The sequence below is a fragment of the Ruditapes philippinarum genome, unplaced genomic scaffold (genome assembly GCF_026571515.1).
Source record: "Ruditapes philippinarum isolate M1 unplaced genomic scaffold, ASM2657151v2 ctg2591_1_1_1_1, whole genome shotgun sequence".
Taxonomy (NCBI): domain Eukaryota; kingdom Metazoa; phylum Mollusca; class Bivalvia; order Venerida; family Veneridae; genus Ruditapes; species Ruditapes philippinarum.
Genome location: NW_026858082.1, coordinates 4,663 through 127,500, shown reverse-complemented (window position 1 = coordinate 127,500; position 122,838 = coordinate 4,663). Strand labels below are relative to the sequence as shown.

General features: G+C 32.5%; 1 protein-coding gene across 27 annotated transcripts; it reads left to right on the top strand.

Annotated features, from left to right (window-relative positions):
* Window positions 1–5,997: 5,997 nt before the first annotated feature.
* LOC132752021 (sorbin and SH3 domain-containing protein 1-like) lies at window positions 5,998–113,038 on the top strand. 27 transcript variants are annotated; one of them, XM_060742248.1, is made up of 37 exons: window positions 5,998–6,021; window positions 14,241–14,392; window positions 15,374–15,453; window positions 24,216–24,401; window positions 29,654–29,764; window positions 30,554–30,685; window positions 33,460–34,839; window positions 41,007–41,066; window positions 41,835–41,894; window positions 46,063–46,259; window positions 46,802–47,150; window positions 47,859–47,930; window positions 56,980–57,036; window positions 58,527–58,726; window positions 59,784–59,859; window positions 60,721–60,732; window positions 62,366–62,431; window positions 64,365–64,814; window positions 68,058–68,108; window positions 69,063–69,156; window positions 71,297–71,317; window positions 73,300–73,350; window positions 75,126–75,240; window positions 79,770–79,865; window positions 83,584–83,633; window positions 84,250–84,395; window positions 93,516–93,830; window positions 95,663–95,689; window positions 99,123–99,226; window positions 99,782–99,867; window positions 100,881–100,904; window positions 104,095–104,223; window positions 104,882–105,107; window positions 106,695–106,863; window positions 107,684–108,146; window positions 108,609–108,798; window positions 112,064–113,038. In XM_060742248.1, the coding sequence occupies exons 1-36, from the start codon at window positions 6,013–6,015 to the stop codon at window positions 108,778–108,780; spliced, it is 5,988 nt and encodes a 1,995-aa protein (XP_060598231.1). In that variant the 5' UTR covers window positions 5,998–6,012; the 3' UTR covers window positions 108,781–108,798; window positions 112,064–113,038. The 27 variants fall into 27 exon arrangements, with proteins under 27 accessions (XP_060598231.1, XP_060598247.1, XP_060598246.1 ...); XM_060742264.1 differs by lacking the exon at window positions 33,460–34,839 and adding an exon at window positions 31,675–32,853; XM_060742258.1 differs by lacking the exon at window positions 5,998–6,021 and adding an exon at window positions 12,478–12,782.
* Window positions 113,039–122,838: the final 9,800 nt, after the last annotated feature.

Here is a 122,838-nt window from a genome sequence, read left to right as displayed (position 1 = left end):
CTCTGTTTTGTATCAAACATCGAGTCTCAGGTAGTCACAGCATGTATCGTAGCTGATAGCTAAGTGAACACACAACACCTTATTATCTATTTTATATGATATACTTTGTGTATACTCTACAGTTTTATTATCCTTGATAATGATCTGAATCAGAGATTTCCTCAAATTTTGCCTATCAGTAATTATGGTGGCTCAGTAATACAATGTGTCAGGATGCAAAATACTGTAAGAAATTATCATGAAATCTGGCAGGTAGACATTTTGTGATCATTGCAGCCGGAATTACCAGAAAAGATTTATGATCTTTGATTTTATTATTGACATTTTATGGTTTATTATGAAGCATGGTAAACTTAGTTTAACCACAAGATCATGTAACTATATTGAAACTCTAAATGAATATATTTTAAAATGTAAATTTATAGAGCAATACAAGATGGGTTTGTAAATATCTTGTAAACTGCAGTTGGGTTTGATTTATAGCAGTTATTATCTCATGTGTAGATTGATCTTTAATGATGAATTATCTCAGCATGGGTTTTTGGGAGCCAAAGGGATCTAGGTCAAAGCACTTCACCTGTATTATTGTGTTGAGGAGATCTTATGATTAAACATGTATGTAAACATATGATTTTCCAAGTTAGGTTTGTTTTACAGCACACCGACACAGTTCAGATGACATATGGCACCAGAACAGGAAAGATGATTTTGGCTAACATTGGATGTTACAAACTTTAAGAACTTTAAGCAACACCAGTGGTCAAAACCACCTCACCTGCTGGAGCTAGACTCCAATAATTCGGACCCATTTAGTGGTCTTTTACGATCACACAAGGATAAATGGTTGCAATTCTGATGCATCAACTCGTATAGGCATTACCCCGGTGCCACAAGGGAATGATTTTCCAAGTAAAGCTTAAGTCATCTCAAATTGTCTTGACAGTTTGTGCTGTTCAAGACTGTGATACAGATACATGTATAATTATAACATTATATTTAAATTCAAAACATAAAATTTCCATTTGTTTTCCATCCAATACAGATTGACGATAATGTCAATGGCATAATGTATTTTAAGTGAGTAAAGCTTTCCAATTGGCCTAATTTTCAAGTTTTTCAAAAGTTTTAAACTATTTCAGTGAATGAAAAGAACAACAACTAATTAACCAGTAGGCACAGCATCCAGACTTTTAATATTCATTAGTAAACCTTTTGACGGTTTTTGAAAGTGCGGCTGTGATGTAATTGTAAATCAACCAAAATTTGGAAAAAAAAAATTAATGATGTTTAAATCGGTAACAAACGATGTAAATTTCAATTGTTTTTTCCTGAATTATTTATTACGATTATTTATTACGAGACTTAAGAGATACACAGATAAGAGTTTATTGAGAAATTGTTTAAGCTGTGCTATATTAGATAGGGTAATATGATTGTAAGCACGCCCGCATATTTTACGATATTTGAAATCGGGTGGTTTATGGCAAGTCACTTGTGCCATGATTTAAACAAACACACAATATTCACTTGAAATGATTAAATATTCAACATTTTATTGTAAGAAATTGGTCAGTTATGTAGGAAATTAATGTTTGTTTATCAACTAAGGATGCTTTTAATAGTTGAATGGTTTCTATAATGAATAATGTCAATAATACACATGTAATAATAAGGTTATATAAATTATATATTATGCCATGAAAGTAAAATAACTCGAGGATTTAGAAACATGATAGAATCTGTACTGTACTATATTTAGGTTTGAAACAGTTGCAAAAATAATTGAGCCATGTCATGACAAAACCAACATAATGGGTTGGCGACCAGCATGGATCCAGACCAGCCTGCGCATCCGCGAAGTCTGATCAGGATCCATGCTGTTCGCTATTAGTTTCTCTACTTGTTATATGGTCTGTAAGTGAACAGCATGGATCCTGATCAGACTGCGCGGAAGCGCAGGCTGGTCTGGATCCATGCTGGTCGCAAACCAATTATGTTGGTTTTGTCGTGACACGGCTCAATTTATGTATTATTAATTGTCATTAATAATTGTCATTTATTGACATTCTATATCCAAAAACATAGGACATTTGTAACTAAATTGTTATTTTAAGGTTACTGAAAAGTGACTTATGACTATATAACAAAGTCAGTGTGACTTTAATGATGAAAAAATGTTACAAAACAAAAAGAATAAATAAAAACTTATTATCATTATAAAGCATAAGCATAAGAAGTAGTATGTTGAATTATGTCACAAAAAATAAATATAACCAAACAAAATTTAATAGAAATTGTTCAGCTAGAATGTTTGACTTTTGAATAGGAGAATGAAATAAAAATGATTTGCTACGTATGCAAATAAATTTTAATATGGTTTACAAAACACCTATAATAGCTGTAATTTAATATTGTTAAAACTTCATAAATTTGAAAGATAATAACATTAAAAAGAAAGAAAAAAGACTGACCCAAGGGAGGTAACTTATTGTATATTGTGTTTTGACACAGGGAGAGTTGTCTTTCTTACCTTAGCACGATATCAACTTATTTTATTTTCGCTCAAATTTAATAAAATTTGAAGATTTAAATCATTCTTAAACATTCCATTTATACATTCAGTACATTATGTCCCCTTAGTGCAGAAATGGGTTAAGTTCTTTTAAATTTAATAGGAGTTAACCAGTTATTGCACTAAGGTGACAATTAATTTATTTGCTTTTTCTATAAATAGAAAGGCATTCCTGATGACTGCAATTATTATTGCATAATAAGCAGTATAATTAAAATAGTAAGCCTAAATCTTGTTTTCTAATAACTCAAATATATAAAGACTTGAAATTCTAAAGGGATTAGCAAAAACTTATATATTTATGTTATTATCTAAATTATAAGTGGAAACAAATTGTAAGTCAATTCACATACTGGGAGTTCTCAGTGATTATATAACATAATAAATGATAGAGTAGCAATAACATAAAATTCTCTTTAATGTATAGAAAGAAGAGCAAAAATTTATATGATTGAAGAAAATTATAATATTGAGGGTACAATTAAACATTAAAGAAAAGCTCTCAAGTCTTGTATAACTGATTTGTTGGATGACAATGTATCTATTGCCTGGTGTACCAGTCTTTGATCTTTACTAATGTTGCATAAATGATTCATGAGGAGAAGTTGTCAACAACAGAAAAAAACAGGTTAAAATAGGACACACAATCATGTATCTGCATAATTTATGTATAAATTTAATTTATGTATAAATTTCTTCTATTAAACATTGTGTGTAATTAATTTAAGCTAAAGAAAAAAATATACAGAAAAGTTGAGAAATTTACAGAAAACAGATAATTAGAATGTGTTACAATCAAAGGCCCTCAATATACCACTAGTAATTAACTAAGCACTGTCAACCATTGTGCTTATAACCTCATTAAAACAACAGAGACAGTTAATACAATTATGTTAATTTTTTTTTGAAAGAAAGAAACAAAGAAAATTTTTTGGAGAGAAGAGAGAAATGATTGGATTGCATAACTGTTACCTTTGTTCATGATCTTATACAAAATGTGCTGTCGGTTTAGTGTTGTTATCATTAGGGTGTAATTTATTCCTTCAAGATAGGCAAATAATTGTTTATATTATAATGTATGTTTTGTAACAAGAGCAGTGAAATATAGATACTTTTTTTGTGGGGTGGTAAAATTGTTTCTTTTAGATAATCAGCAGTGATGTATGTTTCTTTTCCTATAGACACATTTCTTATACTTTAAAAACTACCTGTGCTCCTTATGCCAAATATATTTTCTAAACTTTGTTACTATGGCAATGATTTGTTTTTATTTCACAGAGGTTTTGTATAGAGTAATAGACAGATAAAAAAAAATGAGAATAAATTTTAACTGAAATTCTATTAGGTTTCTAAGATTATCTAATGCATGCCAATCAAAATTCTTAACTTTATAACTCATATTGGCGGATTTTCACTTGTTTTAATTATAATTTGTAAAGAATTGGAAATAAATTTTCTAGAGAGGAAATTAAATTAATAAAGGATTGCTTTAATAGCTTATTATAAATCTGCATCTTGATTTGAATGCTTAAAATTGAAGCAGCAATTATCATTATGCCACCTGGTTATATGTCACACAAATTTAAAACTGATCACTTTAAGTTGCTTTTAAAGCAGCGAAAGTTTGCATGTTTTTAAAGTGTCCCAGTCTGTAGAGCTGCAGTCAATTATGCATGTATGGTATTCTAATGGCAACCTACCTCCCAGGTTCAGCTTTTGTGAAATCCCATTTACACAGTGCATTTTGTCCACTCTGTGACCATTTCAGCCACTTAAACTAGTCTGTCTACATAAGATTAGTGCATTTTAAAAAGCACCATGCAGGCTCTACACTGTTGGCCATTTGTAGAATTATTTTGATATTGAAATCCATCCAACTAACCTTACTGAACAGGTATAAATTTAAATTAATCACAGCTAAAGATATCAAGTGTCTGAGTGAGACAGTCATCATACAGCAAGCTACATGGACTTGATATTGAGAACTGATAAGCGTCCTAAAATTGATGTTTAAATTGATCCCTGAAATGGCACACATATGCATTTTCTCTGAAGATCTTGTTGTAGACAGATAACGTCACACAATATCTTCCAAAATCAGTTTTCTTAACACTTTGATGACTACAAGAAGCATTGTATCAATAACGAAAGTTGATAAGTCCATTCAAGGAAATGTCTTATGGAAGTTAGATTTAAAGTTCCCATACCTATAGACTATAGCATTACACATACCGTATTTGACAAAAGACTTCAAGTAAGAACACTAAGGCAAATAAATAATTAACAAAAATGTATTAAATAGGTAAAAATCTTAATTCTGAAAGCAATATTAGTAATTTAAGTAATGTGTTTATTTTGCCACCTCGAGATCAAGTAATCTGAAAGATTTGGAAAAACTAACCATGGTTCCTCATAATATTATAAATTTTTATTGTCAAAAATTAGTAAACTTGTATGCAAAAAATTATATTACAATTAATGAAGCTAAATACATTTTGTAAATAAATATCCTAAACTAAATAAGTAGTCTGTGCTGAAGTAACTTTGAAACTTCAAAATTTATAGTTTATTAAACTGTGCACAGCCAAATTCTCCTCAACTGCATAAGTGAATTTAGCTTCTGACAGTAAGGAATTTATTTCAAAGATTTTATTTTTTCTTTTGCTGAAAAAAACCCAGGGATTGTCAGGTCTCAGGTTTTTTTTTGATGGTTAAACATAAAAAACATCAAAGTCTGGCAGTATAGCTGTAATTGAGCATGTAAAGTCCTTGCTCGGAAATGTTTTTTGATCCCTCCTGTGATTTGATTGGTGAGGATATCTGGCTAGAGATATAGATATCAACTACTTCAAAATGTAATAAACTTGGAGATATTTATGCTAGATTTAGACTAGTTTTAGTGGTATTGTATGTTTTATAGTTAAATAGTACAGGTGGGAGGGACTTGTGTTTCGATCCATCGTGGCTTAAGGTTGTTTTGTCAGGATTTACTTGATTATACTGACACTGGCAAGGGTCAGCTATAAATATCTCTTCATTTGTTTAAAAAGAATTTTATTTTAAACTGAAAGTGAGTAAGATATTGGAAAGCAGACTGATCGTCTTTTTAACGTTTTTTTAACGGATGTTTCTATTATATCACAGATGGTGGAATACTGGATGCTTTGAGCAATTTTGTTTCAAAAGTAAATTTACTGCTGTGAATTCTTGTGAAATATGGTGAAATTAAATTGGTAAAATAGACTTATATTGAAATTCTGTTTGGTCGGAAATATTCTGTTTTGCACACTATTTCTGTTCTTTAGTGTATGCTTTTGATGTCTGCTTTTTTCATAACATCATTTGCTTGGTGTTTGCCGTTCATTTATGACATCTGCTGAAAGACTTTGCTCTCTGATTTTCTACTAAAAGACTTTTACTTTGTGACACCTGCTTTAAAAATGGTTAAGGTGAGTGAAAAGAAACTGTTTAGTTGCTTTGCTTCATTGATCTTGTTTGTTTCTTTTGTAGTCATAAAGTTGGTATGATAAAATATTTAAAACTGTATTAACTTTGAGAAGAAACTATGTCATCCTTAATTGGTGTATATTTTATGTAAGTTTTAGCTGTTCAAATGTGCAGATAATTTTCTTCAGTCCGCACAGAAGCAATGTCAGGTATTGCTTAGATATTGCATATTTGTTAAGAGTTATGGCTCTTTTAAGGCCAGTATAAGCCATATTAAATTGGAGTTATTGCCCATTATCATGCTCAGACTTTTTTCTCAAATCTTAGTAACAAATCACATGCATGTTATATTAAGTAGAAAACATTTTTATTTATGTCAGTATATATATTAACCAAGAGCTTCAGACAAGATAGACATGTATGACTCAGGATTATCATTCGAGATAATATTCTTGAGTTATTGCCCTTCATCAACTTGAAAATTTGCTGACATGCGTTGATGAAACTTGGTGCTTCTGTTAAACATTCATACAGTTATACATCTGAGTTTTTATTTACCCCCAGATATTATGCATTTAAAATCAGGATTGCAGTTATTTTAAATGGCTTAGATTATTAAATTGAAAAATGTATGTTTTTGTCAGTTGTCACAGATTTATCATGTATTGACTTGATATATATATTTGTTTGTATTTAGAATGTTATTTAAGCTTAAAAGTTTTATGGCTTAATGTACTGTCAATATTAAAATTAGGATGCAGATAGTTTAATATTATGTTTTTATTTGCTTATCAAGTTTAGGTTGTTGATAAAATATATTAAAACCCCTTAAAATAACAATGCGCTGGTCCAAATTCAAAGCAGGGCAAGTCCATTTAAAAAAATTCAGTGGTGTATAATAGGACCAATATTCAACATTTCCTATGTGATTCTTAGCAATTTTACCTGTAAAACAAAGAAATCATTTTTCAGCCAAATTATCAGAAACCTCAAGCACAATTATGGCATAATGGCTTCCAGTGCTTGTTTTATTCATAATATTATAAGAATGACTGTGAAACATTATTTATAGACGAGAAATGTGATCTATAATCAGGATGTAAGAAACTGATAACCTTATCACTGCTTCAGCTGCCTGGGCTGATAACTAGCTGATTACCAAGCTGATTACCGAGTTAGATATATAGATTTAATAGAGATAATAAAATAAAATTTGAGAGGCTTAGATCACCTTAGCTGACCCACAGTAGGTTAGCATGCTTACAGCTCTCTGTACGTTTTTATAGCTTCTCCTTCCAGTAATGAAGATTTATTTTCAAAATCCAATGATTTAATTGAAACAGTCTGATGTTATATCATTTGATGATATAAGATTGGAATTTTGGGATGGGAAGTGTTTAACTTACCTGAGATAAACATCTGCTCTTGGACTATAAAATTTAGCAAGAAGGTATAAATTATAATACATGTACAGTAGAAGTTATTTTTGGGAATATCTGTACATGTTTATGATCGTAAAATCTTATATCCCTGTGCAGCAATCTTAATGTTTATTAGAATGAGTTCCCTGGCTTATTTTTTAGATAAATGCCTTGTTAATGCAGATGTTTTTTCTTCTTGATGAATCACCATTCAAACCCAAGTTTTCAAGGGAGACAATTATTTTAATTTATGGTGTAGTAGAAAGAAATCTTAAAATTCTTAATATGCAATTGTATTAATATTGCTACAGTAATTAGTAGTACATGTATGTACAGCAAATAGAGGCAGAGCCTTGTCTGTAAGTTTATAGTATTGTTCATAGTAAGCCAATAGGTCAGCTTGGGACATGGTATGAATCTGTAAAATCAGAAAGAAAAAATACACCAACATTTTTTGAATACCGGTAATATAATAATTATTTACCTACAATGCAATCAAATCTGATTCTTTTTTATCGAGTATGACTATGTCCCTTGAAAACACATCATTTTTGGCTTCTTATGGGTTTTTGGTCAAATCAAATCTAGGTCATCATCACCTTGAATTCAAAAAAAAAATTCCACCTGTATAATTACTCCCCTATTGTTTTTCATGGTTAAAAGTTAAAGGTCATGGTCATGCTCAGAAAAGCACAATACTTTGTTTCAGTCAATCTAATTAAATGACATAGTTATTAATGAATAATGATAACCTCATTGTCATCATTTAATCCTTCACATTTTTGTAATTCTTAAAAAAGAATACCTGTTGAGTACTTAATTATGTTTACCTTTACATAAGATTGGAAAGTAATGGTTGACATATACCTTTTCACAACATCATAATTTTTTAGACAATTTTCAGCAGGTAGATGACATAAAAATGGAAGATGGAGCAAATTCTGTTGTACTTAGTTTTTTGTATGTGGGTGATTATCCCCTGGCAGGTCTGCCTAATCATGCTACCTGTTTCAGATGAAATTCTGGCAGGCTATCAAATGATGTATGTACTCAACATTTAGCTGGACAGTTTATAACTGTTGGCTGGCACATCAATGGGAAATTGTTGTGTTTCAGTACATGGGCTCCTGTTGTTCTCATCTTCATGAGTTTTTATTCTGAAGTATACTAATGTTTATCTGTCTGAACATTCTAAACTCAGGGCAATTGTGGTGTAGGACAAAGTGGACAATTATTGATGAGACAAAATAACAAGGAGTCTGACATTAAGAAGCAATGAATTCATGAGTCAGGACCAGACTCTTGTTCCAGTGGAGTATAATATTTGCTGAAGTTTTGTCCTTCCATCTGTACCTTTTCTCTCAGCATCTTCTGTTACCTTTAATAGACCTTTAAACCTGCTGATTGGAATCCAGGATGCTCATGTCAACAGGTCATGTGGCAAACATTGAATAAAGATTCAAAAATTTTTTCCCAACCGTCTTGATTTTCTTAGCATTGCTAATGAGTTTTTTTTTACCTCTTTCAAGTGGTATCTTAGGGGCAGCACTGATATATGATCATCATTGTACCAGTCTGTGATTCTCTTGTATTTGCTTAATTAAGTATAATATGATTTTCAAACAATAATATGATATATTTTCATGATTATTTCTGTGTAGTTAAGGATGTTCACCTTTAGATGATTAGCAGAATGGGTTTGTAATGAAGTATTAAGTGTTGAACTTGGAATGACTGTATAGTGTAAGTATGTAGGTACAGTCATGTAAGTATATAAGCTTGTTAGAAATTTAGGCATCAGATCACTAGCTTAGAACTGAATCAGGAAGTGATAATTGTTTTCAGATCTGAAAATGTCTGGAAAATGTTGGCAGCACATTGGAAGATTACATACCTGTGACCATTCCTTCACCACTGTGGGAACTTTACTTGACCAGAAAATAACACATATAAATCATGGCTTTAATTAATTTGTTAATTGGTGAACATCATTTCTCAATAAAATATATTATTAAAGTATTGTAAGTTGTTGTAAGCTGGTCAAGGTGATCATGTGTTCAGCAGATGTCAAGTATGGGTTTTGTTGTTTTTGACTTTCTTTGATGAACAAATAGGATCAGGCTGTACAAACAATTCATTGTGTTTCCTACAGTGCTTTTTGTACATTTTTTATACCCTTTAACCCCTGTTATTATAAAATATCTTAACCCATTACTTCATACACACGCTGTTTCAAGCCATATATAGACTTGTCCGTCTTTCAATTTGGACCATTCATCTTTTTAGGGAATTTTAGTTTCAAAATATGGTTTGACCGAATAGCAATCAGTGCAGACTTAGAATGATCAAATGGCACAGATGATGTGCTAGCCAGGGCTCACGCTGTCGGTCGCCATAGTCGCCATTTGCGATTATTTTATAAGATTGGCGATTATTTTTGCATTTTGGCTACAAAATCTGGCGATTATTTTTTACTTCCAACAGTGTTTATATAAGGTGTAAAAATCGATAAAGAATGCAGTAGACCTAATTAACACCAGCGGGGTGCATTTAGTTGAGTGTCAACTTTTTACCGGTCACGCGCTGCTTACTATATTGCCCGAGGTGATAAAATACATGCGTGATGTACAATTGTATAAGAACTTTAAAGATATTGTCCAGCATTTATAATAGCCATCAAATATCCGTCAATTAGCCACAAAAATCGTTTTAAAATTGATAAACTGGATATTGACTTACCCAAAATTTACCGTGAATTGCAGTAATTGCAAATTTTGATTTTTTTTGTTTGAAGCTACTTGACTAAATCGCCAGTGGAAAACAATGGTAAAATATTTAAAAAGTATTAACTCCCAAACAACTATTTGCACAACAACCAAAATTGTGAATATTTCTTCAGAAAACAGGAAAAATCCGATTGTCATATATTTTCGCGACACCGATAATTTTGATATTTATTTAAAGGTGAAATAAGCTATGTTCTGTTTAAAAATCTTTACTACTATGGCAGAAAATTTGTTTTACATTGGTGATGATAACATTTTTCAGTAAATTATTCAGAAAAAAGGCTGCATTCTGTGAATGAGTTTGCAAGTGTTATTTCTATAGTGGTTATAGCTGACAAAATTTGATTAGAACAAACAAAAGAAGTTGTCTGATAACAGCATTTTGTCAAGTTATAATGAATCTTTGATATTATTGTTATACAGTTATTAAACTAATTATAACGTATTTATTCTGTTCTATAATAAAAAATAAAGTTGTGGTTCTATTTCAAAAAAGGTAGTTATCAATATACACAAATGTATCAGTTTATTTGAGAATCCTTATAAAACTGAAAAAGTGTCATATCGCTAATTCGTGAATATTCCGCTGAACTTTTGGCTATTATTTTTTTAAGTTGAAAATATTGGCTATTATTTTATTTGAGCCAGTGTGAGCCCTGGCTAGCTGATGTTGGTCTGCACTGGTGTCGTGAGATGATTGGTTAAGGGTCAAGTGCTAAATTTGAAATGTCTATTTATAGCAAACATACTTTTCTTTCCTCTCTGAACTGTCCTTTGTTCTTTGACAGTAAATTTCAGTGTTGTCAGAGCAACCAACAGTATTCTATTACTAGAGACTTTAGCATTATAATCTGTCAATCTGACAATAACACAATTTACTACTTTTGAACTATCCATTATAACTTTAAATAGGGATTTTTTAGGGTTATTTGACATATTAACATTTCTTTTAATGTATAAAACAATGTATTGTCAGACTGCATGTAAGTACACCGGCTGGTATGCATAGCACTGTAGTTTAGGATGTACCGGTATCTCTTGTTTAAGTATGTGCTGAAAAGGTTATTTATGATTACACTTGTTGACGTTATGTTGATGTTAATTAGACTAATTAATTTAAGTCAATCAGTCAGAGATACAGGCTAATGAACTGTTGACAAATCAAATTTTATGAGGTATGGAGTGCATAATTAAAATTCATATGAACTTAAAATCTTTAAATGAAAACATGGTATGTTACATTCTGTATCAGATTGATATGATATGACAAAAACAAATTGTGTTTTATCTTATGTTTAAAAACAGAATAGCAGATGTGCTTAACAATAGGTATTGTACCATTGAACTGAAAGTTTTTATGTTTTGCATTTCTATGGTGATACCTTTGAAGGTTTTTCTTGTTGTAACTTTGAACTTGTTGCTGTCTCAATTTTATTGCCCCTAAAAAGTTATTTTTGTCCATTAAGTCATTCAAATTACTTGCAGAAATGGATGAAAAGTATTTAGTTTAAAATGAATAAAAATTTACCCTTTTATCATATGCCTTCAATGTTGGTGAGAATGAAATTAAGCCCTTATCTTGGAAAGGATTTTCATGTCCGATAGCAGTCTTATTATACATGTAATTAATATAATATCATTATATTTCTGTTTTAAAATACCAAAATTAAACCGCCAACTCAGACTGTATAACTTGATCTATACTAGAATCTTGTAAGACTGGCCTGTGACTGAGGTGAAAGACAATCATCACTGCTTGCACTTAAAGAGTAAAGGTTTGCTTTGAGAACAATAATTCCCTGCCCCTTGTGAATTAGAGGGGTTGCCTTAATACAGGTGAGGCATCAGAATTGCAGCCATCATTTAACCCTGTGTAATAGTAAGAGGCGATTTACTGGGTTTGAATTACTTGAGTCTGTACAACTCTTAGGTCCAGCAGGTGAGGTGGTTTTGACCTCTAGTGTTGCTTTAAGCCGAGGTTAGTTCCTGTTTTGGCGCCATGTGTTGGTGTGCCGTAAAACCAAAGAAAACAATCAAACAATAATTCTGTGAGGAAAATGACTGAAATTGATTAAAATTAATTAATGTTCATAGTTGAACATCATCTTACAGTAAAATATACAGCAGTAGAAGAATCTTGATTTCAGATCTGCGTTGTTATTGTCTGAAAATACTGTAGCACAAACAATTGATGTTTTACATCAATTTTCTCAAGGTATATGGTTGGATGACTGTTGTAAACCAGCTGTACGTACTTTACTATCAAGAGGTGCACATGGTTTTTGAGATTTTTTCGTTTACCTGCTCAAAAATACTAATATGATATACACATGTGCCATCTTGAATTTTTTTTCGAAAATATTACTGGAAAATTAGTGTTTTTAGAATTTTAATGAAGCCTTTTTTATCTGGAATTATATAATTTTCTAGTGCTGTGTGCTAAAGTTGTTTGGAATTGTTGAAGATTCTTTAATGTACACTGTTAATTTTATTAAATTGAGGATAATTAACAGTTAAAAATTGTGTTTAAAGGATTATACTTTATAGAAGACACAGGTTAGACATATTACACATGTATTTTGACTTTTTCATATGTAACATACTATAAATTTGTGAAACTTCTTGTTAACTTTATTTAATTTTAAAATGTTTAAAGGAATTTCAGTAATTTGAAATTCTTGAATCAAGTGCTCAGTTGGTAGTAAAAAATTATATACATTCTGTGGGCAGAGGCTGCATGGTTATGTAGGCTTGCCTGGTATTTTTTCTGGGTGGTTGCAATTTTAAGGAAAGTTAAACAATGAGCTGCGTCACGACAAAACCACATAATGTGTTTTGCGACCAGCGATGAATCCAGACCAAGCCTGCGCATCCGCCAAGTCTGATCAGGATCCAAATGCTGTTCGCATACAAAACCCTTAAAACAAGTAGAGAAACTGACAGCAATACAGCATTGATCCTAATTTAAAACTTTTGCGGCGAATGCGCAGGCTGGTCTGGATCCATGCTGGTTGCAAACCCATTATTTTGGTTTTGTCATGATGACTGGCTTCAAATGAAGTTTGTTATGAATTAAAGGAGTTCCACCTAGTCTCTATTTGGTCTGCAAGACAGACCGCGATTTTTTATAATCTGATATTTCATAGAATGACTGTCTTTACGAAGTGCGACCATCACGTCCATATAATAAAAAAGCCCTAAAAGCGCAAAATTTGTGGGCTAAGTTTCCACCAAGCCCCAAAAAAAAGTTTGAAAATTTGGTGCAGTATTAATTGAAATAGATGAAAAATAATGATTTTTAGTGTGATTCTTAAAACCTAAGCTGGATTTGGATTTCAATAGTGTTGAAATGATTTCATTTTTAGGTCATTTTCTACAATAAAAATGAATATTATGATAAAAAAGATTGAGCTTAACTTTTATCAAATGGTATCAAAATCTTGAGGAAAAAAATTCCAATCCCGTCATGTCAAAAAATGTCAGTGGAGTACCTTTAAAGTGCAAGGGTGATGTGTTGTATAATAAGCAGCTTGTTCTTGTACTAAGCATAAACAAGAAAGAGATCAAGTTTTGCTTTGCCTTAAATATATCACACATTTTACTGTCTTTGTTAATTAATACACATAATTACCTGATAAAAGATGTATAAGAATAGTTACATAATGTTGTTGTTCATGTTAGTACAAATAGTTTTGATTTTTCTCCCAAAAAAAAAATGACTTGATTACTGACGGTTGCGTCCAGGGTTTCCTATTGTCTTCTTAAAGTTCTGAAAATATAGAATTTATTTGAGTGTAATTAAATAAATCAAGTAAAATAAACTGTTCCAGATAGTTATTTTAGGATTTATTAAATTATTTATCAGATTATATGTTGCTTTGTAACTGATAAAATGTTGTTTTATTGTCCATACACACCCATGATTATCTTTCATCAATTAAAAACCTAAGGAGATATAAGATAACAGTAAATCTATATAAATTATTTCTGTATTTTATAAATCTTATATTTCAGATAAATCCAAACAGTAAGGCTTATAATGAAGGTATTAAAGTGGGAGATTATGTTGAGAGTATAAATGGCCAAAACACAAAAGGGATCGAACATCAGAGTGCCCAGCAAATGATAAAGAATGCAACAGATCAGCTGATGCTAGAACTTACAAGGTGGGTGAAATGAAAATAAAAAATTGTTCCCAGTTCATAACTTTATGGGTTGAAATAACTATGGTAATTGAACAGTCGGTCTGATTGTCAACTTGCAAGAATTTTAAAATTTTTGAAAAAAAAAAACAAAACCCCCAAAAACTTTCTCTATGTAGCACCCCTTTAAAATGGCCCAAACGCAAGGGGGGAAAAAAGCTTGGGCTTTTTGGGGAATTTTAAAAAGGGGATTTGGGGAAAATAATTAAAAATTTAGTTTTACATTTTTAGAAAAATAAAAAGGTTAGTCCCTAAAATTAAAAATTTTTTTATTACTGGGGGAGCCATGGGGGCATCCCGTGGGGAAAAGGGTTAAAAGGGCATTTCTTCAAACACTTGCCCCTCACCCCCTGTGGGTTTTGAATCCCTACAGGGGCTTTGGGTTCTTTCCAAATTTAGGAACTATTTAGCTAGCTTACGGAACGCCCGGGGGTTTACTCAGGGGGCCCCTTCGTACCTAAAAAACAAAAGAAGGGGACCTTTAGGTCTTCCTCCACCAGTAAAGCTGGAATGTCGCAATATGACCTATACTGTAGATGTGACGTAAAACCCAATCAAAACAAACAAAAACTGTAGAACATTGTTATAAGGTTGTTATGTCTGGATTAGTAGCAATTAATTCATTCCAAGTTCTACAGATATTTTTTCCAAGCGAATGTAAGATTGATGGTTCTACTCAGGTGTCATAGGCTCATGCCAGTGGTTATGCTCAAAGGCGCATGCCTAGGGTCCTGCACAACCAAATTTTTACAGAGTTTATGTGATTTTAAGACTGGAACCAAAAGATGAAAATTTCCTCTTCAGATTTCAAAATGATTTAGAAGAACTTTCATATGATGTGTCATTTGATATAACTTCAATGATCTCAGATTTATATGAAAGATAAATGTTTACATTAAGATGGGTTAAAGTTTGTTATATTATGATTGTTACATCATGTTACAGAGAAAGTTCCAAAACAAATGGTACAGTGAATGGTGAGGTACACAATCACATAGACAGCCAGCTGGACTACCTTAACTCAGGTAAATTTATCTCACCTTAACTCAGGTAAATTTATCTCACATAATATACAGCTGACCTTAACTTAGGCAAATTTGGGCAAATTTATCTCATCTTAACTCAGGTAAATTTACAACTTACTTTAACTCAGATAATTTATCTCACATGGTATACATTTTATCTTAACTCCGGTAAGTTTATTCAGATAAACTTACACATGATGTACAGCATAGCTTAATTCGGGTACATTTACAACTTACCTTTACTTGGGCAGATTAATCTCACATAACAACTGACATTTTCTCAGGTCAACTTATGTCACCTGAAATACAACTTGTCTTTACTAGAACAAACATCTCTCACATGTAATACAGCTTACCTTAACTAAAGTAAACTTTATTGAACATTACTTAACTCAAATTGTATCAGCTTATATCACCTGTGAACACCTAAACTATTAAAAGTAAATGTATCTAAAATAAAACTAAATTTACCAATAATCCAGTTGACACTTTCAGTTTGAATCTAATTTACCTCAACTCAAGAACACTTTAATTCAAGTGAAACAGAACTTCATCTTCTTTACTCTAGGAAACTTACCTAACTTACTAACATGAAATATACCCAACCTTAGCTCAAGTAACTTACTTAGAATAAATTTATGGCATTTTAACCAAGATAAACTTAACTCAAATGAAAAATAATTCACCTTAAATAAATTTGTAGACACTTAAATAAAACACAACTTTTCATCAGTTATAGTTCATCTAAGGATGAAGTGTTCATGGTGAGCTTATGCAATTTGTCACCTTAGTTAGTAACTGGTTAACTCATTATATCATTTCATAGGAGTTAACCTGTTTTCTGCACTTAGGTGACACATTGTAAATTAATTTTCTTTACATGATAGCTATAAGAAATGATAACTTTTGAAACCATGAGTCATGGTTACGACCAAACTTTCTCCTGGGTATTACTTGGGTGGTCCTCTTCAGATTCCATAAAATTGAACATCATAAGGTAAAAGATTCCAATACATGGAAACCAGAATTTTTGTTACATAATCTTTAAATTGGCAAGATATTTGTTTAAACTATTTTACAGAATAGTTTTATTGATGACCCTTTTCCGCATTTTCTTCTGATTAATTTATTTTCTGGATCAGACATGCCATCATGTGCTGTAGCAGCCAAAGTTGATCATATTTTAAGAAAATTGCTGCCAAGATTTTTATTGTATTAACGCAATAAATCAGGAGAAGAACCCCTTATCAAATTCCTTATAAATAATGACATAGGACACACTCTATTAAATGTTATTTAGAATATTGTGATAAAAGTAATCAAAAAGTGATTGAGATGTTATTTAACCTTTAACATGCTAAACATCCTAACTAGATTTTTCCAGCTCCCATTTTCCAAACTATCTATTTATCAATTTTCCTAAATGTCCATTTATCAATTTGAGGATTTCAGACTGAAAATTTTATGTTTGTAAGCCACCAGTATAGAGCCTGATCAGACTGTGTGGAAGTGAAGGCTGACATGGATCTATACTTATGGAAAAGGCATATCACTGTTGATTTAACTAAAAAGGAGATATATGGGTGATAATTATAGTCTCCATAGCATAGTGTATGTGGAGTTATAATTACTACTCTGGTTACGATAAATAATATTTAAACGGAATTAAACATTAACTCTGAGGTCACAATCATTCAGATCAGATAAATTTCGCCATACTTTATGAATCATTTCTAATGAAATACATGTATAAAGAGATACAAGCTTGAACCAATTCTTGAATGGTACAATTTCTTCACATACGATAGTTGCAGTGAAAAAAAATGATTTCAAAACATAAGAGAACAAAAAAGATGGTCCTCTAATATGTTTTGTCACTAAACTAATACTGCACTTGCTTTTTAGTTCCCATAATGAATTAAGTGCCAACTATTTGTCTAACAGACTTTTTGCCTTAGTTTCATTTATACAACAGGTATTCTAACAGATTTGAAAAAGCCAGGCGTCAGTCGGAAGTTAAATATAGACATAAAATCGTTTTTACTCTAGATGATTTAATTTCAAGCATTTATCTGGAAGTCATGAAAGAAAATGTAGGTTACATTCTTTAGTTTCTCAAAATGTTTTGTTGGGATTTTTTTTTCATTTTCAGTTTTGAAATAGATTTTTTGGCTCTTGGCTCAGTTTTTTGGCTCTTGGCTCAGTTTTTTTGGCTCTGGGCTCAGGTTTTGCCAGCATTTTTGTTTTAAAATTTTTGAAGTATTAAGTGATTCATGCTGACATTTATTTATATCCTTTCTTCTGTGTATAAATCAAACTAATCTGATTTGATTTTTGAAGGCTGATTTTTGTTTAAATTGGTTGTCTTCTGTGTTCTAAATGATTGAAGGATGTGAAAATAATGGCCTTTATTCACGAGGAAAGTTAAGTCACCATTTTAGTTTCACTGTGATGATTTGATAACCAGCACTTACAATTGTTATAGACTGTTATAGACAAAATTGTCATACATATTGTATGACTCTAGTTGTATTTCAAGGTCACAGTTGATGTATTTTAAGGTCACAGTTGATGTATTTCAAGGTCACAATTGTTGTATTTCAAGGTCACAGTTGTTTTATTTCAAGGTCACAATTGAGATGCAAATGTCATATATATCTTGACTAAAAAAAGAAAAATCAATTTGTCAGCATATATATGACATATGATATCATTATGAATGTAGAACATATTTCATTAAACAAGAAGTATGTGTTTTATTACCTGAAATTGCAAAGCGAAATCAATGTTTCTTTTCCTTCTTGTGTGTGAAAATGTAAGATTTGCATCTAGAAGGTGCTGACAGGAATTGTGGCAGGTTTCAGGTTTGCAGAGAGCGAGATGTGCTTGTTGTTTAAGATCTGAGTTTTGTTTGATGTTTGTTGTCTCATCCAATCTTTAAGGATTATGTGTCTTAATGTAGGAAACTCATTTCTTTATATCTTGATTCTAAACAAATATTGCACTACGCAAAACAAAAATCAAAATACTGAGAGCAAAATGGTTGCCATGCAAATTGACTTGAAATTTATCTCTATGTATTTTACATTAGAAAAACTTGCAAAGTCAGATAGCTACTGTAGATTTAGAAATAACTTCATTGATAATTTTCATTGACAACACTGTTTGTTTTAGAGCAAAGAAGTAAGAAAATGGCTGCATCTTTAAGACATTAGTTGTTTTGATCTTCACATCATGGCTGTCTCATCAGAGTTTAAACTGTTTGGTCCTTGATGTTTTAGTATTTGTATAATATTATAAACTTCCCTGAGTTTTTAGCTCGACTTTTCTATGAAAAGGGGAGCTATCCTACTCGCCCCGGCGTCGGCGTCGGCGTTAGCGTTAGCGTTGGCGTCACACCTTGGTTAAGTTTTTCGTACCACCCCACTTTATTTCAGAAGTATTACAAGTATGGCTTTGAAACTTACCATACTTGTTCACCATCATAACCTCCATCTACAGACAAGAGTACATAACTCTGTCAAGGTTTTTGACAGAATTATGGCCCTTTTTTGACTTAGAAAGTGTATTGAGCTTGGTTAAGTTTTTGTACCACCTCACTTTATTTCAAAACCATTGGAGGTATTGCTTTGAAACTGACCATACTTGTTTACCATCACGACCTTCATCAACAGACAAGAGGACATAACTCTGTCAAGGTTTTTGACAGAATTATGCCCCTTTTTGACTTAGAAAATACATTGAATATGGGTAAAATCCACTTATTGCCTTAACCCTTTGAGATATTGCTTTGAAACTTTTAATGCTATTTCACATCATTACCCCCATCTGTACGCAAGAGAAGGTAACTCTGTCAAGGATTTGTTTTAAAAATTAAGGCCTTTTATCGACTTAGAATCTTGGTTAAGTTTTTTGTACCACCTCACTTTATTTCAAAACCATTGGAGGTATTGCTTTGAAACTGACCATACTTGTTTACCATCACGACCTTCATCAACAGACAAGAGGACATAACTCTGTCAAGGTTTTTGACAGAATTATGCCCCTTTTTGACTTAGAAAATACATTGAATATGGGTAAAATCCACTTATTGCCTTAACCCTTTGAGATATTGCTTTGAAACTTTTAATGCTATTTCACATCATTACCCCCATCTGTACGCAAGAGAAGGTAACTCTGTCAAGGATTTGTTTTAAAAATTAAGGCCTTTTATCGACTTAGAATCTTGGTTAAGTTTTTAGTACCAGTCCACTTTTTGACTGAACTGTTTGAGATATTAATTTGAAAGTTGGAATACTTGTTTACAATCATGATTCCCAAACATGTCCAGGAGAAGGTAATTCTGTCAAAGATTTTATTTGAATTATGGCCCTTAACTGTCAATGTTTTGTATTATAGGCAAGCACTAAAAAAGTCGAGCGCGCTGTCTTACGGACAGCTCTTGTTTAATAAACTACTCCAAATATAAAGGGAGGCTAGTCCATATATTAACCCATTACTTCATATACACGCCTTTTAACGCCTTTTTCACCCCCCCCCCCCTTTTTGTTGTCTCAAATGATAAAAAAAATGCCCTTTTTAGGCCCCAAACACTTGTTTTTGTTTGAGAAATGTTGTTAAAAAAAGGACCTCTTTTTCGGCGCGGCCCCCCAACCAAAAGATACATCAGGGGGTTGCCAGAAGGGGGATGTGCCCCCTTCTGTTTGGGGGGGGGTTGAAGGGGGGCGGAGTCCCCCTCATCGCCAAGAAAATTTTGGACTTGTGAGAGGCTGTAAATGACCCCAGATTGATAATAAGGTAACGTGTAACCAACGCTGAAAAGCATTTGACTCTATCTCAATCCATTGAGAAGTTGCAGCACTTTGAAATCAATTTTGATGGAAAAAATCAACGCAAAATAGTGATTTTTGGCAATTTTGAGATGTCCCCTCGTTGCCATGATAACAGAAAATTTAAGCCTGAGCATGTTGTTGCAAGGGCAATGGTCCAGTCATCATTTGTGCCAAGTTTGATTAGTGTTGAAGCAGTTTTTATAGTATTATAGCAATTTGAACTTGTAACGGGAGACTTTTCAATGAAAACAGCCATTTTTCACAAAATGCTCATGAAGTAATGGGTTAAAGTGGGTGACCAGACATGCTATTAAAGCAAAAAAAACCTAATTTATTAAGATTTTTATGCAAAATGAATGTCCAAAATATTAAAACGTGTTTAAAATAGAAAATCTAAAAAGTGTTCAAAATAATAAAACTGTTTTGTCAATTATATAGTGAACAGAGAAAATTAAATTTGAAGTATTTAGACTGGTGAGAGTCTACTGCACATACTACATATTCTTTGTTAAAATATGTAAAAATAGGGCTAATATGGTAATAAAACTTGTACATGTTGTTAAATTACATATGAAACATGTAAAATATCATATACATATTTTAAACTTGATACATTTTTATAAAAGATTGACTTTATGAAAATTTGTTTACCTACTGGAGTTGTTTAGCTTTAAGGTGATAATAAGTTATACAACTCGTTTTAACAAATATTGCAGTTTTTCATTTGAACTTGAAATTAGCAAAGACCATAGAAAAAGTTAACTTATTAAATAAGAAAGAAAGAAAATGAATACAATTGTATTGAAGGAAAACTATTTAAGATCCTTGGATAAACAAACATAAATGACATAGCAAATTACAATTTTCAAAAGGCTTGTTCAGATATGACACCTGTTGTAAAATAGACAAAATTGTTACTCATTATAGAGCCAATTTACACACAAGTTAAAATTCAAAATTGTACATAAAGCTCACAATAAGAGTTATTCTTGTTTAATTTGAGTTTTTTTTTTCTTTTTGAATAACTGAAGTATAAAGGTAAAGTTATCCAATAGTGACAAATTTTGATAATGATTTTTATTACACAAAAAACCTGAGGGCACTGTAGTTGTGTGCGTGATGTTTTATCTGTACCCTGGTTATATCGGTCCCCAAACATTGACACATCTTCAACCCCTAGGGGCATGTAGACACTAATATTATGAAAATGATTAGGACTGTCGAATAAGAGGAGAGCGACAGGACCTGAATTACTGCGATACTGAGATTAATTACGTAGATAATTAGTGAGGACAGGTGGATCTTTACCTTGAACACTACAGTTTGTAGCTATATGGATGTTTGGTTATAATAAGCAACAAAATATTAGCCTCTGAGATACATAGAGACATATTATCTTGTGTTTAAATATTGAATTTGAGAGCTCCTTACATTGAATGTGTACTTATATATTAACTATATTGAAAGTGGAATAATTGAAGGGATTATAGGACTTTGAATACCTCAGGTGCTACTAGATACCTAAAACCTTTGGTCGTGATAATTTATAAGGCTTTCTTTGAGGCAGGTATTTATGTTTACTCTAATTTTTGTGAGCAAAATTGGTTAAATTACTGAGAGGGGTAATTTGGTGGAAATTGAATTAAGAATTTGTATCAAAATTGCTCAAAGGTTATATGCATTGAGGGATATTTGTAAAGGCTAATTTGCTGTGCTGAATTAGGGAAAGAAATTTGTTTTGTGACAATTATTACGATCTTTTTTTTCTCAACGGTATGAATACTATAGGCGTATGAATAAAGTTGTATGCCACCAGTATAGAGCCAGGCCAAATGGTGTACCCTTGTGCATTGCTAACCTAACCAGACTCTGTTTAAATGGCAGCATCTATAATATCAATCTCCCTCACTTATACCAAGTGAATTGTTTGGTTTTACAATAATTAATGACATTGATAGTTATTAGTATGATTATCAAACATAACAGCAAACCATGAAAAGCATGGTAAATGAATCTTGTTGGCATGGCTGAGATACTGTACCCAAAATTGCATAACTTATATAGCATATTTAATGTTCATTCTATATCACTTAAAACTTTATCAACATTTTTTCAAGCAATATTTTTATAGAGCATCTAAATGATACATTTCTATTGTTTTTATTAATATTTGAAATACGAAATGGAAAATCTGAAAATTTGCCCACTGCAGACCAATTCACTTTAACAAAGCAAAAAGACATGGTAAATGTAAAAAAATAAGCATTTATATTTCATATACTATAAGTCATTGATTGTCTGTAGTGTGTAACCACATGTACATATATACAGGTGAAGCTTTATGAATGATGATGTTAACATGAGAACATTCATGCCAGAGTCATAAAAGATATATCATAAACATGTAACTCACTGGTATACACAATTTGTCTGACCCACAGGTCATTACTTGTCACCTTTTGCCACAATCCTGTCTGTTGATCTACACATTGTATATTAAATTTCTAATACCTAACTGATTATTGTATGTATAATGGACAATATTATTATACTAGTTATGAATTTTTAAATAGTGGCAAGTCAGTAGATGTTATCCAGAACCAGGCAAATGTGGGTTTTTCCAAGGTAATATCTCCCCTCAACTTCCCAAACCTCCTCCGGTATGTTACAAAAAGACTTACCGTTAAAGCTACACCGTGCACAATCGGTCACAATAGATTAGTCAACCTGTTGTGCTACATTTGGAAGCTGTAACTGTAAAAGTGTAAAAAATTGTCTGTACCCACCCACCCCAGGATTTAATAAGCTGGGAAAAACCCATAATATTCTTAATTCTTGAGTAAGTCTGTATGGCGTTTAAGTGATTTCAACATCAAAATATTGGATATTTGCTAAAATATTCTGTCCTGTCTTCTTAATATAATAATATAGTTTAGACTGGCTTAAGGCTTAATCTAAACTGGTTTGGCATTTGCCTTTCTTCGCTGGTACCCAAGGGTACTGTGCTTAATGTGTGCCGAATTTCAACAGGCAGAGTGATAATATTAGAAGGCAACTTTCTAGCATTGGTTTTTTTGATAGATAAATTAAATGTGATGTCATTTACAGTTAAATATTATAGCTTCATCATTTATTGCCAATGGCTAGTTGTACCTATGATACATGATTATTGATATCATTAATAATTCGAAAAATATTTTAGCCGGCTGCCGTCATTTATAATTACCTAAATTGTAGTCATTTATAATTACCTAAATTGTACGACCAGCCACTGACAATATCTGAAACTGAACCTTTATATTACAGGGATGTCAAAATCCATACTGTAATGTGATTAACCACCAATAAAATTAAATATCCATTACTACAGATAGACATCCTTCTTCCTGTGTCTAAAAGTTTCAACTAGGGGGTAATTTTTGCCATCACAAGATGGTCATTAATGTGCCAAAGCCTTGAAATAAATTACCCTTGAAAAGTTATTTTCTAAATGACTATACACAATTCTAATCCATTGGATTTTTAAAATCTGGCAACATTGGCTAAAATATTTGTAAAATCAGCAGATTTTTTTTCTCCATGTTTTCATGTTATAATTGCATAATGTACATTTTTTATTTTGTGCTTTCTGTTGTTATTATGATATTTCAAATTGTAATAATTATACATGGGCAATTATACAGTTTTGTAATTACACCATATTATTTTTGAAAATGAATTGCATTGAATCTGTTTTTTGGAAAAGAGAGAATTTTAGGTGCCTGTGGCATTATCATAGTTTAAAGTATTTCTGTACTCGAAAATGTCATAATATTTGCACTAATGATTTTCAACTTTTTAGGTAGAAGTGGGGATTTTGATCATGCATGTAAGAGGGAAGTTTCTATGGCAACAAATTCATTTTTTAACTAATTTTATTTCTGATTTTAGGAAAAATGAGGAAACCATTTGCTCACAATGCTCCAAGTGAGCATTACCAAGGTGATCAAAAGCCTGTAGGTTATAATCAAGGTCACGGTTACCTGGGAATTCAAGGTAACCATGTGCCTAGTAACCAGGCTGTCAGTTACCATGGCAACAGAAAACCAGGCTCGAGTTCAGTCTGGACACCAAATGGTTTGTGTCATGTTCAGTTGATACCCTCCTAATATATATATATTGTATAGTTTTACAGCATATAGTACATTTTCCCTTTTTACTGGAGATATTGCTACACATATGTTTGTGAACAACAACAAAAAACAGCACATGTAACTGTTCTGTTTGATATTGTAGTTGTTATTTTTTATGAGAAATGGATGGACAACCAAAGTTATTTTCATTATTTTCAATAATCTTTGCAATTTTTATGGTTTCAGTCCCCACTTTGAATATTATACAGACTATTTGGTTGCTTGTTTATGTTTCACATTGCAAAGCCCAATAAGCTTAATCAACAATGAAGAGCATTCAGGTCTACTGACCTTAGGTCAGCAAATTTAATTCTTGAGTGTGGCATATGTTTTTTTCTATGCCACTTTAGTTGATGACTTGTCTGTTGAAATAAGTCCAGTCATTCTCCATTGTTTTAGTAATTTAAATTAAATAATTCACCATGAGGTGTGGAGAAGTTGGCAGCTTCTTGCAGAAAATGTACTTGAATCAAGGAACACAAGTTAGGTATCTACATGTACCAGACCACAGTGCTTTAAAACAAAAGTACATACTTAAAAAAAATCATTAATTTTACATTATAAGAAGAATTTAATGTAATTAAACTTTATAGCAATCATAATTATGTACAGACACATCAAAATAGTACTAAATAACTGTGGGTTATCCAGAAATTTTATGTTGTATTGTTTACACACTTGATATCTTTTTCGTGCTGTATGAATTTGTTTTATTGTTTTCATTTATCTTCTACCAGCATGATCTATATATTTACATATGTTAGGTTATTTAGATTTAGCTGCTAGCTAGTTTATTATTATTTTCTTTTGAGGTATGAATATTGTAGCATGTATGTTGTTGTTGTTGTTATTGAAATATAAAGTTCATACTCGCTCATCGGTGTGATTCATCATTGGTCAATTTTTCCTCATTATCCGTTATTGTGGAAATGTTGGAAGATTTTTTCCTCATTAAACATGGCACTCAGAATAAAATTTAGGGAATAATTTGCTGGTCTGAAGTTAGACTTCACTGAGGTTCAATTTTTGCTGTAGACCTTTGAAAATATATGCAAAGTTCATCAATGTAAACTACTTTCATGCAAGTTTTAAAACTGTTTTGAATCAATAAAATCAGCTCAATTTTAAAATGGCCCTTCAATAAAATTTAATGTAATGCTCTTTGATGTTCTGTTATTTTATGTCAGTTTAAAATGGATCTGTTGAAAACCTTTAGTTTGCAAGATCAAAAGGTCTTGAGATCAATGCTTCACAGATTTGAAAATATCTCTATCTAGAGTAGACTTGGCATTTATAAAGTGTTGTCTATTTTAAGTCCTGTTCATCAGTCCTTTACCCATTGTTTCTGTCCAGTTTTTCAGGGACCATTTGACCATGACCCTTCAAATGTCAAAGGATGGTTAATGTTATTCATTACAAAAACACTTCAATTATTTTTTTTCTGGGTTTGTAAATAGATCAAAGTTCAAGGTCACATTGACTTGAATATCTGTTTCCTCTGAACTTAATTGTTTCAATTGACCCACTTACTTTAAACTTCATTGTGTAGTTTTCCTCTTTGAGATGAGCCATTAGTGCTTACAGTTTTTGTGTCAGTAGGTCAAAGGTTAAGGTCACAAGGACTTAATTTGAAATATGTTTTTGCTAAGTAATTGTATTTTATTTAATCAAGTCACCCAAATGATAAAAATTATACCCTCACAGAGTCAAAATTGGGTTGTATTACTGAAACAGTGACTCACACATTTCAATCAAAAAGTTATAATTTATTCCACAGGGACTTTATACAATTTGATTGTGCCTTTACTGAATAGATAACACTCTTATACTTCAGGGGTCCTTTTATCAGGGGTCCTTTTATCATCTGTCTTTGCTTCATGATTTTTTGCAGTGAAGATGTTGTTCCAAAAGAATATATAAGACAGGACAAACAAGCTAAGCATCAGAAAGACATGTTTAAGCAGTTAACAATAACTTTCTGATCCCTTTGAATAATAATGAGTTGTCTTAGTACTTAACCTGCTGAATGTGTGTTATAAGTTTGCACTGCTTTGAATTTAGAATAGTAAATCTCAAGTTTAGAGATTTCACTATTGAAACCAACATAATATAGAGCCTGCTCTGTACTAGAGACAAATGCAATTTCAACAAGAATTACCAATTTAGACCCATTTCACTCAGCATGTAACTGGTAAGCCTGCTGAAATTTGACTTAAATTTTGTCAGTTTGATAATAGATCAATGGACTGTTCCAGATTCAAAGCAGGACAAGTTCATTCCATAAGTTTAGGTATGTGTGGTTTCATGTAACAAGCCACAATGCAAGATGAAGGAAGAAATGTTGTTAAAACATGCTCATACTGTGAAAAGATTTTATCTTTGTTGGGCTTTAACCATGATGTGAAAATTGTTGCAGGAAAAAGTGACATTTTAATGGTATAAATTTGATAAACCTTTCATTTTTCCTACATCAGATAATTTTCTTAGAACATTGCACCTTAAAACAGAAAGAGCAGCAGATTCACTTTTATGATATGAAAGAATTTATTTTAAAGGCTGTAGACAGTAAATTAGATAAATGGTAAGATTGGAACTGGGTTTTATAATCTATAATGTTTCGCTGCTTTCTGTAAGGTGAGTCAGAAGTTTGGGAAATAATTTTTGAAAGTTTTGTAATTAAAGAAATAGCAGGAAATAGATTAGACAGGTCAGCCGATTCTCGATCACTCTGATCATTGGTAATCCTTTCGAACAAATTGCAATGAGCTAGTATTTTTTTAAGAAGTGTTTAAACAGGGGAATATTAAGACGCTTATTTTATGGCTTGTACTATTGAACTACAAATTAATGATCCTGGAATAAGCATTTCAATAGATGAAGAAGGAACTGCACCTGGGAATGGTATGTTTTTATCATTAATTTCAAAATGATACTACTCATATAATTATAGTGTACTTGGTGAACTTAAGATAATGTTAGTCAATGGTCGGAATGATTTGAATAATATACAAAGAATTCTATTTTGTTCATTACAAGTTATGTGGCAAAATTTAAAAGAAATGTTCTTTAAAAAAAGATTGTTATGTCATACTGATTGTTGCTAATTGACATTTTATTTCATAAAATAAATAACTGTAACATATAGTCAAACACTTTATAACCTTGCTAGGGAGTAAATCAAGGTTCAGTTATGCTGGGGTTACTGTTTATTTGTTTTTATTAAGTTCTTAAAATTTGTTGTACAAAGATGTTTAACAGCAAATACTATAAATATTACAATATTTTCCACAAATTCATTCAAATGATTGCAATAGTAAATACTTACATAATAATGGACATGATTTCTTGTATTTGGAAGACAAAGGTTTAAATGTTTAAAATTTTACTAATTACTATTGATTAATTTTTAATTGTGAACTTGGAGTTAATCAGGAGATTTTGTAATGTTTAAGGAATTTTGAGGTTAATTTGATTGCCATGTTTCTAACTCTTGAATCATCATCATCATGTTCTTCTTTTGGTTCATAGTCATTATTGCATTTAATGATTTAAACAACATACTTAACCTTAAGCTTTACCTGAAATTACCTCCCCAAAAAACAAAGAATACAATTTGAGTGAGTCATGGATTATTTATGGCATCAATTTTGTGAATGGAAACAGAACAGGTAGGTATACAGCAGTTAATGGCACACATCCAGGCCAAGTGAAACAGGAAACCTTTAACAACTGCCACCTGGTGATGTCTGCAAGGGGGAAGCACTGCAAAAAGATTATTAAAAATTCTTGTTTGATTGGCACGTCCAAATGTTTATAAACAACAATTTCTTGGCCATGTCTGCCTTTAGAAATATAAGGAATAATTTTCTGTTATGTGATAAATATTTACGCTTTTCGTGAAAGCTGACATTTCAACTGCACATTTGAGTTTTCCAAATTTGACTTCACATCAAAATCAAGTACTCCATTCATAGAAATTAAAAGGCATCATTATATAAAAGAAGAACATAGACTTGACAAAGTGTTGTCTTGATAATTTAAAAACATCTTCAAGTAATATTCAAGTTAATTCACCATGTCATTTTTAAAATTGCTAGTTTTCTACATCATTTGTACATATATTTCTTATGAGCTGTTCGTACATAGACAAACACCATAATCATATAAGTATTACGTTTGCGAACAGCTGAAACCAACATTAGTGCGTTTGTTACCAGCATGGATTCCAGATCAGGCCTAACTGCGCATTTCGCGCAGTCTGATTCAGGATCATGCTTTCGCTATCAGTTTCTCAACTTGGTTTATAGAGTTGGTAATAAGCGAAAGCATGGTATCCTGATCAGGACCTGCGCGATGCGCAGGCTGTATGGATCCATTGCTGGGTCGCAAACGCACTATATGTTGGTTTGTTGTGACGCAGGCTCAATTATAAAGCTGGATATTGTCACTCTGATAGACATACTATTTTATGTTGATATGTTCAAAACAATGAATTTAATAGAACAATAATTGTAAACTAAAGAATTTATGTAAAATCAAGTAAACTATTCACATATTAAATTTATATGGCAGTAGTATTTTCTTTTTTCATTTCTTTACATACATTATACATAATGACAATGACAATGTATTTTTGGTTATGTAACAGATTAATAAATAAAATTATTGTCTCTGAAAAAAATATTCTTTTGTTCTGAACATGTTTTTGAAACTTTTTACACCTTGATGTTGTAAGTTTGGTGGCTTTATGGATGAGTAGAATTTGAAAATGATTGTTTGATATACTAGTATATTGTAGTTAGTCTTATAGCCATGGTGCATGTAATTCCATGGTTCTTCAAAGGCTTTAGATCTATTGTATATTATTGTATATATAAAATGTTAGTCATTCAAATACATTTCCGTAAGTAGTGAATTTAATTTTTTAGTCACGATTTTAGTATAGAAAGAAGTAACAAAAAAAACTGTTGATATGATTAGATTTCATCAGCTTAATATATATCGTAGCTTCATATTAGCTTTATATATTGCTTAATAGTTGAATTACGTGATCAGATGATTGTGTCAAATATTTATTTTCTTGTTACAGGAACCAAATTGAATCTTGTTGTTGTAATTGTAAATGAATGTAGGTTTCAAAGATATTATGAAGGATTATACAGAGTAGTGTTATAATATTGTATTGTATATTTTCAGGAGATAGTCGGCCGACAAAGACGTACAAGCCAGTTTCTTTCTCTCACCATCAGTCACCATCTCACAGCTCGCAAAATATACCAATGATGGTCACTGTAAACACAAACAGAGGTAACTTATTCATTTATAGCCATGTGACTTAACAAAGAAGCTTTCCAAAATAACAATAATTTTGATAAAAAAGATATATATATATAATATATATTGAAGAAAATCTTACCTTGAAATCTACTTTTATTTAATGTAATCATGTTAAGTGTGTTTTGTACCAGTCAATTTATGTAGATTAGCTCCCTTGGTAAAATGATAAGTAAATAAGGCTATGTGGAATTAATGTAACTTGTAAAAATATAAGCTACGGTAGGTTGCCTACCTAATTTAAGGTAAAAAATACTGTTCAATTTTTGTTTCCTACAGTAGTACAGTTTTATAAGTCTATATTATTTAAAAAAAAAAAAAAAAGATTTTGTATATCTGTGTATATAGTACGAATATTGCATGTGGAATGAGGAATATTGTAAATGCTAGATCATCATTTCGAAATGACTTTCTTATACAAATTTACCTATCTCTGAAAAGAATCAAATACAAATGTTCCGATTTTGAAGATCTCATAAAAATCTGGAGATAACTCTTCATATCATTTTCTACAACAAATTGTAAGATTTGTCTCCCTTTAAACAAGAAATTATGATACTTGTCTATCAGTTAGTTAGTAAAGGCTGTATATATCTTGTTGCTTTTGTTGTTGTTGTTTTGTTGTTGTAGCAGTAGGGATCGTTTTATAATTGTATTTAGGTAAGAATAAAAAAAAGTCAGTTAATGCATGAACATTTGATTGAAATATAAATCAATGTGGCTTTCAACTTTTTTTATCAATGCATCTTATTTTATGTGCAGTAAAGTCCCGGACGGCACCGGCAAGTCCGGTTTTCCAGCGTCAGTATAGGACAGCACCAACAAGTCCTGTAATGTTTCAGTCCGTCCTCAAAATACCACCGCTGTCTCCAAGATCTGCAAAGAGAGACCCGGGTAATTCTGTTCAACATCTGCATGGCAATATCATGACACACATGAATTCTTCACTCTTCCTTATATTTGTACACAATAAATGTATTGAATGACACAATTATGTACAAATTTATTGCTGTTTGAGTTAATTTTACTTCTCCTTTATATGGTTCACGAATTGTAAATGGGATATACCCGCTGAGTTCAAAGATTCATTGTTTTTAATTAAGTTACATATATAAAGGTCAAGGTCACCACTGCTGGGAAACAGTATCTATAGTTTCTTAAGATGCAGATGTAAAAAAAAATAATAAAAAGATAGTCCGAACCTGTGACATAGTATGAAACTTTATGAAAACAAGTATTGAAGTCATGAATGTCAAGGCCACTAAGATAATCAGTGTCAAAAAATGGTCTAATGGCATATAGAAGTAATTATTTAGAGAGATTAATGTGTATATGTACCTATGTCCAGCATTATCCTTTTAGGTGAATTATTACAATGACTGATGCAAGAACCTCTTCATTTATATATAATATATATATATAAACAGTAAATGACCTTTTAATGATAATTGGTTTTACAACCTTCCTGCTATGATCTAGTAACAAGATAATTTTAATTTATTACCTGTAAATACTAATTCCTATCTTGACTATTCAGTCTGAAGGTGAGGATAATTCAAATAGACTATTTAATTTTATTTGAATTTGTACCATTTGTTACCTTTGCTCAAGAAATTGTTCTTTTTGAACCCTGTATAAATTCATTTCAAAGTAAAACATATTTTGCATGTTACATAACAGCTTTGAGCAGAAATACAAGCTTCCAAATGTTGTGCACTATTCATATTAATTTTCTTTCTTTCGTTGTTATTATTATTATTTCTATAGCTTGACAATTGCAAATCTGAATTACATGTAAAAGTTTGTAATAAAGAAATAATTATTCTAATCTAATTCTTTATAAAGAATATAAATGATATCTCATTACTTATATTCATGATTAGGTTCTAGATTGACGAAAAATTTCAAAAATACAGCTGACATTGGTGGTCATTGGCAAACACCCCCATCATCATGTCCCTCAACGCCACCAAGACCCCGTCTGCCAAAACATTTCAAACCCACACCATTTATACCTCGGGATTCACCTCCACCAGTTCTACCTCGACATTTCACAGATTATAACGAATCTGACACGTCATTATCACAGTCGTTCCCTCCATCGCCACCACTTAGGCAGCGCACATTTTTAAGTGATATTTCACCAAGCAGTGACGAGGGAACACACAGATTTCGTCCGGTCATACCATCACCTAAACTCTTGCGACGGACAAATTATAAAGATTTTTCATCTGCAAGTTCAGACAGCCTGTCAGAGCCTCAGCCTGTGGTTCAAACGCAACATTCTTTGCAAAGAACATTTCATGGAAATTCTCCCTCTCAAAGTGTTGAGGAAGGAAATAACGCTCCAAATTTTACTCAATCTGTAAAAGAACTGAGAAAAAAGTTTTTCCAGGACGTTACACACAGTAGTGACGAGAATACCTCAAAGTCAGAAATAGTTGTTCCGCCAACAAAATCAGTTCAGAGAATGATAGAAAACTTCATTTCACCAGAGGAGCAAAAAAGAGACGCTAAAATACCTCAGATGAAGAAACTTAAAGGTAAAACTCCGCCACCTATATCTCCGAAACCAGTACGTCGTAAATTGACAGAAAATGATACTAAGAATGTTAATGTAAATGTTCTGACTGAAACACCGGCACGAAGTGCATTCTGGCAAGTTGTTCCAGTACGTGGAAAAGAAGAGGAACCAATGAACAGTACTATTACAGTAACTAGATCTAGCGTCATCTCTTCTATGCCTTCACAAAAAGCAATCTCGCAAGAGAGAGTACATAAAAATGATGTAGAATCTAACAAAGAAAAACCATCTCCAAAATTTTTGAGAAGAAGAAAATTTTTTGACAGTTCATCTGACCATGAGGAAGGCACAAGGAAATCTAGATCAGTACCAGCTTCGCCAAGACTCACATTGCGGCAATTTTGGCGGGACTATTCTCCAAGCAGTGATGGTAGTTCTGAGGTAGTGCCTTTGAAGAAGTCTCTAAAGTCAAAAAGGTCGAAAGGACTGAGTCTATTTGGTAGAATGAGGAGAAAGTTGTTGGACATGGGTATTCCAGGTATATGGTGTGGTTTGAGCATGGGCTAATCATCTTCATTAATTTTTGTTCTGTATCAGTTTGCTCTCATTTGAAGAGTTGTTAGAACATGATGTATGTCTTGTTTCGGCATTTGAGACTTTTAAATTTCAGCTTAGTTTTGTTTCAGGAGTGATTCTGTATTGTTGACTGGTTAAGTTTTGATTTATTGGCAGTTTAAAGGCTGTATATCACAGGCTTTGCACATTATTTCCAGCTTAAAATTAGACATTCTTTATGTCTTTTTGTTTCTCACACTGAATTGTGTTTAAATTTTTTGCCATGGAAATGATCTTTGAGCATTATTGTTTGGGGTTTTTCCAGTGACAACAGCGTTGAATCTTGATAATTGTTCAGATTTGCAGTTACAGCATGATTGTGTTCTTTTTTTGCAATTTTGTTGCATGGTTCTGTTTTCTGTTGTCTTAAATCTGTGTCATTTAAGTCAGTGTCTGTTTTACAATTATTTCATGAAAAACTGTTGTGGAATGACGTTGATGTAGAGTTTAAAGAAGTTGATGCATGCTGTTTAAAGATTTATTCTGTGTCACGATTATTATTAAATTCATCCTCTATTTCTATTAATAGACACAAATGACCGTGACCTATACAGAGGCCAGCAGCAGACGTATGGAGGTGTGTCTGCTTCAGAAAAAAATGTAAGTGCTGACAATAGTGCATGGTCATTGCCAATAAAGATTGAGGCTAAAAAGCAGAATCCTGACTATAATTCACAACAATCTGCAAGTCATGATTCCCCAAGGTCATATGGTTCGCCTAGGTCACAATCTTTTTTCCCTCCACCCCGAGATTTCGCCTCAGGTCATGGTGAACTTCCAAGAGAAATTCCTGTTGTGTTTAAAGGAATAAGTGAAAGTATTAAGGGTCTAAGGCAAGTGCCTGTTGAAGTTGATCAAGGTCAAAATCCTGATCTGGCAAGGTCCGTCAATATTGAAAGGAGTCCAATACAACGCGCTCTCCTTCGAGAACAATTTTCCTCGACAGATGCAGATGGACATCAAGGTCAACAATCCCCTGGTGCGTCAGTTGGTTCTCCAAGACGGGAAATACCAATACAAATACGAAGAGGCCCATTTTCCTCACAAACTTCATTGGAAAGTGATTCAAAACCAGACTCCCCTAGACAGATAAGGATTGAACATGACAAAAAGAAAGCTGATTTAGAAAAACGAAGAATAGACCTCGAAAGAGACATTAATAATGTTATTTATGAAGCAATAAAGCAAGTACCAATTTATGACAAGCAAACAAAGCAGGAAATAAAACCCAACACTATTGGTAAGTACCCAGATATTGCTCCCCCACCTTATGGAGCACAACAAAGTGAATACATTATCCCAACAAAAGTGGAATCACAGCGAGAAAAGCGTGTTGAAGAAGCTTTACAACATCAGCTACAAGCAGACAAGAAAAAGACCTTTCAAAAAGACTGGGAAGAAATGCAACAAGACCATTCAATGTCTTATGCTACTCTGCCTGGAAAGAAATCATCCACTGGTGATTTGCGTTCCAGGCAAATGTTTGAACCGGACCCAGGAAGCTATTCTACTCTTCCTTCTTTTGGACATAAAGTAAGAAGAAGTGGAAGTCCAAAGCTACAGCGTAACATAGTACATGATGATGATGTTTGCTTTAGTGATATTGAAGGAGGCAGAGGTAAAGCACAACCATCTTGGAGACCACAGCATTCGCCACTATTGTCAAGGCATGTATGGAAACCCAATGTGCAGCCTACCCAGGTACAAAACACTCCTTGGGCACCAACAGCTTCTCCTGATCAACAAAGACGAGATCTGTCAAGGGCTCCAATGTCAAGGGCTCCAATGTCAAGGTCACTGTCAGAAAGTCAGAGTTATCCTACAAGACAAGAAGAAGCTATTGGACTGAGGCAAGAGAGAAGGGGTTTTATACCTATACAGATTCAACATGAACAGAAACCAAGAAAAGGTATCATGCATGGGTCCCTGCATGAAAAACGATATCATGAATAGAAATCCCAGTCAGATAACCCTGAAATTAGTACAATATTTAACAAGAAACATAGCATGATATTGTCCATGAAAACTTTTAGACCTCACATAGAAAAATTTAGATACCTAAATTAGAAAGAAAGTGACTCATCCTATTCCTATACAAATTTATTCTTGACCTTTCAAAAGCTGAATAAGATTTGTCCTGTTTATACAGAATGGTTTAAGAATTAATTTGACTAAACGTTAGGTCCTTAACCTATATGTTTGGCTCAACATGTCAGTTATTATTTCTTTTTATTTATTTCAAAAATCATTTCTCGTATATCATTGTTATGCAAAATCAAAATATAAAAAAATATCTTTGCTGATAAAAGATAATGATTTCTCCTGTAGATTGGATTCACCATTGGGAATAAAACTGAATGCAATTTCAAAAATCAATAAGGGAAATGTCCAGTATCAAACACACTTCCAATTATCTTATTGTATATAAGGCTTACTGGGAAACTACTTCATGAAAATCTAATATCATTGCTCTGTCAACTTGGCTTTTAGCCATCAGACACAATTAATTTTGATAAAACAATAAATGGCTTAAAAAATATATTTAAGCTTGGCTTGAATTTAAGCTTGTTTGAACCTTTCCAGAGCAACCACTGTTGGATAACCAACTTTATGCATCCTGGAACTGACAATAACTGGTGTCATATGAGGAAACTTCATTATATATGGTTTGATCCTAATTGATCCCTGATTGAAAGGTGCTCTGACATTGTAACCACATGACAACTTTTATACACTGGTCTATCATTCCCAAGAAGGTTAAGCTTGCATCAGGTCAGTGGTTTTACCCTCAGATGCCTGTCTTTGAGTGAAATAATGCATGGAGAGGGACCTAAGGTTTTTCTCAGCAGGCAGTACTTAACAGTATCAGTGTTAATTGAAACTGACCCTGAAAAGTGATTAGATTAATTAAAACTAATCAAGTGTGTTTTTGGAATATATGGTAAAAGAAAATAAATTGATTAAACAAGAAGACATGCAGTGAGAGAAATGGGTAATTAAGCAAGACTCAGTAGAAATGTTCAATATAAAAGTAGAAAGTTGGGTTTTAACCCTTGTTCTCTTCTACACTTGACTTAATCATTCTTTATATGGCATTATGCAATCAAATTACGATTTATGAGATTAGCTTGGCAAGAGTTTCTATATTTCTTCTCTATAACTCTTCTCTTATCTAAATTGAGATAGTGTTTGGAGCTGAATGCCCATTTCAGTGTAAATAGAGGAGAAAGATAATGCGAGGATAGGGGAAAAAGCAATGTTAACAGAAAAATTCACTCAATTTTTATGCATTTTATTTCCATTATTGATAAACTGGAACAGAAATTGAATACCATTATCTTACTAAAAATAAATTGGTATGAAAATTCGCCCTCAAGTTGTTCAGGTTAGATTAAGTTCGCATAGTTAAAATATGTAGATGAGGTCAATTTTAATTCATTTAAATTGAGCTCCGGCATATATTTGAATTGGAAATCACAGATTTTATTACATCTGGTCACTCTCTGACCAGCCATCTGTCTTAGTGCTTGTCAGGGGGACATTTACTGAGCTGCATTCATTGACACTTGGATTTTATTACTGAGGCTCATATTCTCTTTGTGTACCAGGGATCAATACTCTCTTCTACTCACTAAACACAGTACTTCAAGCCTCCCTATACTTTATAACTAACTTCTTCATCCACATATAGATTCCTTTAGCCTCTTAATCCAATTTTTTTTTCCCTCAGTGCATTGATAGTGTTTTCTTTTGATTTATATGCAGCGGGAATTTGAAAGGGAATTTTGACACTGTAGTTAATATATATCCACTCAATATTTGTGACTGGTGCCTTTAATTATTCATGAGAATTGGTTGTTTTAGAGTGGAGATTATGGAGGATATTGGATTATGACAGTCTATCTCGGAAATTATTACACGCTCTTAGCTTCTGTTCTGGTGTAATTATAAAAGAGGAAATCAAATTCACTGCTATATCCATTGTTTTGAAGTATTGTTTTCAGATTTCTGTTCTTTTATAGTAATAATATCCATTATAGTTGGTATAGGAAAAAGTTTAGTTTGAGCTGCTACTGAATTGTTTATATGACATTATCGGAGAATAGTGTTGAATTTGCTGTAAATGTACTTGTTCAGTCACAGGTTATAGAGATGTTGAGTGTGAAGGAATGTTTAAGTAATTAAGAGTTAATTACTGATACTAAAATAGACACAAAATAACTCACTGCAACATTTTTCAGAGGTGAATATAGTGTTTTGAACTTTTATTCTTCATTGTTTTGAACTATTATTCATATATGAATGGTAAATAGAATTACCAAGGAGGATTTCAATTTGTTGATGCACTGATTTAAGTGTACTAATCTTTGGAAAATTCAGGTATGTTTCAACCTTAATTGTTGCATTTTTGCAAATTAATATTAAAGAGTATTTTTGAAAATCTAAAGTGATAACAGTGTACAAATCATTTTATTAAAAGACTACTATGAAGTATTAATTTATATTGAAAACATTGTGTTTATAACATAATGCTTTTTGCATGGTCATCTTTCAGTAGAATTCTTGCAGAATAGGGTTATTTTTATCATGCTATGTACCGGTATAGTTGTTAAAAATTAGAGTTTAGGGCTTTTTGAAATTACAGTGTACTGTTATTTAATTATTTCACCCGTGGCTGTTGGAACATAGTAAATTAACATCTGTGTACTATTTATAGTTTAGTCTAATGTACAGGAGACAAACCTTGTAATTTGTATTGGAAAAACAGAGAAAAAAACTCTTCAGACAAAATGTGTGGTTCCCAGATGAAAATAACATTGCCAATTCATTCCACTAGGCTTATGTACATGAATGCATACCAATTATATAAGCTTGTGAAACAAATTACCTCCATTGTGCACTTAAATTAAAAATAGCAGTTACTGTAGTATTATATAAAAAGTCCTAGCACTGTATAATTACAATTGTATAACCATATTTCATGTTTAGTATGATTGCATTATAAAGCTTATTTTACTGATTTAAGCAGTCCTTAAATTCTGACTAGAAGTTTTAAGATAAATATGATCTTTCCTTTGCTTTGGTAAAATAAATTTGGAAATTTTAATGCAACTTAAGATCCTTGTCATGCATTTGATTAATTTATAGTTACATTATATGACATTGTAAGTTTACATATATACATGTACTAACATATAGTGTACCTGAAATAATATAATTCACTGTAGATGTAGTAGTAAAAAATGTGTAAGCGTATGTCTGCATATTAATGAGCTGTAAAACCTTAGTAACATGTTGTTTGTAATATATAATTACAAATATATACATGTATATAGAATCATGCAAGGCAAGTATGACATGACAAAGTTGCTATTCCTTGTTGTTCTATTGTAAGCAGACCAAAATTATCTTTAACCCTAATAGCCTGCTGGAGGTAACAAATTCAGTGCAGACCAAGATCAGCTGGCATGGAGAAGAATCATGGTCTGCACTGTTCACTATCTAGTAAGTAAACATGTGCATTTTTGAAATGTTCCCTAAAAATGATGAATATTTTTTTATAAAGGTGAATGTGGTATTAAGGCTTATAATAAGATTGTCCTTATAATTATACATCCAGATTTAATCCATTTTTAGGAAAGTTAGCATTACAGGTGTACTGATTGAAGGTCAAACTCAAAGGTCAAGGTCAAAGATCCTTCTTCAAAAAGCTATTCAGTTGGAATTCCTTCAGAAAGTTATTCAATTGGAATTGACCTTAAGAAAGTTAGCATTTACAGCTGTACTGATTGAAGGTCAAGTTAAAAAATCGAGGTCAAAGATCACTCTAAAACTGTTCAATTGAAGCAGAGGGATTTTACCTTGGGATATGTTTCTATGCAATAAAGCTGTCATGAAAATATCTCTCTTTAGGTGAACAAATCTGCATTTTCTGTCTTATCTAAGACTTGGTATTCATTTGTAAATTGTTCCTTTGTGTACAATTATCAATTCAATGGTTTATGATACATTTGATCTGGTTTTGCGGATTTTTCTGTAACTGAAGTTTCACAGTAGCTTTACTTGTCAGACAACAATGCATAAAGAAGATAAGGGAATAGTTCTGTGCTAGGGTTATATCTAGGCTAAATAAAAATGTTTGGTACAGTTATTTGTAATAAATTATGTCTTATACCTGTGTTAAGCCAATTGTTTACAAAAAACAAACTTTTCTACTTTAATTTATTATTTGTTTATGTATACCAGTCAATTGTAAGCCCAGCCCTTTGCCCCAAGGGAGTTGAAGGACTTTTTGATGTGTGGAAACAGAAAGTTACCAGTTCTGTTCCTACAGAATGCCCCTACATCGCAAGTCTGAAATATCCTTTGTTTTTTGGGGGCACCCTTAATAACAAAATAACTTCAATGACCCAGCAATATGTAACAAACTCTGTACATCTCGAACTTTCTTTGCCGGCAGGATTGTGGGTGCAGGGGTACTGGGCCTGGTATACATTTACCTGGTGAATAAAATAATTAAGAGTATTCAAATTTTAGTCTTATTGACTGCATCAACTCAGAATGACCTTAGTAACTGCTTCTTGAAGTCACTTATTTATTTCCTAGGTAGCTGTCATTTTTTCCTAGTAGATTAAAATGCAATTAACATGAAAATTAGTAAATCACCAAAAAGCTTATAATTACCCCCCTGCCCACCCCTCCATCATAATTAGACTTACATTGAATGATATATGTAAGTTAATTTTATAATTTTCAGTGTGTGACAAAGTATGCATAATTTTGATACATGTGTATTTGCATGGTTTGAGATACATCTGCATTGCATATACATTTTATAATTAACATAAAATCGTAAATCTTGGTCAAAAGCAGATTTTCCTGCTTTATACAAATATTTAAAACTGTAAAACATTATCCTTTTAACTAATTTTGATAAATTATTATAAAAACAATTATGAAATTATGTGTTGACTTGATTTTATAAAGTGATTTAAGAATTGTTGCATTTTAAAGTACATTTAATTAATGGATGAAGATTTTCTTATTCTAACAAAAAGTAAATGTCATTGTCACCAATTTTACATTGTTTGATAAATTTTCTGACAGTAAATAAATATGGCAAAAAGATTAAGTATTTTGCAAGTCATTAATCATTGCGTGCAGTTAACCATAGTTTTACATGTAGATTAATTCAACGTTTTTAGGGGCCTAGCCGGCCTCCATTGCAGAGGCTTGTTGAGCTGAAGCCTTGATCGATAAGTTACATTCTAGGCTTTAAGTTTACTTAGAATTTTGGTGAATTATTTAGCATTGTTATTGTTATTCTTGACTTTTATATACAGATCAAATCTTCTTTAAAGTTCATAAAAATTTTGTACATGTAATAACTTTTGTGACTCGATCCTTACCAAGTTTCTTATGATTATTTTACATCTCTGTAAACGTAACATTGTAGTCATAAAATTGTGAAGGTCTTCCTTATGTGGGTAGCAAGAAAATTAGAGTATTGACTTTTTTCTGTAGACTAAAATGTCACACTGGTGTTTGATGGGTTACCTATGACATTTTGGTGAATATAATCCTGAAAAAAAAAGTTGACATGTCCTAAAGTCATGGTTGCTTTTTTAGGCTTGGTCAGTGTTCCTGTGATATTAACTGAAAACATTTTTCCCTAGATATAAAACCAATATCTGTTATGTCTTTCATCTTTTGGGCATTTCACAGGCTATTGATAACATTGACTGATACACATTTTATCTGTATTTGGCTGACCCATGACATTTTTACTGTTCTTTACCCAATAAATATCGACATGGGCAAAAGATTCATTCAGCTTGAAAGAACTGACTTGTATATTAATGTTTGGTGAAGGAATGTGACTGTGTTATATTTTATATTAACTTTTCTTTTTTATTTGAAGAGGATTTTTAATAGAAACTTTAGATGGTCGACTATATTAAGCATAATAGTGAAACATACAAAAAGTGCTTTTTGGTGTTTAAGATATACAGATTGAAGGATTAATTGATTCGATGATATTTTTAAAGTGATTATTTTATTTTCTGTGTGTTACAGTTGGTGAAGGTAGTTGTGATGATGAAAGAGATTCAAGCCTGTCAAGTTTTGACACCATAGGTAAGATATTGTAGTGTCAGCTTTTACCAGGAATAGGTGTTATCCGGAACTCAGCAAATTAATGTGGGTTTTTCCAAGCTAATCCCTCGGTAGAACAAAAATATTATAGCTTCATGTTGCACTACCAGTCATAATGAGTCAACCTGTTGCGCTTATTTCGAAGCTGTAACTGTAAAAGTTGGTTTGTACTTCTGGATTAGTTGGGAAAAACAAAAAATATTCTTAATTCCCTAGTAAATCTTTTGGTTACTTTATGAGTGAGTCCATCTGCTTAGCACAATATGAAAAGCAGGGGATTTGTAATCAAAGGAGCTCCTTTAACAATAGGTGATCATAATAATAGGTGATCATAATGATATAGTGAATGCATGTGACAAAATGCCATCATATTCTCTAATACATGTCAGACTTAATGGTGTTTTGAGAGCAAACATTCTTAAGACATTAATAGGGAACTACTCACTACAGCATTAATGGATTGTCATGATCATTTTGTTTACTAAAAAAATGGCTATTGTATGTATGTATGCTAATGAATACATTACCTAGTTATTGGTTGAATCAAAGGTTAACAGTTCTACTAAAAGTGCTGCGGCCTAAATGCTTCAAATGGTACTTTAATGGCATGCTACAATATCTTAATCATATTGGTTTAATTGGAAAATTAATTTTTAAATTTTATAGGAATGATTATTTATTAAAGAAGTAATGTAACCGTTGTCTCTTGTTTTATGCTGACATAACATGATTTTGAAAATTGTTTTGCAGATTCTTCTGACCCGAAGATAAATGGTACTCAGCCTCCAATAAAGTCCAGTCCTAAACCAGGTAAGGATTGATTTAGAGTAGAACGAAAGCCCTGTTTAAAGAATGACAAGGTGGACAACGGCCTTACTCCCATACACTCTGTCAAAATGATGGGCAGGGGTTAAAAATTTACATCCTATCCATAAATTTCAAGCGAAGGCTTTTGTCTAGCTTTTATTTTTTTGGTTGTTACATGTACTAAAGAGCTGTTTTTGCCTGGGAGGGAGGTTTTGTCTATTTACCAGATTTTATTTACAGATTCTATATTTTAATTATTATACCTGATGTGTTAACATATAGCCTTATGTGGTGTCACAGGTTAACAGTTCATAATGGCACATGGCAATATTGAATTTCGACCAGCTGTATTTCCAGAAGGTCCCCATTTGTACTGACTGGTTTAGTTAGGATCATTGATTCTAGCATTTCTAATGTTGAAAATTGAGTACTGTTCAAGCTGGTACTAGGGGGCATGAGGGATGTTTTTCATTATCCCTCATGTACAGACTCAATTGAATGGTTTCTGCAATTTTCATGTAATTTTGTTGTTGAAGGACCATTCTCCAGGTTTTTAGTTATAATTTATAATGTATAAAATGCCTGTCTTGAAGATAATGATAAATCAGATGTAATAAAAATAAATATCCTATCCCACTGAGGGTGATATAACAAAGTGTTCACTCTTGACAAGATAATGTCCACCTTGGTTGACATCACTTGTCTTGGGTGAACATTAATTTTCATTCTATCACCCTCTATGGGATTTTATATTGATATAGTGTCACATTGAAAAAAAATATAAAAATAGAATATGAAAAAAATACAAAAACAAAAAACACAAGAAAATCAAGGTGTTAATTTATTACATAATTTAGATCAGATTGTCACCTAAGTGCAAAAACTAATTAACTCCTAGTAAATTTATTAGGACTTAAACTGTTACTGTGCTAAGGTGCATTAATTTATTACCGTCTGATTTTTAAAAAAATCAACGATTGATTGGAATTTGTTGTAAGCTATTTGTATCTAGGACCTAGAACAAGCTGTTTTGATTGATTGGAGATTTATAGGGGAGACACTTTTATTTTAAAAGCAGATACAAGACATTGTGTAGTTTTATGTATAATATAGATCTGCTTTGAGATAATGAAATGAAAAGTAGAGCTTTATAGTGTAACAGAGAAAATTATTGATCTCTTCATTTACCCTCTCTTCATGTTGCCGTGAATTTGGAACTGTCCATTATATGTGTCAAGGATTTCAGCGTAGAGAAAAAAGTAAATTTGAAATGATGTCTTAAGTCAAACTGAAGGGGTATGGAAGCTTGCCTGGCTCTATACTGGTGGCATATAGTCGTTGAAATATTCCTATTTAGGACTCAAAAATGTTAAAACATGTATGTTCCATGTTTTAAGTTATTGCCAATGTTTTAATAGTAGTAATTTGAACCTCGGCAAATGTGGTTTTTTCCGAGTTTTATATCCCCTGCTACAAACAAACTTTTACTGCTAAAACTTCATGTTACACTACCATTCACAATAAATAATTAACCTGTTGCCCATATTTTTGCCCCCCCCCCCCCCATCGTATTAGCTAGAATTTTTTAACCCAAAATATTCTTAATTCCATAGTCAAGTCTGTTGTGCTGTTCTTAGGGGATCCGTTTAATGAACTTCTGTTACATACTTTAAGTTTAAATAGTTTAATAATATGGTAAAGTGATAAAGGTCTCTGACTTCAAATCACTTTCCTCTTACTGGTGTTGATTTGAAACCTTGTGTTCTCTCATGTAAAGAAGCTATCCAACAAGCTTAATATGCAGTGTCCATGCACTAGTCATCTATATGTATGTGAAATAACATACAGAGTATCACCTCAGTTATTCTTCCTCTACCATTCTAGATGGAAAAATGCTTTATAAACATTACAGTATCAGTATGACTCACATAAAACCTAACAAAGTATAAAAACTAAGACAAGATCTGAAAATATGAACATAAATTGATAGAAGAAAATTCCCCAAATATGGTTACAAGTAAAACTTATCCAAATCAAAGATGATGTCTCACACATAATCTAATAACAGAAAGGGATCATAGATAAGTGCATAGAAGTATTAATATTCCTTATCAATGTCATTGGAAAATTGTCTGCTTAACCCTGTGAGCATAAACAGCATTAATGACGGCACTCTCTTCCACCGAGGTAAAGAGCCTAGCTAGACTCTACTACTGTTGACTGCCCAGTTGTACGAGTTTGATTTGAAACTACAAAACATCATGGTATTTATAAAGCCACTTTCCTTTATTCCTTTCAAAATTAAAAAAAAAAAATTTCAAAAAGCCAAATCATCTTTCCTGTTTCGATGCCATATGACCAGAATTGTGTTTGTATCCTGTAAAGAAACATAACAAATGAAAGAATGTGTGATAACGCTCACATTGAAGAGTGTATTATAACCATTGTGCGCATTGAAGAGTGTGTTATAACCATTGTGCGCATTAAAGAGTGTGTTATAACTATTGTGCGAATTGAAAAGTGTGTTATAACCATGGTGCGAATTGAAAAGTGTGTTATAACCATTGTGCGCATTGAAGAGTGTGTTATAACCACTGTGCACATTGAAGAGTGTGTTATATCCATTGTGGGCATTGAAGAGTGTGTTATAACAATTGTGCGCATTGAAGAGTGTGTTATAACCATTGTGGGCATTGAAGAGTGTGTTATAATCATTGTGAGCATTGAAGAGTGTGTTATAATCATTGTGCTTATTGAAGAGTGTGTTATAACCATTGTGCCCTTTGAAGAGTGTGTTATAACCATTGTTCGCATTGTAGAGTGTGTTATAACCATTGTGAGCATTGGAGAGTTTTTATAACCATTAGTTTGTTATAACCATTGTGTGCATAGAAGAGTGTGTTATAACCATTGTGCTCATTGAAGAGTGTGTTATAACCATTTTGCGCATTGAAGAGTGTGTTATAACCATTGTGCGCATTGAAGAGTGTGTTATAATCATTGTGCGCATTGAAGAGTGTGTTATAACCATTGTGGGCATTGAAGAGTTTATATAACCATTGTGCGCATTAAAGAGTGTGTTATAACCATTGTGCTCATTTCAGAGTGTGTTATAACCATTGTGCACATTGAAGAGTGTGTTATTATCGTTGTGCCCTTTGAAGATAGTGTTATAATCATTGTGCGCATTGAAGAATGTGTTATAACCATTCGAAGCATTGAAGAGTGTGTTATAACCATTGTGTGCATTGAAGAGTGTGTTATAACCATTGTGCGCATTGAAGAGTGTGTTATAACCATTGTGGGCATTGAAGAGTTTATATAACCATTGTTTGCATTAAAGAGTGTGTTATAACCATTGTGCTGATTTCAGAGTGTGTTATAACCATTGTGCACATTGAAGAGTGTATTATTACCATTGTGCACATTGAAGAGTGTGTTATAACCATTGTGCTCATTTCAGAGTGTGTTATAACCATTGTGCATTTTGAAGAGTGTGTTATAACCATTGTGCTCATTGAAGAGTGTGTTATAACCATCGATATGCCCATTGAAAAATGTATGATTAACAAAGTGCACATTGATAAGTGTGGAATAAACAAGATGTTTTATGCTTCTATATTATGTTTTTAAACCAATTTAATAATATCAATGTGTTTATAGCAATGCTCAGAGGAGTATTATCCTGCATATTTCTGGACAAAATTACAATATTCACAATCATGCCAATAAAAGCTTGCCTTGAACAGTTTATACCGATTTAGTTAATTTCCGGTGGAGTTTTGTTTATAAGTTTGTCTAGACTATATTTGTCAGAGGATTTCATGGGCAGGGAAATAGTAGCTGTTAAATAGTCTATATATAGATTTCTGTGGCACTGATAAGTAGGAACATATGGAAATCGATGCAAATGTCTACAGTTACATATGGGTCCACACCTTCCTCGATTTCTATAAGTTGAACTTCTGGGAGTAGTTTCTTCAAATTTGGCTCACTGGTCTTAAGTGTTGAGTTTATTTGTAGGCTGGTGTTTGTGAGTTCTAAACCACATGGGAGAGGATTATTTCTTATGCATTGGCATATTACTGTTAAAATAGCTTAGAAATAATTGTTTAATTTTATGTTATAGGTGTGTGTAAGTCTTGTTTATATGATATATTTTATATTACAGGTGTGTGGAAACCTGGTATACAACATTCTTCACAGGCTCCTTCATTCACAGAGAAGTCACAGACCGAGGGGAATCAATCACCCTCTCTCAAGGAAATACCACAAAGGTGGAGCCCAGGAGGGCCATCAAATACAGCCCACAAAGGCTACAGACCTATTAGGACAGACTTCTCAAGAGCTCCTAGCAATATATCTGCAGTAAGTTCACAGGTTTTAAGAAATGTTAAGAACAAAAATCTTTCTGAGGATTTTTACAAGGGTTAAATGAATTTTATTAAACTTGCCTTCCACAGTGATTTTAAGGGCAAAGAACTTGGGTCAAAATTCAGCACCTTTCCAAACAGTTTCATTTATACTATTCTCCTATTTCTGAAAAATAATTTGTAATGGAAAGAAACGTAAAATTATCAATTCTACCATGTTCAATCAAAATGAATTTAAGTGATCTATTTTGAAAATAAAAAGTTTCATAAGATACAGGTAGTTAACTTCCCATTTTAGTAATTATGTATGTCTGGTTACTTTAATGTTCATGTTTTAAATAATGTTGACAAACTAATGAAAATTGTATCTGTTCCTGAAATTGATAGATATACAGATTTTCTAGTGACATCTCGGGGGATGTTTGTGTGTCATGATTATGGCTGATTATTTCTTGCTTGAATTTTTCCTGTCAATAAGATAGCTTATTGAATTTTCTTGTACAAAACTTAATGTTGTATTATTTGATTTTCTTTTAGATAACTGCCCCAGAATCATATACTAAGTCACTTGCCAAGTCAGAAGAGAGTTACTCCTCCTGGAAACCTACTCAAAGAGTTGCCCCAACTAATACAGAATCTCTGCCGACAAGTGCTCTTTCCCCTCCCCAGCCATTATCATCATCACATCAAGATGCAAGTCCGGTCTCAAATCATCACGATAAAAAGCCGGAAATATTAGAGAATGGAAATAGTACCGTGTCACCGCCCCCTGTTCATAATGGTTTAGATCATCATGTATCCACTAGCATGTTACATCTCAAAGATGAACCGAGTCATCTACCTCCATCACAGAGTCCATATATCACACTTCTACAAAAAAATAGAGGTACGTTTATTTGTAGTTATACGTTATAGCAACAATATTATTATACCAGAGAATATTATCAATATATCCAGGCTAGATCTATGGTCACTGGTCATGTAATGTAATGCTTGTCTACTGTATTGGTCCTAATATAAGCCCCAAGGGAGGGTCATGCAAAACACCAATAGTGTATTTTTAAGACCAAAATTTCCTTATTTGAACTTGTCACAGTATTCAGATGTTAAAAAAGTTAATTGTCAAATTATAGAATACAGATATTTATTGACAGTAACTTGTACACGAAAGTAAAAATGATCTATTCAATGACCAAAAAAAAGGATTGAAAAAGGAAGATACTTATATTAGAAGAAATACGGTATATAAGTTTGTGTACTGTATATTTTGTATAATTATATAATATAGAAAAGACTTTAAGACATGGTCAACAAGAATAGCAGTAAGATAATTGACAACAATGAGAAATTAATATTTGAGCTTTTTTTCCGCATTTTGCATAAAGTTTACATTTTGTGCCCAATGTTTTTTCACCCATTTACCTTGCATGGAGTTATTTTGCTGTGTTCTTTACCTAACTAGAGTATTAAGTTTTCTGTTCATACTTACTGTGATTGGTCAGAGTCGTATTTGTCATCATCAGAAATACTTTCATATCTGTATTTTCAATATGAAATAATTTGGATACTTGCTAAAAATAAGGCCAATTTTTAGATGACGAAGAAGTACTATATTATACCGCCACCGGAGGTAGAAATGAAGGTCAAACAAAGCCTCAAGGTCAAGGTAAGAATGGCGGACAATTCTTGGCATACATAGATTGTAGATACAAAAAAAACACTCGTGTTTGTTGTCATTCTAGTTAGATAAATTATGTTCTTCTGGAAAAAGCACCGGATATAAATAGATTGGCAAAGAGAATTAGCTAGTTTTTTGACTGTTTGCTTGATTTACTGGTATGCTACTTAGATGATACAGAATAACAAAAAGTAAATACTATCATGACATCTTGATGAATTTGTTTAGGCATATAGCTTAGAATGCTAGGGCATGAAGAACTTAAGACTTTTTCAAGAGGATCATACAGTGGCCTTTATTATGGTTAAGTTGCCTGCCCCTTTGTTTAGCGGATTAGGGCCTTTTAGTCGTTAAGGTGCCTGCGTGGCCCCTAGTCTGAGGTGCTAACCTTGTTTCCTTATTTAATAACTACTGTTAAAGGCAGAAGTTATTATAGTAATGGATTTAAATAAGCTATAAAACTTTAATCACAATTTAGCTAATTTAGTAACAAGAATTGAAATTCAACGGATAGGACTTGGATTATGTTTGGGTGGTTATTATTGCAGTTGATTGCAACAATAGGCTTACTTGGAAATTAGGAATATTTTGGGTATTCCCCAGGTAATCTAGGGCTACAAACAAACTTTTACAGTTACAGCTTCGAAAGTAAGGACAACAGGTTGACACATCTTTTGTGAATGGTAGTGCATGGTAAAAGTTTGTTTGTACCGGATTAGCTTGGAAAAACCCACACTCAAGAAAACTAAGCTTTTTAAAATGGCAAAATAATGTTCCATTTATGTTGTATGCTGAATCTTTTATTATAATTTTTTCAGTCATAACCATATGTAAGTTGAATGCACATTCTTGGCCAATATAGTAGTCGGAGATAAAACAGCGGGTTTTAAGAACTTTGTATTTTTTAAGAATCTTTTATTCACCAATACGCTTTACTGGGAATAATTTATAATGTGTGCATAACTGTCACAAGAGTGCCTTTATGATCAATGGCATAAAAAGTGCTGAAATTAATGCAAATCAAATAGAAGTGATTGTAAATTGGGATTAACTTTTAAACGGATAATCTCTTTAATCTTATTGAGTTGTGGTAGTAAATTTTACACTAGTACGAATGTATCACAGTCTGTTTTGTTTGATTGCATTAAAAGAGGAAAGGGTCAATCACCTAGTTTAGTTAGATTGGTTGATATTTTGCACCACATGTGATGTGTAACTTAAGCAAGGGTAGATTAATTTGTCAAACAAGCAAAGGTAGATTGTTTTGCCATACAAGTTATGAAATTATGAACTGACAAGGGTAGATTTTGTCACACAAATTATTAGCTAGCACGATAATGTTGTCACCCAAATTATGGTAATAAATGTTTTGCTATTTAAATACAGGCTTTAGTTAGGCTTTGCTGCAGCGATTTTAAAACTCATTCTTTTATTTTTATGACTTGCAAAAGAAAACTTTGAAAGTGTATTAATATCTGAAGTATCCTCTGATTGCAGAATGATAATACATGAATGAAAGGGGGGAAAAGGAGCCTTTAGAATATATCAATGGTAAATGTTAGGGTAATATATGAGCTGTGCCATGACAAAACCAACATAATGGGTTTGCGACTGATAGCAAACAGCATGGATCCTGATCAGACTGCGCGGATGCGCAGGTTGGTCTGGATCCATGCTGGTTGCAAACGCACTATGTTGGTTTTGTCATGGCGCAGCTCATATAATGATCAGTGCATAAGCCACCTTTGTACATTAAGACCAGCTTCCACATCACTGCAGTCGGAGCAGAATTTTTGATATGTTTGAACACCCTTAAAAGAAATAATGAACAAATCCAAATACATTAGGCTCGGAAAGTCCAATAATATTCAAATAATAGCAATGTAGGGGTAATAACATTGCAGACTGGTTAAATCTTACTCATGAAAAAAGCTTATAATTCTGTACTTTAAATAACTTTGAACTTTGAAGTTTTTATTTGCTGAAATCAACTTACCTATATGCTAACACTACATCTATTTAGACAAACTGCACATTTTTTTCCCAACCAAACACCAAGAAATATGTTAATCTGATTTGAGACATGAATGAAAACTGCACGCTTGAGAAATATTATGTTAATATAGGCTTTTTATCTTTTGCCGTAAGTCTTGTTTAATGTTTATAAATATTACAGCATAATATTACAGTTTATGTAAAGTGATTATCTATTGTTTATGCTACTGATTTTGTATACAGTTAAACAAATGCCCACTTATTCACTCCAAATACTACCAGCGATTTTCTTATTGAAATTCCTGTAATCTCCCTTTATCAGCGTGATTAATTTAGATATATTGAATAAACAAGATATATATACATAGTGTGTCAATACAAGCTAGTTGTCAACAGTGGGTCTGTAAGTCACAGGCATTTAACAGATATTGATTACTGACCACAGGAAACGTTTGCTTTAAAACTTAATTGGAATTTAACGGTTTAATTTGTTTTATTGACAGTTTTTGCTATTGAGAGCAAACTCTCTGTGGTTTTTACACACGAGGGTATTTTTATCTGCGGTTTTAACTTACTCTACTTTTGACAAGTTTGAAATAATTCTTATTGAATAGGTTACTTGACTTGTAAACATAAATTGGATATATATGAATGTATATATATATATATATATATATATATAGACATCATTGAGGACAGGATATAAAGTTGTTACAGTTGTCAGGTGTAAGTAATGTCTTATTGTGATCTTTGTTTTGTCATAATTAAATGTAATATATACCTTGTTTAAATGTTTAACAAAAAATTGCATTTTGTAGGTAACTGATATGTGGGGGAAGTGTTTATCTGTCGATATTAGAGGGTATCAGAGAATTAATGCTTATCTTATGTGTGGTAAACAGACCTATCTTGGAGTTTAATAAATTTGTGCTGGGTTTTATCTTTGTTAATTAAATTTATCTGTACCTGACCAAGTTAGATGTTTGAGTATAGAAAAGGGGAGCAGTGGCATTATGGTTATTTAAGGTGTTTGCCTCTCAGCCATAGACGGGTGGGTTCGAGCCATATACTAGCTTCTGGACCATGTTTCCTGGTGTGACACCTGTATTGTTGAAAGTGGTTCAAATAATTTGAGTAAGCTAAAAACTTTCTTTATAATCTTGCTTAAATAAGTGATATTAAGAGTGATAAAAATGTAAGATTTAATTCAGTGTATTAATGTTTTATTCCATTTGGACTGGACTGAATGTTAGTTCCAAATGTTAGTGTCACAACATGGAGAGTCCATTCTGTAAGGACATAAGCATTATAAGAGCATTATGAGTCTGCTCAGCCTTGTATTTCAGGGTGACAGATTGTGGTTGCTACTGTATCCATAGACTGTTGTATTTACTCTTGTGCAGAAATATAAACACTCTTATACAGAATTTATGATCACCTGTTCAGGTAACTGCCAAGTGGAATGCATTTATATTTCTAAATTGCACTAAGAGACATTGCTGAATCAAAGATAGGCATTGACTTTGAACCAGTATAATATTATATTACTTGTTCATCTTTTGCAACATTAATTAAAGATTGGTGCTAACTTCAAAGAATGATAGCCATGTTCAAATTACTTATATCAGACAATGGTTGGAAAGAAAATAGGTGCATTTGAGATGTTTGCTACTTTAACCCATTACTTCATATACACGCCTTTTAACGCCTTTATCACCCCCCCCCCCCTTTTGTTGTCTTAAATGATGAAAAAATGCCTTATTTAGGCCCCAAACACTTGTTTTTGTTTGAGAAATGTTGTTAAAAAAAGTGACCTCTTTTTCGGCGCGGCCCCCCAACCAAAAGATACATCAGGGGGTTGCCAGAAGGGGGATGTGCCCCCTTCTGTTTGGGGGGTTTGAAGGGGGGCGGAGTCCCCCTCATCGCCAAGAAAATTTTGGACTTGTGAGAGGCTGTAAATGACCCCAGATTGATCATAAGGTAACGTGTAACCAACGCTGAAAAGCATTTGACTCTATCTCAATCCATTGAAAAGTTGCAGCACTTTGAAATCAATTTTGATGGAAAAAAACAACGCAAAATAGTGATTTTTGGCAATTTTGAGATGTCCCCTCGTTGCCATGGTAACAGAAAATTTAAGCCTGAGCATGTTGATGCAAGAGCAATGGTCCAGTCCACATTTGTGCCAAGTTTGATTAGTATTGAAGCATTTTTATAGTATTATAGCAATTTGAACTTGTAACGGGAGACATTTCAATGAAAACAGCCATTTTTCACAAAATGCTAATGAAGTAATGGGTTAAGGTAAAGTAGGTCACAGTTACCCTGAAATTTTCATTTGTGATGTAGAAAGGCTTTGATTTAAGACCTCAATCTCCTTGCAAAAGAAATACTTTTTGATTATGACTTTCCGATTCTGATATAGGTAAAATCTAGACTAAAAACTTTACTTTTTTGTATCAAGTTTTCATCTCATAATGTAATAAATAATATTTATGAGGTCAATTTATAGGTCAAGGTCATATTGGCTTCTATACTGATTACCATCAATTATGTAAGTGTCAAGGTCAAATATAGAAACAAACACTGGCTTACTTATAAAAGATTCATTTAAGTTTAAGTTTTAAAAAAACTGCATTGAGCATTTGCATTTTTTGTTTGCAGGACACTATTATTATTTAGAATTAATATGCATTGTATAGAGGTCAAAGGTTATAAAACAAATAAAGGTAATGCTTTTTTGATACCTTGATACCTTATCTATACACTTCTTTAAAAAGACTCCAAAGACTCTTTTTTTAATAAAGGCAAACATTTCTTGATCAAATGTACACTTTATTCCTGGAATCGCAGATTAGATAACCTATTATTGACACAGTAGAGATGACATGCCCTGTTCACAAATTTAAATTTCTTAAGATTATGATACAAAATCCAACAAACTTTGTTACATAACTGCATGTGTCATTGCCATTTAATGACTGTAATTATTATTACAGTTTAAAACTGGCAATAAATCCAAAGCAAACAAACTAATTGTTTTGAATGACAGTTGACCTGAAAACATGTGTTTTGAGATGACCCCCCTTGAATTGTTATCATCCTAAAACATTTGGCAAAACCTCACATTTCAGTGTTAAGGTGTTAATTCTGATATAATTTATAAAGCATATTAAAGAAATGTAGATAATTGTAGAATATACCTGTTAATTATTACGATAATTTGAATTCAAAATATTGTGGAAAATGTTATGTTAACTATAGAATTCTTGGCAGATCACGTTGTGTTATATTCATTATATTCATATGTTGTGTAATATAATCTGTTTTTGTGATTTCTCAAAATTTTACCTAGATATAAGTGAGTGGGATTTAATTTCGTGAAACAGGAAATTTAATAACAATAAAGCATGTGTTAATCTGCTTCTGTTTTGAAATAGACATTTATTAAGCAATTAACCACTTTCCTGTGTTGAGGGGTTTTTTTTTGTTATGATGAATCATTCACTGGATCATTTAAAAGGTAAAATTCTGTCCGAGTGATATATCTTAAATGTTTGTATTACATGTCAATTTACGGAAACATGAGGTGAGATAATAACATGTCTGTTTACCAATAAAAGGAGCCGGGACAACTGGTATTTTTGTTTTAGCTGAATTGATCAGTCTCATATGATACTGTTACATGCATATATTAATTTTAGCATTTTGATACAGAAATACTGTACCTTTAATTTAGCAATGGACAAGTCCAATTTCAAAAGAGGACAAGTCCATTCACACAAAATTCACATAGAAAATGATTTACCTTGCTAATTTTCTGAAATGGACCAAAACTTTGTACATGTATGTCCATGATTAACCCTTAGCCTGCTAAAGGCAATTATGATTGAACCAGCATAAAGCCGGCCACCATCCATGCAATCTGATTTTGAAATTTAAATCCGTTAATTGGAATGGACTGTTCTAAATTCAAAGCAGGGCATACCCATCATCACACCAATTTAAAGCAGGTTAAACACTAATTCCAGGTACTTCATTTTAATTTAAAATGCCAAGATAAGCCGCCTAAGCAGTTTGTCTATTGGTCATATAGTCATCTAAGTTGACAGTATATCCGGTTAACTCCCTATTGGTCATATAGTCATCTTAGTTCAGTAACCGGTTAACTCCTATCAAATCATATATAAAGGACTAAGGTGACGTTATGTTGGACAATTAGTTTGACCTGGCACATTCAGGCCAGCCTGGCTGAGACTTTATACAGTTGTCTTAGACCAGTCTAATTTTTTGCCACATCCTTAAGTGACCTATTTGTGTGTTTTAAAGTTTTGTGGATTGTCTTGGTGCCAAGATTGATGGTCTTGTGGTAATAAGATAACCAGTTGTAGGTTTACCTGTATTGTATTGTAGTCTAATCAAGATAAAATAGTCCCTGTTAAATAAACATTTATACAAATTGTGGTCCTATTGAAATTGTTCATTGTAAAAGAAGCAATTTTAAAACTTCAAAAAAATGTTTATTGATTTAAATGTAGCAAGTTTAAAAAAAGAATTGATGTATATTTTGTAGTTATAATTCTTTGGGTTTATTTTGTTAATTTTTTTATAGTATTTCTTAATACCTTTCCATATTTTATAGGTTGTTTTTTTGTGATTTACAAAGCATATTCAGTGATTTTATTTCACTATAATTAAATTATATTTTTATTGTATTTTCTTTTGTATGTTTAAAGGGGCAAAGAAAACTTATTAAACTTACTGGGAAGTTTTTTTCAGGCTTTTTTGAAAACAAAATTTTATATCTGTTTCAAAATACATGTGTACTTAATGCATTTAAATTTTGTACATAGCCGTTTTATTGAGAAAAAAACAACAACAAAAAACAACAACAACAATTAATAAGTACTTAATAGTATGAATAATGTTGCGGAATTAAAAGATAAGTGAAATTGGGGGATCAGAAATATTTCCCTCAAGTTCCATTAGTCTTGTTCCTTGTCCTTATATAGAGGAAACTATATATTTAAGTGACATTATGTCCATCCAAGGGTTACGTAGTGCAGGAACAATTGAAAGTCAAAGTAAGCTTCATTTTGCCACAGTACCTTTTATTTCAATAATTTACTTTGCTTAATTAATTCACATGGCTTAAAAACGCTGCCAGCAACAATCTCACAGAGTTTTGAGGCCTGAATTAACCCTGCTCTGATTTCAATTTTAAGGTTTAAATAATATTGAAATCCCTAAAATTTACAGTGGACGAGTCCAATTTAAAGGAGGGCAAGTCCATTATTTATATTTAGTAGGGTAATTAGGTTAATGATCCTAAAAAATTGGAAGACCTCACTAATGCTTTCAAGGTTGTAGCAATATTTATTTTGCATCAAATGAAGTTATTATTGACTTTTCATTAAATTGCTTGAATTATAATGGAAATTAGATATTGTGAGGAACCTTCAAAGAGAAATTTTACCAAATGAGCACAAATTACATTTGAATGTTAAAAAAGAATCACTATATTGAAAATATGATCTTGTAAATTGGCTTTTTAATTTTTTGATATTTGAATGGCTCAGTCATTTATGCCAAATAGCACAACGTTAAATTTATGTTTTTATAATCATGCAGAAGTTGGTAGTTCATTTTCAAAACCTGATTGTTCATTAAGATTCATGATGAATAATGATGAATAAGACATTTGAGCCGTGCCATGACAAAACCAACATAATGCGTTTGGGACCAGCATGGGTCCAGACCAGTCTACACGTCTGCGCAGTCTGATCAGGATCCATGCTGTTTGGTTACAAACCCTAGCTATTACAATTAAAAAAACTGGTAGCGGACATCATCAGGATCCTGATCAGACTGTGCCGATGCGCAGGCTGGTCTGGATCCATGCTGGTCGCAAACGCATTACGTCGACTTTGTCATGGCGCGGCTCATTTATGCTATTGCATGTTGTATTTCCCCATGCACAATATAATGAAATACACTATCATTGTTGTTTAAATTTTATCTTAATGTAGCATATGTTACATATGAATGCTTTCACTGCATGTTATGTATATATTTGTACATACATTCATCAAGACAGAGCAAATGTAGCGTAGGAACCTGTGAAATATGATTTTTTTTACTCCTTAAGAAACAATCAACAATAAAAGAAAAACTTGAAAATTTAAGTTCACTTAAGCATGTAACACTCAAGATGAAAAGTTTTAAGATGGGTAAATTATCTATGTTTAGCAGGAAGTTTTCTATAGAAGAAATAGGTTTTGTATGGATTTTTAACAAGGCATCTTCAGTTTGAACTTAATTATCTCTTTGGCGTTTTATTGTCAAAAATAATCAGCTCAGGCTTATATTGTTCAAAATAATTAAGTCACATTATCAAAAAAAAAGAAAAGGAAAAAAAAAAAACAAGAACTCTTCATTGAGTGCAATGTTAAGGTCATAGAAGATCCTGCCAAGGTCAAGCCACCTGCCATTTTTCTTATGATAACACATATAATTATTCTTTGAATGTAATAAAAAACAATTCTTTCAAAAAAAGGAAAATGCTAATGACAGTTAAATTTTTCTGGGGTGAAATGGTTTTAGAGATTGAATATTATCATGCAAAGTTTCATTCTTTAGTCTTTATTGGTACAAGAACTGTTTTGGTACAGGAGTTGTTAGGGTATTAAGAATATGAATATTGTACAAGACATGCACAAATACATGTTTTCAGGCATTTACCGTAAGTTCCGATTTTTTTTTACTTCTGAAAACACACTGTTTCTATATAAAACCAATGGAAAATAAGCATTTCAGATTTTCCCACATTTTTTTCTTGCACCCATTAGTGTGCAGGTGTGTAATACAGGATCATTGTAATGAATTATTATTTGTATTTAGATTATATTTTGTTGTTTATCATGAAAAACACATTATCTACATTTACCCACCGTTTCACTGGAAAGATTATAGAGACTATCCAGAAGCCACCTGTATAATGCATGAGAGTGTATTGTATATTTAAATGCATGTATTGTTTCAGAGAATGGTTACCCAAAAGATATAGAGTTTGTTGGAGATCCTATCTTAGTGACAGAGGGTAAGGATTCATTAAATAATGCTACAAAATTCTCAAAATTTCAAAAAAAAAGAGAGTAAAAAGCATAAATTTACCATTACCAATATTTACCAATTTTTGGTAACAGCATCTGTGAACATTGAAAAAGTTCTTGAATGGCTAAGGTACATTCAGGTGAGCAATAAAGGGCCATGACGGCCTTCTTATCTTTTATCTTATGTCTCATTAGACACCATCTTGTCTGTGATATATGTCGTCTGCCCAAGTTGATGATTAAGAGAAATATGGTATGTGCTAGATTATATATTTGCATGGTTTTTGTGTATATTATGCTAATTTCTATTTATGCATGTGTATTTAGTTAGTTTAGTCACATTGTTGTAAATATTTAATTTGAACAATATCTTTGCATGCATTTTCCAAAGTTTGATATTTAATAAGGACCAGTTGTAATACTAAAATGACTGAGGGCTGGCCCTAACATTTGTATTCAGACGAAGGGCTGGTAATTTCATATGTTTATCAGTGTCTTCAGACTGAGGGCTGGTTGTATTATCAGTATCTTCCAACTTTGAGCTTGTCACAGTATTGGTATCTTCAAGCTGAGGGATGGCCACAATATCCATACATTCAGAATGAGGGCAGGTCATAATATCAGAATTTTTAGACTGAGGGCTGATCACAATATCAGTATCTGAGGGCTGGTCACATATCAGTATCTTTAGGCTGAGGGCTGGTTTAAATATCAGCATAATCCAACTGAGGGCTGCACACAATATCAGTATCTTCAGTCTGAGAGCTGTGGTCACAATATTAGTATATCTTCAGTCTGAGGGCTGGCCACAATATCAGGATCTTCAGACTGAGGTTGTTCACAAAATCTACATGTACATCTTCAGCCTGAGGGCTGGTCATAAAATCAGCATTATCAGATGAAGGGATAAAATGTCCTAATATCAGTATCTTTAGATTGAGGTCTGGTCATAATATTAGCATTTTAAGGCTGAGGGCTGGTTACAATATCAGTATCTTCAGCTTGAGGGCAGAGCATAATGGTTTTATCTTAGGACTGAGGGCAGGTCCTTAAATATCAGTATTTTCAAGATTGCATAGGAAGATTTTAAAAGAGGACTCAGTAAACTTATCTGCGAGTTTTTCAATTCAATCAGATCATTTTTTTGCATAACATTGTAAATTGAATTTTGAAATAACAACTTGATTTGACCTGCACCAAATCACCAAATTTTTAAAGAGAAGTTTTGATTCATATACAGTCATAAATAAGATTTTATGCACAAACATTTATGAAACTTCAATTCCATGTCACAGTTGACAAGCTTCACTGGAAAATCCTTATGTATTCTGGGTAAACAAAATATATATTACTCTTGATAAAAAAGAAAAAAGCCAGCTTAGACCTGTGTTACATTGGACCCTCTATATATTATTGATTATATTGTATTATTGTTAATACAGATTGGTAAGCAGACTGTTAATTTTGTATTTTTCAGAGGGTAAAATTCCTAAAGGTGCAATATATTTGGGTAAATCTGAGTCAATGGAGGGAGATGTAAAGCATACGGACACGTATTATGCCGTGCCTTCAGAAGAGAAAACGACAGTGACCACAACCAAAGTGAGCAGTCCAAAACGTTATGAAGATATTGGACCGATTGACGAGGAAAGTGGTATGCCACTCTCGTTCAGAAAGGTATAACTTCTGTGAAATTACTACCTTTTTACTTCTTGCATGGTCTTGATAGCAATGAATTGAAAACTGAACCTTATTTGAACCATTTGACAAAATTTACGATGGTTTGAAAATGAGGCCCATGATTAGTTTCTTATGGTTTTGAATAGTTGTTTATAATCATAAAATTGTTTGACTTTCATCATCAACAGTTTAAGATGTATATGCCATATTTCTTTACAAATTATATACCACTTGCCCCTCACCGCCGTGGGTTCGAATCCCGACAGGGACTTTGGATTCTTCCATGTGAGGAAGCTATCCAGCTAGCTTACGGAACATCGGTGGTTCTACTCAGGTGCCCGTTCGTGCCTGAAATAATGCATGGAAGGGCACCTAAGGTCTTCCTCCACCAGTAAAGCTGGAACGTCGCGATATGACCTATACTGTGTCGATGTGACGTTAAACCCAAAACAAACAAACAAACAATTTATATCTTCTGCAAATAAAGAGTCTAGTTATAGTTCATTTTAGAAGATAGCAACTTGTTTTCCATATTCCTTGTAATTTGAATCATTTCAAGTTTAAAAATTTCTTTTTGTACAGCCAAAAGTAGTAGTAATACTGGACTTAAAATTGATTATATAAGCATATAATGTTAATCACTGTAACAGCTTCAATAATGGAGCAAAGCTCCTCATACATTATTTCTGACTTTTCCAGTCTTCACATAAAAAATATAAATCCTCATTTAGCCTTCACACATGTGGGTCCAAATTCTGTCAGACTTCATGTAAATCTAGCCAACTATGATTTGACGGTGGTTCTACTCTGGTCCCTGCTTGTTTCTGAAAAAATGCACAAAGGGGCATGTGAGATCTTCCTCCACCAGTAAAGCTGAAAAATGCAACATTTACTGTGTTGATATTATGGTTAAACTAACAAACTAATATGTACATGTACTGAACCTTCATGTCTGAATGGACAAATATTACCTTATGGGCAAGTGATAAGATGATTTAAACACTGTATGAATGATGAATATGAATGTTATTTTTGCCATGTTTGTAACTTATAGAATGTTGAGGAAGACAAACAGCATGATTGGTATAAACAGATGTACAAAAGTTTACACAGAACAAAGAAAAAGGAAGGTAAAAAAAACACTTTCATCTTTTAAATTTTCAGACTTTTGTTTGATTTAAACAGGCATGCAATAATTGATATAACACAAGGATGCACAACTTTACTGTTCACTGTAGCAAATTAATGTTGAAAAGAAGATTTATATATTGGGTTAAAATTTAATGTAATCTTCATGGTACATAAATAAACACTGTAAATTATTAGCAAAAACTGTAAAAGGTCTGTTTAACAGATAAAAGTTATATTGGAGCAAAACAGTTATCAAATTACTTTAAATAATAAAGTGAGTTTTCGCTATGCTTCAATCATTTGTAACACCATTCCTTCCATCCAGGAAGAAAAGCGTGGGAAATAAACCATGTTGGATGTTTTTTTACCTTATTGATATCCCCTCCATTGTCGGATAAATGAAGGGATTCTGCTTTGTTTTTTTTGCACCATAAATAGTCATAGGTATTGCCTTACCTGCAGTGAAAAAGAATTTGCGTGGGGTTTACAGACTGATTTTACAAGGGCAAAGTGTGATGTAAAACCCAATCAAACAAGGGCAAATTGGAAACCTCACTGTTTGGATGATAAAAGGTTAAGAATGACTAGTGCTTTATGCATCAACATTCAACAAGGCAAACCTTAATACCTTGAACCATAACTTTAGCCGTGTTAGTAGACGTAGATGCTGTTTATTGACTAGAGATACCATAAAAACAGTGCGAAGTCACATTTTTATTTAAGTACATAAACATATGAGCTTTATGAAGCACATTTTTAGTTCAGTACATTTTGTAACACCTGTTTTATTGTTTTATAACATGTTTTTATTATAGTTGTGTGTAATTAAAAAAGAAAATGTTATTTTTTTCTGTGGACAGGAACAGAATCTGGTATGATTATATTGTTGTGCCCATGTTGTCCTATATATCTTTCTATTACAATTTCCCATATCTATTTAATGCCTTTTCCATATAATTTACTTTGAAAATCATTTCATTTTATGGGCATTCCATGCATCCTTCAAGCAAAAAATGATTTCTAAATATAAGCTTATAGCTTCCTACGTAATTGAACTAAAATAAATTCTGTATAAACTTAATATAGGTTTATAAATATCTGCATTTTATTGACTAATATTATGATATTATTCGAGTATGGATATTAAATTTCATTATATTGATGAAAGCAGGAAAATTAATACCCCATGACAATTTAGTGCTCTTTCATAATATAGAACAATGTAGTCTAATAAACAAGATACAAATGTGAATGAGATCAAATATTACAGATAGAAGTTATTATCCTATGAATCTCATGTATGAGATTAAACTGCATGAAGTTCCGGATGTTGTACTTATATGATGATTCTATATCTACTTCTGTATCTACAGTCTTATCTGTCCGTCTGTCTACCTAACATCTGTAATACCTTTTAGACTTCGGCTAACATTTCCCCATATAGGAGTGATTAGGACTTTTCTATCAATGCTGTTTTTGTTCCTTAATTTATTTTTGCTCTTTCATTTAACTATGAATTGTTCCTAGCTAATTGCATGGCATGTCAGTTACTCAAACTTCTGTAAAGTAGCATGAAATGTTATTATGTAAGTACCAAATTTTGTAGAATTGTCATATTAGCAATCCTTGAAATATTAACATTCTTCCTTACATTCAAGAGAGCGATGTGAGGTCATTATGGTCCTCTTGTAAAATATCTCGAATATCATCCTTTCCAATTTACATTGTCATTCTGTCTAGGATAGAAGTTGTTTCTTGTGTTATTTATGATGAGAGAAAGACATAGGAAGTCTAGTCTACACAAAGGACATACTCTAGGGAATGTTAATATATCATTATATATCTGTCTAGTTTTGTTGCTGCGTTGTTTTATTATATGATTTTATATTTAACAACTGTAAAACAATTTCTTATATACATTTCCACATAATCGCTGGCGGAAGCATATACCGGTACATTGTATTTGCATTTGTTAGTCAATTTAGATATACAGGTTCTTTTAGAGTGCAAGTCAGAGTAGACAGTGGTCCAGTGGTAACACTGCCTGGTTATTTTTGGAAGGACACCACAATGTGATGAGAGTCCTATATTGTGGTGTTTTACACATTGCATATTAGGAATCTGCAATTGTTGATCCTGTCAGGATCTTAAGATTCTTTCATGTGAGGAAGTTTTCCAGCTAGCTTATGAAAGGTTGGTGTCTCTACTAATGTGCTGGCTTGTGCCTGAAATAATGCACAAAGTGGCACCTTGGGTCTTTCACCACCAGTAGTAAAGCTTGATTGTCGCCATAGGATCTTTACAGTGTCATCGCGACTTAAAATGCAACAAAACAAACAAAATATTCCGGAATGGAGTAATATTAGTTCCACCCACTTTATCCCTTTTAGAGATAGAATAGCTAACATTCTTCTGGAGTGAGACGATTTCTTTTATAGTCATGTACATTCATTTGTATAAAAACAAAAATTTTGGAGTGACCTTTTTATGCTTTCTATATTTCAGCAACAAACAATTACAAGCCAACCTACCAGTTTCCAGATGATGATGATGATACCAAGTCACTTGATGGTAGTTTATATTTTATAATAATTAAAGTGGTATTCATAGAATTTCTTGAATTACCTCCCTTTTTGATTGCTTGAATACTTATCTTTCATATGTAATCAACATATCAAAATTTTATTTTTTGGAATTCTTTAGGTTACTGCTATCAAATTGAATAATTGTGTATAATTATGTTTTTGCTATAATTTTTTTGTAAGAATTTCATTGTAAGCCTACAATGTAGATTAAAAAAGGGAGGTAATCAAGAAAATTCTTTGAAATGGCCAAGTTATGTAACTTTTAATTGTGTAGGAATGCCTGAATGAAAGATTAAACTGAATGTGTAAGAAATGTAACCAAATTAGGAAATAGATATTATAATTATTATTTTGAAATTTTTAAGATGGTGAATTTAAATTCTGAGTATAGTTGTGCACTTGGTATGGTGGGTTTGCATGAATTCAATGTTATATATTGGTCATTAAATCATTCAGGTCACATTTTTATGGCCAGTTAATGGAACAATGAATTTTTATGTTAAAATTTATTCTGCCATAGGAAACCTTATTTTGTGCCTTTTACGCCTAGTCATCATTAAGACGCATTTCAAATTCATTTTATTTCTGCCAAAAGTTTTATTTTCACTGAGTTATTGCCCTTTTATAGTAAGAGTAGGCATGGATATATTTCTAGCGTTCATATTTAATTTTTAATTGATTTTGATGAAGTTACAATTTTGTTTGCATTTTTTTCTGCTTATCTTATATATTTCATATTTTCGCTTTAACTAGTGTTATGGTTATTAAAAGTGATTGTTATATATCTATCAAACATTTAGCTTCTGTTTTTTTTTTTTACTTTTGTGATTACGTACATTAATAATTTCCCTCTGTGCTTCAAAAGCTTGTCCTTTATGCTTACATGAAATAGGCTTGAAGCATTGATGTTGTCAAATTAAGACTTTCTTAGTTAGTATCTCTTGAGTCTTTAAATTTTTAACCAGTTGGAACCAGTAGTCACCGTCAGATTAGCGTTTACCATCAGTAAAGAGCCAGGCCAGTCTGTACATCCTTGCAGTATGAGTAGGCTTTATACTGTTGTTAACTCTTGTACATTTTGCATTTTGATATTGAAATCCCTTAAACTTTGAATGGACTGTCCCAAATTCCAAGCAGGACAAGTCAGTTCAGAAGTATCAGTAGGTTAAGACTAAAAGCCTGTCTTTAGTAATGCAAAAACTGTTTTTTTAACCTCCAGTATCTTTGGAGCTTAAATTTTAGTCTTTGACTCAATTATTTTTTCATATTTGCAATTTCTCAAAACAAATAAAATGGCCTTTGCAATGGTGTTGCATGTTGGGTGAGCATGTTAACTTCTTGTGAAATGTTGGTATTAAATGTGAATATGACAACTTTCTCTTTACATACAGTCTCTTATCTCAACACCTATTAAAGTTTTACATCTGTCAACAACTCACTTGAATTTGACCAACTGTATGACCATTATAATTTGAAAGCTTTGGTAAGACAATATTTTCAGTACCAAAAATTGTACTGTCACACTGTAGGTCAGACAGCTCAGTTGCTGCTTCTAGTTATATTAACACTATAAAATTATCTTACTTGATGACAGAAAGTGATCCAATATGTTTAATATTTACATTGTTCCCTAAAAGCTTCGGTAATGAAGAAAAGTCTCCAGCTCGCTTATTGATGGTTGATTGATCTTCTCAGGTGCCCAGTCATGGCTAAAATAATACATGGAGGGGTACCTGGCATCTTCCTCCATCAGTAAGACTGGAAAGTCACAACAAAATAACCTTAATAGTGTAGATGGCTGTTAACAGATGTATTACTTTGAGTTAGGTGATTTTCTATGTTGTATATAAATTATGTATGTATGATAAATGTTATTTCTTTGCATGATTTTTGCATGATTTAGTATTATGTGTCCACAGTTACAGAGCCGTCTTCAACAAGCGAACCGTTAACGGAAGAATCAAAGTCCTACTTTTCACTGGCATCGCCAAAATCTGCATTTTCGCCAACAAGTCCTAGTTTGTCATCAAAGTGTTCGGAACTTTCTCCATCATCACCTAAACTTGCAGACATTTCTCCGCAAAATTCACACTTGTCACCTAGAGGTGGTGAGAAAACATCCCCTGGTTCACACCACCAATTCTCACATAGTGCAATCAATGACACATCCTCTGCTAAATTGTCGAGCTGGTCTAAATCTGAGAAATCGGAAAAAACTGACAAATCTGAAAAGTCTGATAAAAGTAAGTTCTCAATAACTAGTGTATCAGAATCCCTGAGAAGAGATGCGAAGTTTCCTAGCGGAAAAAAGGACAAATCGGATGAGGTATTTTTTGAGAAGTCCGGAAGCAAGTCAGATGATGAGCAAGGTATAATTGGTCATTGCAGGGCAGTTTACGTGTATAACACCTATCTCTAACAACTTCCTAACATCTTGAGTTGTTTTTTTATCCTTTTCACCTGTATTTTTACAAGCTTTTATTTTTTCTGTGTGTGTGACAGAGGGAGAACAGATTTAGTTGATAGATCTTCTTCTGTTTTATTACTTTCACTCTGACATAGCTGCTGTGAATTTAATTTAACACTTGTCATTTTCAACAATAAATTTTTAGTTCTGGACAATAGTCAAAATTGAAATCTGCAACCAAACAGCATAATATTATAGTCCAATTAGACTGCATATTGGGTCTCCATGACTGAGTTGACATGGTTACTGACATGGTTACACTAGCTGCTGTCTGCAGTGTGTTCAAATCCCTACAGGGAGGCACTTTGAACATTTTCATGTTAAATAGGAAACTATCCAGCTTTTTCATGCAATGTTGATAATATTCTCAGTCGCCATATGATATTTAAGTTTGATGATTTGACTTAAAACCCAACCTCACAAAATTGAGAGATTTCTACCAAGAAAAAACCGGCTTGCATGACTACTGTAGGCACAATGTTTTAAACAGAGAAGATAGACTTGGTATTGATGCTTTGCCAGATAACTTTAATCATTAAAAATAACATTTTCTCCAATCTCGTATATATATAACATTCAAAATCATTCATTACTCAATTACCTCCCTTATTCTGTATTATATTAACTTTTAACATGTATTTACTATAATATTCAGGGTTAATTTTAATATCATTATATGTAATCAGTTTATTAGATTGGGTTTTCAGGGATTACCTCCCTTGTCCCATATTTTAACTATTTACCATAATACACAGGGTTTATTTTAAAATTATCATATATTATATGTAATCAGTTCATTACACAAGGTCAACAAGGATTACATCCCTTATTTCTGTAAACAATAAATTATTTTATGTTCTGTAAATCAAATATTACATCTTCTATGCTTTTTATTTTCCACATTTAGTTCTGTTTCAAATATGCATGTATCTGATTTCACACTCGACTTTTTAGAAAAAGAGAAAAAAAAATCTTGTTTTAGATAATTCTATAAACAGAAGTTAGTTTTCGTTCACTGCATATAGCATTATGTGTGTCATTATTACAGAGTACATTGTAATTTTCATCTGGAGAAAAACATTGCTTTATAATGCCACAGTATATCATATACATGTAGTTGCACATATTTGTAACTGTTTAATTGTTATATTTGATTAAAACTCAGCTTTGTAAAGGCTAATTGTAATATTTAATCATTTGATAGGTTTTGTAAATTTTTACGAAATTTCATTTTTGTGTACTCTTTATTTACCTGCAGCCTTGCACACGCAATAAGGCGCACTTTGACCTCAGTAAAGGCAGCACATTGCTTTTCAAGAATTACAAACCCAAATAATGTACATTTATGTCCAGGTCATAGAGTTTGGTTCTACATATAGTTCATTTTTAAATAATATATTATTGTTTTACAAAGATCAAATTTTTACAACTTTTCTGCAAGTGTCTGTGACAATTAGTTTGCTTTTTCCTTGTTTTGTCTTGGTAATCTTTGGGGTACTTAAAACTTAGAAAGATTAGATAAACTTGATATTAATCCTTAACCTGCTGGTACCAAAAGCGATTTGAATGAGATTTAAAAGAGTGTTTGAGCACCACACTTAATACTGTATTCCGGTATATACCGGACAAGGCGCTTGAATGATTAAATGCAAATATCTCGCCTTTTCACCCTCGGAAATTCACTATAAGGCTTCTAATTCATCTGTTCACACCAATTTATATACAAATATGAATGAAAAATGTAAGAATCAGTGAAAAAAGTGATATCTTTTTTCTTTGCGATCATGATTTCTGCAAGTGTTTAGAGGTACTGCTCCAACACTGTAGTGGGTTTACCTTTGTCACCACTAAAGAGCCAGGCCAGTTGGCACATCTGTACACTCTGACCAAGCTCTTAACTTTTTGTACCTCATTTTTCGTATTTTGATACTGAAATCTCTGAAACTTCTAGGCTTGTTCAAAAATCAAAGCTGAGAAAATCCAGTACACAAATTTAGCAGGTTAAGGGGTAATAATAACTTTGACATAGATATGCCATTGCTAATGTCCTTGGATTGATATTTACAAACTTTATAACTTATAACATTAACTTTGTATTGAAATAATTTTTGTATCTTATATGTAAAATACCATTTGTTAACTTTTTTATTTATTCCAAATAATAATTTCTGAGATGTCATTCTTTGTAATTTATTTTGTTATATTTGCTTTCTTTTCTCATGTGTTTGACATTTGATGAATTTCAGTTTTTTTGTTAAGTAAACGAAGGTATATTTACTTTGTTGTGTAGGCCAATATTTATTATTTTACTTCTGTAAATATTTTCTGTATACATGGTTTATTACTTAGCTTACATGTGGTTTTATGAGACCTCTATAGCAAAAAGAGTTTAAGTTGTGACTCAGTGCATATCACAGTATTGCCATTCATGGATATAGGTTTGAATCCTGCATAAAAGGTTCAATTCTTTCATTTGAGGAAGCTGTCCAGCTAGCTTATGGAATGTTAGTGACTCTAGTAGAAGGTTGGTTGCTCTAGTCAGGTGTCAGCTTTTGTGTGAGATAATGCATGAATGGACACCTAATGACTACATGTACTTTCATCAGTAAAGCTTGGTAGTCGCCATATGACTTAAAACATAAAATGATAAGAAAATATGTCACTGCAATAAAGTTATAATTAGAACAATATTTTATAACTTGAAAACTGAGAGCTGTTTCTTTTTCTGTTGCAAAAATTTATGATACTTTATTGTTTCTTTTTTTCAGTTGTTTAGGCAAAATATGTTTTCTTACTTCTTGATATATGGAACCCACTTTAATTTTATTCTGAAAAATGAAAAAGTAATCTTTGAATTAGAACAAATAAGAGTATTTCAAATAACTTTTAAGTTTTGAAAGATAAATTATAACTTGAGTTAAGCTTTTGTAATGGCAACTTTGTTGTTTTAGCTCCCTATTTCACTAACACCACCAACAACAACCACAAGTCAACCTTTGCCAACCTGCATCATTTCTTTTACCATTTTTAGTTTCTAAAAAAATAATATAAGCACTTTTTCTTTCAAATCAAATGAATATGTAATATGAAGTTATTCTATAAAAGTAAAATTGTAGTAATCTTTGTGATATTTTATGTATTTCAGATGTGAATCCATACAGACCTAGTTATGATAAACCTTCTAGATCAGTGAGAGGTAAGATTTAATGACTTGATGATTTTATGACGAAAAGGGGTACCCCTTTAGCTTACCCCAGCATTGATATAAAATGGCATTGTACACCCTCGTGCTCAAGATTTATTAAATGATATTTGGTCAGTGAAGATGTTATTGATATCTGGTGTTTGCTGTGTAAGGTGTTTGCTATACATGTATAAGGTAGATTATACATAAGGTAACTTTTGATGGGTGACAAAATAGATGGCCATGATATTAGGAATGTACATCTCGGTCCTTTGGTGGCAGAATTCTTATATTACAAACAGCTGATTAGAAAACTGAAAATTCTTATAGGAAATTTTATGTTTCATATTAACAATTTGTATGGACATATAATATACTTGCAAAGATTTATAACCAGCAGATTCCAGTAATGTTCTCTGGAGAAATTCTCTTTGTTTAACATGTTTTTCATAAGCTTGGGGAAAGTCACTGAATGAATATGTGGGCATATGTAAACAATTCCCTCTTTGCGCAACTTCTCCCGTATTTCTCAAGGGATTTCAACCAAATTTTCACAGAACTATTGTCAACAATTGCCCTGATGAAGGTTGTGCCATATTTCTCAAGGGATCTTAGCTAAACACAGAATGCTTAAGTTCATCAAGTACTATGCATATTGTCAGGGTATTGTAATTTATTTTTTGAGGACAGGAAAATGAAAATTTGGTTTTGTGTAGATGATATTGCCAGTTAAAATACTGATGCAGAAAATGTACTGTCAAGAACATTGAGCCAATGACCTTTGATTTGTGTGGATCAAAAAGACAAATATAGTCTTTGAATTTCATGTTTCTTATACAGAATTTACATGTCAGTTTTCATTTGATAATTTGATTTTCCCTAAATTTCCATAACACAGACATGTACATCTTTCGAAAACAGAATACAGGTCAAAGATGAAATGTGAATTTTTTTTTTTTTTTTCAGGTGACATAAACTCAGGCTACCTCTCTGAACCAGAATACAGGTCAAAGATGAGGAGTAAAAGTACATCCAATGTCAGCAAAACTGCTCGTGCTTTGTAAGTTTGAAATTGTTCATGTCAGTTTTGTAAATGTTACAGGTAAACTATAATGTTTGGTACACCTACATATACCAAGTGCATCAAATTTTTGTGGGAGCTACCTTTCCTGATTGCTGCGCACCCATGTTGGTCTTCAGACTTCAAGACTTGCAATAAGTACTCATTGCAAATATCTATATGTTCTGTACAAAATTTATTAAATATATTATACTGTCACACATTACAGAACAAAATTAGTCTTTCAAAGGTTGATAAAAGTTATGAAATGTTGAATGTTAACATTTGATGACTTCATTCAAATTTGGTCAGTATAAGGAATCCAATCTTACGAGAGCTTTCTCTATGACAAAATTAATGTTTGATAAATGTACATGCATGTACTGGCTTAAAAGTAACTTTGTTCTCCACCCATATTTGTCTTATTGTACATGATCATAAAGAACCATTACATTTGTATTTGTCAACGCCGTTTTGTGTTTTAATCAACACCATTTTGTGTTTGAATCAACAGTTTATGAATTTAACCCTTACCCTGCTATAATCAAAAATGATAAGTATTTGCCACCAGTGCTGTCCAACTAGGCTCAGTACCTGTTGGTAGCTCAATTTTTGTATTTTGATCTTGAAATCCCTTAAACTTTGAATGGACTGCTGGGCAAAAACATAATGTTTAAGAGTTAAATAGGTATTTATTGAAGAAAGCTAGACAAGGATTTTCTGTGGGCAACTATGCCACCATTTTGGTGTCTTACAGGACTATGTAAGATTATTTACATTTAATTAAAATGAAATATCTATATTTCAAATAGTCTATATAATTTCAAAAGATTTTTTCATTTAGTTTTTTAATGCAACCTTAAATTCCTCATTAGATTTTCAAAAAAGTTAATTTGTTTGATTTAATTGGTTGATTAAATTTGACTCTTTCTCTTGATTTAATGTGTCTAGAACCATTGTTTGATTGATTTAAACAAATTTATTTTAGCTCAGTTGTTCTTGCAACTTAAATTCATTACTTTCAAAACTAACCAGTACTGGTGTCCTATAAGGAAACATGATTGTGACCCAAGTAGGGCTCGAACCCATGATTCCTGGGTTGAGAGGCAGACACCTTAACCATAACTAGGCCGCCACTCCCTGTAATTTTGTTTTGTGACATACTATTATGTCAGTTAAGCATGGAATTGTGGTTTTCTTCCAAATTTGTGTATTTGTTTTGCATATTTGAGTTGAATATTGAATTATCCCCATTTGGCATTGTGCTTTTGAATTAATTAATATCTTTGGTTTTATGTGGCAGTGTGGAAATGTAATGATTATACCTCAGTTGCCAGTAACCTATCCTAACAGTAGTATCTGGCATTCCTGTTACTATGTTTACTTACCATGATAGGCAATTGCAAAAATATGTGTGAATTTTATATACATGTATTATTAATAGAACAATTTTGCTAAAGATATTTCCCGTTTTGGACGTTGACAAAAGAAATGAGGAATTTTACTGTATAGCATAATGTATTGACAAAAAATGATTCTATTGTTAATTATGTAAAGATGTAAAGTGACAGAATTTGTTACTCACTGGTCACTTGATGTCAAAATATTTTGGGCAGTCTATGAGTCTGGGTTCTTCAATAAAATTAATGGGACAGCAGATTTTGATCAAGCTTTGTTGAAACCCATTTTGCATTTATGATATTTTTTACCAATAACATACTTGGAACCAAAAGTAATTAGCTTTTGCCACATCCATGCTGTCTGACCAGGCACTATACTGCTGGTAACTCAATTTTAGTACATATATGAACAAGTAAAAAATTCTACCAGTATTCACAATGAATTGCTGACATCATAGAGTTAAAATGTTTAGTGAACAAGAATTGTGTGTATGAAAATAGATAAATTTCTTTAAAATCTGGGGGAAAAAACAGTTCGCTGTCTTAAATTAATTGATTGTTACATGATTTTGTCACATGTTGTGAATTAATAATGAATAAACAGCTAAACAGAAACTCATACATGTATGCATGTAAATAGACCTTGTAAAATTGTAAAGGGAGATAATGATTCCTGCTATTGTTAGAATATTGTAGAGTTGTTTCCCTTTTAACATTGTATATACATGTGCATTATGAAGGTCTGACCCCTGTTTTACCAGGTAATCCGTGAATGCTGTTGTATATGCATGACATCTAAATGTTGTATATTTTTATATATTATATATATTGTAAAATATATTATATGGGGAAGACAAACAGATAGCATTGAAATAAAATATAATGGTTTGAATGATGATTGTAAAATATGTTAATCAAGTAAAATTGTCAAGACACATTAAAAATGTGACACTGCAGAAAGCCAAAAAATTGACGACATTTTATTGAATTTCTGTCAGAAAAAAAGCAGAATATTAAATTGATTTTTTTGTTTTTGATAATTTGAAAAAATCTTCATGAGATGGCATATCCCAATAATCCTTTTCAAATTTTATTGTTCTCTGGGAAGAAACTTTTGAAGCAAAATTGTCAGTTGCTCTTCATATAAACTTTTGAGTCAGAAATGAATGTCAGTTTCAGAACCGACAGGGGCTTATGATAAAGTAAACCTTGACTAAACAAACAAAGTTTGTAAAGGTTTCGACAATCTTTCGGATAACATGTCTCATCTCTTTATGTGTGCTGTATGGGTAAATTGCTAGGGGCTAGAAAAATATTGATTCTAAAATTAACTGGCAGTTCCATACCATTTATTACAAAGAAGGTGCAACTGTTGTCATTCTATTGAGTTTAAAAAAAAATTATGGTTGCTAGGCAACTTAATGAGCTGTTATTGGAAAAGAGGCTGAACTACTGAACAGCCTGTGTGGCAACATGTGTTCACAGGTATTTCCTCCAATCAATATTGTTCATCATCGGTAATGTTTTCATTAACTCTACATGTCCAGGTTAAAACTGTTCCACTGCATGATTATAATATAAATACTGCCGTTAACTGTTGCTATATCTATACCAAATATAGCTACGTGATATAGCTTGCATGCCATGATGCATCATCCTTCAAAAGTTAAAGTTACACTTTTAGTCACATGACATATTGTTGTGATAGGAAAAGAACTGTTGCCATAGTAACCTATCGTGAGTTTATTGACTTGTTTTAAAAAAATCGATGTCATTGTGGATTTTACCTGCAGACAGTAATTCTAATATTTGGGAACAGTAATAAATGATTTTAAGCAGAGACAGGTATTTTTTTGTAAAACTTTGTTCACAGTCTTTGTTGTTATTGTTCATTGTTTATTTTTGTCTTGTGTTACGATTAAATCGTTGAATGTTATAAGTGCCTAGTGAGTGACAAAAATTACTTGCATTGAGTCAGGCCAGCTGGCCAGCCAGTCAGAAAGTCATAACTAGACCGGTGCTCAAGCCGGTGCTAGGCGGCGTGAGGGATGTTGCACTTTTTCATTATCCCTCATGTACAAACTCAATCATTCCAAGTCTGCAATTTTGACATGTAATTTTTTTGTGATTAATATTTTCAAGGTATCACACTTTATCCAGATTTTCATACTGTTGGCTGCTTGATTTAATGTTTTACCATAGAAACCTTTTAAAATAACAATGGACCAATCCAAATTTAAAGTTTAAAGCAAGTCCATTATGTAAATTTAGGGATGTTTTGTAAAGATTAATGTACTAGAGAAAAGGGAATGTTGGGAAATAATTTGATTGCTGGTTCTGATAATTTAAGCATGAAAGCATGGCATTTATTTTGTAACTTTGATTTTATTGTGGAAAAGAAAAATATATGTAACAATATAAAAAAATATTCAAGCTATTTTTAAGATTTTAAGTTTTTATAATTTTAATTTGATAAATAAAATTAAAATGATATTATTAAATATCAGTTTCTTTGAAATATGAGCTCACGTTTTTATCAATATTAAATTTATTGTAATATTTGCTTTCTTTAGTAATTTTTGCGTAACTAAAAACAAAAGTTTTCTTTGTCAATATAAAATCAGAAATTTTTGCAAAAATCAGAAATTATAAGTGACCTGCATTGCTGTAAAAATGTTGGTTTAAAGATTTCTATCAATTTTTTGTGTACATTGAGCTTAAAGTGTATTTACACTGTTTGCAGAGATATAGGCACCCTACCAACTGACTTGGAAGAATTCATCAAATACTTGGAGTAGGTGACCATTTATTTACCCCACCCACTTCAAATACTATATCATACATTTATCTATATAAAGAAAATACATCTAGATATGTACCTATATGCTTACATGCAGATTTAAGCATCAATTCACGTTTACCTATATTGCACTCTTTTTTTGTTGTTGTTTGAAAATTATCAAAATATTCTTTACACTATTCTGAGTTATATTTATTACTATATTTATTCTGGTATATATAAATATTATAATTATCTAATGGTTCTGTTTTGTTTCATAAATAGTTTTATATTGGCCTGAAAATTGTTATGGTAGTTCAAAGGAGTTGCGTTCAAAGATCAATTATTTATTAAGCATCAACTTTCCTATAATGTACCAACAAGAATTTATAAATTATTTTCTATTTATGTCAATTGCATCGTTAATTGGAACAGAAAACTTACTAAATGGTACGGCCAAATGTTGTTATTGTTCATTGTTGTTTCTATGTGTTGTTGTTGGTTGTGTTTATGAGACAATTTATGTTCAAAAAAAGAAAAGTTGTATATTTTTGCAAGCAAGGTGAATAAATCTGCAGAAATTCTTGTTGAAAAACAGTAGTTTATATATAGATATATGGGATGGGGGTGATTCTTGTTTAATATGAGGTTTTGCACAATAAATAAAAATAGAAGGTGCGTTTTTCCTGTACTGTCTTGACATCTCGAAACTTTTTGAAACTCTAGGTATAAGAAAATATTATATCAAGGTTTTTCACATTGTCCTTTATTGTATCACGTACTGCTAATGTACACATCTTACAGTCACTGTTCACCTTTATTTTTTGTTTGAATATCGAATTCTTATTAAATATTGAAACTGGCCATTTAGATATACAATTCAATCTAGATTATTTGTACACCATGGCATTTTAATGTTGTTCTCAATCCGGGTGTTTATATTGTGAAAAAAATCAACTGAAGATTGAACCTGTATCCCAAATGAGGGGAATATTATATGCTTGCGATAACTTGATAGTACAGTTTTAGTTTAGTTGTACTGCATTTATATATAAGGTATATAGTTAGACTATGTTGTACAAGCATTTCAGAATAACTCCTAGAAATTAGTTAGTATTATGCATTATATAGCTGATTATAACAATTATCACCAGCAAATTGCATTATGTACACAAGAATTTTAATTTTATCAATGAAAGTATACACAAGATTTGACTTTTCATATACAGGATTTGACTTCCTTGTGATGTTTCTTGTAACCACAGCTATTCAGAAAGCTTTGCCTGAAATAAATAAAAGAGTTGACCACTTGTTGTTTCTGTCCACCTCAATCAAATGACCAAATTATTTTACCTGTGGAAGTGAAACTGGAAAGCAAATGGACCATAGCCCTGATGGCTAAATATATTTATTTGTGATTTGTTATTTTGAGTTGCCTAATTTTCCTGGTAATTTAGTTTGATGTAAAAAAAATAATAAAAAATTGTGGTGTCTGTACTGTAGGCAGCAATGTTTTTTAGTCAGTGTCACAATGACTTGTACATGTATATTCATTGATTACTCACATTTTGTATATGTCCGTACCATCAACTGAAAACTCACTTTTGTATTTTAATGTATATACTTGATTTTATCTGTATCAAGTCATGAATTGTGATCTATGAAATTTCATAGATAATGCATTTAAAATTCACATGACATTCTGTGTTCGAAATTATGTACTATCAGAGATATTTGTGTATAAAACCATAAAATGATATAAACATTTATTAATTTACATTGTTTTCCAGTGAATGGTCCCCAGCGAGTGCTAGATCAACATTAGAGGTGTATAGGAACCAGCCACGAAGTATTGTAGACTATGAGCCCGGCTTCTCATCTATAGCATTTAGAGAATCTAAAACAGTAAGTTTATTGTCACATCATGTTCAACATTCTTTGAGCTGTGCCATGATAAAACCAACATAATGCATTTGCGACCAGCATTGATCCAGACCAGCCTGCACATTCGCCCAGTCTGATCAGGATCCATGCTGTTCCCTAAAAGTTTCTCTTCTTGTAATAGGGTTTGTAAGCAAACAGCGTGGATTCTGATCAGACTGCACGGATGTGCAGGCTTGTCTGGATCAATGTTGGTTTTGTCATGGCACGGCTCATTTCTATTTTCTGGGCATGGCTATGTTGAAGGGTCTAAGGGAGTGTTGTTTTTAGGTGGCACATGCAGGAAAGGTTTTATTTATTATGATGCTGATTACAATGCTGTGCTTGAAAATTATGGTGAGTTTGAAAATCAATGGTTGGCCAAATTACATCAAAAGCATAGATGGAAAATTGGCAAAACTTGCAATACTTACGAATTGGTAATGAATGACAATTCTTAGAGGAGGTAACGTTTTTCTACATAATAAATAGGAATATTGAATCTCATAATTTATCCCCTGAGACTACTTTGCAATGAATAGATTATTTATATATGGTAGGCCAAGTAGCAAAATAAATGCATGCTTGTTATTTACTCCCTCTTGTCCTCTTGTTGGTTAATATACATGTATATTATATCCCTAGCTATTCATAAGACCCTAGCTAATTAAAGTCATAGCTGCAAATGGATGAATATGTTGGATGGAAATTTTTATTTTAGATACCTGTAGAAATTGATGTGCTGAATTATGATCAATATTTACACTGTGATAAATAGATCTATATTTGACCAACTGTTCATACATGAATAGTTTTATAACTGATAAATTGTCTAAAGTGTTAAGACAGAATCTTACTATTGGAAATGTAATCAGACAAGCCCATTTTCAGTTTAGAATTACTTTGCAATGATTATTTTCACTGCCATAAATTATCATTGATCAATCATTTTCCTGTACATTTAAATCAAGAGAGATTTAGGTGTATGTGAGTATGTTTCCAAGACCCAAATCCCCCACAACTGTGGCCAATTGATTAAGCCGGCTGACTTCATAATGCTGTCGGCTTTCCTCTCAGCACCGTGGGTTTAGATTATGTTTGAGACTTCAGAGTCATTTTCAGAGGCTGAATATGTCGTTTTAGTAAGGTGCCAGCTTCTACCTGAAATAATGCACATAGGGACACTTGAGGTCTTCTAGTCATCCTGAAAAAAACAAAAAACAACACAGTTATGGCTTTTACACTGTCTATGTGCCTTAAAACACGACCAAAAAAAAGAAGCCTACTGATAAAGACGGTCTTTAAGTTGCAGTATATTGATTTGCCTGAACAGTCACGTACAAGTCCTATCCTACGCATGAGTCTGTCCTACGACATCCTGTTTACAGATTACTGGAGCATAGTTACGTGCTGATGGTCAGGTATTGTCATAATATTCATGCACTCCTGTTTGGTTATCAACCGTCATCACTTTTTATGAACAATATAGTTGCTCTGAACTGCCCACAATAAACTATATTGCCTAGGTGATCTTTTTTCAAAACCTATCCTTTGGCTGTTTGTTTTTACTCTTACATAGTTTTGCTTGTCCTCAATGCATGATAAGAAGCATTGACGCCAATGCAATGGTCACCTGGGTTTATTTTGATATTCTTTGTAAAAACATGGTTTATGATATATATTTTGCCATTTCATGTTAAATGTTCAATTCTGCTTAAGCAGGTGCTAGGGTGCGTGGATGGTAGCTTGTCCTTTCCAGTATTGTCCATAAAAAGACTCAGTCAAACCGGGCTGCAATATTTTCAATTTTGCCAGTTTGGACTTTCTTTAGGGATTCTATTTCTCTCTATTTTGTAATATGTTTTGTACCATGATTAGACGGTAGATTTAAATAATTGCAGTCAGCAGTGAATAATGAACCTTTGTTAGCAGCAAATAAAAAGTGTTACAGTTGTAAAATATTCACAAGTTCCATTGATTTATTGGAAAGTTCTGTACAATATCAATTAAACAGCACACCTAGTAGTTAACTTCACTCTAATTGTAAGGATAGCCCCATCCTTCCCTTCTCTGCCAGTGGAAATGAGCCAACTGACATTGAGATGGTTTTTTTTTGCCTGAAAATGCTGATCATATATAATAGAGGTTTTACCAATTCTCTTGTATGGTTTTTACCAGAGCTTGGTGGTTATCAAAGTCAAATTCTCATCTTAAGTTCAGATGTAGAAAACCTGGGACTTGAATGAATGGTACATAAATATACAGTGGTAACATTATGTTTGAGAAAAGCTTGGTCATTTCTAAAGCAAGTGGGTATATAAGAACTAGCCAGGAAGAAATGTTTAAGTATTATTACCAGAAGTAAAAGGATAACTCTTAACAACATGCAGGAGTATTTACCTGCCTACCAGTCATTTAAAACCCCTGAAAAATGACAATGTTGTTACAATAAACAACTTTAAGTGAAAATGGTGTCATAATCATGCTTTTGGTTGAGATTTTGTTACTGTCCATATTAAATGTTGTGGAAAGAAAGGTTAATTGCCTGTAACATATTGTTGGCATGATCAATTAGCATTCAGATCAGATTTATTTGCAGAGTCTGGGTAAGGCATTCAATGAGCTAAGTCTTATTTAAGTGACAGATGTGGTCATTGACAGCAATATTTAAGTGATGTCTCCTTACAAGTTTGTGTAATCTAATAATCTCAGCAATCAACATTGGGATATTATGACTGCATCTAGGTTTTGGACACACAGTATCACAGTCATCAAATATTCTTCCTATAGCTTCAGAATGTAAATCCTGTATTTGCTACAGTTAATGCCTTTGACTAAGTAAATGTCATATGTGTACTTGCAAGTTTTTATCAAAATAGTATATTGGGAGTTATTGTCCATAACTAAGTAAACATCACATGCAAACATTTATGTCTAGTTGTTATAACAAAAGTATTTCAATAGTTATTGCCCTTGTGTAAGTTAATATCACTTGCAAGTCTTGAAAGAGTTATTGCCCATGTTTAAGTAAATATCACATTCAAATGTACTAATGGTCAAAGAATATTTACTCAATTTCAGTCAATATCTCTTGCAACTCTTGTTATCATAAAAGTAGTGTGTCAAGAGTTATTGCTCTTGTTTTATAACATATCTCATTCAAAATGTAGTGATAATTAAAGAAGTATGCTGATTGCTATGTCTTGAGTTCTGGGGCTGTGGCAACTTTATAGCTAAGGGAATACATGCTTCTGCTGTATAGAATTCAATTGATAGCATGCATTATGGCTACTAGTATATTAATTATTCATCAGCCAGGAATTTAATCCAGCATCTCTTTCCAATTAATTCTGGTAAAAAATGCTCATTTTTTTATTGTTCAATAAACTGCTAATTAAAAGGGCAATAATGTTATTTATCATTTAGTGCTAGCTGCAAATAGAGCAGGCACAGTATTAGAAGTCATGCATCAGGTAGCATCATCCATTTTAGCTCTGACTCACTGCTCACTCGCTGTTCAATGAGGAGAGCCATGACAGCTGTCCTGACCATATAGTCCACTGTTCAGTATGCTAGTACATCTAGATATTGCCGTCCCTAAAATTGACAAATGGAAAGTTCCTTAAATCTAAAACGAGACAAGTTCATTGTTTCAATGACAAAAGAGGGTCAAGGTTTAATACTAGCAAATGTTGTTCTTGAACAAGCTGGATATAAAATATGTGACCTTTTTGTAGTTTTTTTATGGAAATTAAACATGTTTAGTTGGAATGTATGTTGTGTTAAAAATGACAGCATGTCTGAATGTATGTAAGTGATAATTTGATCCCATTATACCAAATATGTTTATGCATGTCCCTAGCATCTTTTTTATTTGAAACTTTTAATGAGGAAAAATCAAGATTTGAAATTTTTATCATTACTCAAAAATTGTAATTTGGCATTTGTTTGTAGTTTTCATCAACAAAAATAATGTTATTAGTGAAAACTCTAGGCTAGCTTGTTGGAATATCAATTAATAATTGCAAATATTAATGAGCTTCTCGTAAACACGGCTTATTACTATATTCAGGGGACTGCAGGAATTATATTTGGATATTGTTATATCAGAAAGGCAACCAATTTGATAGTAAGAGTCAGAATTTCTGCAGCAGCTTTGGTCTAAGCGATATATTATTGTAAGCCATACCATTAGAAATAGATTTAACTGTATAATGTTATAAGTTTACTGTTTATGAGAGCTGCCACATTGTTATTTATTCAATTTATGACATCACAGTGGAAACTCGTGTGACAGAAAGGCAGCTTCAGGTTTGAGTCAAGTAAAGCCTGCAATTAGTTGATATCTACCAATTCATGTCAGGGATGTGGTAGTAATCTTTTAATGCATGAAATTCGTCAAAAGTTTCAAATAAGAATCATCATAAATTAACATAAAGACTTAGATATACATGTTATATACAGTGAGTATAGTGAATGTAAACATTGCATGATTATTTGTCTTGAATTACCAGCAACGCTCAGACAGACCTAAGTCCTACACGGGACTTTCCCCAGCCGAACGAGAAAAAGAAGCCAAGAAGAGAAGTCGCTTGTTTAAGAGACATAAGGTAGAGAAAAAAAAGCCGTAGATTAAAAACCATTGTGTGCTGTGACGTTGTTTTTATTATTAATAGCTATTGGTGCTTTGCAGAATGACAGCTTTATTTATTTATTTATTTATTTATTTATATCATTTATTCATTCAATATAATATTGATTAGAAGGGGCATTGTTTTTATTTTAGACATCATTTTATTTTATAATTGTAGAAATCTTATTATTAAAACTTATATATGTATATGGAAATGGAAAAAGAAATACTTTCACTATTGTATGTATATATTTTAAAGGGAGGTAACAATATATTCTGGTTAAAAGTACTCTTTAGGGAGTTACTTCCCTTCAACACAGTGCACTCACACCCATAACCGTAGAGATCACAAAAGTGTCACCTTAGTGCAAGGCTATCGTAATTCCATCATTATTAAGATGTTGTTACGATAATCTTGCAGTGAGATGACAAGTTTTAGAATCACAGCCTAGTTTGATATACTAGATTTATACTCCCTTATCAATTTTAAACTTCCATTTAATCATTTAACATTCCTAGTCTAAATTTGTCATATTTTCTTTACCTATTTTTTATATTAACCAGAAAATAAACGATGAATTGTCTGTTTATTTGTATTTGAAATAACCAAACATTTTATAGAATGTTATTATATGTAATCTACTTAAATATGTTTCAATCACAGTTTTTGTGCTTTTCATATCTGATAAGTAAAGTCAAATTACTTAATAGTCATTGTTAAAATATAACTGCTTCTTGCAGCATATTGTATAAAGAATATTGCACAAGAAGAACTGCTACAGGCTGAGGAGTAAATCATATGTTTCATAAATTGCTGCTTCTTGCATGTTCACACATAAGAATTGCTATAATATAAGAAGCAAAGAAGATTTCATTCACTGCCCGAAGGCTTAGTCTTACACCTTCACAGTGAATTGAATCTTGCATGTGCTACTTCTTAAAGGAAAGAAAGTCATTCTGCTGATATTTGCTGCTTGTTTGCACCTTCTCATTAAGTTAGATTTTATTTTTTTGCATGAGAAGCTGGCTTTTTGTCCTTTTGTTTTGATTTTTAACTAGAGATACATTTTAGTACAGTAATTCTAGTGGTAGAGAGCAAAGATGTTGGGGCAAAGATGTGGGTTTGATTCTCAGATGTTTCTTTTGTAGAAATACTGTTGGGAATTATTGTTGTTTTTTATAACATACTTGTAACAGAAGGTGTTGTTGTTGTTTTTTTGTGTTGTTTTTTTCTTTGTCCTTTTGTTGTTGCAGCAAGGTAAAAAAAATTAATTAATCAAGAGTTCTAATCATCTCCCCTTTGATGTAGTAAGTTAGAGAGGGAGCTGATTATGATTTTACATGCATATCATAATATGATAAGTTCAGTTTGAGAGGGATCCGATATTGTAAGTTTAGATGGATATGAGAAGTTTGAGAAGGAGCATTACCCAGTATGTGTCACAAATTTATTTCAAACTGATAAAATTTTTATTATGCCCCCGCCATGTAATGGCCGGGGCATATAGTGTTACCCTGTTCCGTCATTCCGTCCTTCCGTCCTTCCATCCTTCCGTTCTTCCGTCCTTCCGTCATTCTGTCATTCCGTCATCATCAGTTTCCGTTCATTATCTTAAGAACGGTTGCACACATTCAACTCAAATTTGACATATGAATATGTCATGACAAAATACAGGTCAAGTTCGAATTTGGTCATGGTTCGATGCTTTTTGACAGAGTTATGCCCCTTTTACTTTGAAAATAATATGAAATTTCAGTTTCCGTTCATTATCTCCCCAACGGTACAACACATTCAACTCAAACTTGACATATGGATATGTCATTACAAAATACAGGTCAAGTTCGAATTTGGTCATGGTTCGATGATTTTTGGCAGAGTTATGCCCCTTTTACTTTGAAAATAATATGAAATTTTCAGTTTCCGTTCATTATCTCCCCAACGGTACAACACATTCAACTCAAACTTGACATATGGATATGTCATGAGAAAATACAGGTCAAGTTCGAATTTGGTCATGGTTCGATGATTTTTGGCAGAGTTATGCCCCTTTTACTTTGAAAATAATGTGAAATTTTCAGTTTCCGTTCATTATCTCCCCAACGGTACAACACATTCAACTCAAACTTGACATATGGATGTGTCAAAAGAATGCGCAGGTCAAGTTCAAATTTGGTCATGGTTCAATGATTTTTGGCAGAGTTATGCCCCTTTCACTTTGAAAGTAATATGAAATTTTCAGTTTCCGTTTATTATCTCCCCAACAGTACAACACATTCAACTCAAATTTGACATATGGATATGTTTTTGGAATGCCCAGGCCAAGTTGGAATTTGGTCATGGTTCAATGATTTTTGGCAGAGTTATGCCCCTTTCACTTTGAAAATAATATGAAATTTACAGTTTCTGTTCATTATCTACCCAACAGTGTTACATATTCAACTTAAATTTGACATATGGATATGTCAAAGGAATGGGCAGGTCAAGTTGGAATTTGGTCATGGTTTGATGATTTTTTGCAGAGTTATGTCCCTTTCACTTTGAAAATAATATAGATACATCTTAGGAATAAGCAGTTTAAGTATGAATTTGGTTGTGGTTCAATGATTTTAGACAAACTTATCTTTCCTGAATGTTGGAAAAATTTTGTACTTTCAGTTTCAGCACTCATACTTTTAGCCATTATTTTGGCTACAAATATGAAATATGCTATTTTTAAAAGGTTAAGACTGAATAATTTCAGTGTCTTGAACATTGTATGAAAATGGTTTGTGTTAACATTTTAAAGTTTTAATTAAGGGCTTTGAACTTAAAATGAAAAAAATAATTAATGCACCATCTGAAATTTTGGCTGCATGCGGGGGCATCCGTGGCATGATGACACATTTCTAGTGTTTTTTATCTTAAAAAAAACATAACTGATTATCACTTTGATCATTGGTAATTATTATAATCTGGTTGGATAAGCTAACCTCTCTAAGTTAAACATGACTCATAGCAATGATGATGAAGAAACAAAAAGAAGGAGTGTGAGAGGTTACCCTTTCAGAAATATGGAAAAGAAATAATTTTTTCCATTTTTGGAAATGAATGAGTTTTGAGGGCTGATATAATAAACAAGATAATATATTGTTAAATAAAGCATGACCAGGAATAATTAATGGATTATACTTTTACATATATGAATAATTAATGCTATTAAGTAAAGAATTGAAAATAAAGAAGTAAAAAGAAATAATAGTAACTAACCGGTGATTTGTTTCATTTAAAATTTTGATCATTTATTAACATGTATTAATGTCATGTAGGATAAATATAGTTCAAAATAATTCTTTACATTCTGCTCATTCTAAATAGTTTATAACATACCTATTAAAATAGATATCAAGTGAAATAAGTGAACTTAATCTAACTTTCTTTCGTAAGAACTTAACTGTAAAATGTTCTATAAAAAAATCATAAAGAAATTCTGTTAAGAACTTACAGAAATATTTATTGCATGTTTGTATGAATGCATTGTTTTATGTTGTTTTTTTGTTGTTTATGTTGTTTTCATTTAATTGTGTTCGTAATAACATGTTAATTTTGCATTAGTATGTTAAATGTAAATATTTTTATGTTTAATTTTTAATAATTTTGTGTGAAGTTTATGATATATGTATATATTTTTTAAAATTATTTTATTTGTTTATTGCAGGCAGGATCTCATAACCCTCCTCCAGAACTTCCAGGCCAGTACAGCACTTAGTAAGTGTACTATATAATCTGTTTATTTACAGTAAACTCCACTTCAAAAAATGACATTATAACAATATACCACATATATTACAATGCTGTTGCAGTGGTCCTGACCCTTTGTGTTTAAATTGGTTGCCTCTCGGATATACTATCTGGGATATTACAATATCCGGATATAATAATATAAATTTGGTGGTCCCCTGAATGACATAAGCAGAGTTTACTGTATATTGTAATCCATTGGTTGCTGGTTTGATCCTTGGATGAGGTAAAATTCCTCCATGACGGTTTATTTCGTACATTTCAGTGTGATGTTAATTTATTTTTCACCATGGATTCAGAAATCATTTTGGTTAAGTAGACGTTTGCAGAGAAATAGTAACTATTGGTTAGTTATCTTTGAAAGCCAGATAAAGGTGAACTGACTGCGGAGATATGACCTAAATGTGTTAAGATCAGTGTTAAAACCAAACACAAAGCAAATATAATAGTGAAAAATCCAAGATCAAGACACATAACTCTTGTTTTTACTTTGTCAATATTATGTCTTCTCAGTTTTGTCTCTGAAAAAAACAACAACAAAAAAACAACATTTAGGTCATTCACTTTATTTTACCTTTTCCAGCACTGAAGGAAAACACAGTTTTATTACTGGAAAGAAATTAGAAAGTTCTGGTTCTGCAGATGATGTTGATAGCTACAAAAAGATTCAGAAAGGTGGAGAAATCCCGATAAAAGGTTTACAGAAACCGGCACCAGAGAAAAGTCCAAGTAAGTTACGATTCCATGGTCATTACGGTACCCTCAAAAACCACCTACACCCTACCCCAACCCTGCACAGTTTCCCTGTAGCTTTCTTTTTCTTTACTTTTCAGTTAGTTATATGTTTAAATACTTTATAACAGAGTACAATGTACATAGTAATAATCCAGAGTATATTTCCAGAGTTTTATTTCTTTATATTTGTATATGGAGAGTTCAGTGCAATATAACTGTATACTAAAGTTACATGCCTCCAGATTAGATATAAAAAAAATACCATATTTCTACCTGCTACAAACAGCGTAGTAATTAGTACTGCTCTTTTTGCAATTTCTGAGTAAAGTATTTTAGTGCCCTCTCTTTATTTAATCCAATTGACAATATTTTTTAAGTATTTTGAATTGTTAAAATTTTGGAAAAAAAGATCTAGGTGTCCTCCTTTGAGGACTTGAAGAAGTAACTACTATTGGTGCACTGAACTCTCTATATTAAACCTACTTGTGTCATTTGATATTTCTAAAGAGAAAAAAAAAAGTCACAATGATTACACAAATTTTTTAAATAGTGGAAAATAATATTGTTTTGTTATAAACTGATACATGATTTAATTATGATGTAGAGCCATGGATATAAAAGCTGAACAAGCTAGCAGTGTCACATTGTATCCAATAATTCTAGATTTTTTTGTGACTGCCATGGTCCCCACACAATAACCTACACAAAACTTCCCTACACGGGGCAATTCCCATCACAACCCAGTTTGTCACACTGATACATATCGCCAAATCATTGCCCCTGTATTAAGTTCTTAAAGCATGCATTTTGTATGTGTTATTTTAATTAATGTGAAGTGTGTAATTTCATGTTGTCCATGGATGTTATGAAATATTCAATATTTAACCCTTAACTTGGTGAACTTTTTGGATGGATTTGCCCAGCTTTGAAGTTTGGAGCATTCCATCTCGGAATTTAGGGGTTTTTGATATCAGATTACAGACATTGAGCTTCCAACAGTAAATTGGCCCGGGTGCATAGATGTGCAGGCTGGTCTGTTTATTTACTGGTGGGGGTCGAAGCAATTTGAGGATCGATAAATAAATATAAATAAAAAAAAAATACCCCAAAGTCTGATGCCATGGACATTAAAAAGCAATCACACTTCACACTTCTTATGTTGTTGCATGCCATTTAAGTATTAAAAGAGGGAAAAAAAGAAAAGAATTCAGATAATTTCTATTAAGGGATTTGTGGACTGAATTTTAAATAGTGTGATTTACTGCATTTAAATGCTTAAAAAATAAAAGTCATGTACAATAAATCATAATATTGATCATATTTCCATTATCATTATTGTTTCTTTTTATATGAAAATAAACCCCTTTTTTATTGTAATCTTTCTGACAGTCTGCATAGTGTTAAAATGGCACATTCATGAGTTCATTGTGTACATGTAGTCACGTTTGAGGGGTATTTAAACAATTTAAACAATGTGTACCATAAACTGTTGATATCTCTATATGAAAGATACACTGCTCACAATTTATAGTAAATTTAATCAGTAAATAAATTCTCATGCAATCATTATCTACAAATTGTCTTAATGTTCACTTGAGACTTTGGAGATAATGAATGTAATATTTAGAGCAAATTTGTTATTTTTTTATCTTTACATTATCTTTACATTTTCAGTCTATTTACCTTGATTTGACTCATTCATTAATCATGGTGATACAAGATGTTTTAGATTATACCGCAAATTAATACACAAAATTCATTGGATTTTTATTTTTCAAACAAAAATTATCAAAAGAAAATATCAGAAATACATAATTTTCGCATTTTATGATTATCACACGGATGTAGCCCAAAAGTACTTACAGGAAATTTAAAATTTGCATGTTTACCTTTTTAGTCATGTTTGTTTTACTTATTTGTGATAAAGAGTAATGTTTGACACAATCAAAAAATTATTTTCCTGCTTAAACCATGAACACGGATTCTGAGGTTAAAGTCTACTCACTCTACTGTAAACTTAGTTTAATTCAAACCCTACAATTATGCACAAGTTTGATATTGTCCAGTGTCCATCTGTCTGTCTGTCTGTCTGTGATTATTAATATTCAATAGCAAGGTTATGTTAATGGGTTACTTTATATTTTATGTGTAAATGTTTTTAAATCTTGTTAGTATGTGACTTTAAAATACTTGCTGAATGGCCTTGCAATTAAGTTCACATAAGTAATCCATTCATAATTCATTGTCATGACTTGGCCAGCTTTAAGTTTTGGAAGAAATGCCCCTAAGTTATTTAGTTTTAGATATTTGTGCCATTCAAATTATAGCATTATCCATTGATTACTGGCTAAAGTCAAACTGACTTCCAACCCCTTGTGCCCCTTTCTGCTTTAGGTAGAACTCCCCTGTGTATGAGTTTAAGTTATTTCATTACATGTAGCTTGCATAAAGTCGGTGGTTACACTCGGGTGCCAGTTAATGTCTTGTGACAATTTCGTAGCCTGCACTTCCCACCCCAAATCAATATGACACACATTTCTCGCTCTTGCAGCCTCCTATTGTAAACTATGTTATCTGTCACATGTAGTTTATAATTGGTCTGAACATTTTAATTAGCAAGCAGGTGCTACTGTGGCAATTCGAGTAAAGATTAATTTGGTTTATTACAGTTACATGTATTTCTCCCTTGGGGTCATTCAGCTTCTCCTCTTGAAACTTATGTCTGTATACATTATCATATATAAAGCATTGACCAATGAAATATGTCCTGTCTGTTGAATAGCTTGTTTTTTTTACAGTTGTTTTTTTGTGTAACATGTATTCATATTCATTTTAATGCTTAAGTTTCAATGTTGCTATCACTCATTATCAAAATCATACATTTCATTGCTCGGTGACATCAGTTGGTATTTTGTAATGCTTTAGATTTTAAAAAAATGTATCGATGAAATTTTAAATCTCATCTCTTTATCATTCCTGAAAATAACCTAAAATTTTATGGATTGATTCAAATTAGTGAATTAATAAAATGGTTTTAAGTTTAGTTGTTTACCAATGCCACCAAGGAGATTCCTATCCATGTTTAAAAATTTTCATTCAAAAATTAATATTTATGTTGTATGCCTGCTTTATAATAGTATGTATTTTTTCAAAGATTTTAAATTAATATTATTTCCTTTATTTTGCAGTCTGCATGGGAAAATGTAGGTTGTTTTTTTATTATTTCTACATGTCATTGTGATGTAATAAATAGAACAAGAGACCTTTCTACAACAGTCAAAAGATAAATCAGAGTGGCATTTTGGAATGTTAAAGTTTTGACATTTAAAATTCAATATTGATATATTAAATGCATTCGCTAAAACAATGAATTGACCTGTTAGATGTGCAATGCTGAAAAAGGCTTGAGATAAGAATTTGTGTTATTTGATCGTGTGAGAATGGATAGTGCTACATGCATGTACTGAAACTGTGGTTAGTTTAGAACAAGAACCATATGTGACAGTAATCTTGCTTATCAGTCATAGTAAAATTTTCGATGTGGGGATACTTGAGATGAATTGCTTAGAGCAGGACATTTAACCTTCATTGCTGTACACTTAACTAATTACTCTCAATTCAAGTTATCAAGTACAAGCAGAAAAACAATGTCAGATATAGATAACAGTGTGTCTGGTTCCCAGGGGAGTTATTTGAATGACTGCAGCAGGCCAGGTACCAAGACTTTGTCACATTCATTGGAATCTGGTTCCCAGGATAGTTCAAATTCACTGTTTATTGACACAGACTCTCAACATGTTTCGAGTTGTGAAAAATTACAGTTTGAATTTTTCGACCAAGAGGAACAGGAACGTAGGGAAGAATATAGACATCGTGTAGAGAAGCATTACTGTCGCCTCATAGAGGAGGAGAGACTATCTCCTGAGTCTGCTAGTGTACTGAGTGATGCTTTCGCAGAAGCAGAAGTGCGAGCTAAATTTGGGACTACTGTAGAAAAATTTGATTTGAAACCGGAGTATCATCCAGGGATTGATAAAAAGGTTTGGCAAGAGATAGATCATCAGAGGTCAAAGTCACTTGAGCGATTGAAGTCCTATCATAATGATGATATCAGTAACGGCCATTATGATAACTATACTGAAGATAAAAGGACATTAAACATGGACCATTTTAATAATGATGAAAAACAGTTTATTGAAACTGATGCTGATTTCGATTCAAATTTAACAAGAGATATGGCAAGTTTTGAAACTGAGAAACAAAAAACTGTGGACGGTAGAGAACTAAATAGTGCAGAAATTTCGGAAGGAAGTAAAAATGTAGGAGGTTTATATGATCATTGTAAGGAAATGGATGCAAGTTATACTAGTAAGAACTTTAATGTGGAAAATAATGATGATGATGATAGTGATGATGATGATGATAGTGAGACCTTAGAGTCAGTGGAAGATAGGACTGATAGTGATGAGTCTGATGATGAGTTTGATTTTAACAATGATGCAAAAAGAGAATGGAGAAATAAACATGGAGATTTAGCTCTTGAGAAAAGCATGGGAGCTTGGCTTGGGTCACCTCGAGGGCATGACTATGAAGATGGGAGTGGAAAGCTTTATTACAAAAAGCATTTAGAAAATTATAAAGAAAAAGTTGCTGCAAAAGAAAGAGAAAGATTAACAGAGCTTCTAAAGCAAAGTTCATCTGTACCTAGTGCTTCTCCAACACCAATGGATTATGATGCTGATGAAGAATTAAGTGCGAAAGAAACCCCAAGGTCAAGCTTGCACTCTCTTAGTCAGTGGTCAGAAGGTCATGTAAAAGATACAAAATGTGAAAACAATTCTCCTTCAAATGACAGAAGTAAGTTATGTTACGATTTTCTTCCGAAGCCTGTTTCTTGTAAAAGTTCAGTTTGTAGTGAGAAAAGCAGGGTTGATCATTCAACTTACCAATCTTACACAGCTGGTTTGTTACATTCCAGTGGAAAGTCTGAAAAATTCCTCAAGTTACAAAAGCACTTTGCAGTATTAGAGAGAATAAGGGACATAGAAGCAAAATCACCTCAGATAAGTCCCACCTTTGTTGAAAGTCGAGATTGTCACAAACTGTATGCTAAATATGATGTTCAAAGTATGGAAGAATTGCAGTGGTTATACCAAGAGCTCAGTGAAGCCCGGAGAAATGAAGAATTCTTTTATGATCTTCAAAAACTTGAAGTTTATCAGTGGAAACCATCAAGAGACAGTGGTTTAAAAAGGAAAGGAAAGTCTTTAAATGATTTAAAGAAATTTTATGAACATTTAGATGAGGAGGAAAAAGAAAGTGTGGATAATGAATTACAGAATTCTTTCTTTAGACATGCAATGAATGCTGAGAAACTAAAGAAAGGCAGAAAAGGTGGTAAACAAAAGATTACTGATACATCAAAGTTTAAAAAGAAGTTGGAACGAGCTGCAAGTAGTCCTAAAATACTGACAAGACCATTGTATGGAACTCACATTCCAGAGAAACTTGATGATTATGAGATTTTAGTGGAAGCAAAGAAACAGAAAAATAAGGAGGAACACTGTTCTTTAGTTGATAATCTTCATGTAAGATCACTTTCAGCTCCCTATTCAAAGCATTTACAAGATGCGTCTGCTGCAGACAGTACAGATCAAGGTCATAAGCGATCAGATTCTTTTAAAGGTGCTTTGTTTTCAAGGCATTCTTTCCCAAAAAAGTCAAATCCAACAGTAGCAGAAGTTACTCCTGTGCCAAGGCAAGTTAGCCAGAAACCTCCGGTTTATCCAAAGATAATGTCAGGACCACATGACTTTGCTAGTCATGCTACTGCCACAGAAGCTGTTGCTCGTCCAATGCAATCAAATCTACATATCTATAACTCACTTGAGAATCCACAGTATAAAGCCACTGCAAATTTAGATGAACCAGTCCGCAGATTATCAAGGGGACGATCAAATGACAACTTCATCGTCCAGAGAGCTGCAGATGGCAGTTACACTGTTACAGCAGCAGACAGAAGTATTAGCAGACAAGCATCACAAGATAGATTCTTTAATACAGAACTCCAAAATAATTGGCCAATAGAAATGGGCCACCAATCATTGCTCAATGAGAGATTTCCACAGTCTGAAAACACAGGACAGCAAACTATGAGACCAAAAGAAATGTACTCTTTAAATAAAACTAAAAGTGTTCCAGATGTCAGTTTGGTAAATACAACTTCTTTCAAACATAGCACAACTGATGTTGTTCCAAAAACAAGTGTCAAAGATGTAGTAGCTAAGATTGAAAACAAAAATGATAAAGAATGCTCAGATATTCATACAACTATGAACAGTCCTATGCAGAAGAGAAAGTTATTACCAAAAAGTAAAACAACACCAGATTTGATGTTGAATCGCTTTGTTCCTGGCACTGACTCAAGTTTTTCAGACAGTTCTTCCCTGAAGAAAAATTTTGATGAAGATAATGGTCATGTGATTTCTGAAATGTCTATTGCTCCACTATCTGCAAGTGAAGGACCTCCAAGGACACTAGTTTCGACTGTATTTCATCATTCTATGCCAACTTTTAAGATAACAAACCTTAGGCCTTTAGCCAATAATAACGAATTTTGTTCTAGTAAGTTTTTTCCAAAGAGTAGTTCATCACAGTACCTGTCTAAACCTGTACAAACCACTGAACCTGTTCTGCATAAACCTGTTGTGAGTCAGATATTTGGTAGAGATGATCGGGATGAAAGGCGAATTAGTGTAAGCAGCAATGACACGTTTATTGTTAATGATTCTGATGATGAGAATGAAGATAGGTTTAAATATGCTGACAGTATAGGCAGAAAGAATACATTAGATCAATGTAGGTCAAAATCCGAGCCAGATCTTACAGAACAAGATGGTGCAATACGTCCACGTTCCGCAAAGTCTCACATTCAGCTCAATGTGGATAATCCATCTGAACAATCTTGGATACCAAACACAGATTCATATGACCTTGATGGAAGGTATATGCTCTCTAAAGGAAGAGAAAAGGTGAGGTCTGAAAACATGTACAAAACATCTGATGAGAGAGAGACATCTTGTTCACCTTGTTCTGCTGATGAAATGACCATGAATTATCTGCAAGAAATTGAAACTGAATGGGCAGAAATTAAAGGTTCTAGGTCAAAGTGGAATAAAGAAAATGACAGCAATAGAAATGGATGTGTTACATTACCGAATGTTGAAACATTTGTCGGGTCAGATACTACAGTTAGTCCAAATAGATGGATACCTTCCTTAGAAGTTAAGAAATGTGCTATTGATAAATCAAAGACTAGAAATTTTAATGACATTGATGCTGAACGAAATAAGATTGTTGAGTCAGATGATCAAATGAGTGATACTTTTGTGTCTAAGAAATTTCTAACCTTACCAAGAAGCCATAAACTGAATCCTAGTTCAGCTGAAGGAGTGGGATACAGCACTATTCCTAGAATGCGGCCAGACATACAGACAAACAAGGCTAGAGACAAACAAATACATACTAACAGATCTGAGGCTAATTTTGGTAATTTTTCTGTTGGGCATTGTTTTGTCACTTATGCTTTTGTTATCCTGTTATGTTCAGCTTTATATGTTGTGTGATAGAATGGCAAAAAAATGGTATATATTTGTTGAGACATAAAATTGTTTACAGGAAAAAAGGCAACACAAAATTGCTTCACTATACTAAGTCCATTGTTGATTTTTGGTCTTATGAGAACAACAAGCTCATAATCTGCCTGAAAGATAATCTTAATGTTTTTCTTAAGATCTTTATTAGGTTTATTCTCATAGTAAGCTTTGTGCTATTTGACTTGGATTCCAACTTTTAAACATAAGCGTTTGTTTGAGTTAATTTGAGCAGTGAATGGCCATAACGGGCTCTCTTGTTTATTTGATTAACATAATATATATAACAGTGAAATTTTGTATAATGAATAGTGACACTTTTATCTGTATCATTTATAATGAGATAAGTTAAGCTGGTCAAATATTACATATTTTTTGCCATATTATTGCTGTTATGTTGTTTTTGTCAATGTGTTTTATGTTGCTTGTTACATCTACACCCATCATCATTGTAATGGCATGGATACAAAATTGTACAAATACCTATCTATATAGGTCACCTTAGGCAATGTTTAAATTAAGTTACAAAAGGTATTAAACAAAACAAAAAGGTGGCAATTGAGGTTTTATTTAAAGATTCATTTTTTTGCACCACTAGATATGGCATGGAAACAAAAATAGTAAAAATACCTATCTAATTATACAGGTAAAAAGTATAGCCATACAAAGTTTGAATTTAGTTACTGAGGTGGGGGTAGTGAATGAATAAAAACGTGGCCACCTTCCGTAGGACAATCGAAAATTTATTTCTGGAATTTTTTAATAGTACCCTTGGTACTAAATTTTAAAAACTTTTCAGCATCAGAATTTTGATACTGAACAGAACAGAACAGATTTTATTGTACAATATGACATGAACATAACATAACAGTTATTTGTCGTTATACATATATACAACATACATTAAAAATACAGTGAAGAGTTTTTTATTCGATAGAATGTTCAATTCCTGAAAGTTAATCAGTTAATGGATTTATTGTACATGACAATCTTAAGGGAGATATGTGTGACCTTATAAACATTTAAATGCAGTTTTTCACATTTTATTTTAACAATTGGCCATTCAAATAGTTGTAAATGAAATTTGAATTAATAAAGTTCTGAGAAATGACCTTTGAAAGTTAAGGAGGGGTCTTGGGTTTGTGCCAAAACTAGTTGTTAGCTCTGAGGAGCCAAACAGTTGTATTTCTTTTACAGTGGCAGAGATACAACTTTCTGTCACCAATATTGACATTGCATCCACTTGTGCACTATTACGTTAATGATTTTATTTTTGCACAACAAAAAAGAAAACATTAATGAATGAGTAAACTATGTGCATCTGCTTTTGTGAAATCTATAACAATTTTATAAAGAATGTTTCATTTGACACAGTAGGTAAGGGAATTTCTGTTTTTGCATGAATGTCAGAGTCCTTGTGTTTATGTTTTGTTCCTATTATTTCCTTGTTTGCATGTTGTAGAAACTATCCAGAGCCAGACGAAATCCTCCAATGAACCAATCAAATCATCCGAGACATATCATCAGAAACTTTCAAAGTCCCAAAATAACCATCTGTTTTCCAAGCCAAATACAACGCATGAAACAAATGAAAAATCAGTGTATCGGACCAATGGTTCGATACCTTCTAGTATTATCCCAAATCCCCCTGTCCGAAACCCGTTACGGATATCTATTCCAAGTAGCAAACCTTCCCGATCACGACCTAACAGGAGTTCACAATCTGCGGCACAGCAGCTAGGTGTAAAGAGCCCGCCGCCAGCACGCATAAACGGAGGTATTCATTCACTGATTTTTGTTTTCACACTGTGTGATGCTTTGCCATAACATATAGGTTTATGGTTGCGTGTTCTGCTTTTTAAAGTTGGTTGATTTTTAATTATTGTTTTGTTTTTTATTGTTGATTTTTTTTCAGTGATTTTAATTAAACATACTTCTTTGGTTTTACTTCATATGCTAAGTACTGTGGGTTTAATTTATTTAAATGTTTTAATAAGTTATAATTTGCATGTCAAGATGAGTATGTAGTGCTCATCATGACATTTTAAGATCGTTGATTGTCCGTTCTTAGCGTTGATTGTCCATCCTTTGTAGATACAAATGTATTTCATATTAATTGTTGGGTCATTTGTCACTAATTGCCATAGGTCTAGTGCTTCTTTGAATAATTTATTAGATATTTACATGATTTCAAATTTATACCTTAAGAATTTACCTGGAATTATCAGAAGAGAGTCTGCTATAAAAGCTGGTTGAATTTAGCTGCCAGAGGCTATAGTATACTGCCGACATTATGGCCAGTTATAATATTGTCACTGTATTTAAGGGAGCTAAAAGGTACCAGATTATTTAAATTAAACACTGATACCAGAATAGTATAATTTCTTTAATTACGAGTGTAACATTCATGTTATGATCTGCAAATTTTAAGTTATTTTTAGCTCGACTTTTCTATGAAAAGGGGAGCTATCCTACTCGCCCCGGCGTCGGCGTTGGCGTCGGCGTTGGCGTCACACCTTGGTTAAGTTTTTCGTACCACCCCACTTTATTTCAGAAGTATTACAAGTATGGCTTTGAAACTTACCATACTTGTTCACCATCATAACCTCCATCTACAGACAAGAGTACATAACTCTGTCAAGGTTTTTGACAGAATTATGGCCCTTTTTTGACTTAGAAAGTGTATTGAGCTTGGTTAAGTTTTTTGTACCACCTCACTTTATTTCAAAACCATTGGAGGTATTGCTTTGAAACTGACCATACTTGTTTACCATCACGACCTTCATCAACAGACAAGAGGACATAACTCTGTCAAGGTTTTTGACAGAATTATGCCCCTTTTTGACTTAGAAAATACATTGAATATGGGTAAAATCCACTTATTGCCTTAACCCTTTGAGATATTGCTTTGAAACTTTTAATGCTATTTCACATCATTACCCCCATCTGTACGCAAGAGAAGGTAACTCTGTCAAGGATTTGTTTTAAAAATTAAGGCCTTTTATCGACTTAGAATCTTGGTTAAGTTTTTAGTACCAGTCCACTTTTTGACTGAACTGTTTGAGATATTAATTTGAAAGTTGGAATACTTGTTTACAATCATGATTCCCAAACATGTCCAGGAGAAGGTAATTCTGTCAAAGATTTTATTTGAATTATGGCCCTTAACTGTCAATGTTTTGTATTATAGGCAAGCACTAAAAAACTTAAAAAATCTAAAAAAATTCATTCCTATCCACTTGTTCACTTTACCATAAATTATGTCATATAAACATTGCTGTAATATTCAAGGGTATCAAACAACTAGTTCACTTTAAAAATACAGAGATTCTTGTATTGCCTTTTACTGCAAAAACTTTTTTTATTGGCAAGCAATAAAAAAGTCGAGCGCGCTGTCTTACGGACAGCTCTTGTTATTCACACTGAACTCAGGTGAGCAATTAAAAGCTCTTCAAGCTCTAAATTTAATGGTGGATTCAGTTTACAAATAATGCTTACTTTAACTAATTAAGAAGTAACTTTGATATTTTTCTTTTGTTTCGTTTGATCTTCATTATTAAATAATACTTGATAATACAATGGTTTGCATGAACTATTTTAATTAAACAGTGGATGAGGAAATAAATGATAGCAGTGGTAAGTATAGAGGCAACACATGTAAAAATAACACCCCACCCATTAATACTAAAACAGCTAAACAGACATTCTTGAATAGCATAATTTCCAGAGTAACACTAACAAGCTAATCTTACAATATACTGATAAAAATGCACATCAAATTAATACAATCATTATTATGTACAATGTTTATTGAGAAATGATTTTTAGTAAAACAATTATCTGAAATTATTATTATTCTAGCTGTGTTTTACTTTATCTTTCTGACAATGAATCTTGACAAATCTTGTAAAAATCTGACAAATTAACTAAGCATGAGCTATTCTGCTCTAATCTACATGTATTAATGTTTATTGACTATGAAGTATGTCTGTAGTCAAGATGTCAATATTTTTCTACTTTTCTCTCTTTTCTCCTTTTTTTTTTTTTTTTTTTTTACGGGACATTCACAATACCTGGGTACCATGAGTGTCATCTCAGAATGACTTGAATCATTTAGACTCATAATTTATATATAAAATTGCATTGCTGATATACACCTTAATGTGAGGAAATTCTTTGAAGTATTTTGATTTCTTTTTATATTTTTCTTAAAATTGTGGCCTTTAACATTTAAAAAAATTGAACAATTCAGTCATCTACCCACTCATACATTTTAAGAGTGATAATGTATACCTCACCTCCTTAACCAATCAAAAACGGTCTTTCTCCATGAGACCCGACTTCTGTCCAATGATGAAATTTATACTGAAATTTCATGCCACAAATACTCAGTTATGCTGTATATTATCGTGAAGTCAGATGTCCCTGCATGTAATCAGTTGCTTTCCTTTAATAAGATAATTATAAATCTATATGTCTTTAAAATGCATTCTGTTATCTGCTTTATGATCCAAATTGATAACTTTTTGAAATGATAACCTGATATTAATTATCAATATTGTGAATTCATAAATGTTAGCCTTTACTTTGCTTTGAATAGATATTGTATTTTATAGGTAACTCAAATCTTGTAATATTTTACTTCTAAGTAAATTATCATGGTACCTTTAAGTAAAATCCTAATGTAAAGTTAATATTTAATGTCCTTACCATATTTGTTTCATTACACTACCTTTTAAGACATTATTCCCGAAAGAATTTCGGGCATATTATGTTATACCCCCTGGCGTCCGCCATGTCCTAGCAATGTAATTGGTTACTTATTCCATTTACAATATTTAAAATCTAGATATTGTCCTTTAGAAAGCCATCATGATTTGGATCACAATCCAAAGTGATAACTTTTTAAATGATTCCAGTAATTAGTTTCTATTTGGAAATTCAAACTTTAGGGTTTATTGCTTATTTAAGATATTGATTTTAGGTACATCTTAATATTTACTTATAAGTAAATATCAACTTTAAGTAAGTCACTATTAAGTTAAATGAAAATGTTCCGAGCATTACATGTTACATTTTGTTTCAACACTATAGATATTTTCCTTTGTAAAGAAACCTAATTTGTAATCAGTTCAAGAATTACTTTCTGAAAAAAGTTTTACGTGAATAACTTAGATTTTTGACAATATTAAATCTCAAATAATTGCATATTTGTAAACCCCTGGCGTCCGCGTCCGTACATTTACTTTCTGAAAAGCTTTATAACTTAAGTTCCATTTGGCCCAACAATATTCAAACTTCATTGGATGATTGTCCATATTGGGTAGAAGATCCCTATTGCTTTTGGGATCACAAGGTCAAAGTTCAAGGTCACTATTACCTTAAAATTGAAAAAGTTTGCGGAGCATAACTTGAGTTCCATTTTGCCCACAATATTCAAACTTCATAGGATAATGGTATTTGAAGGAGGTATTACTTTATTTCATTCCCTTGTCTAAAAAATGCTTTATCCTTACTTAAAAAGAATAAAAAAAACACTTTCAGGCATATAATGCTCCGCCTAGCGGTGCTCTTGTTTTAATATTCTTCCAATGCATAAATTCTAGAAAGGTGATGCAATATGATGCATGAAATTCAACTGTCGCCAAAATTATTGCCAATATTGTCAGTATGCTGCATGTACAGTTTATCTAGTTATCTCTTTACCTGAAGCTCTTAATAGACTTGTCCAGCTTCCATTTTAGGAACTTTCCATTATCATATTTTAGGTATATCAAGATGAAATTTCAAATTTAGTCAGCCATCAGTATAAAACCTGGTCAGACTGCACCAGATATACAGGCTGGCCTGGCTCTATACTCGTGGCAAATGATCATATCACAACCGCTTCCACCAGGGTTAGAAATTTAAGTCAAGGTCAAACCATTGAGTTAAATTATCTGTTGTCTTAAAATATAATTTACTCTGCATTCATTATTAAAGGTTTGCAATAAAGTTATTAGGTTTATATTATCTGATTTTAAGGCGAACTGATTATATCATAGATTTTGTGATATATATTTAGATATATATATTTAGCCAAATTTCAAGCGTTTATAGTCGAGGGGATTAGCACAGATAGAACTTTCTAGAATTTTGGTGGAAATTATTTTTTTTTTTTCAGAGTAATTGTCACATTATATAAACTGATATACCTCAGTAATAATAGAGTTAATAGAACATTTTATATGTGTTCCATTATTAATTATGGGGCCCCATCATTACTTAGTAATGATAACATATAGAATGAATTTAAATTTACCAATTTAAGCTTGCAAACTTTAGCATGTTTAATATTGTATGTTTTAAAACTCCTGTTTATAAGTAAAAACTTGGCAAAGTAATTTACTATCACAGGCAAACAGGTAAAAAACTTTTTTTAGACTATGTTCTAACAATTTAGTTATAGTGCAAGTAGGGAGAGCACTGTAAGGTTTGATAATAAGGTAATGCATGTCCTTGACCTCTAAGTCAAATTTGACTATATGCCGTAGCTTAGAAATTTTCTCTTGCACAATGCTCAGAAACTCCTGTCAAAACATAGGCCTAAATGCATAATCATAGTAGTTACAACTTCATTTCATTCAAGATTTCCAAAAACTTGCATGGGTATGAGTATAATAATGATAGTTTCTGTAATTAGCCCAAATCGATGTTTTCATTTGACTCTTGTTGGAAGAAATGAAAAAAAGTAGGAGTATATGAATTCACTTTAGTTGTTTTTAGTCTTCAGTACCTTATAATGAGACAAAGTTATTAAATAGGAAACAGTCTAATATCAACTTTTCTTTACTGATGTATTTATAAATATATTAAATCATTAAGACCAGTATTGAATGTAAACATTGATGATATTAGATGTTCAAGCAGCGAAAAATCTTACTATAGATAATTAATATTAAGGCTGATTTCATGAAAAACAAATTTTTTTTAGCTTGCCGAGACTAAATTATTAACAAAAACCACAGGGAAAATTGTTATTTACGTTAAATGAGAACGATCTTTAATGAAATATTGTTATGTTTTGCAGCATTCAGACATCTAACAACTGAGGAGTTGCGAAGTCAGCAAAGACCTAGTGACAAAGATCAAAGAAGGAGAGAAGAAGAAGAATCATATAGAAAAAGAAGACTTGTAAGTTATAATAAGTTCTTGAAGTTTTATGGTGCTTTAAACTTGGGACATTTCAAAGGTTCAAATTGAAACAACTTTTGCTCATTTTTTGGAAAATGCAATATTAATGGGAGTGCTGAAGTTTTTTGACATTACAGGACTCAGGACTGGAAATAATTTTTCAAGATTTATGTTCTATTTGATGCAGGTCTAGACCAATAACTTATGTGCAAAATGTCAGAATATTCACTCACTAAGAATAGTTACTCAAATTGTGGAAAATGACCTAAAATTGAAAAGTGTTGTAACATTTTTAATTCAAATCGAGCTAAAAATAGCACAATAATACGATTTTCAATTACTGTCCGGGTACAGTAACTGTTCTTAATTATCTTTTGCAAATCTTTCTGTTTCAAGTGCCCCAACTGATCTATTTAACAAATTCAAATTTTATGTTTTTAGGTACCAGTAGAGTTCCTTTAATTTTATACTATGTGTTTTGAAAGCTCATATCTTGCATGGTATAAGTAATTTTAGTCACATAGATGTAATAACATGCCTTCACATTTTATCTAGGAACAAATTTACGAAGAGGAAAGGCGGAAAAAGATTTTACAGCAGCAGGCTGACATCGCTTCACGGAAACACTCGGACTTTCTCTTGTAAGTTGTATAAGTTTATGGAGAAATTATATTATAATTATTGTAACAATATTTACATATATATCTTGTTTCTCATAAACAACCAAACTTTGAAAAATCATTGTTTAGAAATTTGTTTTATGGCGAAGAAATAAAAAAAAAACACAAAAAAACAACAGAGTTTCTTTATAACATTTCTGGCATGGATTGCATTGATGACAGTAAACTGTTGCTGCCTTTATATACAAGAATAAAGCCAGGCCAGCCTGCACTTTTTTCATTTTGATGACTCATCATTCACGTTGTCGTCTGCTTATTGTCAACATTTTGATATGCTAAAATCCCTTAACTCTAAATGGGCAGTTCCAAATTCAAAACTTGGCAAGTCCGTTACAAAAAAATCAGGAGGGTTTTGTGTTAGATTCAGAAACAAGCTCTAGAAAATATGATGTTTCAAAGTTTGGTTGTTAAAAGTTGAGTTTTGTATTTTTTACTAAAGCTGTTACTTTGAGAAAAAATGTGTTTTTTGAAAAATGTGTACAAAGAAGAAATTTTACAAATTTGTAATATTTGTGATAATTATTACCATATGAAGTTTTGAAAAGAGAATTAAGTATTTTTGTAGTAAAATATAAAAAAAGTTATGAGATTGACGAAAATTTTGACTTACAGAAAAACTCTAATTATTTTGCAATGGAAATTTATAACTGTTGTACCATTTTTTATAGTGACGCAGAATTGAAATTTAGAATAAAAAATAATATTAATATATCAACTCGCTATAGAAAATGAATCAGATCAGCTTAGTAATTCAAGTTTAGACTATCACCTTAGTGCAGTAACATGGTATCTCCTTATATTACTTAATAGGAGTTAACCCATTACTGCACTAAGGTGATGATACTTAGATTAAAGTTTGAATTAGAAAAAAAGATAGGGAAATCAAGAGTTAACTGTTCTTAATCAAGAGTTTACTGTTCTACACATTTTGATTGAATTGTTGTTGTAAGAAACAAACCCACCTTTATTGCCAGCAACCCCACCAACCAACAACAAGTGTGAGTAAATTTAGAATCCAGATTACCCTTTTTTTGCTTGATTACTAACATTAAACTCTACACTAAAATAGTACACCATAGAATAAAGCATTTTTGAATAAGTGAATATAATATTTTCTAATGTTTTAACAATAGAGAGATATAGAGGATATTTGTTTAGTTCAGTGTAAGATCGGAATATATTTCACCGAGTGAGCACCAAAAGGTATATTTCACGAGTGGCGCAGCCACGAGTGAAATATGAACTTTTGGTGCTCACGAGGTGAAATATATTTCGATCTTACATTAAACTAAACACATTTTCTGTTTATTATATGCAAAGAAACGTTTAAAAAGACATTTTAACTTAGTACTTAATGAAAAGGGCGCCAAATAATAATATAACGTCACGTCATTTACGACGTCACGTCATTAAGTTGGTTTCCAGTACTGTGAACGCTTGTATTTCACTGAAACAACGTACTGGGCTCAAATATTCAAAACAGTGAAATTATAAGTTTTTAACTCACTGATATATTTCTATAAACCACCGAAAAGCATGTAATAAAAATTAATAATTAATTAATGTTGCATCTTTATAAACCATTTGCAGTCGCTGTCACCAAAGTGCTAGAGTTAGTAGTGTGCGGAAGTAGTGTTTTTCCTTCGCAGCCAACCAATCCATGGTCTAATAATCTTATGGAGACTCCATGGTCTAATAATCTTATGGAGACTCCATGATCTAATGATCTCATGGATCCTACATGGTCTAATGATCTCATGGAGCCTCCATGGTCCAATTGTTAATGCTGCTTGCTAAGTCATTGGTCGCTCTCGGGTTTGAGTTTTGAATCTTAATTACCAAATGAAGCTACTTAGCTAGGTAACTGAAGGTCGGTGGTTCTTCTCAGATGCCTGATTATACCCAAATGATGAAAAATGTATTCTGAAGTCTTTTTTTTTAATCAGTTAAAAGCTGAGATTTGCCATATAAGTTAGATCGATATCATTGTGTTGTAAATCCTAACAACCAAAAAGGTAAAAGAAAAAAGTCCAAAATATACCTTAATTAGTTCTTTTTTCCCTATATCTATTCAGAGTTGTTTAGATTTTGCGCTTTCAATATGGTTACCAGGGAATCTTCATTGTGACTGAATCATACAATTTGTAAAAAACATGCTGTATATACATTAATGCTTTCATGGATAACATCTTTAAATGTCAAGGCATTTAGTCAGAAAATGATTATTAAACATATTTCGTTAGCCAGATAATCCATTCTGCAGGGAAAGGTTCATTACAATAAACATCTGGTGCCTAAGTTATTTTAAAGTTTAGTATATCTGATGATATTGATTGGGCAGTTTGCATTGTCTGGGCATGACTGTTACGTCATACTATGTCTGAGATAGTGATCTCGCTTGACATTTATGTCTGGCCTAGAGGGAGGACATATTGATCAAGTTCTAAGTTTTCCCATATATAGACAATGTAAATATGTATTGTAAATGTATGTGAAGGTCAAGGTCATATGTTCAGAGGGAAGGAGACAGAATTTTCATCTTACTATCTTAATATCATCAATATTTGTGTTTGCAAATGTTCAATTAACTTTACTAATGTTCATGACCAGGAAAAAGTTTTGTGTTGAATGTGAGTTATAGCAATTAAGGTCAAAGGTGTTCACAGAGGTCAGGGGTCAAAGGTCATTAAAAAAAAAGCTATCACATCTGGTGTAAAATACACTGCATAGCACTATTAATAATTCTATCATTCCACTTAACATGATTATTGTAGGCATAATTTTGCACATTTTGGTAACTATTTTTAACAGATATGGTTGTATGCATAATTATAATGGTTTTTGTTAGAATCTGAATATTGTTGTCATTAACCATATTGCACAATGTACATTAGATTTATTAATTAAATACTCATTATTAGCAAGTAAGTAAGAGTTGTCTTTCTTGATAATCTAGCAAAATGGAAATGTGTTACAGGTTAAGCAGAGTTTTCTGACGTAGCAGATACTAGACTGATTTTTGGCCAATGACAGACTGCCTTTTTAGTTTACTTAGTGATCAATTTCCTAAGTTTCATAAAAACTTCACTTACTAACATTTAAGTTAGAGAAAACACTTCTTTATTTCAGCACTATTTTTATTTCATTTTGTAATAAAAAATGATGAGGATTTTAGCTTTAGCATATTTAGTTTATGGCACATAGTTTGTAGAAACAGGAATAATAAAATAATAATATTTTGTAATAAAATAAATCTGCATGAGCAAAATCCAACAATTTAACTGCTACAAAGATATATATAGACCATTTATGCCAATGCATTAATCTGGAAATAAATCACTTTATTTTGACATAAAGGCATGAATTCAATCTGATAAAATAAAAACAAACAGGAAGACAGGTAGGGTAAAGTTAAAGGTATTTGCTTGCCATACAAGAGATTATAACTTTATAAGTTTGAGGCTTACTTTTGGGTCATAACTATGTTAGCACGTATGACACAAGTACATGTACTAGTTAAGTCTAGGAAGTAGACTTGGGGGGTGTTTCAAATATTAAGCCACATGCTGTCTTCAAAATTAAACTTCAACTTTTTTGACAAACAAAGATCAACACTATTGCTATTATATATAAATACATAGAATACTTTATTTTTACGTTATACCTCGAACTGCTATATTGCTAGTATTTTGCATGCTCCTGAAATTAAGAAGAATTAGGCTTATAATAAATATGTTGATTAAAGGGTTGCTAATTGCCTCTGACAACAGCTACAATTCATTTTGACAAAGTAAAGGTAGGCTTATGAGAACAACATAATGATTGTCATACATGTATTATTATATTAATTTACTACATCAACTTTTATATGGAGGAAATGTGAAACAGATTTGTTATGCAAGAATGAGAATACATAAAACTTTAATACATATGGAGCATTGTAACTGTAATGAAAGTGAGGTAATTTGGTTTAATTAACAAATTTAGAAGTTTTTTTTTTTAATTTCAACAAAACTTTTTATTTCAATTATGTCCTAATTTGGAGCATTTTAAGTAACTTGAAAATCTGATGGAAAATGATCTTACTAAAGTTTGACCCAGTTTTCATATTACCCTAATAATTCTTAGATACATTACTTGAAGCATTTATTGTTATATTTATTAAAAATGTTCTTTGCTTTATTTTAGACCGTCGCAGAAATCTCCGATCCCAAATGACAGGTTTGAGTATGGCACAGTACCGGAGGATAGACGGAGAGGATTCAAGATTCAAGGGAAAGCCAAAGGACTGTATAACTTTACAGCTCACAATTCAAGGTACATGTATATACAGTATAATTATGGTGATAATTAACTCTTACCCTGCTGGTGGTGACTGAATCTGCCATCTCATGGTCTGCATAGTGCACTTAGTCAGTATTTAATATTTTATTTTGAAATTTTCCCTGAAAATGATGAATGGTTTTATCCAAATTGACTGATGGACAAGTTTATTTAAGATATTTAGCATGGTACTGGTAACCAGACAATACAGTAGGCTGTTCTTTTATAATATTTTGATATTTAAACCCCTTATCCTAGCAACAGACAGGGACGTCCATGGCCAAGTGGTTAAAACCGTTTACTTCAAACCACTTGTCCCTAACCAGTATCGGTTTGAATCCTGCCATGGACTTATGATTCTTTTATGTGAGCAAGTTTTCTAGCTACCATTGATGGTTCTATTCAGGTGCTTGCTTCTGCCTGCCTGATGTTATCCTATACTGTTAGCTAATCAAATTTAGCAATTTCACATTGAAATCCCTGATGAACAATGAAATGAACATTTAAAAAATTAAAGGTTTGTTCATTACAGAAATAAAGTAGATTCAAGATTATGAAAATCTTATATTTTGTATGGTAGAGAGATAATGGTTAGCAAATAACAGAAATTGAGCCGATTAAAGAGATAACAATAATGTATTTTGCATTGCAGAGAGTTGGCATTCAGGAAAGGTGACATTTTATACCTGATAAGACAGATAGACGCAAACTGGTTTGAAGGCGAGAGAAATGGACGTATTGGTATATTTCCTGTCAACTATGTTGAAGTGCTAACATCTATAGAGGAGGCCTCTACAGCAGCCAGACAGTCAGAGGGGCAAGCTAGAGCCAAATACACGTTCAACTCACAAACCTCTGTTGAGCTGCCCCTTAATAAGGTAATTTCTTATCTTGTATGAGCAATTGCAGCAAAGTTGCCAGTGCCACCAGTTTATACTCAGGCAGGGTTTACATTATGTTCGATTTTCAGGGATCCAATGAATGCAGGCTCTGTTATATTAGGGATCCAACCACTAATTTAAGTGGACCAACCACTTTTTCAAGGTTTTCAAACACTAATATAAGCAGTCCATTGCCTTACTATACGTTATTTACTGTTCATATAACACTTTTACTTCAAGATTTTATGATTTTAAGCAAAATCTAATAAGCTATTATTATACCCCCACAAACGAAGTTTAGGGGGGGTATATAGGAGTCAGCTTGTTGGTCGGTCGGTCGGTCGGTCCACATCATGGTTTCCGGACGATAACTAGAGTTTGGAATGAGGTATTGTAATCAAACTTGGTATATAGCAACCTTATGTGGAAACTCCGGTTGGTATTGCATTTGGACCCCCTGGGGTCAAGGTCAAGGTCACCGTTATTAAAAATAGAAAAATGGTTTCCGGACAATAACTAGAGTTAGGAATGAGATATTGTTATCAAACTTTGCGTATAGCAAGCTTATATGAAGACCTGGGTTGGTATTGCATTTAGGCCCCCTGGGGTCAAGGTCAAGGTCATGGTTACTAAAAATAGAAAAATGGTTTCCGGACAATAACTTGAGTTAGGAATGAGATATTGTAATCAAACTTGGTGTATAGCAAGCTTATATGAAGACCTGGGTTGTTATTGTATTTGGACCCCCTGGGGTCAAGGTCAAGGTCACCGTTACTAAAAATAGAAAAATGGTTTCCGGACAATAACTTGAGTTAGGAATGAGATATTGTAATCAAACTTGGTGTATAGCAAGCTTATATGAAGACCTGGGTTTGTATTGTTTTTGGACCCCCTGGGGTCAAGGTCAAGGTCACCGTTACTAAAAATAGAAAAATGGTTTCCGGACAATAACTAGAGTTAGGAATGAGATATTGTTATCAAACTTGGTGTATAGCAAGCTTATATGAAGACCTGGGTTGGTATTGCATTTGGACCCCCTGGGGTCAAGGTCAAGGTCACCATTCCTTAAAATAGAAAAATGGTTTCCGGACAATAACTAGAGTTAGGAATGAGATATTGTAATCAAACTTTGTGAAAAGCAAGCTTATTTGGAGACCCCAGTTGGGATTACAATTAATTGAAATATTTCTTTGTACACAGTTGATAGTTTGTGTTGAAATTTTTCTTCAGACTACTTATTTTTCAAAAAGTTGCTGGTGGGGGTATTAATCACCTTCAGTGATAGGTCTAGTTATAATAGATATCCTGTTGGATTAGTAGTGGATCACTTGTGGAGGAATTAGTAATTACAGTTACAGGAAAACCGGTTAGATTAATCAACCATCAAGATATATATGTCAGATCAAAGATTTGTTAAAATCAGCATAAAAACCAAACAAACAGCAAAGGATCAGGGTAAAATTGTTTAAAGTTTATCATTTTTTGAAGTCATTAATAATAGATATGAGCTTTAAAGTGGGTCTGATTAGATGAAATAACTATGTAATAAACTGCAGTTTGTAACATTCATATTTATTTTTTCAGGGTGATATAGTAACATTATTACGTAACGTAGATGATAATTGGTTTGAGGGTCGCGTTGGGAATCGACAAGGTATATTTCCGGTGGCGTATGTAGAAGTGTTGCAGGAGCCGTCGACTCCACTTATTACACCAGCCCCCTCTGTCATTACGACACCAATGACAGGACGAGGTGAGATTTACAAATCTGTTGAACTATTCTAAAAACAACGTCATATATTACCAGTTGTATGGTTTGTAATGAATTACTGTTATAAAATGAAACAGATAGAAAATTTCTTTGTAGTATGGGTAATACTACCCATATTTACATTAGATTCTAAACTGCCTTTTATAAATCATAAATGGGTTTTGTCCAGATTGAAAGATGGACAAGTACATTTAAGATATTTAGCATGATTTTTGTTAAAAGGTAAGGAAATTTATAAAAGTTTTTGTAAATGCTGAAATGGCAATATTGTGACTTGCTTTTATATACATGGAATGTTTGTCTGAATAAAAGCCATGTAAACGTCCCTAAGAAACTTGGAAAAAGTTGGTACTTTTCAGTTGAAAAAAAGGATATATCTTTTCTACGGGGGCGTCCGTGGCCCAGTGGTTTAGGTCGTTGACTTCAAACTATTTGCCCCTCACCACTGTGGGTTCAAATTCCAACAGGGACTTTGGATTCTTTCATGTCAGGAATCTATCCAGCTAGCTTACGGAACGTCCTTAGTTCTACTGAGGTGCCCGTTTGTGCCTGAAATAATACACGGAAGGGCACCTTAGGTCTTCCTTCACCAGTAAAACAAGAATGTCGCCAAATGACCTATACTATGTCCGTGTGACGTAAAACCCAATCAAACAAACAAACAAGTACATTTTCTCCAATATACATTAATGGAGGCATATAATTATATGCCCTCTTAAAATTTATTACTATAATTAGTGTTATTATATAGTTACAGTGAGATAATCATGATATGAAATAACATTATCATAACTACCTACAGGTACACCTGAGATGTTGTCACCTGTCAGTTATGATGGAGCACCTACCCCACCCCCACAGCCATCCCCAGGGGCTTTCACAATGCAGTCAGATAATCTTGGAAGTAGATATGCAACGAGTCCACGAGATCAACATTTTTCACAGCAACAGGACGACAGTAGATTAAGATCGCAAAGACATGAAAATATATCACCGCAGAGATTCGAGGGCGTACAATCTCAAAGACATTATGACAACTCGTTGTCGTCTAGACATATGAACGGAGGTTATTCATCGCCACAACAACACAGTTTTAGTGACTTTTCAGCGCGAAGTCAGCGAAGCCCTCAACAAATTAGAAAAGACAATCCACCCTCTTTAAACATTACAGCAAAATCAGTGTCTACCCCTAATGTAAGCATGACTAGTAAAAGTAGAAACTTTAGCAAAGGAACTAGACAAGAAGAAGATTTAGCAATAGCAAGGTGAGTTATATGATAAAGTGGTGTATATACATTAATTTTGAATTTGCTGATTTTAATATAATAATGAGGTTATGTTTCATGGGAAATGACAGTGGTGTTGCACAAGACGTTTAATGGACTGTACAAAATATTCTTTTAGCAATAAGGGTCTCTTGTTTTCAATGTGATATTACCATTACGTATTTCTAAATCATATTAATATTGAATTAAATGATGTCATTAAAAATGTAAAATCCAGGGGTGACATTGTTTAGTAAATTGTGTGCTCAAGGGTGATTTTGCCATTTTATAAATCTATGGCTGTATAATATAATTTTAAAGAGATAATCTAATATTGCTTTTCTTTTAAAGATTTACTTGTTATTTGTAACAGAAATGTTCAAAAGCTTGCCACAGGCTCTCTTTGTCACAATTTCTTACACTTGTTTAATGCTAATCAAATTTGTTTGTTTTTTGTTAAAGGTACCGAGCAATCTATGCATACAGACCTCAGAACGAGGATGAACTTGAGTTATTAGAAGGAGACGAGATTTATGTAATGGAAAAGTGTGATGACGGTTGGTACGTCGGAACTTCAGGTCGAACCGGAATGTTCGGTACCTTCCCCGGGAACTATGTTACCCGATCACAATAGCTTCTGCTCGTATAATAGGTATATTTCTTTTTATATTTTGACCTTTAAATAAAGCATATATTTCCATATCAATAATTATGCCCCCATTTCGAAGAAAAGGGGGTATATTGCTTTGCACTTGTCGGTCCGTCGGTCCGTAGACCAAATGGTTTCCGAGTGATAACTAAAGAACCCTTAGGCCTAGGAACTTCAAACTTGGTATGGTGATTGGTCATGACCAGTAGATGACCCCTATTGATTTTGGGGTCAAGGGGTCAAAGGTCAAGGTCACATTGACCTTGTAAGCAAAAACAGTTTCCGATCAATAACTAAAGAACCTTAAGGCCTAGGAACTTCAAACTTGGTATGGTGATTGGTCATGACCAGTAGATGACCCCTATTGATTTTGGGGTCAAGGGGTCAAAGGTCAAGGTCACATTGACCTTGTAAGCAAAAACAGTTTCCGATCAATAACTAAAGAACCTTAAGGCCTAGGAACTTCAAACTTGGTATGGTGATTGGTCATGACCAGTAGATGACCCCTATTGATTTTGGGGTCAAGGGGTCAAAGGTCAAGGTCACATTGACCTTGTAAGCAAAAACAGTTTCCGATCAATAACTAAAGAACTTTAAGGCCTAGGAACTTCAAACTTGGTATGGTGATTGGTCATGACCAGTAGATGACCCCTATTGATTTTTGGGTCAAGGGGTCAAAGGTCAAGGTCACATTGACCTTGTAAGTAAAAACGGTTTCCGATCAATAACTAAAGAACTTTAAGGCCTAGGAACTTCAAACTTGGTATGGTGATTGCTCATGATCAGAAGATGACCCCTATTGATTTTGGGGTCAAAGGTCAAGGTCACATTGACCTTGTAAGCAAAAATTGTTTCCGATCAATAACTAAAGAACTTTAAGGCCTAGGAACATCAAACTTGGTATGGTGATTTGTCATGGTCAGTAGATGACCCCTATTGATTTTGGGATCAAGGGGTCAAAGGTCAAGGTCACATTGACCTCTTGGGTAAAAACGGTTTCTGATCAATAACAAAAGAACCCTTAGGCCTAGGATCTTCAAATTTGGTATGGTGATTGGTCATGACCAGCAGATGACCCCTATTGATTTTGGGGTTAAGGGGTCAAAGGTCAAGGTCACATTGACCTTGTAGGTAAAAATGGTTTCCGATCAATAACGAAAGAACCCTTAGGCCTAGGAACTTCAAACTTGGTATGGTGATTGGTCATGACCAGCAGATGACCCCTATTGATTTTGGGGTTAAGGGGTCAAAGGTCAAGGTCACATTGATCTTGTAGGTAAAAACGGTTTCCGATCAATAACGAAAGATCCATTAGGCCTAGTGACTTCAAACTTGATATGGTGATTGGTCATGATCAGTAGATGACCCCTATTGATTTTGGGGTCAAGGGGTCAAAGGTCAAGGTCACATTGACCTTGTAGGTAAAAACGGTTTCCGATCAAAAACGAAAGAACCCTTAGGCCTAGGAACTTCAAACTTGGTATTGTGATTGGTCATGACCAGCAGATGATCCCTATTGATATTGGGGTTTAGGGGTCAAAGGGCAAGGTCACATTGGCCTTGTAGGTAAAAATGCTTTCAAATCAATAACTTAAGAACCCTTTGGCCTAGGAACTTCAAACTTGGTATGGTGATTGGTCATGACCAGCAGATGACCTATTGAGTTTTGGGTCAAGGGGTCAAAGGTCAAGGTCACATTGACCTTGTAAGTAAAAACGGTTTCTGATCAATAACTTAAGAACGCTTAGGCCTAGGAACTTCAAACTTGGTATGGTGATTTGTCATGACCAGCAGATTACCCCTTTTGATTTTGGGATCAAGGGGTCAAAGGTCCAGGTCACTTTGACATTGTAAGTAAAAACAGTTTCTGATCAATAACTAAAGAACGTTTTGGTCTAGGAACTTTAAACTTGGCATGGTGATTGGTCATGACCAGCAGATGACACCTATTGATTTTGGGGTCAAAGGTCAAGTTCACATTGATCTTGTATGTTAAAACGGTTTCCGATCAATAACTAAAGAACCCTTAGGCATAGGAACTTCAAACTTGGTATGGTGATTGGTCATGACCAGCAGATGACCTATTGATTTTGGGGTCAAGGGTTCAAAGGTCAAGGTCACATTGAACTTGAAGGTAAAAACGGTTTCCGATCAATTAACTAAAAACGCTTAGGCCTAGGAACTTCAAACTTTGTATGATGATTGGTCATGACCAGCAGATGACCCCTATTGATTTTGGGGTCAAAGGTCAAGTTTACACTGATCTTGTATGTTAAAACGGTTTCCGATCAATAACTAAAGAATCTTTAGGCCTAGGAACTTCAAACTTGGTATGGTGATTGGTCATGACCAGCAGATGACCTATTGATTTTGGGGTCAAGGGTTCAAAGGTCAAGGTCACATTGAACTTGAAGGTAAAAACGGTTTCCGATCAATTAACTAAAAACGCTAAGGCCTAGGAACTTCAAACTTTGGATGATGATTGGTCGTGACCAGCAGATGACCCCTATTGAGTTTTGGGTCAAGGGTTCAAAGGTTAAGGTCATGACCAGTAGATACCTGATAACCCTTATTAATTGTTTGATCACTGGGTCAGAAGTCATGCATAATAACCTTATCACATTACTAATTGGCTGCTGATAGGGGGCATACATGTTTTACAAACATATCTTGTTCAGTTATAATGTTTAATTGTTACCAGTCTGAAATAATATCAGTATTTATGTTCTGAAGTTTTTACATTATATTTATTTGATGAATTATATTGAATGATTTATGACTTAGTGTAAACTGTTTGGACATTACGTTACTAGAGCTACTAGATCCAGGTTATATATTAAAATAACATTTATACACAGCTATACAACCTGTCAAAGTTGCACAGTTGCTTTTGCCGACAAAAATAAAAATTTACGAAATTTGTAACATAATTTATAGCATACCTTCATTGCTGTTATACATGAAATATTGATGGATGAATACCATGATGAAAATACTTCATATAAAATATTGGATTATTGACATTGAATGATAACAGAAACAAAATTGATTTAAAATTAAAAAAATAATAATAAATAATTGGTTTCAGATTGTATACCATCATTTACAGTATTGCATAATTGTACATTGTTGATGAATTTTTCTGAACCATTGAAGCAATTTTTCTGAACCATTGAAGCAATTTTTCTGAACCATTGAAGCAATTTTTCTGAACCGGTGAAATAATAACTTTGAATTGTGTTAATTGTCATTTTTCATTTATTTACAGGTAGAAAGCATAAATAACCAGTAGTGCCAATTTAGCAGTTTTTGTACAGAAGAAGCTGTGTTGTATATAACATGTATATATGCTGTGTAAATAAATGTGTAGATTAATATGTCTGCGAGAACACAACTTCCTCAAACTCTGACTTACTAAATCTATATAACATTTATGTATATGGGTCTAAAAAGATGGACACTGACAAAAATAGTCAAATGGAAGGAAACATAGTGAATTGATGTGGTTTATAAATTCTAAAGACTTAAAGTTTAGAGACTATCTGGCTTTATATTAGCTCCTCCTCCTTTTTCATGTCAGCACCTCCCACATTAATTAATTGCCAATCACTCAAATTAATGTCTAGTGCTAATTTTGTTTTTCTAAATATTCTAGCAATTTAATTGGCTGTGAAATATAGGGCAAATGCTTTTGAAACACCTTAAGAATGAGAAAATCGGCTGAAAAGTTTACATAATGTGCTTTTGTAATAGCTTCAACAAGGTGGTAGCAAATGAGTTTCTGCAAATATTGATTTATGTCCAATCTACTAATGATTCAATCCAAATGGAGCAAAGATCTGTGGACAGTTTTCTCTTAGATTTGATGCCTTTTCATGATGCCTTTTGCTTTTATGCAAATGAAGTCTGTATAAATTCAAGTTAAGATCATGTCCGATAAATTCTGTTTTGAATGTTTTTCAAATTTTTGTTGAGCTTTTTGTTTGCTATTCTTCGTGTTATTGTTTATTTTTTAAACATTAGATATTTAGTATATGAATTTAACAAAAATCATTTACATTGTATAGTTCAATTTTGCATTTATTTATTATTGCATGTTTTTTTCATTTTTTATTGACAATGTTTCATTAACGAAATGTATATGGGTCAAATTGCTATGTATGTATGAATCTGAACTTTTGTTATCTTTTTATGAGCTCAGACTCTCTGAGCTTGTAAGATCAGTGCATCTTCATTGTTTACGGACAAAATAATTCAGTGAAATCCCCTGTAATTGGTACAATTATAACCTACATATTAAATGTAATTCAAACTAATCATGACAGCCCGGAATATATGCATACATGTATGTATCCAAGAATATATTCTTTGAGTATCAATTGTTCTGTCAATAGATTCAAGTTTTATTTGAGGTTGTGAAAAACTTAAGTCAGAATTGCCTCCCTTTAATAAAGATTTATTTTTTCAGGAGTTTAACTCCCTTGGATGAAATTGTGGTCTAAATTTAGATAATTATTGTTATTTAGATAAAAGTTGTTTTAGTTAGCTCCCTTGGATTAGAAATATTTTCTAAATATGGAAAAAAGTTCATTAAAATAAGTTTCAGAAATTAACTCCCTTTGATGAAAATGATGTGATATAGATCTTCAAATATTAATCCTCTTATCATGTGACCTTCCAAGGGTGAAGCAAGTTTTGCGTAATCATAATTTCGAATCTTGAAACTTTTCCAAAATTGGTCTGCAAATGAAGGTACTCAAATCAGTGGTAAAGGGCCATAACTGATGTTTTGTTTATTTTTTTTAGTTGTTTTGTTCTTGAATGAAATTTTGAAGCATTTAATGAATTTATTTTTTTCTAGTCACTGTGAAATGTTATAAAAGGTGACTTAACAGTGTTTTGTTTAGGTGTTAATTTTTTGTTTTGATTGTTATTTTTTTATTTTATTCTATTATTATATCATGAAGGTTAGTTATATATACAAATGTATATAACACAACTGCCACTTTATGTGTTATAAAGCCCCCCATATCAAATGTTTTCTTTGAATTAAATCCTACCAATTTATGTCTGTATTTTTCAAGATTTTTATTAAAATTTTCAGAACAAATCAACTCATGTATTTCATGTATATAATCTGGTGAATACTCATTTCGAGCCGCGTCACGACAAAACCAACGTAATGCGTTTGCGACCAGCATAGATCCAGACCAGCCTGCGCATTTCCGCGCAGTTCTGATCAGGATCCATGCTGTTCGCTTACAAACCCTATTACAAGTAGAGAGACTGATAGGCGAACAGCATGAGTCCTGATCAGACTGCGCGGATGCTCAGGCTGGTCTGGTATCCATGCTGGTCGCAAACCCATTATGTTGGGTTTTGTCATGACGCGGCTCATTTATTTATACTATAAGAAAAGCTTGATTCTCCTCCATATTTATGAATTTTCACAGCTTATTTTTTTCTTCTTATTTTTGAAATCTAAATTCTTACGCTGGAATTACGATATTGTGTTAACAGAACAGATGTATCAGGGAGTTTCTGTGTATTTGCTAAATTAATTTGTCACATATAAACTGACTTCTGTAAAAGAAATGATCGAAATCAGTCTGTGAGGGGGTGACATCAGATGTGTTTGTGTTGTGATTTTTTTTTCTTCTTGAATTACTTTTATTTTGTTCTTTAGACGCAGATATATAGAGTAGGATTTTTATTTCATCATCGTGTACTTGTTGTAAAGATTGAGATGTTAATCATTTATTTATTTATTCTGTATACTGGTAAGCATGGCCCTCATATCTGCTTTACACATTGTTAGGCTTAATATTTATTCAAGGCATGTTTGTGTTTAACTTAGGTTACTTCGGTAATAAAAAGGAAAAAGACTTTGATTTATTTTTTACAGAAAAGTTTGTTGTTGTAGTACAGTTAAAGAAAAAAAAAGGACTTCGCAAATGATTTATTTTTTTACAGAAAAGTTTGTTATTGTTCAGTAAATTCTGTAGTCACTTAAAATAAAAGAAATATCTTCTCAATAAATAGATTTTTCACTCGCTGTGTTAAACTTATTGTTTTTATGTGACAAAATCCATCCTTCAGTTAAATATGAAAGGAATCTTTTTATAAAATAATCTTATGATGTACGAAATGTTACGTTTTACATAGCAAATTTCTCGAATTAAATGTAAAAATTGAATGCAATATTCATAACCTTATACTTTCCAGCTAATAAATGATTCTTATTTAATTCGCATTGGTGTTGTGAAGTACTTGAAAAGTGCAAATTGTGGACACTCAACGTCCATCCGAAAGTTACTCAACATCTTAAAAATGTGATGATGCCTGAATTGATAAGCCTATTTACGAACTATCCTTTTGGATTCCCCCTTTTTAAACTGTTTATAGGTTTGTTTAATTAAGTAACAAAATAAAACATTTTCATGTCAAAATTTGTATTTCGATTTTGAAATTATATTTTACACAAAGATTGTGTGAAAATGTTTATTCATTATGAAGATGTACCTAAATCCTGTATCCTTAGACCAATTATTCGTAATAAAAACCTGTTGAAAATTTTAATGCTCTGACAATTTGATTTAAATTTTGTATAGACTAGATTTTCTTCACTGTACTGTAAGTTTATTAATTCAGGTGAGCGAAGTAGAGCCATTATGGTCCTCATTTATGATGAAAATTCAAGGATTGTTAAATTTCTGTTGTTCATCATTTTGTCTGCAATTTCATTTCGAAAAAGAAATATTTCTCGGAGACATGTAAGTCAAGACCTGTCCAAAGTAATTATCCTGTACTTTTCATCCAACATTATTTTGCCAAGTTTGAGAAAAAATAACTGATTCTAATGATATTTTTGGTCTTATTAATATTTTTCTTACTTTCGAAACTGGGGCAGTTATTGCTTGTGTATTTGTGCGAGCAATAAAAGGCCATTCTGACTCTCTTGTTTCGAATTTTTTATATAGATGGCTAATTTTGAGCTGTTTTCGTTATTGATCTTTTTTTATAGATATATGTGAAAGTGCTACTGGACTGAACATACATGTGGTTATAGTTTTTTCTTCTTGTATGAACACATTACATGTTTTGTGCATTAAATAAACAGTTGCCTTTAATTTGTTTGTTTTGTTCTTTATTATGATATCATTTGTACAAGGGAACATTTTTTAGCGGAACCAGTATGTCAAAATTAATGTCCTGTAGAATCTTTAATTTTTATTAGTGACATTGAAACTGTGTGGTAGTTATCGAGCAAGCTAACAAAAAGGTCCCTGTTTAGGCACCATATGACCTAATTTGTATAGATGCGACGTAAAAGCAAACAAAAAACGTACAAAGAGATTGTTCTACCCATGCTTGTTCGTGACTAATCTAAGCTCTGAACAAGGTTCGCACATGGTGCCTCTGTTATCATTCAATGCCTAAAGTCGCAATATGACCACAACTATCCGTTATGGTTTGTTCACATGACGACGTGGCGCAAATTTGTTTGGCCTTCTTTCAGGACTTTTTTGCTCATTATTCTATTCCAAGCTATGCGAACATACGTGATTACTTGATAAAACCTTGTTATAATAGGAACTATCTCTCTTGCATCATAAGGATGAAACTAACGAACTCTATTTATTCAGTACAAAGCTCCACCTATGAACATATCACCATTCTTCAGTCAACATTATACATACCCCAATCCAAATCTAAAGTCTACTTACACCAATATTAATTCTACATACACACCACCGACAAATGCAAACACATCAAGTACCAAACGAAAACAAGTAAAATGGTTTCCTGCGGGGAACATTTTTAATGATATATTTAGATATTTCATTGAACTATTTTTAAAATTGTTTGTGGGGGGTGGATAAATAAACGTTTTAATTTTATTAGGAATATAGTTGACAATAATCGATCAATATAGAAGAAGGTCTTTGGAAACTGGTGACCTTTGAAGATCGGAGAAGGTCGAACATAAAACAATTACTTCTTTTTAATAAAATGATTAAATAGGCCTACCATTTTATGAATAATTCCGAGCAAACAAAGAATAAAGTTAACACACAAGTTTACGCAGAAAATATATTTATTATGGCAGATGCCACTACGAATATTTAAATTTTGTAGGTTTCAGTATAAAAAATTTATTGTTTGTAAAATTTGAGATAGATTTTATAGAAACATTGATAATTTTCAAACACATCATTCAAGTTTTTCCACCTTAAACCGTAAAATAATTATAGAAAATTAGAAATATCACGTAATAGTTTTTTGTTCTTAATTGGGTGTAATTCGGACTAATTCCCTAGAGGTAAATCCGTAACATACCGGCAAACGGTATTTAGCTAGGTTTTCGAAAAGGTCAATTAACTAATCATGTACGGTTTACAGATCACATGCTCCTCCATGTACCGAAAACAGGTCACGTGCTCCCCCATGCCTCAAGAGTAAAACGCGTACCAATACCCTGCGGTCTCCAGACCGCAGGGAACAAAGCCTGTACCAGAAAAACAACGCACCCGCTTAGGACTGCTCTGTTACCAATCATCCACTAGTAAAAGCAGGACTTATTTCAAATGATCTTGTTAATGTACTGGTTGTGCCACAACCACCTACTTCGTCTATAAAGGTGAAAAGGAGTTAGGGAAAGCAAGAATCTTGACAACTACGGATGTAAAACAAGAAATTAAAGCAAAGAAAAAGATGAAACAGCATGATATAAAATTAAAAGGAAGAAAAAACAACAACCATTAACTAAGAAGATATTAAAGGAGAAGGAATTATTAAGAAATGAAGAAGAAAAGAACTGGAGAGAAAAACAAACAGAAGAAAAACTTAAGATTCAAATGGAAACAAGAAGTATCTTAGAAAAAAAAGATACTTGGCCGAACTAAAACTGGTTTATTTGCATATCGTATCCTAGGAAACATGGAATTAGAATCATAAGGATTATGACATTGAATATATTATTAAATTTTAGGTTTAAATTTTTGAAATATTGAAATCATATTCATATGTTGGCAGTTTAAGTGAAAGAATCACATATGAAGTATTTCTAATATAAATAAAATGGAAAGTCTGAAGCAAATCCTTTAAAAGTAAAGATTTAAATAAGAACTGCAAACAAAACAATTAATTTCGTACTCATTTTTATTCGTTTTTTAGAGTTTTAAAATGTCAGACCAGTAAAATTTTTACACAGAAAGTGCAACCGAAAACAGACGGCATATGGCCGAAAAAGACGACTAAAGTTACGTAAACAAGATGAAGCCGAGAACTTATAGACACACAACTCAAAGATCCAACAGCCGTGGCAGTATATGATGGCCAACGTACAGCCGGCAGAGCGACAGCGTGAAGGCAAACCGCCAACAAGTCTTAATCAAAATACTTCCTTAGACCTTTTGAAGAACCTGACCTGTTGGACCTCAACAAACATGTGCTATTTTTTTTTAAATACTTGAAACAACAACAACAACAACAACATTTATTAAGCATTAAACACCTGAAAGGTGCATATAGCCAATATTTACAATCATATACTGGTGTGAACTTGAAATGAAGCTAAACAAAAAACAAAACATACAGAATAGTCAGAGAAGTATACACGATATCATCCATCTTTTAATTTCTTAAATTGTTCGCAAAGTATATATATTTGGCAACTTTGTTAACTGTACTTTTTTGGTGCTCTGACATAAGCTTTTCAAATTTAAAAATACTTGGCCAATGGCAACGAAATCTTTTAAAGTATTTAAGTCTTAGATGTCTGTATTTAGGGCAAACTAATAAAAAATGGTATTCATCTTCTAATTTATGCATGGTACAATTATTACATAATCTATTTATTCTATCTATGTTGTTATACCTTCCAATTTCGATATGTAGACTATGAGATGAAGTTCTAAACCTACATAATGCGATTCTGAAACGTTTATCGGTTATAAAGTTTAAATAATTTTCAAAAACAAAGTCGTGCTTAAAGAGCGCGTATGATGTAAGTCGACTTGAATTGTTTATACTTGTATACCATTCTTGTTTGTATATATCAAGGATACGCTGTTTAATGGACTGAAAATTTACACTTATATTTGCTTGACTTAACCATACATTTGTCATTCCTATTTCATCCAGTATTTGTTTAACATAACATGCCCAGTTAGAACCATTATAATTTTTTCGATTATCTGCATCTGACCGTAACATATTATATACACTAAAAACTGCACTATTTGCTGGTAGGTTTAAAAATTTTATCCAGAATTTTATCATTATAAATTTTCTATGCACATACATCGGGTATCGTCCAAGCTCCCCATATAAACATTCACTGTTAGTTGATATTTTTACCCCAAGGACTTTTCTACAAAACTTGGTATGAATCATTTCAATATCTTTACCTTCATGATATCCCCAAACCTCCGCGCTATAACTCAAGATAGAACTTACAAGACTATCAAAAAGATTACATTTTTGGGACACTGGCAGTTCTAATTGATTGCATACAATAAAAAGATTGTGCAGTGAAAAAGACGCGTGTTGCGCGAGTCTTTTCTGAGTTCGGTTCCAGTTATTGTTCTTAAAAAATATACCCCTAGATATTTAACCCTTTCACTGCCATAGGGACGGCTTAAGCCGTCCCTGTTATTTTCGGTGTACTCGTATTTGCCATATGGACGGCTTTAGCCGTTTCCATAAAAATAATAGTTATAATAATAAATTAATAATAATAAAAATAAAAATAATAATAAATATAAAGAAAATTATACCATCGACAATAATTATTATTATACTAACAGATTTGGAAACATATATAATTATTATAATACTAATAACAAATAATAATAATTATATTAATTAATAATATAGTAATTTCTTAGAAAATCCTCTGGCAAATAGGTGAACAATAAAACAATAACCCTCTGGCAGGGAAAGGGTTAAATGATGTTACAAGTTCCAGCTTAATACTATTTAAATAAAAATCGTACGTTGAGCCTCTATTCCCTGTTTCGAAAATCATCGCTTTCGTTTTATTTGCATTTATTTTCAACGCCCATCTATTACAATATGTTTCTAAGTCATTTAGCATAAGTTGCAGATATATCGGGTTTGTGGCAAAAAGTGCTGTATAATCGGCAAACATGATAAGGAAAAACTGAATTTCATTAACACTTATTACTCCGTCTAAATTTGAGTTTATGTTTTCTTTTAGATCATTCACGAAAAATAAAAATAGCAAAGTGGAACTCGGGTCCCCCTGCTTCAATCCTACCCCCGATTCGAAAAAGTGGGACGTTGTCTTGTGACGCACACAAACTTTTACTGTTTCATACATAGATCTGATAGTTCTAACAAATCTTGAGCTAATGTTTTGTTGTAAGAGTTTGTTTAAAAGTAATACCCTATCTATTTTATCATAACATTTCTCAAAATCTATAAATATACAAAAGAGCTTTTGACGCTCACTAAGTACTTTTGCAATTAACGAATGTAGAATAAAAATACAGTCTACTGTTGACTTGCCCTTTTGAAAGCCAAACTGGTAAGTGTTAATCTTTTCTTTTCGTATTTTCTCGACCATTTTGTGAGTCGATTTAAGAAGATTTGAGAATAAATTTTCCCCAAGATATTAATAATGGTAATACCTCTATAATTTTTTGGTTCATCCGCATTTCCACTTTTGAAAACTGGGATAATAATACCTTCGCCCCAAGTTTTCGGGATATTCAGCATTCATAAACATTCTGTTATATAATTTAAGTAGAAAAGTGCTAATAATATTAAATGAATTTTTAAATATTTCCGAGGGCAAATTATCGAGCCCGGGGCTCTTTCCATCATTTTGGGAAAATACGGCTTCCTTTAATTCTAGTAAAGAAATTTCTGCGTCTAACTCTGCATCATATTGTTCGGGAATGTTTAAATTGTTTAAAGTATAATTTCCTATATTCGCATCTTTCTTTAACCTACCATTAGCGATTAACATATTTGAAGATTTACATAAACTTAATAATCTCGTACCGTTAGCATCTGTCACGTGATCTTTACTTACACGCGGTGGTACGTGGGTCAAATTTGACAGCTGATCGCTGTCAATATACCTATCAAAACATAAATAATCATTTAAATGAAACAGTCATTGAGTGTTACACAAGTGGTAAATAGGCACAACATACCCTAACACATGAATACGCAAAAATCAAAAAGTTCAAGGCTATGGGTTATTAAGGCTCTTCGTGTTCATGCTAGTTTTTTTTTGTTGCATGTAAATTTGTTCTTATAAAGCATTTAATAAAATTTGTGTTCACTATATTTTGCTAGCTGCATAGCATTTTTAAAAATGTATACAACAACATTTCAATAGTCATTGTCCAATGTATTATATCAAACTAGATATCATTGTTAATCTTTCAAATTTTCTTTGATATTCAGAGTAAATTGCAATGATTTGCATTTTAATTGGTTTAATGACTGATTTAACATTAAATAAATTTATTTAGATAAAACTTTTCTTCAAGTTGGCAAGAGTTTTTTAAACCAGAAAATTTGACGACTTTAGGTCCCCATTGACGACATTTTACACCATGTGTTGACGACTTTAGAGTTCATTTGTCCTATGTTCGTCAGTGAGACACATGTCTGGTTTCCCGTCTTGTATCATAAGTGTTTTTCATACAGCATGCGTTAATTTTATATAAAAATGGCAGGAAAAGATACAAGTTTTTAAACTCCCCAGCAGTACTTGTGCTGCTGACCGTTCCAACGTTGATGTGGCGATAAATAGAGAAAATAAGAATCTCTAAAGAAAGCCCAACACGGCAAAAATGAAAATGTTGCAGACTCGGTTTGATTGAGCTTGTTCATTTTAATTTAGAAACACCAACAGCTGTGTTTCATACGGCGGTTATCATGGAACCTTCAATATGACACTCCCGTGCCATTCCTTGAAAAGCGGCGTATGGTCCCCACGTAATAGAAAGCGTGTGCCCTAAACGAGAAAACAATGGGCTGAACTAAATAAAATGGAATTTTGAAAGGGGATCAGAGGTTATAAGGCCTATATGTCACAGATAAGACGTCAAAAGACAAAGATAAAAAGCAGGCAACATATCCTATGGGTGATTTAACAATATTCAAGAAGAAATATTGGAACCACCCAACTAGAAAATGCCAAATAGTGCAGGCTAGGTTTGATTGAGCATGTTCATGGATGGTACTGTCAAGTGCAAACTACCGTCCACGTCCCTAGCACCGGCTTGAGCAGAATTCAACATTTAAACATGAAATGGTATTAATTTTGAATTTAAATATCACCAAAAGACAAAAAATATCTATATTATATTATAGTGGCTTTACTTTAGATATTTGATATGAAATATTGTCTGTTGGACCGCTACAAAAATTGTTCATAATATAGCCCTTGGGTCAAAATTGTCCCGCCCCGGAGGAGCATAGATTTCCCTTAAATGTATATTCACGTAGACAGTAAACAATATGAAAAACAAGATCAACAAAGAAGAGCGGCGTTCAATGAAGGCAACCCCCCACACGGCCCAGCAATACAGGGTTACCGGCAAAGAGCCAAAATAAAAAAAACGGCACAATGCAAAAAGCACGGACGGGGTGATTACTATAGTAATATTTAATAAGCAATAAAAGAATATGATTAACAAAATCAACAAGGGGAGGTGGCGTTCTTCAATGAAAACTGCAAGGGCTTTATATGAAACATTGCCTGGTGGACCTCAACACAAATTATTCAAATAATAGCCCTTGACTCAAAATAAGCCCTATCAAATTCATCGGCAAGTGACTGCCACAGGGCACCCTTCTCCCTGTTGGATAATCTGTCCCTTTGAACTTCCTGAATAATCGGCTGTAGCTTTTAATAATTATCAGTTTCAATATGAAATCACGCTCCTTTTTTAGCCAGTTAGGCAAACACTTCATCTTGTAGATTTCGTACGTCTAAAATAAACTTTCCATAACAACGAATGGATCTAGCACTGACTTCCAAGGAAACTATTGGTT

Coding starts and splice junctions, on each gene's coding strand:
- LOC132752021 (XM_060742248.1), top strand. Junction 106,864..107,683: donor GACACCAATGACAGGACGAG/GTGAGATTTACA, acceptor AACTACCTACAG/GTACACCTGAGATGTTGTCA. Junction 108,147..108,608: donor GAAGATTTAGCAATAGCAAG/GTGAGTTATATG, acceptor TTTTTGTTAAAG/GTACCGAGCAATCTATGCAT.